Source organism: Myxine glutinosa, chromosome 4 (genome assembly GCF_964187855.1).
Source record: "Myxine glutinosa chromosome 4, kmMyxGlut1.1, whole genome shotgun sequence".
In the NCBI taxonomy this organism is placed as follows: Eukaryota; Metazoa; Chordata; class Myxini; order Myxiniformes; family Myxinidae; genus Myxine; species Myxine glutinosa.
In genome coordinates, this window is record NC_136264.1 from 11,824,323 (window position 1) to 11,962,111 (window position 137,789).

The 137,789-nt window shown below is 45.6% G+C and overlaps 1 protein-coding gene and 1 non-coding gene across 7 annotated transcripts; both read right to left on the minus strand.

The window, feature by feature from the left end:
- Positions 1 to 1,102: 1,102 nt before the first annotated feature.
- Positions 1,103 to 52,599, minus strand: SLC25A3 (solute carrier family 25 member 3). 6 transcript variants are annotated; one of them, XM_078775464.1, is made up of 8 exons: positions 52,200 to 52,599; positions 51,769 to 51,928; positions 45,366 to 45,490; positions 23,257 to 23,436; positions 16,535 to 16,716; positions 6,630 to 6,802; positions 6,331 to 6,441; positions 1,103 to 1,850 (listed from the first exon to the last, which is right to left on the minus strand). In XM_078775464.1, the coding sequence occupies exons 2-8, from the start codon at positions 51,911 to 51,913 to the stop codon at positions 1,693 to 1,695; spliced, it is 1,074 nt and encodes a 357-aa protein (XP_078631590.1). In that variant the 5' UTR covers positions 51,914 to 51,928; positions 52,200 to 52,599; the 3' UTR covers positions 1,103 to 1,692. The 6 variants fall into 6 exon arrangements, with proteins under 6 accessions (XP_078631590.1, XP_067967976.2, XP_067967975.2 ...); XM_068111875.2 differs by having other exon boundaries at positions 52,186 to 52,483; XM_068111874.2 differs by lacking the exon at positions 45,366 to 45,490 and adding an exon at positions 27,094 to 27,218 and having other exon boundaries at positions 52,186 to 52,369.
- LOC137426338 (small nucleolar RNA SNORA53) lies at positions 14,802 to 15,060 on the minus strand. The gene has a single exon (XR_010984295.1). It is a non-coding gene; the product is annotated as a small nucleolar RNA SNORA53 (small nucleolar RNA).
- Positions 52,600 to 137,789: the final 85,190 nt, after the last annotated feature.

The window sequence follows — 137,789 nt, forward strand, 5'->3', positions numbered from 1 at the left end:
CGATGTTCTCAGCTTTACACCACCAAAGGCGTTTAAAATAAGGTATCTGCTTTTAAGCATGACCTACAATCTTTTGTCAGCCAGTGTTGCCCATGAAGGAAGCACCACCTCCATTTTTAAGGTAGTTGGTATGACTGTGGGGGTTCGAACCACCGACCCTAAACAGACGCTCTAAGCATTACACCACCGAATCTGATCATTTCATCATCTGTCTGAAGGATTGTTCTGGAAGATCCAGCATCATCAATAGCAATATGTATGTGATGGCCCATGTTACCAGCTGAAACTTGCAAAATGTAGAATTCGACTGGACATGCATGTGGTTGAAGATCAATCAGCCGGCTTAAAATGACTTTCCCACAACGGTGTTTCAAAGAACATGCAACCTGCAACAATGCTGCATCAGGACCAAGTGGTAGTGGACATCATGGGAATGAATCGGTGCACTCAAGTTGTTTTGACACTGTTAAAATTGTTAAAATTTCAATAATGAACAAAAGTACACACAACAACAACATGCATTTTAAGGCCATTTTCCCTGCTAGAGTGGGGGTTAGCCTCTTGTGCAATGAACAAAAGTACAATGATAATAATAATAAAAAATGCTTTAAAATAATTACTGAACCAAATTCTGCTTGTTGCATCAGGGTTCTCCAAGTATGGTTTCTGTCTGGATAGCATATGAGGGAGGGGGTTCAGGTTGGGGGGGGGGGGGGGAGGGTAGATGACCACAATTCACAAAGGAAGTTTAACCAACTCAACAATACATATGACGGTGATGTTGGAATTGGTGAGAATTCTTAAAATTTTGAAAGCGTTTCGTTTCGCACATTGTAAGCGGAGATTTAAACCAAGGATTCTAATACGGAACTTTGCGGCAAATAATAAGTGCTTTTTCCTCACGCCATATAAAAGGAGCAAAGATGGTTGACAAAGGTGACGTTGGCTAACTCCCAAGAAGACGGAAGACGACTTCAGGCAAATGACAGACGTGAAATACAACATGCTGTCCTATAAAATCCACCAGCGAAGATTGTTAAAAATGCAGTTTTGAGCAAAAAAAAAAAATCCTTCCAAAGAAAACTGGACAAAAGATATTGACTGGACAACTGGACAGGTTTCTTTAATTTTTGAAGACAAACCATGGCCACAAACAAAAACCCAGGAGTGATTGACCACCTCAACTTGATAAAACCAGGATATTAATCAAAACCATTCACAACTGAGCAGATCTTGTCCAGCTTCGCGCTTCACCGCATCGCCCAAAGACAATCACCAATTGCAATCAAGTAAATCTGCATTTTGCCCACAAGGATCGACACCGTGAAAACCGTCGTCAAACATCAGCAAGCTATACACAGCAACAGGTCAACAGCACGACTCAAAGCAGCGGACCCCTGGATCAACAAAATGGAGTGACGTCGTGCCACGACGAGATCGATCAATTAAGTCAAACCAGCTCATCACCTAGCAGAGGTAATTACTCATTCAGGAGGAATTCGTAAGGTCTCGTGTTGAACACTTAAGTTAGTATGGCTCAATAGAGCGACTCAAATGGTACAAGAGGAAAAGCAATGGGTGAAGTGAGCCAAATGAAAAATGGGAGGGGAGGAAGGGCGTGCGTGAACCCGTAGAGTCGTGAATACAGATGACCATGGCAAGGGATGCAAGGAGTTTGACCCCGTTTTCATCTCACTGCTGTTCCAACTTCTTTTTAAGAGATTCAGGCATCACCGGGGGTGGTGGACGAGGCAGCCTAAAGAAGACCTTGACGGAATCGTAGATGAACCACTGCAACGCGGTGAGTGTACCGATCATGATGATACGGGCAAAAAGCCCTTTCCAAATGCCTGAAAAAAAGAACACAAACGCAAGTCACAGAATCTGTCACGTACCAAACATAAATCGTACCAAACTCATCGTACCAAAAACAAATTGGAGTTTATTGCTTTTCCTGCAGAACCAAAGCATTCACCAATGAAGAAACAGCATTCTTTAAGAACATGACAAGTTCATTTAAAACAACTGAATCCTATAGTCAAATTCAATAAGACAAAGTCTGCATCTACCTCTCAGGATAGCATTCCACTTCCTTTGCCAATACTCCAACACAAACCCTTGCTACCCACAATCCACTGGGCAGTATTCACTTGCCTTTGTGTTCCAGCCACTATGCTATGCAGATAGACCTCAGTCATCTGCATCAATTACCCCACACAAAGCTCATCAATGGTTGACTTTTCCTCGACGTCAGTCTACGATCGAGGAGCCACCTAATTTAAAATGTAACTCAATATTTTGAACACGAGAACACAAAACGCCTTCTTGGCACTTCCAAAAACCTCTAGTTTTGCAATGCTTGGACAAAATATGACTCCATCTTGACTAATCAAATGTGGTGCTCGTGCTCTCATCATTGGGGAAAACAAAGATTGAGACAAAATCAAAATGGCCGCTCATAGGAAATAGAGTTTAAAAACGCAAAGCAAGGGTATAAAAGACCCTTTCCTCAGGGTAAAATGTTCTATCAATGGTCATTCCAAATGGTATTGTCACAGACATGGGGTGGGTAATGACTGGACAAGCACATCCTCAGGAATCAGTTATACCTTTTTACCTTTGCGAGTAAAGGTGAACCGAGGTTATGTTCTCACCTGTCTGTGAGGAGCATATCAAAAAGTTATGCACGGATTTGGATGAAACTTGGTGGACAGGTTGGGTGTGACAAGGGAAAATAGATTCGATTTTGGTGAAGATCTGAATACAGATCCAGACAATAATTTTTTTATGCCTTCGCCGATGAAGTTGCCGGAGGCATTATGTTTTCGGGTTGTCCATCCGGCTGTCCATCCGTCGGCGAGAGGTGGTTTCCATTTCCACGATAACTTGAGAATGGCTGAATGGATCGAAGTCAAACTTGTTACATGTATGTACAATGATGTAAAGGCGAACTCAGTCGATTATGGGGTCAAGGTCAAAGGTCAGTTTGTAAAAGGGTTTCGTTTCCACAATAACTTAACAGCTGACATGAACCAAGTCACACTTGGCACATGTATAATGATGCAAAGATAAATGGATCACACGATGGGGTCAAAGGTCAGAGGTCCCATGAAGTAAAAATTCTGTTACGGAGCTAACTTGTGAATCAGTCATTTGATTTTCACCAAACTTGGTATATGAATGAATGATAGTTTTAAGGTCCTTTTCCCCCACCAGAGCCTTGCAGGCCCCATGACAATCATGGTTCCCTGTTTGAGGTAATGTTTTTATGGCCGGATGCCCTTCCTGACGCCAACCCTTAGTCGCCTCTTACGATGCACCTATTCTAAAATCGGGGTACACACCGGGATCATTCATCCCAGAAAGCTGGTACTCAAACTTGGTATAATTATATATTATGACGCAAAGATGAACCGATTAGATTTTGGGGTCAAGAGGTCAAAGGTCAGTGATTATGTCAGGTAAAAAGGTGATACGTGAGAACAGCTGAAGTGATTTAAATCAAACTTGGTTCAAGTATGTATAATGATGTAATGTGGGCAAGGGCATAATCGGTTGATGTCGCGACGCCAAAGAGTGCCATTCTAGCTAAAAAATGTTTAAGTGATTCTTCATCATTGAGTAATAGGGACAAAAACGATACATTAGTATGATATTACAAAAAAGTTATGGATGCATTATTACAAAAGTAGGTGAATTAGTTTGTTACATGACAAGAATAAGCTATTTGATATTGGTTCAGGTCTGGATCCAGATCCAGAACAAACTGTTGAGCCTGGTGGAGGTACGTGCTCCACCGAGTGCCACTCTAGTTGGACTTTTATTACGTGTATGTGGATAAGGCTAAGCTATCCATTGCTGGAGTGACAATTCTGGCCAAAATAGGGCAGAGCACATAATAATGCTGTCCAAAATATGGCACATGGCATGAGGTTTCCATATTCCCCTATATCTGAAAGTAGGTAAGTCTAGTTAAGTGCCGATAACATCGGATCACAAAAATAAATGAAATAGTGCCAAGATGGCTTGCTGCACAGAGCCATTATAGGCTGTGAGGCCCATACACATGTAAAATCATGACTGGCCACCTGGCATTGCCATCATACATTCCAAATGGCTGGCAGAATGAGGGCTAATCTTGGGTGAACCTTAGGGGAAAATAAGTTGGGGGGAGGATGGTGATCTGTGTTGGTAAATATAAATATGCCAAGCAGGAGCACTGTCAATATCCCTCTCTCAGCCTTCGGCTCTGTGGTCAGGTTGCCCGACAGGCGTTGGAGCTGATTGGATCCAGTGGGTTGTAACCTTCATTTGCAGGTTTCAAAAGGTGGAATTGAGTCCTCCAAGGACAAAGTATCCACTGCCACTTCGGTAAAGAATCCCGTTTGAAGGACCAAGTTGTGAAGGTTTGTTATTCTCAACTTGGTTCCCCAGTTTATTTATTCATATGCAGCCTGTGGCTGCTTGGTTGCATCATTTTCTGGAGGCGCAGCTGTGCCACTGATCCAATGCCCCCTTACCAGCTAGCTGGTACTCATTTTGCCAACCTCAGAACGATGACAGGCTGTGTCGACCTACCTGGTGTTAATTCAATGGCACGACAGGTGCTTGAACTCAAGACCCTAGAATTGCAACCCGAGGAAGCATTGCTCGAGGGCATTCTATGGGCAGCCGGGTCCAATGGACCAGAGCCATGCATCCTCGGGTTAAGCCAGCCACCTCAACCATTAAGCCAACGTCAGGCTGGTTCCCCCATAATTCCCCACAAACATGCCTGTGTCACACAGGCTGGCTCCCGCTGTGTGTGTGCCAGTCTCCCGCTGTGTGTGTGCCAGTCTCCATAGGGTCTGGGCTAATTTTGCGAAACGCCGCAGAAGATAAATTGGTGAAATTGACGTCTTTATTTGGTCCACGAATCGTCCCTTTTCATGCAGCCATATTTTTATGGCGTAGCCCACAGTGCAATGCCGTCTGGAACAGTGTTTGTCTGTCCGGTATATATATTATATCCCTCACCAACATCCCCCAATCAGAGCTGAGGGTCTGGTCACATGAGGGGAACAGATCCTGCACTTAGCAGATCCAAGACCGGCTATTGGTCTTGTTTTTAACTGCATTTGTGCTTCCACAGCCGAAAGCATTAGGTTTTCAGTTGGCCATCCGACTGGCCGGCCGCCCATGGGTTTTATCACCTTCCTTGTGATAAATAAATTAAAAAAAAGAAAAAAAAAAGAGGGGACATTGTAATTGACTCTGCCCGTCCATCAAGCTATCTCCTCCTACATGCTTGAGCAGAACTTCACCAAACTTGGTAGTTATGACCACCACATGGCAAAGAAAGTGCGAGAGCAATATCATTTCTGGCTCAGCCACGAACCCCACCCACCTGTGGCAGGGTCAAAAGGTCAAACGCCAAAAAAATGCATTTGCAGGCACTTGGAAAAAATGAAACTTTGTATATGAAATTAACATCAGGTGACATTAAATATTTAACGATTTTTTTTGGTTTTGACCACCCACGATTCATACCCCAGGAAGTGGGGACTTCGGGTCACAGGGTCAAAACATAGGGGGAAAAAAAAAAAATCCAACTCAGAATGAAAAATTTGATATAAAGTCATTCCTGCTGCAACTTTTTGCCATCTTTAAACGGTTATTGGTGGGAAGCAAGGGGATTTGCGTCGACGGACCATAGACTTCGCTCCAGTTTTTTTATTTATTATTACGACGATAACGTATGTCACGACAATAATGAACCACTGCAGGGATTTTAATCAAACTTGACAAGTATGGGACTATAATACAAAGATGAACCGGATTCAATTTTTGGTTCAACAGGTCAATATTCAACTACAGGTCAACATGTCACGTGCCCTTCAAAAATCATTTTTCAGACCACAACTAGTTTGAAGCATGTGAAGGTCTTTTCTACGAATCTCGTTTCTCTCTTGTGACCATTATCTTTTCGTGTGACCTTTAAGATTAAACATAAGTGGGATGACATCCAACGTAGGCAGACACGTATCCATTAATACATTAGTGTCAAATCCCATTGACATGTTGCATTTATAACTATTTACGTAGGATTAGGTATCATTCCACTTCTGCTCGAAATATGAAGGTTTTCCCTGACAGTTATGTCGTGCCATGGGGCATGCTTCGTGTCGAGATTTACGCATAGTCATGACTTTTGCTGCAAATGTTAGTCCACGTTCTTACAAAGTTTTTGGAATATATTATCTATACACTTCTTAGTGCATCAAGTTAGATTCGGTATGACATTTTAAGGACAAGGACAACCCTCTCCCATCCCTAATAATAAAAACAGACCTTTCATGCCAAGCCTCTTGAGTACTTCCAGAGCAGAGCTTCCGCTTTCATTATTGAGCACAGACACCACAGTGTCCGGAGGGTGAGATACGATGGCGCAAAACACACCCGCTGCACACACACACACACACACACACAATGAAGCATCAGCATAATCATCAATTATGGCAGTTTCCATGCTTGCAAGCTTCCCTTTGAATGCAAGTGAAATGTTTGTGGTTGTGGGTAAGGTTGGGGCAAGAGCGGGAGGGGGGAGGGGGGGGGGTGAGTGAACCCAATAGGTTAGGTATTTAACCTACCAATGTAACCAGCTACAAAGGTGACAACCAGCTGTTCGGGTTTGGAGCATTCGCTACGTGGTTTGGGCACAACATACAAGTACAATGCCTCAACCGTTCGCTCAAAGCAGGCAAACTTCATCATGGTGTAAGGAATTTGTCGCATCCACAGAGGTGCAACCCCTTTGTAAAATCTGTGCAAACACAGAAGGAACAGCAGGGAACAAAAAAAAAAAAAGCAAAACAGTAAAATTACAACGTGGAAAGAAGTCATGCAAGGAAGATAATGGTGCAAAGTGAGCAGAAAACAGAATACGGGCTTGTATTCAAACATTCCAGTCAGTGTCGGTGTATATCACAGGCTACGTTGAAACTTTATACATGTTCGTACGATCTAGTGTCATTATTTCCACTTTTTGAAGAAAAAAAAAAAAGACAATTGGGGGGGGGGGGGGGGAGGGGGAAGGGTGAAGAAGGGGGTAATCTGCTCAATCTGTCTGTCTCGCCAGCTCGTGTGCAGAAATTCACAAAACTTGGTATTTATGATCACCACATGGTACAAAGAAGCAAGAGCAGTATCATCGGGTGGGGCCAATTTTGCCATCTTTCAACTTTGCTTTAGGTGGGAAGCGTGGGGATTTGTGATGACGCACCATCAACTACGCTCCAGTAGTGTACTAAATTGGAAGACAAACTACTACAAGCAAATAACATTACAGAAATACCTATACATACACCTACATACTTTTTTTTTTTTTTTAAACCACAGAACCGGCAGTGGAATGACAAAAACCAGACTATTGCAAAAAATTATGGATAGTCTATTACCTAACCCAGGTACGTAAATTGAAGATTTCCATAAACCAGTCACGTCAGAGGATCCGCTAACGCAGTCCGTCTGAGCCGGCGTTCTAATAGCGAATGCCGAAACGATCTTTGCAGAATTTATTGTATTTAACCACCAACAATACTTAACTGATCTCTCCATACAGGTTGCTTCTGTCAAACCAGACGTGATCTGCTTAACAGAAACTTTCCTCCTTTATGATGTCTCTGATTCCATAGTATCTCTCCCGGGCTACTCCCTCCTCCGGTATGATAGACCTGAGCCTCGTCCTGGAGGCGGGGTTGCTATCTTTATCAAAAACTCTTCCTCACTCGCCCTGCACTGCACTCTCTCCACCTCACCCCCAGGAATACCTCTGGCTACGGCTTCCCCTTCGCTCCCACCTCTTGTTCATATGTGTGTTGTACCGTCCACCAAACAGTGATGACTCCATCTACATCTCGCTGTCTGATGATATGGACCAACTTCTATCTACTCATCCCAACTCTCTCTTCCTCATATGTGGTGATTTCAACTGTCATCATGCCAGTTGGCTGGGTGTGGGTACCTCTCACCAGCCATGGCTCCTCAGCAAAGGACTTCTGCGACTCACTGGGACTGACACAATCTGTCAATTTCCCGACCCGGATCTCAGTCAACGGAACATCTTCTCTTCTGGACTTGGTTATGACTAACTTCCCTGAAAATGTCTGCTGCTCTTCTTCTGTTCCGATCGGATCATCTGATCATGTCCTTGTTAAAGTGGACATCTCTCTGACCATCCTCAGGGAGCCTGCTCAGCGTCGACGAGTCTGGCATTTCACTCAGGCCAACTGGCACGGTCTTCAAGCAGCCATCAATCATCTGGACTGGTCTCCCATCTCTACCACCTCTGACATCAACTCATCCTGGGAATTCTTCCAAAGTAAATTGCTCTCTCTCATGCACAGATTTATCCCATCTCGTCTTCAGTTGTCATACCCTTCCTCCCGTCCATGGTACACGGAATCTTGTGGTGAGGCTGTTGCCCAGAAACAACTTGCCTTCGTCTCCTGGAAAGCAAATCCAACGGAAGGAAATCTCATTTCCTTTCACAAAGCCCGAAACAAGTGTGTGTCCACCCTCAGGAGAGCCAGGAAACAATATCTCTCCGTTCTCAAGACCGAACTCTTATCTGTCTCCCTCTTCCAAATCCTGGTGGCGTCTGGTCAAATCCGTTTCTGGTGTTTGTTCCCCCTCCATCCCCTCCCTTACCTCAAACGGCTACACAGCTGACTCCGCACGTGAAAAAGCTGAATGCCTCAACTCTGTGTTTGCCTCTAAATCTTGTGTCCCAAACCCATCCCTCTCTGTATCCACCATACCCAGTCGTACCCTGCTGCTCCTGGACTCTGTGTCCTTTCCTCCTGACAAGGTGGAAAAGTTTCTGTCAACCCTCGACTCTGATTCTGCAACTGGACCCGACGGCATCAGCCCACGGGTCCTAAAATCCTGCTCTGCTGCTCTATCTCACCCTCTCTCTGTTCTCTTCACCCTCTCTTTTGCTCAAGGTCAACTGCCATCTGCTTGGAAATCAGCCAACATCACCGCTTTGCACAAAAAAGGTGCAAAAACAGATCCTAGCAACTACAGACCAATCAGCCTTCTCCCAATTATCAGCAAAGTCATGGAATCCATCATTGCTTCGGATATGAAATCTTTCCTCTTCTCCAATGGCTTGATCTCTGATCATCAATTTGGTTTCAGATCAGGTCACTCTACTCTGGACATGCTGCTTCTGCTGTCTCAACAATGGATGGAGGTCCTCAATGCCAAACAGGAAATTAGAGCTGTCTCCCTCGACATATCACGTGCCTTCGACACGGTCTGGCACCCCGCTCTGCTCACCAAACTCTCATCCTTTGGTATCCATGGAAATCTCCACGCATGGCTGGCGGACTTCCTCTCTAGTCGTCGTCAACGTGTGGCCCTGAATGGGTTTCTCTCATCTCCTCTTCCTGTTCAGGCTGGAGTTCCCCAAGGCAGTGTTCTGGGCCCCGTGCTTTTTCTGGTCTTCATCAATGATCTCTCTGACTCTCTCGAAAATCCTCTCTATCTCTTTGCTGATGACTCCACTCTCTGCCGCTCCATTCCTCTTCCCTCAGTTCGGCAGTCTGCTGCCTCCTCACTCTCTGAAGACCTGGACAAAATCACAGACTGGTCAAACAAGTGGAACATGTCTTTCAATCCTGACAAATCTCACACTCTTACTATGTCTCTCCGAAAAGATCGACTGGACAACCCTCCCATCTACTTTCTCAACAATCCTCTCCAAGAAGTTCTGTCGCTCAAGATTTTGGGTCTGACTATCTGCCATGATCTTTCTTGGGAAAACCACATTTCCAAGCTGGCCTCCAAAGCCAGTCGCCGACTGGGCATCCTCCGTCGTGCGAAGTCCTTCCTCGGCACACCTGAGCTCCTCACCACATACAAGGCTTTCATCCGCAGCTCAATGGAATACTGTTCTCCCCTATGGGCCGGTGCTCCTGCCTCACACCTAGCTCGGCTTCACGCTGTTGAAACCAAAGCTTTCAGAATTATTGGAATCTCCCGCGATGAAGCTATCTCTGAGGGCCTTTCACTCACTCACCGCAGGCAGGTAGGTGGTCTTTCTGTCTTCTACCGACTCCTCTCCAGCCTTGCACCCCCAGCTCTCTCTCTGTGCTCTGTCCCCCAAATATTCCTACAGGTCGCACAAGATCTGCCAGCAACCCTCTGATGGTTAAACTGCCGAAATCTCGGCTCTCTGCTCACCTTCACTCTTTCATTCCTCTTTTCTCCCGCCTCTGGAACAAACTCCCTCACTCCCTTCAATCCCACTCCTCCCTCCAGGTCTTTAAAACAGCTGTTCACCACCATCTCTTATCTTCCCCCATCCAAAACCTTGATCTTTTCTACCCCCGCTAATTCACCCCAGATCCACCTTGTTTGAAATTCCAACTTCTTTCCTGGAAGTCCTGGCAGTGTCAATATGTTTTATACCTCTCCCACCGCCCCCTTCCCATGCCCCCCCCCCCCCCCCCAAAGCCCTCGCCCTCTCTCAGATCTCTCGATGTCTCCATGTCTCTCGGTCCCTGCTCTCAAATGTTGTGTTTGTGTCCTTCCCCCTCTCTCCCCATCTTGTCTACCGCTCCCGATGTTATATGTTTTATGTGTCGGTTTGTCTTTCTGTGTGATTAATGTTCGCTCTTTCACGAGCCTCGATCTTGTATAGGAAAAAAAAAAAAAAAAAAAAAAAAAAAAAAAAAAAAAACAAAAAAAACAATCCCCCAAGGATTGCTCAAATAGAGTTTACATTTTATTATTGTAATCACTTTTGAAGTTGTACACTACTGGTCAAAAGTTTTAGAACACCTCAATTTTTCCAGTTTTCATTGAAATTTAAGCAATTCAAGTCCAGTGAATTACCTGAAATGGTACAAAGGTAAGCAGTAAACTGCTCGTGGTTAAAAAAAAGAAAAAGGATCAGGTTAGCAAAAACGGGAAAATAATGTAAATTGCACAGTTATATTGTAAAAAAAAAAAAAAGGCCTTCTTCAGGGAACAAGTAATGGGTTGAAAACTTGCAGCTGTTCTGCAGTAACGTAAGTAAATTAAGCCTTGAAAGTTGATGCAAACAATTCCTACAGGTGTCCCAACCTCTGCTGATTACCTGATTACAAACCCCCTGTCTGTATAAAAGCAGTATTGGAACAGACTGTTATTACACCCTCTGAAGCATTATTTGGACAATATTGCACTGCAGGATGTCGTATATTGCTATCATCATGGCGTGAAAAAGGCAATTAACAAAGGAAGACAGACAGACCATTATAACCCTTAAAAGTGTAGGTCTTTTCTTTAGAGAAATTGCAAAGCAAGCCAGGGTGTCAGTGACAGTTTCCTACACCATCAAAAGGCACTTGTAAACTGGAGGAAACTGACAGGAAGAGGTCTGGCAGACCCAAAGCCACAACAGAATCAGAAGACAAGTTTCTGAGAGTCAACAGCTTGCGTGACAGGCGGCTCACAGGACAACAGCTTCAAGCACAGCTTAACACTGGTCGAAGTAAGCAAGTCTCAGTTTCAACTGTGAAGAGAAGACTTCGAGCTGCAGGTTTGACAGGTCGAGTAGCAGTAAGAAAGCCATTGCTAAGATGGCAAAATAAGAAAAAGAGGCTTGCCTGGGCCATGAAGCACCGCCAGTGGACTACTGAAGACTGGAAGAAGGTCTTATGGACCGATGAATCAAAATTTGAAATCTTTGGTTCACCATGCAGGGTTTTTGTACGCCGTCGAATAGGCGAAAGGATGGTTCCTCAGTGTGTGACACCAACTGTCAAACATGGAGGAGGAAGCGTGATGGTCTGGGGCTCTTTTGCTGGATCCAGAGTCGGCAACTTGCACCCTGAACCAAAAGGGCTACCACAGCATTTTGCAGCGCCATGCAATACCCTCTGGTATACGCCGAGTTGGTCAGGGGTTCATCCTGCAGCAAGATAATGACCCTAAACACACCTACAGGCTATGTCAAAACTACCTTCGAGGAAAAGAACAAGACGGTAGGCTTCAAATCATGGAATGGCCAGCACAGTCTCCAGACTTGAACCCCATCGAGCTGGTTTGGGATGAACTGGACAGAAGGGTGAAAGCAAAGCATCCTACAAGTGCAACACATTTGTGGGAATTTTTGCAACAGTGTTGGGAAGAACTTCCCGAACAATAATCGATTTCCATTGTAGAAAGAATACAAACCAGCGGACCAAGCAGGAAACGAAACCGTTGCGGCGGCGGGCGGACTTAAAGGCAACCAATGGTTGGTTCCAAACGATGGAAGAAACGACACGGCTTGACCTTCAAGAAACTTCGAGAAGCTGCAGAGGCAGATGTTTACCCTTCAATGCAGTGAAAGCAGAAACAGTTGCAAGAAATTCTGGAAACGTATCCACCTTCTTCCACTTACAATGCAGACGACAGGAATTTAATTCAGAGCTTTACCAGACAGAACATACTTTACCCAGGAATAGCATCGACATGGCCGTGGTTTCAAAACGGCAAAATATCGCATCACTGCACTTGAGTGCTGCAGCATGGAAGGAGTGAGGGATAAACTGCTGGTGATTGGGAAGTTGAAGAGCCCACGACGTTTAAAAAATGTAAAGACCTTCCCTGTGCTGTACGAATCTCAACACAACTCTTGGAAGAGCGGATCAATCTGGAGTGACTGGTTGAAAAACTGGAACAAGCACTGGGAGAAGGATAAGATCATCATCCTCCTTGTTGACAACTGCGGCACACAAGCTGACGTTCCTGGAGCATTCTCAGATCGACATCAGACATCCATGTAATATGATATAAATGCAGACATGTAATATGATATGGGCATTATTCGGCCAAGAAAGGCTTATAATGCATCGAGCAATCAGACATGTTTGGTCATGTGTTGGTCATGTATTGAGGAAGGATGAAAGTGACTGGTTGAGAAGAGTGATGGAAATGAATGTAGAAGGAAGTAGAGGACGGGGAAGGCAAGAAAGACTTGGCTAAATATGGTCGAAGAAGAAATGCGGGCAAGGGGGTTAACAAGGGGAGATGCAGAAAATAGGGCAAAATGGAGAATATTGTCATGGGGACCGCAAGGCTAACCCCCGCTCGAGCAGGGAAAATGGCCTTAAAATGCCTGTTGTGTTGTTGTTGAGCAATCAGACATGCTTGAGGACAAAGGTGATCGCCTGACAGCAACCAAGACTGCAAAGAAAATGAATATGCTTGATGCCATGCACGTTTTCTGGAGCCTGGTCCAAGGTCTCTTCAGAGACTATCTTCAATGGTTGGGGAAAAAAAAAAAGATTCAAACCTCAAGAGGAAGAGCTTGCTGCAGCTGATGTTGATCCTCCTCCTGGAATGCAAAGAAAATGGAATGGACTGGAATGGCTGCAGAAGAGTTCCAAGCTTGGGCTAGCATCGACGATGAAATTCCGGTGATGCCTGGCGACGACGAAGAGGAAGATGAAGCAGTCTTGGAAGGAATCGTGTCAGAAATCAACGATATGAATGCATCAGATCAGGATTCTGATGATGATCCCAACTGAAGATAATGAAAAAGTTGAGGCAGTCCTTCAAATGCTGAAACGTGGGTTTGCTTTCAGTCTGCAAATCGGTCTTGAGAAGCGAGGATTTGACAACATGGACCGGTTTCAAAAATTTCAAGGTGACATCCGGGATCCTTCGAGGTCACAGCCCATGGTTCCCAGACATTCGGCGATTCATTAATAATTAGGCTATATGTATTGTACAATCTGCGTTTGGTTGTAATGTGACAAAAAATACATTTTTGAACTACATATGTACATATAGTTAACAGAGTAAGGGTACGAGCCTTGCCGCATTGCTTAATCTGCAGGCCGACGGTTTATAAAACCCAGATCGGCCCGGTCCCAAGGTGGTTTTACGCAGCATGTACTGTATAATCAGCAAACATTAAATGGTTAACAAATCTTCTTACAATCATGACTCCAGCCTTTGGAAGTAAATTAATTATCAACACTAACAAAACTGTGCACAGATAGCGGTTTAAATTTTCATTGCTTCCTTCAAAACGACCTTAAAGTTGTGATGAATTTCATCGACAACTGGGGATTTCCCATTTGTATGCTCTATCAAGGCTCTACATACGTCATAATCTATCAGTATTGGTTCTTTGTCGTATTCTCTTTCTTCGAAGGTAGTCATATTGCTGTCTCATTTTTATTTCGGTTGGTTGGTTCCTTTTCTGTTTCATCTGCACTTTCCCCTTTGTGGTGTGTTTCAGCTTTTTCACCCCATTTGTTCTTCCTACTCTACCAGATGTTTTCCCTTTTCTATTCCATTTGGCCCAACTATAAACTGTCACCCTGGTGCTTGAGGCAGAGCGTCAAAAATGAATGTGTGGGCCGGGCCGTCCCTCGGATAGACTCTTGCACCCCTGCAATCAAAAGAGGCAAATATACATTTCATCGACCGATAAAGGCACGTCATGGTTTGCATGTAAACTACATAAACACCGCAACGCTCAGCACTCCCCCAGTTGTGCAAATACAAAAGCATAGCCATAATTTGGAGGCTGCCAATAAAATAATCTATGCGAGTACAAATGAGCAAAGCAAAATGTCTTGGGAAGCAAAGTATTGTCAAGTGCAATGTTGAACCTACAATACTGCACTCGTAGTACAGGCCAGCAAACGACAGTTACAGCCAACCACTGCACACAACGACAAGCCAACATGCATGCAAGTGTCATATGTATATGGAATCCATTTTCATATGTACATGGAAGAGTAAATAGTAAAAATAATTCGGCGTTTTCAATGAATGTCCGTGCCCCGTGCCAGCCCCACTAGCAAAATGCTTCCAGTTACAACTGGCCGCGTCCAGTGGGGCAATCGGCCCAACACACAGGTATAATGCTCTCACACACCAATGACTCAAGCACTTCCGACAGTACAACCAAGGTTGCTGGGCATCCCATCTCAATGAGACCTTTCCCCTTCACTGATCTCTAAGGACAATGCCAAACAGTCCAGGAAGTGAAAAATGACATGCCCCAGAAGTGGATCTAAGGAGCGTGTAAATAATTATCTGCAATGGAATTGAACGAGTTTATAATGATAAAGCAAAAACATTTTTTTAGCAAATCAAAATACTTATGGGAGATTTATAAACATGTATGTACATGTACCATATGATATGCTTCAGGCTATGCCATCATGCTATCATGCAAGCAATGCTATCATATGATATATGCTCCAAGCACGATATGCTTCCGCTTCTGGTCCCTCGAGCGACGAGGCTTGCTTCGATCTCTCCACGACATCAAAGTTTGAGTATTTCCCCATTCGTGTCTTTGTCAAATTTCCACTGGTTATTTTATTGTGTATGTGTTATTGTGTTTCTCTATTTAGTTTTGGTTTTGTAATTATTGCAAATTTGTGTGTAATTAGTCGTTTTTATTATTCGCACCTCACGCGCGGCCTGGTCTTTCCAGGCTCCCTCCCCCCCCCCCCGTCAGTATTTTGTGAATATACGTTCTTTCCTTCATAGTATTTGCTCGTTTCTTTGATTTTCTTTTCTCCGCCCTACCTCTCACGAACATCTTACCCTTTGTCCAACGTTTTTAAAAACAAAACAAACAAATAAACAAAAAATTCTATATTAATTCTTTCTCTCCTCCCGGACACGTGCTTGTTCGCTCTCCTCCTCGTCTCGACTTGTGCCCCGCCCCCTATATCTCGTTTTTCTTCCACCTCTGCTCCCTTTCTCAAATCCACGTTCTCACTTAGAGACTTTTCCCAGATTATTTTTCATGGTTTTGTTTAAATATTATTAAAATATGTTTAAACCGCAGCCGTGATGCTGATGTTGAGTTGGATCTTGGAGACGGCGTGAAGCTGGAAGGTGTGAAAACATATTGCTACCTCGGAGACATGCTGAATGGAGAAGGTGGATCAGACTCGGCAACGGTTGCTAGAGTGAGATGTGCATGGAAGAAGTTTCGGGAACTGAGTGGCATGCTGATGATGAGGGGAGTGTCGTTGAAGTTGAAGGGAAAGGTGTATGCTGCATGTGTGAGAAGTATTATGATTTATGGGAGCGAGACATGGGTAATGAACGTAGAGCAGCAATGAAGGTTGGAAAGGGTGGAAATGCGAATGGTTCGACGGATGTGCGGAGTATCGTTGAGAGAGAGGAAGACAAATGATGAATTGCGAAAGATGATGGGAATAGAGCCTGTGATTGATGCTGTGAAGAGGAACAGGTTGAGATGGGTTTGGTCATGTGTTGAGGAAGGATGAAAGTGACTGGTTGAGAAGAGCGATGGAAATGAATGTAGAAGGAAGTAGAGGACGGGGAAGACAGAGAAAGACTTGGCTAAAGATGGTGGAAGAAGAAATGCGGGCAAGGGGGTTAACAAGGAGAGATGCAGAAAATAGGGCAAAATGGAGAAGATTGTCATGGGGACCACAAGGCTAACCCCCACTCTAGTAGGGAAAATGGCCTTTAAAATGCATGTTGTTGTGTTGTTATGTCCATGTACCGTACTTACGCCCAAAGGCCTTCCTCTGCATACATCTTTGGTGCAGCCTCACGCAATGTGTTGGCAAAGCCAGGCTGTGTCTGTATGCGAACCTTGCATGCCTCCATCGGACAGAGTGCAATGTCTGCAAAGAACTCAGCACTAGCAGAGGCTGCTAGGTACAGCGATGTGCGCCAAATGTATGTCTTTTCCTGCCAGTCAGAGCAACAACAAAAAAAAATTGTTAACAAATACAACAGACATGTTAGACATCAATCAAGCTTCAGAGTTTGGCTCAAAGGCGACAAATGTTCAATTAACTCCATCATCAAGGAAATGACAACGGCACACCATGAATACATGTACCACACAAACATATTGTTGTGGTTTTGGAAGACGCTGGGGAGTCACATCCAATACAAAGGCATCCTTGAGTTTAGATATACAAGTGGTATTTTGTTTCGTTAGATTACCTCTCCCCGCTTATCAGTGGACAGGGCAATGCCCCCTTTTATAATTCTGCTTTTTTTCTAAATTCCCCACTCCATCTCCATCCCTCCATCCCCATCTCCACAGCGCATCCATACACATTTTGCAATGCACAACATTACACATTACAAAACCCACAACACAATTCATTACAAATCCAACAGCCACCGGCATAATATGGTGCGGACCGGGGATGTGAACCTCCTCAATTGCAAAAAGCGGCAGAACAAATCTCTGTAGATGGGTGGGTTGGCAGTCAACCCAGTTGCAGGACCATTTGCGAGGCCAATGAGCGCTGCATAGCAACAAGAACGCACCATTGAGGTGGCAGCACACCAGCAAAGCTGAAGCTGACCCAACGGGTGCTCCGTCCCCGAGCTCGGTTGTCGTTGAACCCGAGTCACCGCGCGGGAAGCACACAAGATGGTGCGGAGTCGCGCCCGTAGTCAACTGCTGGAGTGACTGAGGCAAGCAGACAAGACAGGACAGCCTCTTTCGGTCTGCTCGTGGCCTCCTCAGTCTCCGAGGAGCACCACCGTCAACAACACCCACTCCAACGTTGCAAAGGCTCCCCAAACCTCTGAAACGTTCTCTCCAAAAAGCGCACACGAGCCAGCCTCAGCCGAGAGCCAGAGACAATAGCGTGTGCCCCACATGAAGCCAGCACCAGAGAGAGCGAGGGAGGGTGATGCATCCTCATTTGTCCCTCGCTGACCCCACCCACCCCCACCCCGACCAATCCCGATGCCCCCATTACATCATCCTGTGGCTCCTTAACCAGTCACGGAGCTCGGGGCATGGTTTCTCCACCACGTGTCATCAAGGCAGAGTCTAGCTGCCGTTCGGGGTTCACTTGCACGATGGAATGTGCTGCGTTTGTCAGGCTTGTTGGTGTTGTAGCAATGGGGCAAGTTGCATGGCTGGCCGAGTGAATGTAAAAACATCAGGAAAAATCTCAGGAGCGCAATTACTCACTGGGGATTATCCTTAAGCCCTACCTAATTAGCATAACTCCACCCCTCGTATGGACATATATGATGTTATTCCATACAGATTCCCTACTTATTACATGGAGATTCTTCTTCTTTGCAACACACGGTCCATGCTAAACTACACAATCCTGCCTTTCCTATGGGATTAATCTCTACTCCCACAAACGTAGCAGTATCACATTAGCCTGGCTACGCCTTTTGGGTCTTGTTTCTATATGAAATATTATCACGTCAACACATCTGGCTATTCTCAGAGAACTGCCTCAATGCCGGCGAGTCTTGCATTTCACTCTTGAAAGCAGATTCGCAGGGACTGCTAGCAGCCATTTCTCTTCAGAACTGGTCTCCCATATCTACCACCACTGATGTTAACTCTGGCCCCCAATGTTAACTTAGCCTGGGAATTCTTCCACAGAAACAAGCTCTTTCGTACACAGATTCATCCCATTTAATCTTCAATTATCGTACCCTTCTTTCCGACCATGGTACACTGAATCCTGTGGTGAGGCAGTTGCTCTTAAAAAAACAAAAAAACAAGTCTCTTCCTCGAAGGCAAATCCAACCAAAGGCAATCTCGGTGCATTACACAAAGTATGCGGCGAGAGTGTGCACATTCAGGAGAACCAGAAAACAACATTTGCCAAACCTCAAGAAAGAACTTTCAAACTTGTCTCCGCCCTCTAAAACCTGGTGGCACCTTGTTAGTCCGTCTCTTGAGGATATTCCCCTTCCATCCCTTCCCTCACTTCAAATGGCACCACAGCCAACTCTGCCCGAGGAAAACGCCAAATGCCTCAATTCTGTTTCCTTCCAAATAGTGCGCCCCAACCCCTCACTCGATACCAATCCTTCCCTGTCATACGCCACTGCTCCTGGAGAACTCTGTCTTTTGTACCTGAGAAGGCAGAGAAGGTTCTTTCAACTTTCGACTCTGACTCTACCACTGGACCGGACGGTATGAGCTCGTGTGTCCGAAAAACACTGCTCTGCTGCTCTTGCACACTCTCTCTTCTCTGCCTTTATCACCCTGTCATTTGCACAACACCATCTTCAATCTACTTAGAAATCCACCAAAATCGCTGCATTACATAAAAAGGTACAAAACGATTCCTCTCAACGACAGACCTATCTGCTTACTTCCAATCATCAGCCAACGTCATGCAATACATCATGACAATTGATAGGAAAAACGTCCTTTTCTCCAACAACCGCATTTCCAATCACCAATTTGGTTTCAGACTACCACCAATCACCAAACTAGGTCATTCCACCTTGGAAATGCGACTTCTACTAACCCAACAATGGATGGAGACCCTCAATGTCAGACATGAGATCAGGGCCGTCTCTCTGGACATAGCTCGCTCTTGATAGTCTGGCATCCAGCCTTGCTCTCCAAACTGTCTGTGTTTGTCATCCAAGGCCAACTCCACACATGACTTACTGACTTCCACTACTCTCGAAGCCAACGTGCGGCAATCAACAGAATTCTTTCATCTGGTCTCCTTGTCAAGGCTGGAGTGCCACAAGGTCGTGTTCTGGGCCCAGTCCTACATCTGATTTCATCAATGAAACCTATGACTGGAAAATCCTCTATTTGCTGATGACTCCACCCTCTGCCATGCCATCCCTTACCCTTCAGACAAACAGGCTGCAGCCTCTTCCCCATCTTCAAACATTGGGGGGTGTGGGGGGGGAAACAATCACAAGCTGGTCAAACTTGGAATATGTCCATCAATCCTGACAAATCTCACACCCTCTCTCTCCGAAAGGACCGTCGGTCAAATCGTCACACCACTTCCCCTCCTCCCCCTCCCATGTACTTTCAATCCTCATGAGAAAGTTCAGTCATTCAAACTCCTCAGTCATACTACACTGTCAGACATGATCAATCTTGGGCAAACCACATTTGAACGTTGGCTTCCAAAGCCAGCCAACGACTGCGCATCCTTCATCGTACAAAGACACACCTGAACTCCTATTCACCAACAAGGCTTTCATCCGCAGCTTTGAGTACTGCGTAGAAACCAAGGCCTTTAAGATCATTGGAATTGCCCGTGATGAAGCTGAGTCTATGGGCCCATCACAGAAAGGTCGGTTGTCTGTCTTCCACTGCCTTCTTTCTTGTCTTGCACATTCTGCCCTTAGTGCTTTGCCTTGCCACTCCCCAGATTTCTGCATGGCTCATACGGTCCACCATCAATGCCATTTTGTTAAAACTACTGAAATCCAGGATTACTGCTCGACCCAACTCATTTGTTCCCATTTTTCTCACCTGCGCAATCAACTTTAACATCCTCTTGCCTCGAGGTCTTCAAGACAATTGTTCACCACAATCTCAGATTGTCCCCAATCCAAAAAACGACATTTTTACCCCAAAGAACTCCACCCCAAACCCACCTAACTTTACAGTTTGTCCTTCATGGAGTGGCCTCCATGCATGCGTGGTTTGCTTTCCATTTTTAGCTCACCAAGAATGAAGTTTCGGGGAGCTCATGAGATGGCACGTCGTCCGTCCGTCAGTCCGCAAACACTTGCAATTTCTTCTCCAAAACCACCAATGGGATTGTGACCAAACTTGGCACAAATTATTTGTTATGTTGTGACTAAAGTTTATTCATGGCATTTAAAAAAAAAAAAAAAAAAAAAAAAAAAATATTCAGCCTCTGAGGGAGTCTACAGGGGGTCGGGGAGGGGTGGGGGGGGGTGTTGCCTCCCAAAATAGGTACATATTTGCTTTTTTTCTCAGAACCTACACACACAATTTCGATGAAACTTCAACACAACCTTCAACACCTGTGATGTACCAATGTTTGATCAAGGCATTAAAAAAAATTGGGGTCTGGGAAGGTACATGGGGTGGGAGGGTTTGCCCCCCAAAATAAGTATTTTTTGATTGTTTAAAGTCCTATGATTATGTTGATATGGTTCCACATGCTGACCTGTCTTCCAGCAACCAATTTAAATTGGCGTAAAATACCTTTAGTTAGTGCTGTATGCTTTGCTGTATACAGTGCTGTATAAAGTAGTATACTGCGTTACTCTACGAGGTGAGCACCAGGGGTATTGCCCCTATTTTTAGCTCACCTGGAACAAAATTCAGGGGACCTTATGCGATGGCACGTCATCCGTCCGTAAACACTTGCAACTTCTCCGAAACCGCTGAAGGGATTGCGACCAAATTTGGCACAAATGATATTTGTTATGTTGTGACTAAAGTTTGTTCACGGCATTTTAAAAAAACTAGAGCTTCCAGGGAAGCAGAACCCAACTTTAAAGTAGGTCAGTTGTCTGTACTAGATTTGACTTAAATTTAAAAGATTTTTGTCAATTTCTATATATACATTTCACTTCCATATATGTTGTGTTCACTTCTTTCTCAGTTTCAGCATCCTAAATTCTTGTGCTTTTCTGAAGAGCTGAAAAAATATGCCGGCCTCTGGTGGCCATTTTGTGACAGATCGGGTTAACATGCGATAGCAACCTACCTTGTGTGGTAAGAGTCTCACACCAAGTTTGATCAAAATCCATAAATATTTGTGGACGTTAGTCAACGTCGTTTGAGCTGAAAACAATATGGCGGCCTATGGCGGCCATTTTGTGATGGATCGGGTTGGAATGCAATAGCAACCTTCCTTGTGTGGTAAGGGTTAAACATTCTAAGTTTGATCAAAATCTGTTAATATTTGTGGACGCTAGAGTGTTAACGTCGTTTTCATGACCAAAAACAAAATGGTCGCCTAAGTCCACCATTTTTCAACGGATCGGGATGAAATGTAATACCAGCTGGTCCTTGGGGTAAGGATGCTGCATGTCAAGTTTGATCAGAATCGGTTGATATTTGTGGATGCTGGAGTGTTAACGTCGAAAAGTTACTGGACGACAGACGACGACGGGTTCAGTATGTGATGAACTCGACTGGACAGTAGTCCAGTTGTTTAAAAAAAAAACCCAAAAAAAAAAAACCTTGCTTTGATAAATCATGTGATAAGCCTGTTCTGAGCACTTTTTCAACTTTCATTGATTTTAATCGACATTGACACCAATTGTCCTTGATGTTGATTTGGTAATACCGAGAGCGAGTCCCACATCCACAGAATGTTCACCTTTTTCATTTCGCTTTGATACTTCCAATTTAATATCCAACTTTTCGGAAATTTACTGCTATTGATGCAGCATCTTTGACACAACCTTATTTAAAGGTGTTAAATGGGTTATTTGTCTCTATAAACAGTAGGTTTCCAGTTTGGAATGTTTTTCAATTATGCTTCACTGCCACAGGCAGACAGACAAACAATTACCTTACTCCCCTCTGCGGATGCACGATCGGGATGAGTCTCCGTACAATTTACCAAATTCACTGCCAAAGTACTGCTGAACTGCAGGCTCGTATTCCGATTTCAAAATACAACATTCAATCAAAACAAGCGTTACGCCTAGGTCCCCCGTCGGTGAAGCGATGCGAGTTGACAAAGTGGAAGACGCAAGGCGGCCATCTTGGATTTTGACGTGGCGACCCAATTTTCAATAGCGGTCTTCCTTATGCCTAGATACACCCACACACCAGATTAGAAGTTAGTAGTTCGTTTATTTTTCAACATATTTCGCTCACAAGGTTCAGATATATGGTGGCGGCCATCTTGGCGTTTGACGGGGCGACCCAATTTTCAATAGCGTTCTTCCTTATGCCTAGTTGCACCCACACACCACATTAGAATTCCGTCCTTCGCTTACGCACACACAGACTGAGGGGAAAACCATAGTCCCCCTTTCGCTCCACGGTGCGATGGGGGACAATTAAAAGTAGCTCCTCAATCATAGACTGAAGACTAGACAGAAAGAGTGAACAAATTGCTTAACCACGCTTTTCGCTTCTTGCACGCACCAAGAGCGTAAAATTTGCGTAGTTACCTCGGACCAGGATAACCTGGAATTCACCTCCCCACCTCCCTGGTTTGGTAGTTCAGAAACCGAATCGACTTTGGGCAGAATTATTATATGCAGCGTTTTGCACAAAATATTTGTTTCATTGTATTTTCACCGACTGTGCAAGATGTTGAACAAGGTCGGCCTTTTGCATTGCCATAGTTTTGTTGTTGCAGGGTGTACACCGCATCAACCGACAATATTTTTTTTTAATCACAAAAAAATAAAATAAAAACTTGCTCAGTATGCAGCTTAACATGTATGAATATCCAGTGCTGCTTTTCTTGAATTACAAAAGTATAAAATAAGATCAAACAACAAGATGTTTGCAAAACAAAAGATACATACCTCACCAAGAAAGTCACTGTAGACATTCTTGAATATCTCATAGAAACCAAACTTGCACAGGCCTTGCATGGAATAGCCAAAGAAGGTGGGAGCCCAACCTTTGGCAAGGCCTCGTGTCCCATCTTCCTTCAACGTGACAGAAAATCCATTGAAGATATTCTTGTACTTCAATGGGTTAACCTAGCAAAAAACAGCAAAGTTTGAACCACAAATTCAAAGTTTCAAATCGCAGGAGTTCAAAAGGTCACGGTGCAAGCATTTATTGTTGTTGAGCGTGCAAACAAATGATCTTTAACTTCAATGAAAATACAAAAAAAACGATGCAAACCACTTTAAACGACTTAATAAAGGAATTTAATTTTGTTAAAAACTCCAACCATGCATGGTTCTACAAAAAATTTTTTATAATAAACATTTTAAAAAAGCAAAATTTCAGGATTACAAAAGAGCAAGCAAAGGAAGCATGGAGGGGGTGGGAGCAAATGAGGCAAGAAGGGGGTGACAGCAAAGGAGGCAAGAAGGGGGTGACAGCGAAGGAGGCAAGAAGGGGGTGAGAGCGAAGGAATCATTTTTTTTGTTCTTTCTATTAATAATTTCATTAAACAGAGGGTACGAGGAAGAAATTAAAATATGGTGGACAATGGGGCAGATAATAACCAAAATGATCCAAGTCCGAGACAGAGGTTTGAAATAACTCGACAACAAAAAATAGTGAGCGCTCATTATGAACGATAAAAAGAACAATCTACGGCAGCATAGAGTAATCCAGAATGATCACTTCCGTATTTGGACGCAGATACCTCAGCCCAAGAGATGCAACCAGGTAACCGAAACAAAGTCTTCTCTGACCAAATAAAAACTGCAATGTGCAAACATTATTATTCAAATGGAGTGAAAGGGAGGAATGTCTGTGTTCTTTATTGATGTGTGCCCTTCATCTGGGACTAATCCATTTGTCTTTTGGGCAGCGGAAAATGTAAAGACAGGCTGTGGACAAGCATTGAAATGTATGAACACAAACAGCGACTTATCGGAGGATAAGGATCGAAAATTTCCTGTGTTTGAGAATTATGAAAAATCCACGAGAATATCACAACATCCAGTTCAACCTACTCGTCAGAGGAAAATGGGAAAACGTTAGACAAGTCCACAAATTTGGGTATTATGGGTTTTTATTTTTAAAAGACTCGAAGTGGGAGCCCATTGTCTCTTATCTTCTCCCATCCAAAACCTTGATCTTTTCTACCCCGTTAATTCACCCCAGATCCACTTTTTTGAAATACAGACTTCTTTCCTGGAAGTCCAAGCAGTGCCCATGTGTTTTATACCTCTCACCCCCTCCCCACCCCCCATTCCCATGCCTCCTCCCCCCAAGCCCTCTCCCTCCCACAGATCTCCCGATGTCCTGGCTCTCAAATGTTGTACTTGTGTGCTTCCCTCTCCCCATATCGTCTCCCGCTCCCTTTGTCACATGTTTTATGTGTCAGTTTGTATTTTTGTGATTAATGTTAGCTCTTACACGAGCCTCGGCCTTGTCTACAAAAATAAAAATAAAAACAAGTGTTACGCCTAGGTCCCCCGTCGGTGAAGTGATGCGAGTTGACAAAGTGGAGGACACAAGGCGGCCATCTTGTATTTTGACGTGGCGACCCAATTTTCAATAGCGTTTTTCCTTATGCGTCGATGCACCCACACACCAGATTAGTAGTTAGTCGTTCGTTTATTGTCCCCCGTCGCACCGCGGAGTGAAAGGGGGAATATGGTTTTCCCCTCCGTCCGTGTGTGCGTCCGTGCGTAAGCAAAGGACCGAATTCTAATTTGGTGTGTGGGTGCAACCCACGTCATATTCCAAGATGGCCACCGCCATGTATGTCTGAACCTTGTGAACGGAATATCTTGAAAAACAAGCGTTACGCCTGGGTCCCCCGTCGGTGAAGTGATGCGAGTTAAAGTGGAAGACGCAAGGCAGCCATCTTGGATTTTGACGTGGGGACCCAATTTTCAATAGCGTTCTCCCTTATGCCAAGATACACCCACACACCAGATTAGAAGTTGGTACTTCACTTATTTTTCAAGATATTTCGCTCACAAGGTTCAGACATATTATATGGTGGCGGCCATCTTGGATTTTGACGTGGCGACCCAATTTTCAATAGCTTTCTTCCTTATGCCAAGATACACCCACACACCAGATTAGAAGTTGGTACTTCACTTATTTTTCAAGATATTCCACTCACAAGGTTCAGACATACATGGCTGGCAGCCATCTTGGATTTTGAAGTGGGTTGCACCCACACCAAATTAGAATTCAGCGCTTCGCTTACGCACGCACGGAGGGGAAAACCATAGTCCCCCTTTCGCTCCGCGGTGTGACGGGAGACAATAAACAAACTACGAACTTCTAATCTGGTGTGTGGGTGTATCTACGCATAAGGAAGAACGCTATTGAAAATTGGGTCGCCACGTCAAAATCTAAGATGGCCGCCACCATATATATATATATATATATATATATATGTCTGAACCTTGAGCGAAATATCTTGAAAAATAAACGAACTACTAACTTCTAATCTGGTGTGGGTGTATCTACGCATAAGGAAGAATGCTATTGAAAATTGGGTCGCCAGGTCAAAATCCAAGATGGCCGCCGCCATGTATGTCTGAACCTTGTGAGCGGAATATCTTGAAAAACAAGTGAAGGACCAACTTCTAATCTGGTGTGTGGGTGTGTCTCCAACCCACTCGCAAATATTATCGACTCTTCCATGTTTTCTGCGTCTTCCACTTTGTCAACTCACATCACTTTGATGGGGGACCGAGGCGTAAGGCTTGTTTTTCCAAGATATTCCGCTCACAAGGTTCAGACATATATATGGGGGGGGCAATCTTGGATGTTGACGTGGCGACCCAATTTTCAATAGTGTTCTTCCTTATGTGTAGATACACCCACACACCAGATTAGAAGTTAGTAGTTCGTATATATTTCAAGATATTTCGCTCACAACGTTGACATATATATATATATATGGTGGCGGCCATCTTGGGCTTTGACGTGGCGACCCAATTTTCAATAGCGTTCTTCCTTATGCCTCGATACACCCACACACCGGATTAGAAGTTAGTTCATTTATTTTTCAAGATATCGCGGTCACAAGGTTTAGATATGGTGACAGCAATTTTGGATTTTGACGTGGCGACCTAATTTTCAATAGGGTTCTTCCATATGCCTTGTTGCACCCACACACCAAACTAGAATTCGGTCCTTCGCTTACGCACGCACGTCTGCACTGAGGGGAAAAACATAGTCCCCCTTTCGCTCCGCGGTGCGACGGGGGACAAAAATTAATAATTATGGGTCTTAAATTATCCCTAGATAACTTTATTTAAAAGCAAGTGTTCTGATCATTTGATCCCTTCGAAAGACAGGTAGGCCTAATTGGTTAGGAGTCGCTTTAGCGATGCCATTTTTGAAAACAGGAACCTTTTATTCGCATACAAGTGCAAAAATCACGTTGTACTTTTTATTTCAATCACCAGGTACAAACAAATCCATTGTGGCCAGAATCCAGCACATTACTTATTCCGTTTAATTGATCCTACATATACTGCTTGGTTCACAGGTGTGCCACTGATACAATGTCCTCTGTAGGTTAGGGCAGGAATTTTTAAGTTGTTGAGTGCCGGTGATAGCTCGCCTACTCTTTGCAAAGGACACCACGAGATCTTTAAAGTCCACCAACTAATGTGTAAGGAAGGGACGCCCAGTTGAACATCCAACTGGACAGGTATAATAAATACCATATTTTGTACACAAAAATGACAAGACCCTCCACACACCTGGATGCGACATTTGACTAGATCAAGTGGTACAATGGCTGTGTGCGTGATGCCACAGCTTAGAATACCCCCAAAACCACACGTCGCATAGTACTTGGGCGAGCCAAATTCACAGCTCGTTTCCTCTGTTAAAACACAGCAAACAAATGCACACAGGGGAAAGGGGAGTGAAAACGTGCAGTTAGCATCAACGACAGCAAGCGTAATTTATAAAGATTAGTAGCAAAGATATACATAGGGAGGAAAATTAGGTGAGGGAGGGAACCAGCAAAAAAAAAAAAAAAAAAATTATATACATATACACATACACACACCTTTACCATACTGGGAAGCAAGGACGATGTTGTCTCATGGGACTGCTCTGTCCTCGATTACTAACCTTAAAAATGAACCAGGTCAGATGTGGCAGCCCACAATGCTTAATACAATCATAAACAGTTTGAACCAGGGTTAATCTTTCCTATCAAAAGAACACTGAACCTGGTTTGACAATTTGGGTCCAAGTTAAAGTTTGCAATTAGATGAACAGACCACATATCAACTGTTGAAAAAAACCTGCTGCAGGAGAGAAATACACCTGAATGTTTTCAGCCCATCGACACTTTACCCAATTGCACCATCAAGCAAAATACGTTACAGAAGGAACGAGAATGGCACTCTTCTACGTCGCAACGTCGACCGATATGCCACCGCCCACATTACATCATTGCACATACTTGAGGTTAAAATTGGTAGCATTCTCTTTGGAGAACGGTAGAACTAACAATTCCGACTGGAGGAACAGCAAATGATATTTGCACAATTTTCCATTTTCCAGAAGTTCCAATTACTTGGACGAGTTAAAAGTAGAGTTTATAAAAAAAAAAAAAAAAAAAAAAAAAAAAAACGTTTTGCATCATTATTGAAACCAATTACACAAGTACCATACATGTATTGAATGCACATTTAAGTGGGATTCTATGACAAATTCAGCCCACTGCTTGAATCATTGGTGAGGTGAAACGATGTCACTGGAGCAGCACCACAGATCAGAGCAGCATTACATTTGGCCAGGGAATCAGCATGCAATGGCCTACTTTTTCAAAGTCAGCAAGTGACATTTAGCATTCACCAGCTGATGCTCGATGTGACATTGGCTTGTTGTTCCCTCTGAAGAACGTCATACTCTATGATGTAAGGACTTGGTACGTAACCAACAGACGTGCCCACGCTCCAATGGTACATAACCAACAGACATGCCCGTGCTCCAATGGTACGTAACCAACAGATGTACTTGCGTTCTGTGCGGACAAGGACAAATACAATATTCCGCTCCTTAGGCTCCCACCTTTTGTTCATATGTGTGTTGTACCGTCCACAAAACAGTGATGACTATTTACATCTCCGTCTGACAACATGGACCAACTTCTATCCACGAGACTCTTCCTCATATGTGGTGACTTCAACTGTCATCATGCCAGCTGGCTGGGTGTGGGTACCTCTCACACCAGCCATGGCACCTCAGCAAAGGACTTCGGCGACTCATTGGGACTGACACAATCTGTCAATTTCCGGACCCGGATCTCAGTCAACGGAGTATCTTCTCGTCTAGACTTGGTTATGACCAACTTCCCTGCAAATGACTTCCGTTTCCGGTCCCTGGAGCAAGGAAGCGTGTTCGACCTCTGGACGGCAGCAAAAGTTAAAGTATTTTTTTCCATTCGTGTATTCGTCAATTTCTACTTGTTTTCCATTGTGCATGTGTTGCAGGGTGTTTTCCAGTTGCTGTTGATTCGCAATTCCTGCAAACTTTTGTATAATTTAATCCTTTTCTGTCCCACCGCGTGCGCGGCCTAGTTTATCTCGGCCCATAGGTGCTCTGCTAATTTAAGTTCTTTCCTTCGCTGTATTGCTTATTTCTTAGATTTTCTCTTCTCCCCCTAACTTCCCCGAACATCGACCACTTGTCTAACGTTTTAAATCTCTTCAAAGTCTCTTCACGTCTCTTCTCATCTCTTGAAGTCACGTGACGTCACGTCTCTTCAAAGCTGTGCATGCGCGCACGCTTTCGAAGTTAATAAGTAACTTTTCACAATTGTGTTTTTGTCGTAATACCGTCTTTACCACAGGTCGAAACTTTATCTTTCTTTCGGTGTGTATGTAACTATTGGTGTGTCTCTAATAGTATTCTTGGTGTTGGTTTTTCATACCTGTGTACAGAATCGTCGGTACAGTTCGTGTCGCATATTCTGACGCCAAGCGTAGGACTAGTAGTAGGAGGCTACCGTGTCTGCCCTTGGCTTGAGGTTTTGTTTCTGTCTCAGCGGTTTCCTTGATTGCGCTTCGTTCTTATTTGTTCGTTCGTTCTTTGACCATGTTGTTCACGTCATTAAAAAATGTTTCATCTGTCCCCTGAACAATGGTATTCTGTCATATACTATAACACCTTTTTCTTCTTGTTCTATAAAAGGATGCTTTCGACTTGCTCACCAAATCTATTCATTCAAAAAAAAATTCCATCTCTTACAGCTACAGTGCCTCTTTCATACATTCCCTAAACTCTCCAGAACTCCACCCATCCTTCAGCGTCCTCAAACATATTTTTGACTTGAAGGTCGCAAGAAACTCATTTTGCAAGAAATGTTCGTTTCCCATTAATCGTACATTTTTCAAAATCCAATCTCACCCCTCCCCTCCAAATCTTCCCCATCACCCATCCCTTTCAGATCTCCCCCCTTGCCCCTTCCCTCCTAAACTCCCCCCACACTCCTCCCCTCCTAGACTCCTCTCACCCCTCCTCCTCGCTTCTTCCCCCTTCCAACTCTCACCTTCATCTCCCTCAACCTTCTGCCTCACTCTTCCCCCTCCTCAAACAACACCTCACTGCGCCTCACCCAATCGCCATCAAACCTTTTGTCCGCCCCATTCTTCCCTTTCTCCAAGCTGTTCTGAAATCTCTGACACACCTTCAACAGCTCTCCCTACATCTTCCACATCATACCCTACCGCTCCCCCCCCCCCCCCCTGTTCTGTATCCGATGCTCCCCCTTCCTCTTCTTTAACAGTATGGACCTCAAACATCCGGGGCCTTCGCTCAAACTTGACTGATCTCTCCATACAGGTTGCTTCTGACAAACCAGACGTGATCTGCTTAACAGAAACTTTCCTCCTTCTTGATGTCTCTGATTCCTTGGTATCTCTCCCAGGTTACTCCCTCCTCCGGTATGATAGACCTGAGCCTCGTCCTGGAGGGGGGGGGGGGGTTGCTATCTTTATAAAAAACTCTTCCTCACTCGCCCTGCACTGCCCTCTCCACCTCACCCCCAGGAATACCTTTGGCTACGGCTTCCCCTTCGCTCCCACCTTTTGTTCATATGTGTGTTGTACCGTCCACCAAACAGTGATGACTCCATCTACATTTCGCTGTCTGATAACATGGACCAACTTCTATCTACCCATCCCAACTCTCTCTTCCTCATATGTGGTGATTTCAATTGTCACCATGGCAGTTGGCTGGGTGTGGGTACCTCTCTCACCAGCCATGGCTCTTCAGCAAAGGACTTCTGTGACTCACTGGGACTGACACAATCTGTCAATTTCCCGATCCGGATCTCAATCAACGGAGCATCTTCTCTTCTTGACTTGGTTATGACTAACTTCCCTGAAAATGTCTGCTGCTCTTCTTCTGCTCCAATCGGCTCATCTGATCATGTGCTTGTTAAAGTGGACATCTCTCTGACCATTCTCAGAGAGCCTCCTCAGCGTCGAGTCTGGCATTTCACTCAGGCCAACTGGCATGGTCTTCAAGCAGCCATCAATCATCTGGACTGGTCTCCCATCTCTACCGCCTCCGACATCAACTCATCCTGGGAATTCTTCCAGAGTAAACTGCTCTCTCTCATGCACAGATTTATCCCATCTCGTCTTCATTTGTCATACCCTTCCTCCAGTCCATGGTACACGGAATCTTGTGGTGAGGCTATTGCCCAGAAACAACTTGCTTTCGTCTCCTGGAAAGCAAATCCAACGGAAGGAAATCTCATTTCCTTTCACAAAGCCCGAAACAAGTGTGTGTCCACCCTCAGGAGAGCCAGGAAACAATATATCTCCGTTCTCAGGACAGAACTCTTATCTGTCTCCCTCTTCAAAATCCTGGTGGCGTCTGGTCAAATCTGTTTCTGGTGTTTGTTCCCTCTCCCTCACCTCAAACGGCCACACGGCTGACTCCGCGCGTGAAAAAGCTGAATGCCTCAACTCTGTGTTTGCCTCTAAATCTTGTGTCCCAAACCCATCCCTCTCTGTACCCACCGTACCCAGCTGCTCCTGGACTCTGTCCTTTCCTCCTGACAAGGTGGAAATGTTTCTGTCAACCCTTGACTCCGATTCTGCAACTGGACCTGACTGCATCAGCCCACGGGTCCTAAAATCTTGTTCTTCTGCCCTTTCACTCCCTCTCTCTGTCTGTTCTCTTCACACTCTTTTGCTCAAGGTCATCTGCCATCTGCTTGGAAATCTGCCAACATCACCGCTTTGCACAAAAAAGGTGCAAAAACAGATCCCAGCAACAACAGACCAATCAGCCTTCTCTCAATTATCAGTAAAGTCATGGAATCCATCATTGCTTCAGATATGAAATCTTTCCTCTTCTCCAATGGCTTGATCTCTGATCATCAATTTGGTTTCAGACCTGGTCACTCTACTCTGGACATGCTGCTACTGCTTTCTCAGCAATGGATGGAGGTCCTCATTGCCAAACAGGAAATTAGAGCCGTCTCCCTTGACATATCACGTGCCTTCGATACGGTCTGGCACCCCGCTCTGCTCACCAAACTCTCCTCTGTTGGTATCCATGGAAATCTCCACGCATGGCTGGCGGACTTCTTCTCTAGTCGTAGTCCACGTGTGGCCCTGAATGGGTTTCTCTCATCTCCTCTTCCTGTTCAGGCTGGAGTTCCCCAAGGCAGTGTTCTGGGCCCTGTGCTTTTTCTGGTCTTCATCAATGCTCTCCGACTCTCTTGAAAATCCTCTCTATCTCTTTGCTGATGACTCTACTCTCTGTCGCTCCATTCTTCATCCCTCAGATCGGCAGTCTGCAGCCTCCTCACTCTCTGCAGACCTGGACAAAATAACAGACTGGGCAAACAAGTGGAACATGTCTTTCAATCCTGACAAATCTCACACTCTTACGATGTCTCTCTGAAAAGACCGACTGGACAACCCTCCCATCTACTTTCTGAATAATCCTCTCCAAGAAGTTCTGTCACTCAAACTTTTGGGTCTCACTATCTGCCATGATCTTTCCTGGGAAAACCACATTTCAAATCTGGCCTCCAAAGGCAGTCGCCGACTGGGCATCCTCCGTCGTGTGAAGTCCTTCCTTGGCACACCTGAGCTCCTCACCACGTACAAGGCTTTCATCCGCAGCTCAATGGAATACTGCTCTCCCCTCTGGGCTGGTGCTCCTGCCTCACACCTAGCTCGTCTTCACGCTGTTGAAAGCAAAGCATTCAGAATCATTGGAATCTCCCGCGATGAAGCTAACTCCAAGGGCCTCTCACTCACTCACCGCAGGCAGGTTGGTGGTCTTTCCGTCTTCTACCGACTCCTCTCTGGCCTTGCCCCCCCAGCTCTCTCTAGGCTCTGTCCCGCAAATATTCCTACAGGTCGCACAAGATCTGCCTGCAACCCTCTTATGGTTAAACTGCCAAAATCAAGACTCTGCTCACCTTCACTCCTTCACTCCTCTTTTCTCCCACCTCTGGAACAAACTCCCTCACTCTCTTCAATCCCACTCCACCCTCCAGGTCTTTAAAACAGCTGTTCACCACCATCTCTTATCTTCCCCCATCCAAAACCTTGATCTTTTCTATCCCCGATAATTTCACCCCAATTCCACTTTTTGAAATACCAACTTCTGTCCTGGAAGTCCTTGGTGTCCTTGTTTTATACTTCTCCCACCCCCCCACCCCCTCTTCCCACGCCTCCTCCCCCCAAGCCCTCTCCCTCCCACACATCTCCCTGCTCTTAAATGTTGTGTGCTCTCAAGTGTTTGCGTGCTTCCCATTCTCTTGTCTTCCGCTCCCTCTTTTTATATATTTTGTTTGTCTGGTTGATTTGTTTGTGAAGTAAATGTCAGCTCTTTCACGAGCCTCGATTCAGCATACCAAAAAAAAAAAAAAAAAAAAAAAAAAAAAGTCTGCTGTTCTTCTGCTCCAATCGGTCCATCTGATCATTTGCTTGTTAAAGTGGATATCTCTCTGGCCATTCTCAGAGAGCCTTCCAGGGGCGACGAGTCTGGCACTTCACTCAGGCCGATTAGCAAGGCCTTCAAGCAGCCATTAAACATCTGGACTGGTCTCCCAATCTCTGCTGCCTCAGACATAAACTCATCCTGGGAATTCTTCCAAAGTAAACTGCTCTCTCTCACGCACAGATTTATCCCATGTTGTCTTCAGTTGTCATACCCTTCCTCCCGTCCATGGTACACAGAATCTTGTGGTGAGTCAGTTGCTCTGAAACAACTTGCCTTTGCCTCTTGGAAGGCAAATCCAACAGAAGGCAATCTCATTTGCTTTCACAAACCTCGGAATAAGTGTGTGTCTACCCTCAGGAGAGCCTATCGCTCCACACTCTCTCTCCACACAATATCTCTCCACACTCAAGAATGAACTCTCAAACCTGTCTCTCCTCCAAATCCTGGTGGCGTCTGGTCAAATCAGTTTCTGGTGTTTGTTCCCCTTCAATCCCCGCCCGTCGGCCAAAAAATTTTTTTTTACTGTCTCTGGTCAGCGCGCGCGTCGATTTTGCCCCTGCGCGTCAACAAATTTTTTTTTTTAAATTTCCAACGGTACGTACAACAGTGTGCGCCGTGTATATATAGAGCAAATGATAAATTAATTATAGAGCACATTAAACATAAATAATGCCGCGCAATTATGCGCACCTCGCGGGAATTGCGCATGTATAACATGCTCATAACAGGCTCATAACACATGTATATTAAAATGGCGGCGTGGTGAAAACTAGGACAAACATTGTGAGTCAAATTAGTTATTTTGTGGTCTAAATATGCCACATATTTATTTATGTATCTCTTGTTTGTGGAGTGAAAACTCTTCGACCTTTCGGCACTATCGTGTGATGGCTCGGCTAGTCTTGTTTATGTGAACGAATCGGTGTGCGATGGGACTCTGGCTTCCGGCAGTGCTGATCAATTTGTTCTGGACCCAGAGCACGCTGGATCGAAGGTCACTGCGATGGTTGGATCGTCCCCCGCCGGATTTTTCCAAGCTACCCCCCTTTCGGAACAAGTTAGTGACTGTCTGGAATTCGGAAGGTATTTTAAATTCGTGGTGGACATGCCAGTTGTTCAAAAGAGGTTCCGCGGTGCCTAATGCTTTTGAACTCACTAGGGCATTGCCCGTACTATATCTATATCTAAAATTATATCCCCCCCCTCTATTTACATGAAATGGTTTGGTCCAAAGCGAACGGCTTGCGAGTACGGTGCCAATCCCCCCCCCCTCTATTTACATGCAATGGTTTGGTCCAAAGCGAACGGCTTCCGGAGTTTGGTAAAGAAATCGCCATCGCGTGCACAAACGCGCAGGAAAGCCAATGAATCGCAAATTCGGTTTTATTAGTTTTAAAACATAGTTTAACGCCAACATAGTTTGCAAACGTGAAATAAATGAATACGCTCTCAAATGTGCCATCCGAGGCAGAGTGTGTCCTCCACGTTCGGCACACGCGATCGTTCGCTGCTCTGATTGGTTGAATCGTTTTTTGGACATAGCTCGGTAAGTAATTGTCCGATTAATATGAAACCTTGAAAAGGCACATCCTCGGGTCCCCAGCAATATACCTGGCAAGTTAAAAGTATATCGGACCCGTGGTTGTCGAGAAACAGCGGTCACAGACAAACAGACGTACAGACGTACAGACGTACAAACGTACAAACAGAGATTACTGGAATTATAGATAGATGATGCAGTCTGCCAAAGAAAAATGCCTGCCCGTGCTTGAGACACGACACCAAAAAATGCGAAGTTCGAACTTTACAACTCCATCCTAACGTTTTTGCATGCCGGTGACCTCGGTTGGAGGAGGGAATACCTACACCTTGGAGAACATTTTGTGGGGGTTCTCTGCAATACACTTTGGTTTTTAGACCCCCATAGACCAACCCTGCAACGGCAGCTGTGTGGAGTTCCTCACATTTTTGACTTTTACGGGATTTAATGACCCCAGAAAACGTAAGCACTTGCCACAGCGACTCAACCATGATTGTCTGGAACTGTCTGGTTTGGTGACACTATCACATGAATTGGTGACACTATCACAGCAGCTCTGCAACATTTTCGAACAGGTATGAACATCATGATCAAAATCACTATCCTATAAATCCCTAGCTATATATTATGATTTGCCAATACCTGATTCACTGTCTGCTCTAGCTACGTGAGTCAGGCATGCAGAATGAACTGGTGTGAATGGTTCGAGGGTGCAGATTCTGTGTTAATTTTTTATATTGATTTATTTTCAGCCATGGTTGAAAAAGGATGAATGGAGAGAGATGTTTTGTGGTTTGAAATCTCTGGCTTTGGCGATGAACCATTACGCTGAATACATGAAGAAGAAAAGTGAAGAGAAAAGTTTGAACCAGAGCCTTTCAAAACCGGTATGTACATGAACAAGATTGTATGTGATTGCACAATATCTACATCATCATGATTTTAGTGGTACAAATATATTTGGTATATCTATTTAATAAATTAAAATGCAAAAATATTTAAATTGTTAAGAATTTAATTAAAGAAATAAAAAATAGCTGTTGCAAATATCCTTATAGTTTTGTATATTTTTTGCAGGTTCATCCTACTGAAGAGTGTACAAGTATGCTGATCCTGCCGTCACATACGTCTCAAGTGCCATTTGTCGTTCGAAACTTTCGAGATCGAGAAGATTCGGGATTTGGAGGACTTCGTTCCAGTTTTTGTGAATGACTTTTTATCACTTGATAGGAAAATACGATATGAAGAATTGACAACTGAAAAACCATGGACTTGCATTCCCTACTGTTTTATACACACATACTCCAGGTGGGAATGTTAGTAATTTTCATTTCATTTGAAAAGTCCCTGAAATGTCAACAACTTCCTGTGATGCCATCATGTCCAAATCCGTGTGTGTGTGTCACAATCAGTCCAAAACCAATTGCCCCAGTTCCATACAAGGCAGATGCAGAGAGTTTCTCTCTATGTTTGGCAAAATTGCTCAGATCAAACCCTGTTATTTGAGGGAGATGTACAAAAGACTTACAGGGGACTGCACATCTACACACGATGCAAATACTGCTGTCATAGACAAACGTGTTAAGCAGTTTCTCGAGCTTGGTGACCCGGATATTGTTATTGACCTGAGGGAGCACAACCCAGGGAGGCCATCAAAGTATGAGCCTTTTTGGGTAGAAGTTGAGAAATATATGGAGAATGTTGTAGAAACTGCAGTACAGGAAAGACGTCATGGAACTGTGACACACTTGGCAACAGCTATGTCTGTCCCAAATCTACTTGAATGTGTTTCAAAGGAGTGTCCTCCAGATGTTCCCATACCATCACCGCAGTGGCTTCGATTACAGTTCTGGCCAAAAAACCCAACATCAAAGGCATCTCTGCAGTATACAGGCCACCTTAAAATCTAATTTATGATACAGCAGAGGTAGTTGTGCAAAGAACATCAGGACACCCACGATGCATCTGCTTTGTTTCGATATCTCAATGAGATGGCTGTCATGCTGCGAGGACATTCAGAAATGCTGTGTGTTGATGACAAAGTGAAAGTTGGTGAACCTGGACACCCAGTTGCCGCAGTCGAGAGGGGCAAGAAAGTTCTGATAGGCCTAAACCAGTCCTTTGAGGTGTCGGACCATGACTTTACCAAGATGACCTTGACACCTAGTGTAGGCCTTCAGATTGACATTCCAGAGACTATAGAGGGCAGTTTTTACCAGGGTCAAGTCTACACTGCCTTGAAGGATTCAGTTTTCCAGTCCTCCTCACCCTTACGCATTGCCACAGAGATGATAAAGATTCTTAAAGGTGGTGAAGAACCATTGAAGGAAGTGATGTTCTTATATTCTGATGGTGGTCCAGACCAGAGTAAACTACCTATCAGTACAGCTGTCACTCATTGCATTATTCTTTCAGGGGGGTGATTTTGATGCCGTCATTGCAGTACGAACACCACCTGGCCATTCCTGGAAAAATCCATGTGAGCGAATCATGTCGATTTTAAATTTAGCTCTCCAGGCTGTTGGAGTCATGTGCCAGGAAATGTCATCAGAAATGGAGGCTTTGCTAACCAAGTGCATTAGTGTTACAGACATCCGTACAGCTGCCACAAAGGACCCAGGCCTCAATGACTCACTGTCTGATAGCCTCCAGGACACCATCTGCCTGATATCATCCCTGTTCCACCAGTTAAAGTTGAAGGACGTCCCCTTTAAATCTTTTAGTCCTGCCACTCGTGATGAAATGGATGCCCCTCATGACCATGTCCACCAGATCAATGCAGATTTGCCCCCAAAAGCCACCATGAAAGTCCTAAACAAATCAGATAGTCTGAAGAACTTCTTTGACAAGTACTGCCAAGTCAGACACTACAGTTTCTGTGTCAAGAAGTGTTCTGATCCTGGATGTCAATTCCACAAAGCCCCAAGACTGCCAGAAGCTGAGTTTGAAAAGCTCCATCACCTTTCCGATCCCATCATGGCTGCTGATGGACTCCACTACAAGGGGTTTACTGAAGTGTATGGAACTCCGACAACTGAACGTGACCACCCATCTCTCACAGAAGGACAAAAGACGGCCCATGGACTACCCTTTAATCCATCCGCACAAACGTCAGCACGTGTCAAAAGAACAGTTTGTCAGGAGTGTGATAAACCTAGGGTCCTGCATGCAGCACGAAAGCTAAAACAGGAGCAACTAGATCAGCTGGATGCTGTCCTGAGTCAAGTTGACTACACTTGTGGGACAGACCTTGAAGACTTGGTGCCACATGATTTAGATCCCAAGGGAGAGCATATTTTGGAGAGTGTTTGTGAGGAAGGACTTGCAATGTGTTCAGCCAGTTGAGGTGACATACTATTCTGGGGTGTTCGCAGCAGTCTGTTATCATTGTGCATCGGGAGATGATTTGCTGAATGGACCTCAAGCTCAGGACATATACCCAATATGTCACACCTGCAAAGCTACTCCAATGAAGTCAACCATTTTGAAAAGAAAAAGGAAGTTTATAAACTTCTAATATTTAACTAATAGTGAAATAGAAAGAAGTCTTTGAAGAATCTTGAAATCAATCTTGAAATCTTGAATCTTGAAAATGCTGCTACCTTGCCTACTTGTAGAAATAGTACAAGGTATTCACACCATGTTTGTATTAAAAAAAAAAAAAAAAAAAAAAAAAAAAAAAACTCGTTTACCAACCATGCAAGTCAGTCTATAATATGCTTGAATAAATGAATGATTTTCAGAATAAATACATTTTTAAAATAACTTATTAAGCTTGTGTTCATTATTTACAAAACGGCCCACCAGTCCCATTGGCTGTCTTTAATTTCTCTCTGGACGGCGCCACAGCAGATGAGAAGGACCGCAAGGCATGAGGACACAAAAAACCTCTATGTGCAAGGTCATGGAATCCATCATTGCTTCGGATATAAAATCCTTCCTCTTCTCCATTGGCTTGATCTCTGATCATCAATTTGGATTCAGACCAGGTCACTCTCCTCTGGACATGCTGCTTCTGCTGTCAACAATGAATGGGTGCCCTCAGCATATATTGTGCCATCGATACGGTCTGGCACCCCGACCTGCTCATCAAACTCTCCTCCGATGGTATCCATGGAAATCTCCCTCCACGCATGGCTTGCAGACTTCCTCTCCGGTCACAGTCAACACATGGCCCTGGATGGAATTCGCTCATTTCCCTTTCCTGTTTAGGCTGGAGTTCCTCAAGGCAGTGTTCTGGGTCCTGTGCTTATTTTGGTATTCATCAATGATCTTGCTGACTCTCTGGGAAAATCCTCTCCATCTCTTTGCTGATGACCACTCTCTGCAGCTCCATTCCTCATCCCTCAGATCGGCAGTCTGCAGCCTCCTCACTCTGCAGACCTGGACAAAATAACAAACTGGTCAAACAAGTGGAACATGACTTTCAATCCTGACAAATCCCACACCATCACAATGTCTCTCCGAAAAGACAGTCTGGAAAACCCTCCCATCTACTTTCTTAACAATCCTCTGAAAGAAGTTCTGTCACTCAAGCTTTTGTGTCTCACTATCTGCCATGATCGTTCCTGGGGAAAACCACATTTCCAAGCTGGCCTCCAAAGCCAGTTGGTGACTGGGCATCCTCTGTCGTGCGAAGTCCTTCCTTGGCACCTCTGAGCTCCTCACCACAAACAAAGCTTTCATCCGCAGCTCAATGGAATACGGTTCCCCCCTCTGGGCTGGTGCTCCCGTCTCACACCTAGCGCGGCTTCACGCTGTAGAAACCAAAGCTTTCAGAATCATTGGTATCTCCCGTGATGAAGCCGATTATGAGGACCTTTCTCTCACCGCTGGCAGGTAGGTGGTCTTTGTCTTCTACAGACTCCTATCCGTCCTTGCTCCCCCAGCTCTGTCTGTGCTGTGTCCCCCAAATATTCCTGCAGGATGCACAACATCTGCCAGCAACCCTCTTATGGTTAAACTGCCAAAATCAAGACTCTCTGCTCACCTTCACTCTTTCATTCCTCTTTTCTCCGGCCTCTGGAACAAACTCCCCCACTCCCTTCAATCCCACTCCTCCCACAAGGTCTTTAAACAGCTGTTCACCACCATCTCTTGTCTTCCCCCATCCAAAACCTTGATCTTTTCTACCCCCGCTAATTTCACCCCAAATCCTCTTTTTTGAAATACCAACTTCTTTCCTGGAAGTCCTTGTGTTTATACTTCTCCCACACCCCCCCCCACCCTTCCCACGCCGCCCCCCACCCCCAAGCCCTCTCCGTCCCACACGTTCCCGATGTCCCTCACAAATGTTGGGTTTATGTGCTTCCCCTTCTCCCCATCTTGTCCACCGCTCCCCTTTTTATATACTTTGTTTGTCTGTTTGATTTGTTTGTGTGATAAATGTTAGCTCTTTCACCAGCCTCGATATTGTACACAAAAAATAAAATAAAATATATAATAAATACCCTCTACTCTGACGAGGGAAATGAATCTTCAAATTTAATTATTTCATTGTTTGAAGAACAAGCATTCTGAGTATTGCGCTGCAATACATGTCCCCTACCGGCAGTCTGTCGTCCGGAAAACTGTTGAGGAAATTACCAAGGGTTATTTACCCACAGGTTCTCAATCGTTCCCAATCGCTAATTACCTCAGGACGGGCTCACCTGTGATTCGCACTCGGGACTTCGATTTATACACCTTGCAGACAGGTCAGCAGAAGCACGAGAAAACAAGTTGTTGATAAAGAACCTTTCGAGTTGCTAAATATCAGTAATTTATTATATTTTACGGTTCACAATCAATGATCGATGTGTGTGTGTGTATGTATATTGTTGCGGATATGAGATTGGCCTCCATCCATATCCGCTTGTAAATATTCCCCTATTTCCTCATCCTTCCCAACTATCCCCAATCCCCCATTCCCTAGTCCCATTTTCTGTAAATAACACTCTGTAGACCCGACCTTCCCCTATTTCCCCCATTAAATGTCGCATCCAGGTCCACCGCATCTCACGTAGACAACTATAGGACATCTTGCTAGTTATTCTTAGTCTGTCAGTTAAGGACTCGTTTCCATTAATTCTGACTCTTCGTTGCACCAGAATGTGATTGTTTGGCACCGTTAGGAAGTTTAGGACCTCCCAATACCTCCCCGCAGCTCTTCCTCACGGTTCAGCAACAACAACAACAACAACAACAACAGCAACAACCACGGCGGCGGCGCGGGGAGTGCGCGTCCTCACTCCGGCTTGGTTAGCCGCCATCGAACATGTGCTCCGACGGGGTTACCACGTAGGGGCTCGCTGTCAGCTCCTCATCAAGGGCGGAGCCCGGTAACCCCCCGCACCCAATAGAAGCGGCGGACCGATTCCATCTGGGGCGGAGCCAATGAGCCGAGGGCGTGTCACTCCCCGCTGAGCATGCGCAGGAAGAGGGAGGTGACGTCAGATGCGCCCTCAGCTTGGAGAGAGAAGACGCCACCTCCGAGCGCTGCAATACCTCCCCGCATCTCTGGACCGGACCGTGTTGATTCTGCCCCTGAGCCAAGGTGCACCTTGTGCTATCGACTGCCAGTCCTTCCCTGCCATCAATCCCCGTGTAAGTCAGTCTTGTTCCGTTTGTCTGTGGTCTGTCGGGGATAAGATAAGACTGTGTCTAAGTGCCCATCTTTTCTGTGCTTTACCTCTTACCTTGTAATCTACCCCTTTTCTGGATCACCAATTATATCCTCCTCCGGAGGTCTTGAGAACTGAACCCCCTTGTGTCGTTTCATTTATCCCAGCCGTTGTGTCCTTTCCTTCATTGATTTAGCGTAGCGCGATTCGGCCAACGTTCGAGTGGAATCGGGCGGGATCGGGTTCTAATCGGGGAGTAACTGTTCGGACGCGGTAATACACCACCGCTCGGTCAATATAACATCTGTCTGCGATCCGCAACAATATATATATATATATATACATATATATATACATATATACATACATATATATACATATATATACATATATATATATATATATACATATATACACATATACACTTATACATACATATACATATATATATATATATATATATATATATGTTGCTCGGCTTGGCTCCGCCCCTCCCGAAAGCGCGCGCTGTCGTGCTGTTGACGTTCGCGAGACGAGGCTGAGGGCGCGCGGTGCGGCTTGAGAACTCGAGAATAAACAAGAGGTATCCATTTTTTCAACATTTTCATTTAATTAACGATATCTGCCAAACCACGTGCCCTATCGCAAATTCCAAAATGACATTTTAGTAGATTGACATGCTGAACAGATCGGTGAAGTTTCCCCCCGATTGGATCAAAAATGAGGGATGAGCTCGGTTTTTGAAGGTTTATGCTTAAAAACGTCATAACTCTGAAACCATGCGATGCATGATGTCATGCTCGTTGACTTTTTCGTTCGTCATGGGTATGCGATTCTGCCTGGAAAGTTTGGCCTCGATCTGTTCAGCCGTTGCAGAGAAAAGGGTGTTTTCGTGTTTTCATGAAAAACAATATGGCGGCCGAACCACGTGACCTGTGACGTCATAATTACCATTAAAATATTCTACAGACCGAGTCCCTCTGATGGTGAAAATTTGATCTCAATAGGTCCTATTATTGCAGAGAAATTGGTATTTAAAGGAAATTAAAACTTAAAATGGCACTGAGTTAAGGATCATCAGAATTATCAGAATTCCCAAAGTTCAAAGTGCCATAACTTTGTCAAAAATGATCGAAACGTCGTGAAGTTCGAACCCGATCTGTAACCTATCATGAGGAAACCATGTGCCAAGTTTGAAATCATTAGCATTAAGCGTTTAGGAAAAAAAAGTCCGGAAACTGTTCTTTGCGTGACGGACTGACGGTGTGCAAACCTATAGTCCCCTCGGATGTACACCGGTCGGGGACTAATAAAGGCAAGGAAGAAATCAGAATTATCTGCTTTTGTCGGCATTTCGTGCATTAAACCATTTTAAGTCACATTCCATGTGCAACCCCAAAAGGGAGTTGGGAAAAAAAGCTGAGGGGAGAGAAAAACAACAATAGTCATGGTAAAAACACAAACGGGTCAAACCTGTGCTACCAACATGCTCGTAATGACTGCCTTTGGTCAGTCACTTCTGTTTCATACATACAATCATCGCTTATGCGGTCAACACCTGCAGAAATATCCATCACCATCTTAACATTACTTGTGCCCGCCCGGCTACCACTCATGTAGGAAGTGGTCAGCGAACGACAAGTATAAAATAGTGAAAACCAACCTTTGGGTAATTACAGGTTCATGACAAATTAAAAAAAAAAAAAGATGGAAAATAAATTAATACTGATAAAAATATCAATAATAATAAAAATAATAATAACCTCCAAGTCTATTCAATAACATCCGAGTCAACGAGAGAATTCATAGAACACCTTACCACATGCAATCTCATGAGAAAGGACATGGGAAAGGTCTTTAAAAAAAAAAAATTAAACGCTTGCTATGTGCTTCCGACCACCGTCCATATTTCCGACGAGCTGCAATTTTGTCCAAATATCGATATTCCTCAACACAGCGGCAGATTGGACCGTTTGAGATGGTGTAATATTTTGTCCAAGCACTGCGAAATTGGAGGTTTTTGGAAGTGCCAACAAGCCGATTTTTGTTCTCGTATTTAATTCAATTGAAATTAAGTGCAAGGTTGTATAATTATTTTTTCTAAGTTTACCACCATTTATGTGTCTGTCACGCCACCTTATTCAACAATAAATTAGTTAATTGTGCCTGCTGTTTGTGTCCTCTGACGTCCCTATAAACAGAAAGTTTCCTGTTTGGAATGATTTTCAATTGTTTTTTGTTTGACTGCCAGGCAGAAAGAAAAGATTACCTTACGACTCTGCACATGCACACTTGGGATGAGATTCCGTATAATTTGCCAAATTCAGAGCCCAACTACTGCTAAACTGCAGTTGCATGTTCCGATTCATGTTCTCATGTTCAAAATACAAATTGAAATTGAAATCAAGTAGTTCTTCAATCACAGAAACAAAGTCTGCCTGTTAGTCTTGCTTATTTATTGCTAAAGCCCACCTTGTGCTCAAGTGTGCAGGGATATTATAATAGTGGGGGCCTTGATGACCCATGATCCCAAGAAAAACTCAAGTACAGTACTACGGTACGTGTTCTGCAACAATGAGAGACAGGCAGCACAGTTTTCATCCTACATTTGAAACTTCGGAAGCCAATGTCTTCTCAATGTTGACAAATTGGAAAACAGGCACGAAAAATGGTTCCATTCTTGAACAATACTCCATCACACCCAGAATTGCAACTGAAGATCAAAGCTTGTTCTTGTCATGCGACACCACAGCACAGACATTGATCAGGGGATTCTCCAGTCCCTGAAGCTGAAGTACCACAGATGGTAGTTGTGAAACAGGGTTGGTGCCATGGCGAGTGAGGAAATGAAGAACGTCAACCTGCTGTACACTGTACTGGTTTCCCAAGGCCTGGAATGATGTGGAGTCCATGCACAATTCAGAAGTGCTTCTTCCAGTGTGCAGATATTCAGAAGCCAGCATGACAAGGACAAAAATGTGAAAAAATACTTTCACTTTATATTTCTATTTGATTTCCCTAATGTTCTTATGCAATTTAATATTGTAACGGACCCTTTCCCAAACGGGTGACTCCAGGCTGCCAAGATCAACTCCCAAGATGCCAATTGAAGGCTTCGCACACGCAACAACTTCAGAAAACCCAATCGGCAACCGTTTCCACAGCTACTCTTACACACGCAGACTCGGTTCGGAACACAATGAACACGAGTCGAGTGTGGTGTAGTTGTGCGCAGTCTTTCCCGAGGTTAACTAGCGTTCGGACTGCCCACAGCTGGTCCCCATTGGTCACCCCACCGGATGGGGTTGGCACTTTTCGCCAGCATCCATCGCACCACTCCCCCACCCCCATCCAGGACCTGTCCACAGCACACGAGGCCGCTCATCCCATGGCTCAACTTTGAGGTTTTACACGATATAATCTTACTCTTTCGTCTATACTGTATCAAAACTGACCCTTTCCACAATGACTTACCTCTAGTTATACAAAAGTAAATATAACCTACACGATCACATGAATCAGACTGTTCTTGATAAAATTACAATAGAGCTTTCTATGGATGCTACCCCAAACCAAATGTTAGGATCAAATACTCGAAGAATTTTCGTGCAGGAGTGAATGACAACATGTGTGCAAATGACAATTGTTCAACAAAATCCAATATTTTTGAGATATTCAAAGCACAGCAACAAGTTAGATTTCCATAGTTGCAAATCACCCAAAAAGGCATCTTCAATGAACTAGAGAAAGTTATGATACAAATCAACAAGCAGAGACAAAGCTGTCAATGTTAGCTTTCCAACCAGTGAGAAGCAGAAGCCAAGTAATAAACAAACCAAAACTCAACCCATTACGTGCACAAAAAAAAATAAAAAAAATAAACACCATGCACAGACACCTGGATTCTGCATTTGACTAGATCAAGTGGCACAATGGCGGTGTGCGTGGAACCGCAGCTGAGGATGCCTCCAAAACCACATAATGCGTAATATTTGGCAGAACCAAATGCACAGCTCGTCTCTTCTGTGGAAGGAAAGGTTATTGAACCACAAAAACAATATAACTAACAGACACACAGACACGTTTAGTACTTTCTAGGTGGGACAGAAAGTTGTAATTTTGGAGTGAGAAAACTCGGAAAAAAAAAAATTCACCAAAACCATCGGTAAATGAAAAGAGAAACGAGAACAGCACTCGGTAGAGTGCAGACCTCCACAAAGCCGGACAGTTTGGGTTTTGTACCCCACTGATGGACTGGATCTGCATCCAGACCTGAACCAAAATCAAATCGGCTTCAGGGTTCGAAATAAGCGGTCGTCTGGGTGTCAATGGCCAACAAATGGGAAAAATAAATAAATAAATAAAAAACCTGTCCGAGGTGGCCCATGTGTGGCTACTGAAAGTAATTTTATTCGAAACTAGAACAGCACTCTGTAAAGCGCACACCTCCGCTAGGCTGAACAGTTTATGTTTTGTATCCCACTGATAGGCCGGATCTGGATTCGGACCTGAACGAAAATCTAGTTGGCTTGTTGTCGTCACCGAACCAACTCATGCACCAAGTTTAATCAAAACTCGTCCATAACTTTTTTTAAATATCATGTAATATCGGTTTTAGCCCAATCTCTGAATGGTGAAGAATCACTAAAAAAAATTAAATAATTCTCATATCCAAATCCCGATTCAGATCTTCACGAAAATTAAATAGATTCGTCCTCATCGCACACCCAACCTGTCCCCCAAGTTTCATCCAAATCCACTCATAACTTTGAGATATCCTGCTATATATCATTTTTGGCCCCATCTCCAAATGAAGAATCACGTAAATTCTCGTCGCCGGATCCAGATCTTCACCAAAATGTAATCGTTCCGTCCTAGTCACATACACTACCTCTCCGCATAATTTCGTCCAAATCCGTCCACACCTTTTTGCGATATCTTGTTCACAGACAGACAGACAGTGGTGAAAACAACCTGCATCCACCTTAGATGGTAGAGGTAAAAATTCATATGGAAAAACCAACTTCTGATGAGCAAACACTTTACATTCAGTCCGCTTAACCTGTCAAAATCTGCAACATATTCAATGCATACGTGAGAAGTGTGGTGTAATTCCCGTTCCTCGGATGTGTGCTGGCTTGCTGCAATATGGAATGGAACTTCGGTATAGAAGCAAGGCTGCGAGCTCACGAGCTTGAAGGGGAACACGTGGATGGATTTGTGCTCATTGGCTGAGGGGAGCACGTGGATGTGATCAATACGCATACACAAGCCATCTCTTCAAAGCCTGGGAGGGTTCACCTTGAGATCAGTTATAAAGCTTTTGTGATCGCCTGCATCTGCAAACCCATAATCTGCACAGCCTAAACTGCATTTATCCAACACACCTTTTCCCAATAGCAGTCATGCCTTGTGGTCGTTGGCAAAGTGCATCTCCACAAACTTCTTTCCTCCTCAACAATCCTGATGGCTCCATATCCAGATATCCTAAATCCAATGCAAACACCTTCACCCCTCAACTTCCAACCAACTTCTCTGGATGATACCAATAGAACTCAGCTTTTCCTAAATCCAAATCCATTAGATTTATTCCGGCTCGAGTCCTCAAATGCTGCGCTCCTAAAGTTGCTCGGATTTTCTAAGCTTTTCAAACTCTGATTGCACCAATATTTATCCAACCTCCTGGAATGTCACCCATGTCTACCAGTCTTGAAGAAGGGCGACATGTCTGATCCCTCTCATCACCTCAACTTACAATGTCATCCAGTTTCGTAAACAAAACTTAACCCACCTCAAATATTGCTGTCCTTGACCACCAATATGGCTTCCACAAAGCAAGATCCACCGTCGATCTCTTGGACACGATTGCCAATGAATTGTCTTCAGCTCGAAAGCACTTAAAATAAAGTGTGGCGCGAGAGAAATGCAAAGCTTTGACAGGGCCTGGACCAAAGGCATCTATCGCAGCGAAGCGTTTCAATCAGACAAAAACTTGAACACAGTTTTTATAGACACCAGACCGCTATCTCGATCACTCCTTAACAAAAACAAAATTATTTGCTGGAAGAAATCTATAACCTCCCATATTTTTAACTCTTTCAACCAGTGCAAGAATAAAAGGGTTAATTATTTATTTTAACCACAGGGTTATGCTATTATCAGTTAATTTACTCATTAGCTTCTTCATAACCAACTTGCTTTCTCTCGATTTATAATCATTGGACATCAAATGAATAACTATGTATGTATACAAGCAACAACAACAACAACAACCGGCATTTTAAGGCCATTTGCCCTGCTAGAGTGGGGGTTAGCCTTGCGGGCCCCATGACAATCTTCTCCATTTTGCCATATTTTCTGCATCTCTCCTTGTTAACCCCCTTGCCTGCATTTCTTCCACCACCTTTAGCCAAGTCTTTCTCGGTCTTCCCTTTCCTCTACTTCCTTCTACATTCATTTCCATCACTCTTCTCACCTAGTCACTTTCATCCTTCAACACATGACCAAACCATCTCAACCTGTTCCTCTTCACAGCATCAATCACAGGCTCTATTCCCATCATCTTTCGCAATTCATCATTTGTCTTCCTCTCTCTCAACGATACTCCGCACATCCACCGAACCATTCGCATTTCCACCCTTTCCAGCCTTCGTTGCCGCTCTACGTTCATTACCCATGTCTCGCTCCCATAAATCATAACACTTCTCACACATGCAGCATACACCTTTCCCTTCAGCTTCAACGACACTCCCCTCCTCGTCAGCACGCCACTCAGCTCCCGAAACTTCTCCAATTCACATCTCACTCTGGCAACCGTTGCTGAGTCCGATCCACCTTCTCCATTCAGCAAAATGCTTTCACACCTTCCAGCTTGACACAGTCTCCAAGATCCAACTCAACATTTCCTCCATCTGCAGCTCCGTCTATGCATACCTTTGTTAATTTTTTTTTGTATGTATGTATGCATGCATGCATTTCTTTTTTTTATGTATGTATTAATTTATACATTTATTATTTTATGTATGTACACCACCGGTCAAAAGTTTTAGAACACCTCAATTTTTCCAGTTTTCATTGAAATTTAAGCAATTCAAGTCCAGTGAATTACCTGAAATGGTACAAAGGTAAGCAGTAAACTGCTCGAGGTTAACAAAAAAAGAAAAAGGATCAGGTTAGCAAAAACGGGAAAATAATGTAAATTGCACAGTTATATTGTAAAAAAAAAAAAAAGCCTTCTTCAGGGAACAAGTAATGGGTTAACAACTTAAAGCTGTTCTGCAGCAATGTAAGTAAATTAAACCTTGAAAGTTGATGCAAACAATTCCTGCAGGTGTCCCAACCTCTGCTGATTACTTAATTACAAACCCCCTGTCTGCATAAAAGCATTATTGGAACAGACTTTTATTACACCCTCTGAAGCATTATTTGGACAATATTGCACTGCAGGAAGTAGGATATTGGAAACTGGAGGAAACTGACAGGAAGAGGTCTGGCAGACCCAAAGCCACAACAGAATCAGAAGACAAGTTTCTGAGAGTCAACAGCTTGCGTGATAGGCGGCTCACAGGACAACAGCTTCAAGCACAGCTGAACACTGGTCGAAGTAAGCAAGTCTCAGTTTCAGGGTTCAGGCACCCTGAACCAAAAGGCCTACCACAGCATTTTGCAGCACCATGCAATACCCCCTGGTATATGCCTAGTTGGTCAGGGATTCATCCTACAGCAAGATAATGACCCTAAACACACCTCCAGGCTATGTCAAAACTACCTTCGAGGAAAATAACAAGACGGTAGGCTTCAAATCATGGAATGGCCAGCACAGTCTCCAGACTTAAACCCATCGAGCTGGTTTGGGATGAACTGGACAGAAGGGTGAAAGCAAAGCAACCTACAAGTGCAACACATTTGTGGGAACTTTGGCAACAGTGCTGGGAAAAACTTCCCGAACAATATTTGATTTCCATTGAAGAAAGAATGCCACGAGTGTGTTCGGTGGTTATATCTGCAAAAGGTGGCTACTTTGCAGAGTCAAAAAATTAAATTTTGTGAAAAAAAAAAAAAAAGATTCTACGATTTCTTTTTTTATCTCCAATTGTTTATTTGTTCTATGGTTAATTTCAGAGTACATCGAGACATTAAACTGTGTAAATTTCAATAAAAACTGGAACAAGTACACATACATTCAAAGTACACCACCCCCATGCCAAATAATTAAGTATCCTAAAGCGCGGCATTGCCGGGGCGCCTGCGGCGCCCGGCAATACCGCAGTGCAGCTCATAGAGATTGCATTGGGAGGGAGAGGTGTACAATAATTGATCGATTAATTGTGTAATTAAAATCAATGATTATCATAAAATATTTTCCAAATCAATTGGCTAATAGCATAACTAAACCACTCGTGCTTCCGAAGATGTATCTTTTAGAAATTTAATTAAATAAGGCATTAATAAAAAAACTAAATAATTAATTGATTAATCAATAAATAATTAATCGATTAAATGATTAATCAATAAATCAAAAATATCCTTTATAGTCACATTACTTGGTCACTGTCATGTCCAAATATTAGCTTCCTAGCTCAAAAGGTGCCTGACATATTGCCCAGATGAGAAAGAAAATAAATAAATGATTAATAATGAAAATAAATAAATAATAATCATAAAAAAATTAAATAGTTAATCAATTGGCTAATAAAATACATAAACCACCACCATTTCATCCGAATCTGTAACTTAAAAAAAAAATTCATTGTCATTCATCAAATAATTTAATAATTAATCGATTAATTAATTAATAAATCAAAAATACCCTTTACAGCCAAATCACTTGGTCATTGTCATGTCCAAATATCAGCTCCCTCGCTCAAAAGGTGCCCAACATATTGCCCAGATGAGAAATAAAATAAAGAAATAATTAATATAGAAAATAAGTAAAGAATAATCATTTTAAAAATGAAATAATTAATCAATTCGCTAATAGAACACATAAACCACCACCATTTCATCAGAATCTGTAACATAAAAAAAACAAAAAAATTTTTAGTCATTAATCGAATAATTAAATAATTAATCTATTAATTGATTAATCAATAAATCAAAAATATCTTTTACAGCCAAATCACTTTGCCATTGGCACGTCCAAATATAATCACCCGGACAACCAAGAAAACAAAGAAAGAAAGCAAGAAAACAGCCAGAGTGAAAACTGAGTACTCCCTTTCAGCGTGCGTCATTGCCGAGCCCCCTTCGGTGCCCGGCAATGACGTTGTGCAGCGCCTGCAGATGGCATCGGAAAGGAGCGGTGTACAAAAATTGAGGTGTTCTAAAACTTTTGACCAGTAGTACATGAATGTATGTATTTTTTTTTTTTTAGGTATGTATTAATTTATGCCTTTTTATGTATGAATTTATGCCTTTTTTTTGTATGTATGTATGTATTAATTTATGCATTTATTTTTTTATGTATGTCTTCATTTATGCATTAATTTTTTTATGTATGTGTGAATGTATGTATGTAATTATTTATTCATGTATGTATGTATTTATTTATTATTACTCCCGCTAGGGAGTAATGCACTCGATCGTGTGTGTGTGTGTGTGTGTGTGTGTGTGTGTGTGTGTGTGTGTGTGTGTGTGTGTGTGTGTGTGTGTGTGTGTGTGTGTGTGTGTGTGTGTGTGTGTGTGTGTGTGTGTGTTCGTATGTTCATGTGTTTGTGAACAAGATATTTGGAAAAGTTCTGAACGGATTTGGATGAAAGTTGGTGGGATGATTGCCCTTGGGATAAGGAAGAATTGATTAGTATTTGGTGAAGCTCAGGATATTATTCCGGATCCAGGAATTTCTTGAAGGATTTTTTACCATTGGAAGATAGGGCTAAGCAGCGGCCACCCACGGCGGGAGTATGCGCTCTGAGTGGCGTTCGAGTTTCCTAATGATTAAGACTCCTGGAGGAACCTGCACAATGTACATACAACATGATTACGTACAGGAAAAGGACACCATGAGACGTTGCAAGGAAATTCGGAGACAAGCAAGGAAGTTTGAAAGTGAACTACTCTAAACTCCAACGACCTTCCGAACTCGACCTTCAGAATTAGCTCGTCAAGAACACGCGACCTTTGCACACAGAAGATAAAGCTTTAACCAGTTCCATGATGTACCAACTTGTAGGGACATGGCACATGACCTTGCAATAAACGTGGGACGTTCGGTTATGTCGTGCACAAGGCAAATGCCGGTCCGAGCGATCTTAGACCGTGAGGACAACGGGCGACACACGAACACTCATCCAGGTTCTTACCGGCGGCGGAAGCAGCCGCGAAGCGACGATATTCGGTCGGGCTGTTCGATCCGGGCCGATCCGCAGCCTCCACCTCCGCGGCGAGCTGAAAATGCGGCGCGTTGAAGAGATTCGACCTCATCGCAGGGAGCACAGCCGAGTACATCGTGATCCTTCTTTCCTGTCAAGAGATAAAGAAAAGCTCCTCAGTGAGAATACCAAATAAACCAACGGAACGGAAAGATCCAAGTAAAAAGTAAACGGTCCCAACCCGGTGACTTCCAATTGACCGGTTTGTCCAATTGCCAAGATGGCGGATGTTAGCCACGTGATAGCGATTTATAATTTATAGAACACCTGAAACATTACTTCCTGATTTTACCATTTATCTTTTTCATCAAATAACTTTAAATCTATAAAACCAAAGTGTAGACAAACCTTAACAAAGTCACCTTGCACCAAGACGCCTGTCTGAATCCTCACACAAAACCACACTGCGGCCGGCCTCCAGCTATTGGCCGATACATCTCACGTGATTTAAAAAATCCTCACACAAAACCACATTGGTGCCGGCCTCCAGCTATTGGCCCATACCTCTCACGTGATTAAAAAAAATCTTCATATAGCTACACTGCGGCCGGCCTCCAGCTATTGGCCGAAACATCTCACGTGATAAAAAAAATCCTCACACAAAACCACACTGCGGCCGGCCTCCAGCTATTGGCCCATACCTCTCACGTGATTAAAAAAAATCTTCATATAGCTACACTGCGGCCGGCCTCCAGCTATTGGCCGAAACATCTCACGTGATAAAAAAAATCCTCACACAAAACCATATTGCGGTCGGCCTCCAGCTATTGGCCCATACCTCTCACGTGATAAAAAAAATCCTCATATAGCTACACTGCGGCCGGCCTCCAGCTATTGGCCGATACGTCTCACGTGATTTTAAAAAATCCTCACACAAAACCACATTGGGGCCGGCCTCCAACAATTGGCTCATACACCTCACGTGATAAAATGAAGTTCCGCATGAAAACCATCACGATATAAAACAATATTTTCTTCAAGATTAAATTTTCCTCATCAAGCGAATATCTATTTATGCAAAATTATTCATGTTCATATTTTTCTCTGTGATTTCTAAATAAAAACATTGTTATTCGTACTTCATGATGCAGGGGCGCTACAATTGCATTTTGTTTAAATTACACTACTGTTTTAAATGATGATATACAATTATTAAAATCAACGACACAGAAAATGTAAAAAAAAAAATTTTTGTGATCATAACGTAAATGATTCGAAGCAGCAACTGCACCGCTGCCATCTTACCAAGTCAGACAGTCTAATCCTGAATAATATGAAGACGACGTGACACGTGACACTGCTGAAAGCAGCAGACAACCATACACACACACACACACACACACACACACACACACACACACACACACACACACACACACACACACACACACACACACACACACACACACACACACACACATTTATATATATCGCACCAATTGTAAGGTCAAGGGTCATGGTGAAACTTTCTTGCAGTCGGAGCAAATGGGAGAAGGTGTACCTATGTCTAGGTGAAATATATAATCTGAAGGCCAATTCCAAAATGATACCCTTTTATCGCACCTCCATGGTAACCTTGGTTTGGTGATACCACGGTAGGTATCTGGGTCATCAAATCGGAGTTTGACATTTTCAACAGTTGCCATTCACATAACCTGATGACCTCCTTGCAGGAACCAATGACCATACAGTTCTCATGTATTTCCAAACACTTACGATCTTCCCCTTTTCAAAAAACAGATTTTTTTACTTCCTCAAAAACTCTGACTATTCTCTCTTTCTTTACTTTTCTATCAATGCAGCTCTGTTATTTAAGGCCTGGCCTCAATGATGACTATGTAGTCCATACCTCGAGCCTTTAATGTAAAACAATAAATTTGACAATGAAGGAGCTGGGGCTCCCACGTCGATCGGAAGAATGGACGCGACAAAAAGCTGGAATTCATCCGAGTTGCTTTAATCAAACCAAACACTCAGGCACTCTGAAAAGCCCGTTTATCGGGCAGCAAGAAATATACATATTATCCCGGAGCGTTTGCCCAGGAAGGGCGAGAGGGGGCGTGGCCCAGCGTCCTGGCTGCGGCCTGGCAAGTTGAGGGCGAGCCTGCCCGGGCATGCCCGGGCATGCCCGGGCGTCCCGACCGAGGCCTGGCAAGTTGAGCGCGGGCCTGCCCGGGCGTCCTGGACGAGCCCGGCATGGTGATCGCTCCGCGTCCTTGATAGGTGCAAGGCGATTGTGAAAACCCAGCGGTAGCCGCTACACACGTCCCCCCAGAATCGACTTGCACCGGCAGGGTCAATTTGAGGGGGGTCCTGATGACCCGGCCGAAGCGACCCCTGGCGGGTCGTGGGGGGGGGGGGGGTCCAGTGTGGTGGTGGGCGGTCGAGTGGGGGGCACCGTGGATGGGGGGCGGACTCGCCGCGGCGGAAGGGCCACCCGTGGTGGTTGGTCGACGTCCACGTGCGCCGGCTTGAGGCGGTCCACCGCAATCCGGTCCGACCTGCCGCCGATGTCGATGACGAACGACTTGTCGTCCCGTCGCAGGACCCGGAAGGGCCCGTCGTACGGAGGCCGGAGTGGCCCCCGATGTGCGTCGTGACGCACAAAAACATACTCCGCTGTGCGAAGTGCTGGGGGGACGTAGGACTGGGGGTCACCGTGGTGGGATGTTGGCACGGGGGCAAACCGTCGGGCGGCCTCCTGGAGGTCCGAGCGCTGGTGAGCTGCGGACCAGGGACTGGTAGCGTCGGGCACGAATTCGCCCGGGACGCGTAGCGCCTGGCCGTAGACAAGCTCGGCGGTGGATGCCTGGAGGTCCTCCTTGGGGGCCGTGCGGAGGCCCAAAAGGACCCACGGCAGCCGGTCGGCCCAACCGCCGTCATGAAGGCCGGCCATGAGCGCGGCCTTCATGGAGCGGTGGAATCGCTCGCACAACCCGTTTGCTTGGGGGTGGTAGGCCGTAGTATGGTGGAGCTTGACCCCCAGGTTGCGGGCGACCCCGCCCCACAGCTCGGAGGTGAACTGTGGTCCGCGGTCTGACGAGATGTCCGCCGGTGCGCCGAAGCGGGCGACCCAGGTGGCGATGAAAGCCTGCGCCACGTCGGCGGTGGTGGTGGAGACGTTGCGGCGTTGCCAGGTGGCGGGCACGATGGGGCGAGGCTGGCCTTGGGAGACGTCGCAGAGCAGGACAGTGTCCGCGAAGGGGATGTCGGCCAGGCGGAGGCCCGTGTCCGCCGCCCGGAGGGCTTGCACCGTGGTGTCGGTGGTTTGGTCCACCGCCATAAGCGCGAAGTCCACGCCCAGGTGGACCACGTTCGCGCTGGCCCGGGAAAGACAGTCGGCCAGGGCGTTGTTTTTGCCGGCGACGTGCCGGATGTCTGTGGTAAACTCCGACACGGCGGAGAGGTCGCTGTTGGCGGGCCGACCACGGCTCCGTGACCTTGGCCATTGCGTAAACCAACGGCTTGTGGTCGACGAACGCCGTGAAAGGTCGGCCCTCCAGGAGGTGGCGGAAATGGCGGACGGCCAGGTGTAGACCGAGGAGCTCCCGGTCAAACGTGCTGTATTTGAGCTCGTTCGGCCGGAGCTGCCGGCTGAAAAAAGCGAGTGGCTGCCAAACCCTGTTCACCCATTGCTCATGTACGGCGCCCACCGCGTAGTTGGAGGCATCCGTGGTGATGGCGATGGGAGCGTTGAGCACTGGGTGAGCGAGCAGTGTTGCGTCGGCGAGGGCCCGCTTTGAGCTTTGGAAGGCCGCGTCCATTGCTGCGGACCAGGCGATGTCGTGCTTGGCCGGCTTGCCCCGGAGGGCTTCGTAGAGGGGCCGCATGAGTTGAGCAGCGCGGGGCACGAAGCGGTGATAAAAATTCACCATTCCCAGGAATTCCTGCAGGGCCTTTATGGTGCGGGGACGCGGGAACGTGGTGATGGCCTCGACCTTGGTTGGCAGCGGCACGGCCCCGTTCTTGGTGATGTGGTGGCCCAAAAAATCAACGGCCGTCGTGCCGAAGTGGCATTTGGCCGGGTTGACGATGAGGCCGTGCTCACTGAGGCGCCCGAACAGTGTTCAGAGGTGGAGGAGGTGCTCGGCCCGGGACGTGCTGGCGACGAGGATGTCGTCCAGGTAAACGAAAAGGAACGGCAGCTCACGCAGCACGCCGTCCATCAAGCGCTGGAACGCCTGAGCCGCGTTCTTGAGACCAAACGGCATCCGTAAGAATTCGAATAAGCCGAACGGCTTGATGACTGCCGTTTTAGGGACGTCGGCCGCCCTGACAGGTACCTGGTGATATCCCCGTATGAGATCAATTTTCGAAAAAATGACCCGTCCCGCCAGACGGGCGGAGAAGTCTTGGATGTGCGGTATCGGATACCTGTCGGGGGTGGTAGCGTCGTAAGGCGGCGGTAGTCGCCACATGGACGCCAGCCGCCTCCTGGCTTTGGGACGATGTGTAGTGGCGAAGCCCACGCGCTATCGGAGCGCCGCACGATGCCGAGGTGTTCTAAAGCGTCGAACTCGGCTTTGGCCATGGCGAGCTTGGCTGGGTCGAGGCGGCGGGCTCTGGCGTAGACCGGCGGGCCCGTGGTTGGTATGTGGTGCTCGGTCCCATGCCGTACTGCGACGGCCGAAAACGTCGGCCGCGTGAGGGCCGGGAACTCCGTGAGCAGGCGAGCAAACTCGTTCGCCGCCGGGAGGGCGCATGCCAGCTCGGTCGGCGCGGAGCTGCTCAATGTGCATACCAGGGAGCTGAAGGTTTCGGCGTTGATTAAATGACGCCGTTGGACGTCCACCAGCAGTCCGTGTGCGCAGAGGAAGTCGGCGCCTAGCAGAGCCATGGGCACGTTTGCGATTACAAACGTCCAAGCAAAGCGTTGGCCGCCAAAGCAGAGGGTGACGTTGCGCGGGCCGAAGGTGCGGATGGCCGATCCGTTGGCCACAACCAAGGAGGGGCCGCAAACCGCGGACTGCCTGTCCTGGTCAGAGGCGGGTATGACGCTCATTTGGGCGCCGGTGTCGCACAGGAAGCGCCGTCCGGACGCTTTATCCGTGATAAACAGTAAGTTGCCCGTGTGGCCGGCGCTCATGGCTGGTAATGAACGCCGGCCCAGCCGTTTCCCGGCCTGCCGAAGGTGCACGGGGGTCAGCATGTCCGGGCCTTCTGTCCGAACCTGGCATGATAGTAACACCACGCTTGGTCAGGTGGAGGCCCCGGTCGTCGTGCTGGAGGTGGTCGGCTTGGTGTAGCGGCCGCCAATTGCGTCGGCAGTTCGGTCGTCGACCGTGCCGGCTACTCGGGTGCCATGGGTGTTGCGTCGGACGGCGCTGGGCCCCAGGTCGCTGCTGCGATGCGCTGGCCTGCGGCGGAGATCTTGTCGGCTTCCCTGGCAAAGGCACGGGGATCCGTGATCGTCGTGCTTGCCAGGGCGAGGCGTACCGGGCTCGGCAGCTGACGGAGGAACAGCTCCCGGAACAGGAATGCCGGAGAGTGCTCGCCGAGCCGTGAAAGCATGTAGTCCATTCGCTCGGAAGGGCGCGTGTCGCCGAGCTCGGGCAGGTCGAGCAGGCGCCGTGCGCGTTCCGCCGATGGGAGGGCGAAAACGTCGAGGAGAAGCTTTTTAATCGCGCCGTATTTGTCAGCGGCTGGCGGGCTCTCGAGGAGGCTCAGGGCGCGGGCCGCGGTGGCTGAACCGAGCGCTGCTACCACATGGTGGAAGCGGGTGTCGTCGGACGTGATGCCTCGCAGGGCGAACAGGGAGTCCGCCTGTGTGAACCAAACCGCCGCGTGAGCCTCCCAGAAGGTAGGCAGTTTAAGGGCCACTGCCGTGTCCATGTCGGTAGGTCACCAATGAAGGAGCTTGGGCTCCCACGTCAATCGGAAGAATGGACGCGACAAAAGCTGGAATTCGTCCGAGTTGCTTTATTCAAACAAAACACTCAGGTACTCTGAAAAGCCCGTTTATCGGGCAGCAATATATATACACACATTATCCCGGAGCGTTTGCCCAGGAAAGGCGAGAGGGGGCGTAGCCGAGCGTCCTGGCTGCGGCCTGGCAAGTTGAGGGCGAGCCTGCCCGGGCGTCCTGGACGAGCCCGGCATGGTGATCGCTCCGCGTCCTTGATAGGTGCAAGGCGATTGTGAAAACCCAGCGGTAGCCGCTACAACCTTGTGATAATCAACAGCTAGCTGTCAATAGTTGTTTACTTATCTGTCAAATATTAAAGTGCGTTGGTCATTAGTCCATTATAAACAAATGATAAAAGTTAAATACATGTACTCGATCAGTTGCATTGGGCACTTAAAATGCCAACTGAAACATTGAAAATGTTGCTATTGCGTATTTCAGAGCTGCCAGAGTTGCTGAGTCAAGTGAGGTCCATGATCAATTTACCCAGGCCAAAATCGAGGGTTTCCAGTGCAAGTGTGGTAAGTGCAGGTGATGCTGCTAATAATTTTAAACAAACTAAGCTAAAATAATGCAGGTCAATTAACATAAATGTCTGTACCCATCATTATTATTTCTTTATATATTTATATATATATATATATACACACATGTAATGTAAGGCGTTCATAAGTACAGTACATGGTAAAGTCAAATTGTATCTGTAAAATATGTGAAACAAGTCTTTCTTTGTATGAAGACATTCTTTGTGAAAGTGTTTGATATAATTTGAACTTCTCTAAAAAATTACAGTTTGTGTTTTTTTCAATAGGCAAACATTCCTCGACACATGAAGTCAACACTGGACGACAAGAAACCTATCGCCCACTTGTTACATTCAGGAGTTGCTTTCACACTTGATATCGCTTAATTTGTGTTTAAAACAATGACATATATTTTTATATTACTGTATTCAGAAAGAAGACAAGACCATTCTTCCATCACCAAAGTTTGAGGGAGATACATGCGTGTCTCCCAAAAACAAGAATGCCCCGAAAATGGTGCAGGATCTTATGTCTGCAAATTTCACCAGGCATCAGATGGCCTCCCACTCATTGACAGGGGGCAAATCTAATGCTAACAATGGAGTTGAGGCAAAGCCTCAACTGGACAGATAAAAAATGGACAACTATTTTCTGTGAGTGAGAATGGTTTGTGTGCAGAGAGGTAATTGACATGTATATTCTGTTTGTTCACTATAGTCAGGTTCACTATGTTTTTCGTTCAAAATCATGGTAGATTAGCAAACCTATACATTTTTGGAAACGTTATTACATGGAAAATCTGAAAATCAATGTTTACATTTGCCAATTCCGACCAATTCGATTCGACCAATTCGACCAATTCGACCAATCGACCAATTCCATTCGACCAATTCGACCATTCGACCAATCGCTTCGATCGACCATTCGACCATTCGACCAATTCGATTTGCCAATCAATTTGACCGACCTTTGCTTGTGTGGAACGGACTGTGAAACCGATGCGGACAATATTGTCGGATACGACACACAGGACAGTGATGAGTAGACTACGGATTTTTATGTTAAGAAAATAGGCCTTTTATGTTTTGAAAAGCGGAAATATTCATTTTTTATGTGAAAAAATCCCGAAATATTTTTTTCCCCCGTTTTATTCATTTTTTATTATTACCAAGTTTTTCAGAAATCAGTCAAAAAAAGAACAAAAAATGGTAAGCTTTTTCCTGCACAACATTAAGCACTCTGGGCTAGTAAACAGGTAAAAAATGACGCTCAGGTACCTTTATTGCAACCGCATTGTTTGATAAGTAGAGGACTAGAAGAAATTGACAAGACCCTTTTAGGAACGGTTAAAGTAGGTGTTTGAAATCATTATCTTGGTAATGTTCTCCTTGGTGAGGCGGTGTCGGCGGTCGGTGAGGACGTTTCTGTAGACGGAGAAGGACCTTTCCACGTCGACGCTGACGATGGGGCAGTACCTCAAGAGGGGGATGTCGGCAAGCTTGACTCCAGCTGGCACACCAACCTCAGATCCGTGCTGATCTCCATCCAGGATCAAAGCCACTGTCCTCAGCACACCAATGTCGGGATTGTGCTGCAGCACCACCTTGAACTTGGTGAGCAGGATCTCCTTACGGCAGCCTCGGATCTTTTTGAGCTCCTCCTTGGCCTGATCAAGGAGCTGGAAGGCCTTGGCCAGCTCCATGCCGGCCTCCTCCAGCTGCTTAAGGATCTTCGGGATGAACGACACGTGGGCATTTAAGAAGACCAAACTGAGCTTGATGTCCGCCTTTCCAAACAGGTCCTTGGCACTCAGGATTGCTATCGCGTCGTCATCGTTCAGCTGGTCCACAATGTCCTTGATGGCCTCGAAGTGCTCGGCGTAAAACACCGCGGCATCGATCCACGTCCCCTACCGAGTCAGAATGGGCTCCGGGGGGAGAGAAAGATTGGGCTGCTGCTCCTTCCAAAGGACAACACGCGACGGGGCTTTGACGAACACCTTCTTCGTCGTGGCAATCAGGTCGTTGACGTCCTTGAACATTTCTCGGACTGTCTCGCAGACACGGTGGAGCGCGTGGGCAACGCAAGTCACATGCAGCAAGTCCGGGAAGAGTTCCTTCAGGGCCTGGCCGGCCTTGATCATATAGGCTGCGGCGTCGCTGACGAGGACCTTGAGGCACTCCGGCTTGAAATCAGGCCAAAGATAGCGCAGCGTGTCATTGACTGCACGCACGTTCTCCCCGGAGTTGGTCTTCTCCAGAAACATGCACTGGACGAGGTGGGGACGAAAGTACCCCTCCTTGGACAAGCGTCCCGCGATGATGTTGGCCACATATCGACCTGCCGAATCGGTCGTCTCGTCGACGGACAGCCAGATGGGCTGCTGTCCGAGGTCGGCACGGATCCCCGCCAAGGCCTCGTCGTAGCACTTGTCGAGGTAGTGCTTTCGAATCCAGCTTTCATCGGGGATCTGGAGAGTGATGTGCTTCTCCAGGAACGACCGGAGGGCAGGGTTTTCCAATTTCGACCATGGGATGCCAGCGGCCAGCATGGCCTGGCACAGCTCCTGAGCCACGACGTCGCACTTGTGCCTCTTTCCGCCACCAAAGTCCTCCATGGTGGCTTGCGTGACCGTCCTCTTCTTCTTCAAGGCCAAGTTGTTCTTGTGGCGGTCTCCTCGGACATGTTGGGCCAGCTCAGACTCCTGCTTCGCCCGGAAAGTCTTTTCACAAGCTCGACAGAAAGCCGTGTCACTCGACACGTACTTGAAGGTGGCCCCATCGCCACCAGCGTTGAATTCCTTCAGCCACTTGTCACGAAGAGCAGCACTCATCTTGATAGGAGACTTGTTCACACTTTGTGTACACTCTCTCACTGTAGTACACCGCCTCACTGCTGTACATGCTGGGGACGCAACGCACGCAAGTGGACGCAACGTTTTGTTTTTGAGATCGATCGCAGTTTAAAATTTCGATCGCAGTTAAAAATTTCGAAAAATTCCCTAATTTTTTTTAGCGTTGCCAGACATTTTCGACCAAAAAGGGCATTTTATTTTATTTTTCCCGAAAAAGGGCCAAATTTTTTTTTTCTCCGAAAATAGCAAAATAATTTTTTGCGCGCAAAAAAGCCGTTTTATATGAAAAAATATTTTTTATTTTTTCACATAAAAATCCGATGTGCAGTGATGACGAACTCTAAATGGCATATTCTGTAATCGTGTATGTTTGATGCCATTGACTGCCTGTGTATATTTTGTCATTGACTGCCTGTGATACTGACTGCATGTGTATATATGATTTTGCTGACTGCCTGTGTATGTTTGGTGATATGAATTATTGTGACACATTTTGATGTTATTAACTGCCTGTACAAAATGATAACATGTATTTGATTATGCAACTTATCGCGAATATAAAGACAGTATTTTGCAATTCAAAACCTTTGATTCGTGTCTTACCATTCCCCATAGCACTAATTTGATACTTTCATTGGATTCCTTGTCCCTGAAAATATAGGTTTAGTATATTTTAAAAAGTTTTTAGGGTAATTAGAGGCAGAAATAGAACAAAATATGTATTTTACAGTGGCCATTTTGAAAATCCAAAATGGCCGCCATACAGGTATCTCTCCAAATGTAAACATTGATTTTTAGTTTCCTTATGCTATAACCTTTCCAAAAATGTATAGGTTTGCTAATCTACCATGATTTTGAACGAAATATAATTTATTGACATAGTGAACCTGACTACTATAAGTTATGCTGTGAATGTGAGTGGAACATGGACAAATATAGCACTGCTGCATCCCATATGCCACGAGGCTGAAGGGATGTTGAATTTATCCTTCAGTATAATGATACTCGATCATAGCAAACTGTACAACATTTGTTTTATTTTCTTTCAAGTGTTTCAACCTGTTTATATCACATCTCAAACAACTTTCAAAAACATTCGGCATTTGGCAATTATAGATAGGACTACAATTAGAAGATTTTTGAACTCTGAAGTGTTAGGCTATTATCGTTGATAGACAGAGGTTTCTAGTTTTGTTTTAGTTGATCGCAACACGGTCTAGTGTGTTAAATCCCGATTCAAGCTGGAGGATAAATGCAAATTTTCTATGTATATACTCGAAGGTTTCTGCAATAATCACTTCTTAACAGACACAATATCAATGACCATTCAGTTGAACCATTATTTAGGTTTTCTGTTATTTTAGGTATTGCATCAATTTTGTGTCTAAATATGCTTTTGTGGCGGACACGAGGGCATCATTCCGCGCACCAAGTGGGCGGCGGCCACACCCGAGGAGTAGGCGTGGCCACGGGATATACACCGGGTGCGCAGCCCGGAGCGCTCCAGTGCTACAGTTGAGCTCTTATAATAAACTCTTTAAACTCACCGCGTTGTCCGCTTCCTCCTTGTTATACAAGTTGCGCGCGTAGCACCGCGCTTCATTGGTGACCCTCCGACGTTCTGGTCAGCCGTCGCTGACCACCCGAACCCGCCACAGCAATGGCAACCAACGCGGTCCAAATCAAACTCCCCGAGTTCTGGGAGATGCAAGCCGAAGTCTGGTTCCTGCAGGCAGAAGCCCAGTTCCGACTTCGAGGCATCACGGTGGACGAGACCAGGTACTGCCACGTGGTCGCCTCCCTCGGGCCCGGCACGGCCGCCCGCGTCGTGTCGGCCCTGAGGAACCCACCGGCCGACGGCAGGTACGAGGAGATCAAGCGTCTCCTCCTCGCCACGTTCGGCCTCACGGTGGACGCACGGGCCGACCGCCTCCTGGACCTCCCCGAGCTCGGTGACACGCGACCGTCAGTCTGCGTGGACCATATGCTGTCGTTGATGGGCGACGAAACCCCGAACACTCTATTCCGGGCGTTATTTCGACGCCAGCTGCCGGCACGAGTCCGCCTCGCGTTGGCCGGTTCTGTGACGATGGAACCCCGAGTGCTCGCTGCCGAGGCCGACAGGTTCTTCGCGGCTTTGGACGCGCAGGCGAGTTTTGGCACGGCCGTCGCGCATCCCGAGGCTGACCCTGATGCTGATGCACCACACCTCGTGGATCCCGAGGCTGATGCATGCCGCGTGGCCGCCGCCACGCCACGCCCACCACCACCGCGGAAACCGCAGCCTCCACCTTCGCCGCAAGCCTGGTGCCATTTCCACGCCAGGTTTGGCCACAAGGCGAGGAATTGTTGCCCGCCGTGCTCCTTCGGCAAGTCAGGAAACTACAAAGCCGGCGCTCGGTAGTGGCCCTGAGCGTCGGCCGTTCCGGCAGCCTTCTTTTTATAACGGACACCTTGTCCGGGCGCCGTTTCCTATGCGACACGGGGGCACAGGTGAGCGTTATCCCTGCCTCTACGTCCGACAAGCACACCGCGGGCCAGGGCCCCGCGTTGCTTGCCGCGAATGGAACACCCATACGCACATTCGGGAAGCGCTGCCTCTCCCTGCGGTTCGGAAGGCAATGCTTCACGTGGACGTTCGTAACCGCTAGTGTCCCCATGGCACTGCTCGGTGCGGACTTCCTCTGTGCACACGGGTTGTTGGTAGATGTGAAGAACAGACACCTTGTCCAGGCTGAAATGTTCAGCTCGCTTGCTTGCGCGCTGAGCAGCTCATTGAGCGGGTCACTGAGCGGCTCACCGAGCGGCTCGCCAAGCGGCTTGCTGGGCGGTTCGGTCCCGGCGAGGTTAGTTTGTACGCTTCCGGCAGCGGACAAATTCACCCGCCTCCTCGCCAGCTTCCCGGCCCTTACGCGGCCCACCTTCTCAGCGGGGGCCGTCAAGCACGGGGTGGAACACCACATCCCCACCGCCGGGCCACCGGTCTATGCCTGGGCACGCCGCCTCGAGCCGACGAAGCTCGCGGTAGCTAAAGCGGAGTTCGCTATGCTGGAGCGGCTCGGCATCGTGTGGCGCTCCGAGAGTGCTTGGGCGTCGCCGCGCCACATCGTGCCCAAGCCCGGCGGGGGATGGCGACCGTGCGGGGACTTCCAGCGCCTCAACGACGCCACCACCCCCGACCGCTACCCCGTCCCCCACATCCAGGACTTCTCCGCCCGGTTGGCGGGCATGTCCTTCTTTTCTAAGGTGGACCTCATACGCGGCTACCATCAGGTCCCCGTGTGGCTGGAGGACATCCCGAAGACGGCGGTCATCACACCATTCGGACTTTTCGAATTTCTTCGGATGCCCTTCGGTTTGAAAAATGCAGCTCAGGCATTCCAGAGACTAATGGACAGCGTCTTGCACGACTTGGATTTCGTCTACATGTACCTGGACGACATCCTCGTCGCAAGCTCGTCCCGCGAAGAGCACCTACACCATCTCCGCACGCTCTTCGAACGTCTGGGCCAGCATGGCCTCATCGTGAACCCCGCCAAGTGCCGGTTCGGCATCCCCGACATCGACTTTTTGGGGCACCGCGTCACCAGGCACGGGGCCGTCCCCCTACCAGCCAAGGTGGAGGCAGTGAAGGGGTTTCCGCGCCCCCGCACGATCAAGGGGCTCCAGGAGTTCCTGGGCATGGTAAACTTTTACCATCGGTTCCTGCCCCGCATCGCCCAGCTCCTGCGCCACTTGCACGAGGCCGTCCGAGGTAAGCCGGGCAAAGGTGACGTTACCTGGACCGAGCAGATGGACGCGGCATTCGCGGGCGCGAAGCTCGCCTTGGCTCATGCCACCATGCTCGCGCACCCGGCGCCCGATGCACCGATCGCCCTCACCACCGACGCCTCGGACTACGCGGTGGGGGCGGTGCACGAGCAATGGGTGCGTGGTGCCTGGCAACCGCTGGCGTTCTTCAGCCGGCAGCTTCGCCCGCCCGAACGCCGGTACAGTACCTTCGACCGCGAGTTGCTCGGGCTTCACCTGGCGGTCAGGCACTTCCGCCATCTGCTCGAGGGCCGTGCGTTCACGGCGTTCGTCGACCACAAGCCACTGGTCTTCGCGATGGGCAAGGTCGCCGAGCCGTGGTCGGCCTGGCAGCAGCGTCACCTCTCGGCCGTGTCCGAGTACACGACGGACATCCGGCACGTTGCGGGGAAGGGCAACCCGGTGGCGGATTGCCTTTCCCGGTCCGTCGCCCACGCAGTCCACCGTGGCATCGACTATGCCCGTATGGCGGTGGACCAGGCCGCCGACCCCGGCGTCCAGGCCTTGCAGACCGCCGTCACAGGCCTCCGCATCACCGAGGTGCCGTTTGACGGCGCGGGCACGGCCCTCTTGTGCGACGTCTCCCTCGGGCGGCCTCGCCCCATCGTGCCCGCGGGCTGGCAGCGCCAGGTTTTTGACGCCATCCACGGCCTGTCCCACCCGGGCACGAAGGCCTCCCTGTACGGCCTGTCCCACCCGGGCACGAAGGCCTCCCTGAGGTTGGTCGCCAACAAGTTTGTCTGGCTTGGCCTCCGGAAGGCCGTCCGCGGCTGGACCAGGACGTGCCTCGCGTGCCAGCGCGTGAAGGTGCACCGGCACACCCAGGCCCCATTGGCCCTGTTCACAGTGCCGGAACGTAGGTTCGACCACGTGCACGTGGACCTGGTGGGACCTCTGCCCCCCTCGCGGGGTTTCACCCATGTCCTGACAATGGTGGACCGCACTACCCGGTGGCCAGAGGCCGTGCCTTTGGCAGCGACGACGGCGGCGGACGTCGCGCAGGCATTCATCGCCACCTGGGTCGCCCAGTTTGGCGCCCCCTCGGACATCTCGTCCGACCGCGGCCCCCAATTCACCTCGGAGCTCTGGGGGGCGTTCGCGCGGGGGCTCGGGGTGCAGCTGCACCGAACCACAGCCTACCACCCCCAGGCCAACGGCCTGTGCGAGCGGTTCAACCGCTCGTTGAATGCCGCGCTCCGGGCCACCCTCCGCGACGGCGGCTGGGTCGCAGGTTCCCCTGGGTCCTGCTGGGCCTCCAGACGGCGCCCAAGGACGACCTGCGCGCATCCGCGGCAGAGTTGGTCTTCGGACAACCGCTGCGGGTGCCGGGCAAGTTCCTCCCCGACCCCACGGCACCATGGTCCGCGGCGCAGGAGCGCTCCGCGCTGCAGGAGACAGCGCGGAGGTTCGCCCTGGTGCTGATGGCGCACCACGGGCACCCGCCTACGCACGTCGCCCCGGAGCTTCGCACCGCGGAGTACGTCTTCATCCGGCACGACGCCCACCGGACACCACTGTGGCCCCCGTACGACGAGCCTTTCCGCGTGCTGGAGACCGGGGTGAAACATTTCACCTTGGACATCGGCTGTACTCCCGACCACGTCTCGGTGGATCGCCTCAATCCGGCCCACCTCGACGTGGACCACCCACTGCCGGTGGCTCGGCCCCCGCGTCGGGGCCGCCCCCCTGCGGGCGAACCCCCGGCACCGCCCAGGCCCATGGGCACGCCACCCCCCGGTCCTGCACCCATCCCGGGTGCAGCCGGAGGCATCCCAGCTGGCATCCCTGCACCCCGGACACCGCCGGTCGCCAGAGGGCGCTTCGGCCGGGTCATCCGTTTGCCCTGCAAACTGGCCCTCCAGGTGCGCGGGAATTCTGGGGGGGCACGTGTGGCGGACACGAAAGCTCACTGGCATGAGGGCATCAATCCGCGTACCAAGTGGGCGGCGGCCACGCCCAAGGGGTAGGCGTGGCCGCAGGATATACACCGGGGGCGCAGCCCGGAGCGCTCCAGTGCTACAGTTGAGCTCTTATCATAAAGACTCTTTAAACTCACCGCGTTGTCCGCTTCCTCCTTTTTTTCAAGTTGCGCGCGTAGCACCGCGCTTCACTTTGAATTTAAAAATCAGTGTCCAAATTTTCCACTTGCAATGAATGCTTGCACATACTTGGAATACTACTATACATGCATCTGATGAAATCGGTGTCTAACAGCCACGGGCACATACAAACATGTTTGATGAATCATTTGTTTATGATGGTGTATGTTTGTTTTATATCACTTTACAGCCAAAGTTGAAGCAGATTTTCCAAATGCAGACATGAAATACATGAAGGGAGGCGGCTCGCAATAAATTGTCAAACGAGAGAAAGCTGCAGAAGCGGTCACTAGCAGTAAAACTAGCAACCCTTGCTGATCCCTGAAGCGTTCTATTTTTCCGAGGCGACCAGGGAAAATAGAATGCTCCAGGGATCACAGAAGAGGCGAGTTTTACTGTATCACAAGTGAAAACCGTCAGTATGTTTTGTAACACCTCATACATAGATTCTGCACAATTTATTCAGAGACCTGCTACAATAAAACCAATTCAATGACTTTCAGGACTTGACAACACTTTGAAATTTGTTGAACTTCTGTTAATGGGTTTATGTAACAACAGCATTGATTGGCATGGGCTAAATCATTGGTTTATTGCCATTGGCTAGTCTTGTTTGCTGGGCATTACAGTAAAAACAAGCATTCTGAGTATTGTGCTGCAATGCATGTCCCCTACCAAAGTTCAAAGTGCCATAACTTTGTCAAAAATGATCGAATATGCAAATTTATGCACGGTTGATGCTGGTTTTCAAACTTGATCTGAGGTATGCTGAGACACATGTGTGTCACGCCTCGCCTCGTTAATAAGCCCGCAAAGTCGCTCCGTGGAGCAGCCTGCACGTATTGCACTGTGTGAATTATATAAATTATTACCAACTCTTGTTACCAATTCGTTACTAATTTGTTATTTGTTAATAATTTGTTCCTTAGTTACAAATTATTACCAATTAAATATTACCAATTATTACCAATTCTATTACCAAGTTCTTGTTCATTGACTTCCGCTTCCGGTCTTGCCAGCGAGGTTTCGTTTATTCTTGCAGCTGTCCACGCTCTCCATCGAAATCGAAGTTAAGTAATTGTTCCCATTTGTATTTTCGTTATAACTGTATTTATTTTATGGTGTGTGTACGTATAGTGTGTCCCGAGGAAGATTCTCGGTGTAAAGCTTTCATACCTGTATAGAAAATCGTGTTTTTTTTTTTTTTTTTTTTTTTTTGTATAAAAGATCGAGGCTCGTGAAAGAGCGAACATTTATCACACAGAAAGACAAACCGACAAACCGACACATAACCGACAAACCGACACAAAGAACAAATAACATCGGGAGCGGTAGACAAGATGGGGAGAGAGGGGGAAGGACACAAACACAACATTTGAGAGCAGGAACCGAGAGACATGGAGACATCGAGAGATCTGTGGGAGGGAGAGGGCTATGGGGGGGAGGCATGGGAAAGGGGGTGGGAGAGGCATAAAACATATGGACACTGCCAGGACTACCAGGAAAGAAGTTGGAATTACAAACAAGGTGGATCTGGGGTGAATTAGTGGGGGTAGAAAAGATCAAGGTTTTGGATGGGGGAAGATAAGAGATGGTGGTGAACAGCTGTTTTAAAGACCTGGAGGGAGGAGTGGGATTGAAGGGAGTGTGGGAGTTTGTTCCAGAGGCGGGAGAAAAGAGGAATGAAGGAGTGAAGGTGAGCAGAGAGCCGAGATTTCGGCAGTTTAACCATCAGAGGCTTGCTGGCAGATCTTGTGCGACCTATAGGAATATTTGGGGGACAGACCACAGAGAGAGCTGGGGGAGCAAGGCCGGAGAGGAGTCGGTAGAAGACGGAAAGACCACCAACCTGCCTGCGGTGAGTGAGTGAGAGGCCCTTGGAGTTAGCTTCATCACGGGAGATTCCAATGATTCTGAATGCTTTGCTTTCAACAGCGTGAAGACGAGCTAGGTGTGAGGCAGGAGCACCAGCCCAGAGGGGAGAGCAGTATTCCATTGAGCTGCGGATGAAAGCCTTGTACGTGGTGAGGAGCTCAGGTGTGCCAAGGAAGGACTTCGCACGACGGAGGATGCCCAGTCGGCGACTGGCTTTGCAGGCCAGCTTGGAAATGTGGTTTTCCCAAGAAAGATCATGGCAGATAGTGAGACCCAAAAGCTGCAGCGACAGAACTTCTTGGAGAGGATTGTTGAGAAAGTAGATGGGAGGGTTGTCCAGTCGATCTTTTCGGAGAGACATAGTAAGAGTGTGAGATTTGTCAGGATTGAAAGACATGTTCCACTTGTTTGACCAGTCTGTGATTTTGTCCAGGTCTTCAGAGAGTGAGGAGGCTGCAGACTGCCGATCTGAGGGAAGAGGAATGGAGCGGCAGAGAGTGGAGTCATCAGCAAAGAGATAGAGAGGATTTTCCAGAGAGTCGGAGAGATCATTGATAAAGACCAGAAAAAGCACAGGGCCCAGCACACTGTCTTGGGGAACTCCAGCCTGAACAGGAAGGGGAGATGAGAGAAATCCATTCAGGGCCACACGTTGACTACGACCAGAGAGGAAGTCCGCAAGCCATGCATGGAGATTTCCATGGATACCATAGGAGTAGAGTTTGGTGAGCAGAGCTGGGTGCCAGACCGTATCGAAGGCACGTGATATGTCGAGGGAGACAGCTCTGATTTCCTGTTTGGCATTGAGGACCTCCATCCATTGTTGAGACAGGAGAAGCAGCATGTCCAGAGTAGAGTGACCTGGTCTGAATCCAAATTGATGATCAGAGATCAAGCCATTGGAGAAGAGGAAAGATTTCATATCCGAAGCAATGATGGATTCCATGACTTTGCTGATAATTGGGAGCAGGCTGATTGGTCTGTAGTTAAAAGGATCTGTTTTTGCACCTTTTTTGTGTAAAGCGGTAATGTTTGCTGATTTCCAGGATGCTGGCAGATGACCTTGAGCAAAAGATAGGGTGAAAAGAACAGAGAGAGGGTGAGATAGAGCGGCAGAGCAGGATTTTAGGACCCGTGGGCTGATGCCGTCTGGTCCAGTTGCAGAATCAGAGTCGAGGTTAGACAAAAACTCCTCCACCTTGTCAGGAGAGAAGGACACAGAGTCCAGGAGCAGTTGGGTTCGACTGGGAAAGGTGGGAACAGAGAGAGATGGGTTTGGGACTAAAGATTTTGAGGCAAACACAGAGTTGAGGCATTCGGCTTTGTCACGTGCGATGTCAACTGTGTGGCCATTTGAGGTAAGGGAGTGGATGGAGGGGGAACAAACACCAGAAACGGATTTGACCAGACGCCACCAGGATTTGGAGGAAGGAGACAGGTTTGAGAGTTCGTTCTTGAGTGAGGAGAGATAGTGCTTCCTGGCACTCCTGAGGGTAGACACACACTTGTTCCGAGCTTGGTGGAAGGAACTGAGATTGCCTTCAGTTGGATTAGCCTTCCAAGAGGCAAAGGCAAGTTGTTTCAGGGCAACTGCCTCACCACAAGATTCGGTGTACCATGGACGGGAGGAAGGGTAAGACAACTGAAGACGAGATGGGATAAATCTGTGCATGAGAGAGATCAGTTTGCTTTGGAAGAATTCCCAGGAAGAATTGATGTCAGAGGCAGTGGAGATGGGAGACCAATCCAGACGATTGATGGCTGCTTGAAGCCCGTCCCAGTCGGCCTGAGTGAAATGCCAGACTCTTCGACGCTGAGGAGGCTCTCTGAGAATGGCCAGAGAGATGTCCACTTTGACAAGCACATGATCAGAAGAACCGATAGGAGCAGAAGAAGAGCAGCAGACATTAGCAGGGAAGTTTGTCATAACCAAATCTAGAAGAGAAGAAACTCCATTGGCTGAGATCCGGGTCGGGAAATTGACAGATTGTGTCAATCCCAGTGAGTCACAGAAGTCCTTTGCTGAGGTTCCATGACTGGTGAGAGAGGAACCCACACCCAACCAGGTGGCATGATGACAGTTGAAGTCACCACATATGAGGAAGAGAGAGTTGGGATGAGTGGATAGAAGTTGGTCCATGTTGTCAGAGAGTGAAATGTAAATTGAGTCATCACTGTTTGGGGGACGGTACAGAACACATATGAACAAAAGGTGGGAGCGGAGAGGAACCCGTAGCCAGAGGTACTCCTGGGGGTGAGGAGGAGAGAGGGCAGAGAAAGGAGAATGAGGAAGAGAGTTTTTGATAAAGATAGCCACCCCACCACCAGGACGAGGCTCAGGTCTATCATACCGGAAGAGGGAGTAACCAGGAAGAGATATTGAGGAATCAGAGACATCTTGAAGGAGGAAAGTCTCTGTTAAGCAGATCAAGTCTGGATTGTCAGAAGCAACCTGTATGGAGAGATCAGTCAGGTTTGAGCGAAGGCCCCGGATGTTTGAGGTCCATACCGTTAAAGAAGAGAGAGGGGGAGCATCGGGTACAGGACAGGGGAGGGGAGGAGTAGGGTAAGATGAAGGATGAGAGGGGGAGGTAGGGAGAGCAGTTGATAGTGTGCCAGAGATTACAGAAGAGTTCCAAAAAAGGGAAGGATGAGGAGGATGAAAGGTTTGGTGGTGAAGGGATGAGGCAGAGTGAGGAGTTGTTTGAGGGGGGGCATGGGACAGTAGAAGGTTGGGGGGGGTGGAGGCATGAGATAGAAGGGAGACGAGGTGGGGAGGAGGCAACTTTGAGAAGGGGGGAGGAGGGAGAATTAGAGAGGAATGGTATGGGGGGAGATTTGAATGGGAGGAGTTGGGGGGGAGTTTTGAAGGGGAGGAGTGAGGCGGGAGTTTAGGAGGGGAGGGGCAAGGGGGAAGTTTAAGAGGGGAGGGGCAAGGGGGGAGTCTAGTAGTGGAGGGGCAAGGGGGGAGTTTAGGAGTGTAGGGGCAAGGGGGGGGGGATTTGGAGGGGAGGGGCAAGGGAGGAGTTTATGAGGGGAAGGGCAAGGGGGGAGTTCAGGAGTGGAGGGGCAAGGGGGCGGATTTGGAGGGGAGGGGCAAGGGGGGAGTTCAGGAGTGGAGGGGCAAGGGGGGAGTTTAAGAGTGGAGGGGAAAGGGGGTAGTTTAGGAGTGTAGGTGCAAGGGGGGGGATTTGGAGGGGAGGGGCAAGAGGGGAGTTTAGAAAGTGGATGATTAATGAAAGACGAACATTGATAACAAATTGGGTTTGTTGTGATTTTCAAGTTAGCAATCCGATTCAGAACGATGGAGGAGGGATGGAATGAATGTGAATTTAGACCATGTAGTGAGGGAGACGTATAAGATATTGAATTTCTTTTTTTTGACGTGGAATGAGTTGGAGAGGAAATTGAGAAAAGCCTTTTAAATAGGAAGAAAAACAGTGTGTTGTAATATACCACTGAATAAACCACTGAAGGGGAAAGGGTAAACATATTTAAAATAATATTTAAACAGAACCGTGAACAATCTTATATGCACAAAATACCAACGGGGGGGGGGGGGGGGAGGGCCGAGAGGGACCACCACGAGTCACGTGAACAGGGCAAAAGGTGGATGGCAAGGAGATAATGGGGGCGGGGCGAAAAGCACCGCGATACACCTGGACAGAAAGTACAGGATGAGACAAAGGCACACGTGCAGAAAGGAAAAATAAGTGTTTGTTTTTTTGTTTTGTTTTTGGGGGGGGTGGTGGGGTGGGGTGGGGTGGGGATTTAAAACGTTAGACAGAGAGTATTACGTTCGGTGTAGAAGGGAAAAACTGAGAGCCAAGCAAAACACGATGTAGGGGACTTAAGTTAACAAACACCGACAGGGGTACAAGGCCGCACACGAGGCGAAGAACAGGATTAATTAATTACGAGTTACAGGAAATTCAAACCAAAACTAACTATAAACAAACAATAAAGCATGGACGATAAAGTAACGAGTTGAAATTTGACAAACACACGAATGAAAAAATAACCACTTTGGATGCCCGGAGAGAAACCAAGCCTCCAGGTCGGAAGCTTCAACAACTAGGCCGCGTGGTCCACGCGCGGCACGAGATACTCGACTATTTTTTATAGGTATGAAAGATTAACCCCGATAAAATTTCCGAGGGACACTTAAAAGGTACACACACGTAAGATAAACAGTTTAGACAAGAATACAAATGTGACAATGACTTAGCTTCGAGCATGCGCGAAGATCGTGGAACAGCTTCGAAAATCCGTGACCGCCCCGATCAAGATCTCGCGAGATCTGAAAGAAAGTGTTAATTCGTGTCGTGTCTTTTGAGGCCTTGTACAGTGTCCTCCAACCTTGAGGCTTTGTTTTTCTCTCAGCGGTCCGTCATTTGTGCTCCAATAACTTTCGTTCTCTGTTTTTCCCAGTCTTTTCACCCCATAGCCTACTTCCTTGTTTAAAATCTCAACTCAAAAAAATAAATAAAAAACCAAAAACACATTTCCTTCTCTTTCTTATTAGTTGTTCTTATTCGTTTATTCGTTCTTATTCGTTCACTCGTTCTTCGACCACGTGTTTCTCCCCCATTTCCCCAGATAGTTTTCACTGTGAAACTTTAAAATGTTTAAACTTTCCCCTCAAGTTCTGTATTCTGTCACATATTAAAACACCTTTTTCTTCTTCTTCTTTAAAAGGTTGCTTTCGACTTGCTCACCAAATCTATTCATCCCAAAAAAAAAATCCATCTCTTACAGTGCCTCTTTTCTACATTCCCTAAACTCTCCTGCTCTCCATCCTCCCTCCAGCGTCCTTAAACGTATTTTTGACTCGAAGGTCACAAGAAACTCATTTTGCAATAAATGTTAGTTTCCCATTAATCGTACACTTTCTAAAATCCAATCTCACCCCTCCCCTCCAAATCTTCCCCATCATCCCTCCCCTCCAAATCTTCCCCATCACCCCTCCCCTCCAAATCTTCCCCATCACCCATCCCTTTCAAATCTTCCCCCTTGCCCCTCCCTCCAAATCCTCCCCATCACCCATCCCTTTCAAATCTCCCCCCTTGCCCCTTCCCTCCTAAACTCCTGCCACACCCCTCCCCTCCAAGACTCCCCCTCGCCCCTCCCCTCCGAGACTCCCCCCTCACCCCTCCCCTCCAAAGCTCCCCCATATCCCATCCCTTTCAAATCCCTCCCCTTGTCCCTTCCCTCCTAAACTCCCCCCTCGCCCCTCCCCTTCAAATCTCCCCACCCTAATTTCTTCTCCATTTCCCCCCTCTCACCCCTCCTCCTCAAAGCATCCTCCCCGCTTCTTCCCCCTTCCAACTCTCACCTCCATCTCCCCCAACCTTCTGCCTCGCTCTTCCCCCTCCTCAAATAACACCTCATTGTGCCTCACCCAATCACCATCAAACCTTTTGTCCGCCCCATCCTTCCCTTTCTCCGAGCTATTCTGAAATCTCTGACACACCTTCAAAAGCTCTCCCTACCTCTTCCACCTCTTCCACATCTTACCCTACCCCTCCTCCCCCCTGTTCTCTATCCGATGCTCCCTCTTCCTCTTCATTAACGGTATGGACCTCAAACATCCGGGGCCTTCGTTAAAACTTAACTGATCTCTCCATACAGGTTGCTTCTGACAAACCAGACGTGATCTGCTGAAAAGAAACTTTCCTCCTTCATGATGTCTCTGATTCCTTAGTATCTCTCCCGGGTTACTCCCTCCTCCGGTATGATAGACCTGAGCCTCGTCCTGGTGGTGGGGTTGCTATCTTTATCAAAAACTCTCTTCCTCACTCGCCCTGCACTGCACTCTCTCCACCTCACCGCCAGGAATACCTCTGGCTACGGCTTCCCCTTCGCTCCCACCTCTTGTTCATATGTGTGTTGTACCGTTCACCAAACAGTGATGACTCCATATACATCTCGCTGTCTGATAACTGGACCAACTTCTATCTACTCATCCCAACTCTCTCTTCCTCATATGTGGTGATTTCAATTGTCACCATGCCAGTTGGCTGGGTGTGGGTACTTCTCTCACCAGCCATGGCTCCTCAGCAAAGGACTTCTGCGACTCACTGGGACTGACACAATCTGCCAATTTCCCCGACCCGGATCTCAGTCAACGGAGCGTCTTCTCTTCTGGACTTGGTTATGACTAACTTCCCTGAAAATGTCTGCTGCTCTTCTTCTGCTCCAATCGGCTCATCTGATCATGTGCTTGTCAAAGTGGACATCTCTCTGACCATTCTCAGGGAGCCTGCTCAGCGTCGACGAGTCTGGCAATTCACTCAGGCCAACTGGCACGGTCTTCAAGCAGCCATCAATCATCTGGACTGGTCTGCCATCTCTACCACCTCTGACATCAACTCATCCTGGGAATTCTTCCAAAGTAAATTGCTCTCTCTCATGCACAGATTTATCCCATCTCGTCTTCAGTTGTCATACCCTTCCTCCCGTCCATGTCACATCTTGTGGTGAGGCTATTGCCCAGAAACAACTTGCCTTCGTCTCCTGGAAAGCAAATCCAACGGAAGGAAATCTCATTTCCTTTCACAAAGCCCGAAACATGTGTGTGTCCACCCTCAGGAGAGCCAGGAAACAAGATCTCTCCGTTCTCAAGACCGAACTCTCTTGTCTGTCTCCCTCTTCCAAACCTGGTGGCGTCTGGTCAAATCTGTTTCTGGTGTTTGTTCCCCCTCCATCCCCTCCCTTACCTCAAACGGCTACACAGCTGACTCCGAACGTGAAAAAGCTGAATGCCTCAACTCTGTGTTTGCCTCTAAATCTTGTGTCCCAAACCCATCCCTCTATGTACCCACCATACCCCGTCGTACCCAGCTGCTCCTGGACTCCGTGTCCTTTCCTCCTGACAAGGTGGAAACGTTTCTGTCAACCCTCGACTCTGATTCTGCAATTGGACCTGACGGCATCAGCCCACGGCTCCTAAAATCCTGTTCTTCCGCTCTTTCACTCCCTCTATCTGTTCTCTTCACCCCCTCTTTTGCTCAAGGTCAACTGCCATCTGCTTGGAAATCAGCCGACATCACCGCTTTACACAAAAAGGTGCAAAAACAGATCCTAGCAACTACAGACCAATTAATCGGCCTTCTCCCAATTAATCAGCAAAGTCATGGAATCCATTATTGCTTCGGAAATGAAATCTTTCCTCTTCTCCAATGGCTTGATCTCTGATCATCAATTTGGTTTCAGACCAGGTCACTCTACTCTGGACATGCTGCTTCTGCTGTCTCAACAATGGATGGAGGTCCTCAATGCCAAACAGGAAATTCGAGCTGGCTCCCTCGACATATCACGTGCCTTCGATACGGTCCGGCACCCCGCTCTGCTCACCAAACTCTCCTCCTTTGGTATCCATGGGAATCTCCACACATGGCTGTCGGACTTCCTCTCTAGTCGGAGTCAACGTGTGGCCCTGAATGGGTTTCTCTCATCTCCTCTTCCTGTTCAGGCTGGAGTTCCCCAAGGCAGTGTTCTGGGCCCTGTGCTTTTTCTGGTCTTCATCAATGATCTCTCTGACTCTCTTGAAAATCCTCTCTATCTCTTTGCTGATGACTCCACTCTCTGCCGCTCCATTCCTCATCCCTCAATCGGCAGTCTGCAGCCTCCTCTCTCTCTGCAGACCTGGACAAAATCACAGACTGGGCAAACAAGTGGAACATGTCTTTCAATCCTGACAAATCTCACACTCTTACGATGTCTCTCCGAAAAGACCAACTGGACAACCCTCCCATCTACTTTCTGAATAATCCTCTCCAAGAAGTTCTGTCACTCAAGCTTTTGGGTCTCACTATCTGCCATGAACTTTCCTGGGAAAACTACATTTCCAAGCTGGCCTCCAAAGCCAGTCGCCGACTGGGCATCCTCCATCGTGCGAAGTCCTTCCTTGGCACACCTGAGCTCCTCACCACATACAAGGCTTTCATCCACAGCTCAATGGAGTACTGCTCTCCCCTCTGGGCTGGTGCTCCTGCCTCACACCTAGCTCGTCTTCACGCTGTTGAAACCAAAGCGTTCAGAATCATTGGAATCTCCCGCGATGACGCTATCTCCGAGGGCCTTTCACTTGCTCACCCTCGGCAGGTTGGTGTTCTTTCCGTCTTCTACGGACTCCTCTCCGGCCTAGCCTCCCCAGCCCTGTCTGTGCTCTGTCCCCCAAATATTCCGACAGATCGCACAAGATCTGCCTGCAACCTTCTTATGGTTAAACTGCCAAAATCAAGACTCTCTGCTCACCTTCACTCCTTCATTCCTCTTTTCTCCCACCTCTGGAACAAACTCCCTCACTCTCTTAAATTCCACTCCTCCCTCCAGGTCTTTAAAACAGCTGTTCACCACCATCTCTTATCTTCCCCAATCCAAAACCTTGACATTTTCTACCCCCGCTAATTTCACCCAAAATCCACTTTTTTGAAATACCAACTTCTTTCCTAGAAGTCCTTGGTGTCCTTGTTTTTTATACCTATCCTGCCTCCCCCCAAGCCTTATCCCTCCCACACATCTCCCGATGTCCCTGCTCTCAAATTTTGTGTTTGTGTGCTTCCTCCCCTTTTCTCCCCATCTTGTCTACCGCTCCCCTTTTTATATACTTTGTTTGCTTGTTTGTTTGATTTGTTTGTTTGATAAATGTTAGCTCTTTCACAAGCCTCGATTCTGTATCCCAAAAAAACAAAAAAACTCATGGTTTGAGGTACTAGCGATTCAAGAGATATCCTTTTTTTTATTTATATTTTCGTTTAATCAACGATATCTGCCAAACCACGTGCCCTATCGCAAATTCCAAAAGGAGATTGTAGTAGACTGACATGCTGAACAGATCTGTGAAGTTTCCCCTCGATCGGATCAAAAATGAGGGAAGAGTTCGGTTTTAAAGGTTCATGTTTAAAAACGTCATAACTCTGAAACCATGTGACGCATGACGTTATGCTAGGTAACTTTTTTGTTCGTCATGGGTATGCGATTTTGCCTGCAAAGTTTGGCCTCAATCTGTTCAGCCGTTGCAGAGAAAAAGGGGTTTTCGTGTTTTCACGAAAAACAATATGGCGGCCGAACCACGTGACGTGTGATGTCATAATTACCATTAAAATATTCTTCAGACCGAGTCCCCCCTACGTTGAAAATTTGATCTCAATCGGTCCTATTATTGCAGAGAAATTGGTTTTTATAGGAAATTAAAACTTAAAATGGCACTGAGTTAAGGATCATCAGAATTATCAGAATTCCCAATGTTCAAAGTGCCATAACTTTGTCAAAAATGATCGAAACGCCATGAAGTTCGAACTTGATCTGTAACTTATCATGAGGAAACCATGTGCCAAGGTTGAAATCATTAGCATTAAGTGTTCAGAAAAAAAGTCCAGAAAACTGTTCTTTGCGTGACGGACTGGCAGACTGACAGACTGACGGACGGAGGGACGGCGTGCAAACCTATTGTCCCCTCTGGTGTACACCGGTAGGGGACTAATAAAGGACATCATGTGACACACTCTCAGCCAATCACAAGACATGTATGTATGAGGTAAATTTATGCAACATTATTCCACATTACCACATTCCACATTTAGCCTTGGTGTTGGGCTAGCAGCTAGGGTGCCGGCTTAGGATCCTAGGATCCTGGGTTCGAATCCCGGTCGATCGCTGAATTAACGCCAGGGGGGTTGACTCAGCCTGTCATCCTTCCGAGGTCGGCAAATTGAGTACCAGTTCACTGGTAATTCCCTGCTTGTCGTTAAAGGCGGCAAAAAGGGTTGGTGGCAGGAAGGGCATCCGGCCGTAAAACATTGCTTCAAAAAGGGGACCGAAAAACAACAACAACCACAGTTCCCGAAAAAGGCCAACCCCCGCTTGCGGGGAAAAATGGCCTCTAAAGGTGGTTTTTATTCCACATTACCAAGGAGCTATTACTGTTTAAAAAAAAAAAAAAAAAAATTCCCTCCCACGTGTGCTGTACAAAGTGGGCTACACTTAGGCATTGTAGCAGGCGTATTTTATTATTAGTCCCCTACCGGTGTACACCGGAGGGGACTATAGGTTTGCACGCCGTCCCTCCGTCCGTCAATCTGTCAGTCTGTCAGTCCGTCGTTATGGCGCTTTTTGACATTGACATTGCCGGTCTGGTGCCGACATCTTTGACAAAGTTATGGCGCTTTGAACTTTGGGAATTCTGATAATTCTGATGATCCTTAACTCAATGCCATTTTAAGTTTTAATTTCTTTTAAAAACCAATTTCTCTGCAATAATAGGACCGATTGAGATGAAATTTTCACCATAGGAGGGACTCGGTCTGTAGAATATTTTAATGGTAATTATGACGTTACAGGTCACGTGGTTCGGCCGCCATATTGTTTTTCGTGAAAAACACGAAAACTCCTCCTCTTTCAGGAGGGGCGGAGCCAAGCCGAGCAACATATGTATACATATCGATCATTGATCTTGAAAAACAACGTATTTTCTCGTGCTTCTGCTGACCTGTCTGCGAGGTGTACAAATCGAAGTCCCGAGTGCGAATCACAGGTGAGCGCGTCCTGAGGTAATTAGTGATTGGGAACGATTCAGAACCTGTGGGTAAATAACCCCTGGTAATTTCCCCAACAGTTTTCCGGACTATAATTTGGAGTGCGGTAAAGTCAAAGCTGTTAATATTCCTTGTGTACAATATGCTGTAATCGTGGGCTGTTCTTTAAAATGCTTTCCTAGAATAAGCATCAAGTCAAAAACGTTTTCACTGAATTTTGTTTCCATTGACACAATTCTTCATATCAGGCAAGAATACATTGAATTCACATAGTTTACCAATAAATCAACAATACATCGAGGGAGGTTGGAGTGTCACTTTACCATATGCTTCTGTGCGTATAATCTGCGTGAATACTTCTTTAAATATGTATCTGATACTCCGCCCTCTTAGCAGTATACACAGTACGCGTCAGAAGTAACCTAGCTTCCACGGTCCGCGGATAACCTGGTCAGGATAACCCGGTCAGGATAACCCGGTCAGGATAACCCGGTCAGGATAACCCGGTCAGGATAACCCGGTCAGGATAACCCGGTCAGGATAACCCGGTCAGGATAACCCGGTCAGGATAACCCGGTCTCACATCATCCGCGCCCACATTCAACCGTGCATAAATTTGCATATTTAATGAGGTTCGTCTGTCACAGTTTGGTTTACGTACGATAACTGCACCAAACATTGGCTGATTTCAACAAAATTTTGTACACACCTGTGTCTCAGCATAACTCAGATCAAATTTGAAAACCAGCATCAAACGTGCATAAATTTGCATATTCGATCATTTTTGACAAAGTTATGGCACTTTGAACTTTGGTAGGGGACATGCATTGCAGCGCAATACTCAGAATGCTTGTTCATTGTACATTTTTGTACCAGTATTAAATAAAGTAAACTTTCAAATCACAACCAGGGTTATTGTGACCATTCTCTGACCCCTCTCGGCAGAAACTCCCCTTATATATTGAATGGGGTAGTCCGCACCAGTCCATCCCTGCAGAGTCCGGGGCTTTTATTCCTGGAATATAGTACCACAGGCAAATTCCCACAGGAAATGTACCACAGCAACACAGGAAACAGAATTCCTGGGGTACTATTCCAGGAAATGTACCACAGCAACACAGGAAACAGAATTCCTGGGGTACTATTCCAGGAAATGTACCACAGCAACACAGGAAACAGAATTCCTGGGGTACTATTCCAGGAAATGTACCACAGCAACACAGGAAACAGAATTCCTGGGGTACTATTCCAGGAAATGTACCACAGCAACACAGGAAACAGAATTCCTGGGGTACTATTCCAGGAAATGTACCACAGCAACACAGGAAACAGAATTCCTGGGGTACTATTCCAGGAAATGTACCACAGCAACACAGGAAACAGAATTCCTGGGGTACTATTCCAGGAAATGTACCACAGCAACACAGGAAACAGAATTCCTGAGGTACTATTCCTGGAATAGACCACAGGAAATGTACCACAGCAACACAGGAAACAGAATTCCTGGGGTACTATTCCAGGAAATGTACCACAGCAACACAGGAAACAGAATTCCTCGGGTACTATTCCAGGAAATGTACCACAGCAACACAGGAAACGGAATTCCTGAGGTACTATTCCTGGAATAGACCACAGGAAATGTACCACAGCAACACAGGAAACAGAATTCCTGGGGTACTATTCCAGGAAATGTACCACAGCAACACAGGAAACAGAATTCCTCGGGTACTATTCCAGGAAATGTACCACAGCAACACAGGAAACAGAATTCCTCGGGTACTATTCCAGGAAATGTACCACAGCAACACAGGAAACGGAATTCCTGAGGTACTATTCCTGGAATAGACCACAGGAAATGTACCACAGCAACACAGGAAACAGAATTCCTGGGGTACTATTCCAGGAAATGTACCACAGCAACACAGGAAACAGAATTCCTGGGGTACTATTCCAGGAAATGTACCACAGCAACACAGGAAACAGAATTCCTGGGGTACTATTCCAGGAAATGTACCACAGCAACACAGGAAACAGAATTCCTGGGGTACTATTCCAGGAAATGTACCACAGCAACACAGGAAACAGAATTCCTGGGGTACTATTCCAGGAAATGTACCACAGCAACACAGGAAACAGAATTCCTGGGGTACTATTCCAGGAAATGTACCACAGCAACACAGGAAACAGAATTCCTGGGGTACTATTCCAGGAAATGTACCACAGCAACACAGGAAACAGAATTCCTGAGGTACTATTCCTGGAATAGTACCACAGGAAATGTACCACAGCAACACAGGAAACAGAATTCCTGAGGTACTATTCCAGGAAATGTACCACAGCAACACAGGAAACGGAATTCCTGAGGTACTATTCCTGGAATAGTACCACAGGAAATGTACCACAGCAACACAGGAAACAGAATTCCTGAGGTACTATTCCAGGAAATGTACCACAGCAACACAGGAAACGGAATTCCTGAGGTACTATTCCTGGAATAGACCACAGGAAATGTACCACAGCAACACAGGAAACAGAATTCCTGGGGTACTATTCCAGGAAATGTACCACAGCAACACAGGAAACAGAATTCCTGAGGTACTATTCCTGGAATAGACCACAGGAAATGTACCACAGCAACACAGGAAACGGAATTCCTGGGGTACTATTCCTGGAAATGTACCACAGCAACACAGGAAACAGAATTCCTGGGGTACTATTCCAGGAAATGTACCACAGCAACACAGGAAACAGAATTCCTCGGGTACTATTCCAGGAAATGTACCACAGCAACACAGGAAACAGAATTCCTGAGGTACTATTCCTGGAATAGTACCACAGGAAATGTACCACAGCAACACAGGAAACGGAATTCCTGAGGTACTATTCCTGGAATAGACCACAGGAAATGTACCACAGCAACACAGGAAACGGAATTCCTGGGGTACTATTCCTGGAATAGACCACAGGAAATGTACCACAGCAACACAGGAAACAGAATTCCTGAGGTACTATTCCTGGAATAGACCACAGGAAATGTACCACAGCAACACAGGAAACGGAATTCCTGAGGTACTATTCCTGGAATAGTACCACAGGAAATGTACCACAGCAACACAGGAAACGGAATTCCTGGGGTACTATTCCTGGAATAGTACCACAGGAAATGTACCACAGCAACACAGGAAACAGAATTCCTGGGGTACTATTCCAGGAAATGTACCACAGCAACACAGGAAACAGAATTCCTGAGGTACTATTCCTGGAATAGACCACAGGAAATGTACCACAGCAACACAGGAAACGGAATTCCTGAGGTACTATTCCTGGAATAGACCACAGGTAATGTACCACAGCAACACAGGAAACAGAATTCCTGGGGTACTATTCCAGGAAATGTACCACAGCAACACATGAAACAGAATTCCTGAGGTACTATTCCTGGAATAGTACCACAGGAAATGTACCACAGCAACACAGGAAACAGAATTCCTGAGGTACTATTCCAGGAAATGTACCACAGCAACACAGGAAACAGAATTCCTGGGGTACTATTCCAGGAAATGTACCACAGCAACACAGGAAACGGAATTCCTGAGGTACTATTCCTGGAATAGACCACAGGAAATGTACCACAGCAACACAGGAAACAGAATTCCTGGGGTACTATTCCAGGAAATGTACCACAGCAACACAGGAAACAGAATTCCTGGGGTACTATTCCAGGAAATGTACCACAGCAACACAGGAAACAGAATTCCTGGGGTACTATTCCAGGAAATGTACCACAGCAACACAGGAAACAGAATTCCTCGGGTACTATTCCAGGAAATGTACCACAGCAACACAGGAAACGGAATTCCTGGGGTACTATTCCTGGAATAGTACCACAGGAAATGTACCACAGCAACACAGGAAACAGAATTCCTGGGGTACTATTCCAGGAAATGTACCACAGCAACACAGGAAACAGAATTCCTCGGGTACTATTCCAGGAAATGTACCACAGCAACACAGGAAACAGAATTCCTGAGGTACTATTCCTGGAATAGACCACAGGAAATGTACCACAGCAACACAGGAAACGGAATTCCTGGGGTACTATTCCTGGAAATGTACCACAGCAACACAGGAAACAGAATTCCTCGGGTACTATTCCTGGAAATGTACCACAGCAACACAGGAAACAGAATTCCTGAGGTACTATTCCTGGAATAGACCACAGGAAATGTACCACAGCAACACAGGAAACGGAATTCCTGGGGTACTATTCCAGGAAATGTACCACAGCAACACAGGAAACAGAATTCCTCGGGTACTATTCCAGGAAATGTACCACAGCAACACAGGAAACGGAATTCCTGGGGTACTATTCCAGGAAATGTACCACAGCAACACAGGAAACGGAATTCCTGGGGTACTATTCCAGGAAATGTACCACAGCAACACAGGAAACGGAATTCCTGGGGTACTATTCCTGGAATAGTACCACAGGAAATGTACCACAGCAACACAGGAAACAGAATTCCTGGGGTACTATTCCAGGAAATGTACCACAGCAACACAGGAAACAGAATTCCTCGGGTACTATTCCAGGAAATGTACCACAGCAACACAGGAAACAGAATTCCTGAGGTACTATTCCTGGAATAGACCACAGGAAATGTACCACAGCAACACAGGAAACGGAATTCCTGAGGTACTATTCCTGGAATAGACCACAGGAAATGTACCACAGCAACACAGGAAACAGAATTCCTGGGGTACTATTCCAGGAAATGTACCACAGCAACACAGGAAACGGAATTCCTGAGGTACTATTCCTGGAATAGACCACAGGAAATGTACCACAGCAACACAGGAAACAGAATTCCTGGGGTACTATTCCAGGAAATGTACCACAGCAACACAGGAAACAGAATTCCTGGGGTACTATTCCAGGAAATGTACCACAGCAACACAGGAAACAGAATTCCTGGGGTACTATTCCAGGAAATGTACCACAGCAACACAGGAAACAGAATTCCTCGGGTACTATTCCAGGAAATGTACCACAGCAACACAGGAAACAGAATTCCTGAGGTACTATTCCAGGAAATGTACCACAGCAACACAGGAAACAGAATTCCTGAGGTACTATTCCTGGAATAGTACCACAGGAAATGTACCACAGCAACACAGGAAACAGAATTCCTGGGGTACTATTCCAGGAAATGTACCACAGCAACACAGGAAACAGAATTCCTGGGGTACTATTCCAGGAAATGTACCACAGCAACACAGGAAACAGAATTCCTCGGGTACTATTCCAGGAAATGTACCACAGCAACACAGGAAACAGAATTCCTGAGGTACTATTCCAGGAAATGTACCACAGCAACACAGGAAACAGAATTCCTGAGGTACTATTCCTGGAATAGACCACAGGAAATGTACCACAGCAACACAGGAAACGGAATTCCTGGGGTACTATTCCAGGAAATGTACCACAGCAACACAGGAAACAGAATTCCTCGGGTACTATTCCAGGAAATGTACCACAGCAACACAGGAAACAGAATTCCTGAGGTACTATTCCTGGAATAGACCACAGGAAATGTACCACAGCAACACAGGAAACAGAATTCCTGGGGTACTATTCCAGGAAATGTACCACAGCAACACAGGAAACAGAATTCCTGGGGTACTATTCCAGGAAATGTACCACAGCAACACAGGAAACAGAATTCCTCGGGTACTATTCCAGGAAATGTACCACAGCAACACAGGAAACAGAATTCCTGAGGTACTATTCCTGGAATAGACCACAGGAAATGTACCACAGCAACACAGGAAACGGAATTCCTGGGGTACTATTCCTGGAAATGTACCACAGGAAATGTACCACAGCAACACAGGAAACGGAATTCCTGAGGTACTATTCCTGGAAATGTACCACAGGAAATGTACCACAGCAACACAGGAAACGGAATTCCTGGGGTACTATTCCAGGAAATGTACCACAGCAACACAGGAAACAGAATTCCTCGGGTACTATTCCAGGAAATGTACCACAGCAACACAGGAAACAGAATTCCTGGGGTACTATTCCTGGAATAGACCACAGGAAATGTACCACAGCAACACAGGAAACGGAATTCCTGAGGTACTATTCCTGGAATAGACCACAGGAAATGTACCACAGCAACACAGGAAACAGAATTCCTCGGGTACTATTCCAGGAAATGTACCACAGCAACACAGGAAACAGAATTCCTGAGGTACTATTCCTGGAATAGACCACAGGAAATGTACCACAGCAACACAGGAAACGGAATTCCTGGGGTACTATTCCAGGAATAGTACCACAGGAAATGTACCACACAAATAGTACCACAGGAATTGTTTTACAACAGAAATAGCACAGTGATATTACAACAGGAATTGTACCACAGAAATGTTTACCACAGGAATGTTTACCACAGGAATTACATGTACCACAGAAATTCCTGTGGTAAAAATGTCCAAAAAAAACCACATGAATTGTGTGTGGTAAGTTCCTGTGGTTTTTTTTTTGTAATTACCACAGGACATTTTTGTAAGGGGGAAGCTGCGGATCGGCCCGGATCGAGCAGCCCGACCGAATATCGTCGCTTCGCGGCTGCTTCCGCCGCCGGTAAGAACCTGGATGAGTGTTCGTGTGTCGCCCTTTGTCCTCACGGTCTAAGATCGCTCGGACCGGCATTTGCCTTGTGCACGACATAACCGAACGTCCCACGTTTATTGCAGGGTCATGTGCCATGTCCCTACAAGTTGGTACATCATGGAACTGGTTAACGCCAGAACTACCAACCTCACCCACCTCCCTAATACCTCCGACAGCGGTCATTTTGACCACTGGAAAAAGGCTGGTCATGATATGAAGTAAAGCAATCAATCAATTGTTAAACATGTTTATTGCTTATAATGATGAGATGAGTTGAAACACAAACTCTTTGCACATCACGCAACTGCCCACCATTTTGTTCTTACAGCTGTGACAGCAAGCTATGCACATTTTAACCACTTGTCCACTTTAACCACTTCAGCGTGGTCTGAATCCAAATTGATGATCAGAGATCAAGCCATTGGAGAAGAGGAAGGGTTTCATATCCGAAGCAATGATGGATTCCATGACCTTGCTGATGATTGGGAGCAGGCTGATTGGTCTGTGGTTGCAAGGATCTGTTTTGCACCTTTTTTTGTGTAAAGAGGTAATGTTGGTTGATTTCCAAGCAGATGGCAGATGACATTGAGCAAGAGAGAGGGTGAGATAGAGCGGCAGAGCCGGATTTTAGGACCCGTGGGCTGATGCCGTCTGGTCCAGTTGCAGAATCAGAGTCGAGGATTGACAGAAACTTCTCCACCTCGTCAGGAGAGAAGGACACAGAGTCCAGGAGCAGATGCGTTTGACTGGGTAAGGTGGGTACAGAGAGTGACGGGTTTGGGACACAAGATTTTGAGATAAACACCGAGTTGAGGTATTCAGCTTTTTCACGTGCGGATTCAGCTGTGTGGCCGATTGAGGTAAGGGCGGAGATTGAAGGGGAACAAACACCAGAAACAGATTTGACCAGACGCCACCAGGATTTGGAGGAAGGGTAGTTTGAGAGTTCAGTCTTGAGAGTAGAGATATTGTTTCCTGGCTCTCCTGAGGGTAGACAAATACTCATTTCGGGTTTTGTGAAAGGAAATGAGATTACCTTCAGTTGGATTGGCCTTCCATGCGGTGAAGGCAAGTTTCTTCATGGCAACTGGCTCACCACAAGCTTCAGTGTACCATGGATGGGAAGAAGGGTAAGACAACTGAAGGCGAGATGGGATCAATCTGTGCATGAGAGAGAGCAGTTTGCTTTGGAAGAATTCCCAGGAAGAATTGATATCAGAGGCAGTAGAGATGGGAGACCAGACCAGATGATTGATGGCTGCTTGCAGACCGTGCCAGTCGGCCTGAGTGAAATGCCAGACTCGTCGACGCTGAGGAGGCTCTCTGAGAATGGCCAGAGAGATGTCCACTTTAACAAGGAAATTATCAGAAGAACCAATTGGAACACAAGAAGAGCAGCAGACATTTGCAGGGAAGTTTGTCCTAACCAAGTCTAGAAGAGAAGATACTCCATTGACTGAAATCCCGGTCGGGAAATTGACAGATTGTGTCGGTCCTAGTGAGTCGCAGAAGTCCTTTGCTGAGGTGCCATGGCTGGTGAGAGAGGTACCCACACCCAGCCAGCTGGCATGATGACAGTTGAAGTCACCACATATGAGGAAGAGAGAGCTGGGATGAGTGGATAGAAGTTGGTCCATGTTGTCAGACAGCGAGATGTAAATGGAGTCATCACTGTTTGGAGGACGACACAGAACACGTTTGAACAAAAGGTGGGAGCGGAGAGGAAGCCGTAGCCAGAGGTACTCCTGAGGGTGGGGTGGAGAGAGGGCAGTGCAAGGAGAGTGAGGAAGAGACTTTTTGATAAAGATAGCCACCCCACCACCAGGACGAGGCTCAGGTCTATCATACTGGAGGAGGGAGTAACCAGGAAGAGATATTAAGGAATCAGAGATATCTTGAAGGAGGAAAGTTTCTGTTAATCAGATTACGTCTGGTTTGTCAGAAGCAACTTGTGTGGAGAGATAAATCAGGTTTGAGCGAAGGCCCCAAATGTTTGCGGTCTATACTGTTGAGGAAGAGGGAGGGGGAGCATCGGGGACAGGACAGGACAAGGGAAGGGAGGGGAGGGGTAGGGCAAGGTGAGAGGGGGAGGGAGGGAGAGCTGTTGATAGTGTGTTGGAGATTGCAGAAGAGTTACGTGAAAGGGAAGGACGAGGAGGACAAAATGTTTGATTGTGAGGGGAAGAGGCACAGTGAGGTGTTGTTTGAGGTGGGGGAGGGGCAGAGCAAAGTCGAAGGTTGGAGGGGGTGGACGTATGTGATGGAAGGGAGAGGAAGTGGGGAGGAGGCAGTTTTGAGGATGAGGGGGGAGAATTGGTGAAAAATAGCTGGGGGGAGATTAGAAGGGGAGGGGTGGGGGCAGTAGTTTTGAAGGGGAGGGGTGAGGGGATTGTTGAAAAAGTGGATTATTGTTGAATAACGAGCATTTATAACAAATTGGGTTTATTTTGATTTTTAAGTCAGAGAGCCATTTGAAAATGTTAGAGGAGCGGTGGAATGAAGGCGAGTTTAGAGAATGTAGAAAGGAATGACTGTAAGAGATTGAATTTTTTTTTTTTGAAATGTAAAGATTTGACGAGGAAATTGAAAAAAGCCTTTTAAATAGGGATATAAACAGTGTGTTGTAATAAACCACTGAATAAAACTGCAGGGGAAAGTTTAAACATATTTAAAACAATCTGGGAAAAATCCCTGAAGAGAGGGTGTGCATCAGAGAAAGGAGAAAGGCTTAAATGAGATGGAGGAAACTACACTTCAAACAACACACTTCAAAAAAACAAGGACGTGCCCGTGAGGAGAGAAGGAAATAATACATTATGTCAGGTGGGGGTAGTGATATGTAGAGCCAGATAGATCTGTGTAGGTAACGTGCTTCGTCTGTCGCGGTAAGGAATCTGACCTGTAATAAGTTTCATGTGTAGGCGTTTTGTCGGTTAAGAGTATACCTGTGAGCATACCAGGATGTTTGAGTGATAAGTAGCGTAGGGATTAAAGAGTAGCGCCCCTGTGTGTCCACACCTGGTAGTCAAACCTTTGTCCCTTTTGACACCGCAACCACTTAGGCTCGTGAAAGAGCTAACATTCATCACACAAAAAGTCAAACCGACACAAACCGACACATAAAACACAAAATAAGGGGAGCGGTTGACAAGATGGGGAGAGAGGGGGAAGGTCACAAACACAACATTTGAGAGCCGGGACATCGAGAGGACTGTGGGAGGGAGAGGGCTTGGGGGAGGTGGGAGAGGTATAAAAATATGGACACTGCAAGGACTTCCAGGAAAGAAGTTGGAATTTCGAAAAAAGCGTATCTGGGGTGAATTAGCGGGGGTAGAAAAGATCAAGGTTTTGGATTTTTTTTATTTTTTTTTATACTGAATCGAGGCTCGTGAAAGAGCTAACACTTATTTCACAAACAAATCAACCAGACAAACAAAACACACAAAAAGAGGTAGCGGATGACAAGATGGGGAGAGAAGGGGAAGCACACAACCACAACATTTGAGAGCAGGGAGAAGTGTGGGAGGGAGAGGGCTTGGGGACAGGAGGCGTGGGAGGGGGATGGCTGGGGGGAGAGGTATAAAACACAAGGGGACCGAAATTAGCGGGGGTAGAAAAGATCAAGGTTTTGGATGGGGGAGGATAAGAGATGGTGGTGAACAGCTGTTTTAAAGACCTGGAGGGTGCAGTGGGATTGAAGAGAGTGAGGGAGTTTGTTCCAGAGGCAGGAGAAAAGAGGAATGAAGGAGTGAAGGTGAGCAGAAAGTCTTGATTTTGGCAGTTTAACCATAAGAGGGTTGCAGGCAGATCTTGTGCGACCTGTAGGAATATTTGGGGGACAGAGCCCAGAGAGGGCTGGGGGGGCAAGGCCAGAGAGGAGTCGGTAGAAGACGGAAAGACCACCAACCTGCCTGTGGTGAGTGAGTGAAAGGCCCTTGGAGTTAGCTTCATCGCGGGAGATTCCAATGATTCTGAACGCTTTGGTTTCAACAGCGTGAAGACGGGCTAGGTGTGAGGCAGGAGCACCAGACCAGAGGGGAGAGCAGTATTCCATAGAGCTGCGGATGAAAGCCTTGTATGTGGTGAGGAGCTCAGGTGTGCCAAGGAAGGACTTCGCACGACGGAGGATGCCCAGTTGGCGACTGGCTTTGGAGGCCAGATTTTAAATGTGGTTTTCCCAGGAAAGATCATGGCAAATAGTGAGACCCAAAAGCTTGAGTGACAGAACTTCTTGGAGAGGATTATTCAGAAAGTGGATGGGAGGGTTTTCCAGTCGGTCTTTTCGGAGAGACATCGTAAGAGTGTGAGATTTATCAGGATTGAAAGACAAGTTCCATTTGTTTGCCCAGTCTGTGATTTTGTCCAGGACTGCAGAGAGTGAGGAGGCTGCAGACTGCCGAACTGAGAGATGAGGAATGGAGCGACAGAGCGTAGAGTCGTCAGCAAAGAGATAGAGAGGATTTTCAAGAGAGTCAGAGAGATCATTGATGAAGACCAGAAAAAGCACAGGGCCCAGAACACTGCCTTGGGGAACTCCAGCCTGAACAGGAAGAGGAGATGAGAGAAACCCATTCAGGGCCACACGTTGACTACGACCAGAGAGGAAGTCCGCCAGCCATGCGTGGAGATTTCCATGGATACCAAAGGAGGAGAGTTTGGTGAGCAGAGCAGGGTGCCAGACCGTATCGAAGGCACGTGAAATGTCAAGGGAGACAGCTCTAATTTCCTGTTTGGCGTTGAGGACCTCCATCCATTGTTGAGAAAGCAGAAGCAGCATGTCCAGAGTAGAGTGACCAGGTCTGAAACCAAATTGATGATCAGAGATCAAGCCATTGGAGAAGAGGAAAGATTTCATATCTGAAGCAATGATGGATTCCATGTCTTTGCTGATAATTGGGAGAAGGCTGATTGGTCTGTAGTTGCTGGGATCTGTTTTTGCACCTTTTTTGTGCAAAGCGGTGATGTTGGCTGATTTCCAAGCAGATGGCAGATGACCTTGAGCAAAAGAGAGGGTGAAGAGAACAGAAAGAGGGAGTGAAAGAGCAGAAGAACATGATTTTAGGACCCGTGGGCTGATGCCGTCAGGACCAGTTGCAGAATCAGAGTCGAGGGTTGACAGAAACTTTTCCACCTTGTCAGGAGGAAAGGACACAGAGTCCAGGAGCAGCTGGGTACGACTGGGTATGGTGGGTACAGAGAGGGATGGGTTTGGGACACAAGATTTAGAGGCAAACACAGAGTTGAGGCATTCAGCTTTTTCACGTGCGGAGTCAGCCGTTAAGCCGTTTGAGGTGAGGGAGGGGATGGAGGGGGAACAAACACCAGAAACAGATTTGACCAGACGCCACCAGGATTTGGAAGAGGGAGACAGATAAGAGAGTTCGGTCTTGAGAACGGGTGATGGGGGAAGATAAGAGATGGTGGTGAACAGCTGTTTTGAAGACCTGGAAGGAGGAGTGGGATTGAAGGAAGAGGGGGAATTTGTTGCAGAGGCAGGAGAAAAGGGGAATGAAAGAGTGAAGGTGAGCACAGAGCCTCGATTTTGGCAGTTTATCCATAAGAGGGTTGCTGGCAGGTCTTGTGCGACCTGTTGGAATATTTGGGGGACAGAGCACAGAGAGAGCTGCGGAGCAAGGCCGGAGAGGAGTCTGTAGAAGACAGAAAGACCACCAACCTAACCTGCCTGCGGTGAGTGAGTGAAAGGCCCTCGGAGTTAGCTTCATCGCAGGAGATTCCAATGATTCTGAAAGCTTTGGCTTCAACAGCGTGAAGCCGAGCTGGGTGTGAGGCAGCACCGGCCCGGAGGGGGGAACAGTATTCCATTGAGCTGTGGATGAAAGCGTTGCATGTGGTGAGGAGCTCAGGTGTGCCAAGGAAGGACTTCGCACGACGGAGGATGCCCAGTCGGTGACTGGCTTTGGAGGCCAGCTTGGAAATGTGTTTTTCCCAAGAAAGATCATGGCAGATAGTGAGACCCAAAAGCTTGAGTGACAGAACTTCTTGGAGAGGATTGTTGAGAAAGTAGATGGGAAGGTTTTCCAGTCGGTCTTTTCGGAGAGTCATAGTAAGAGTGTGAGATTTGTCAGGATTGAAAGACATGTTCCACTTGTTTGACCAGTCTGTGATTTTGTCCAGGTCTGCAGAGAGCGAGGAGGCTGCAGGCTGCCGATCTGAGGGATGAGGAATGGAGTGGCAGAGAGTGGAGTCATCAGCAAAGAGATAGAGAGTATTTTCCAGAGAGTCGGAGAGATCATTGATGAAGACCAGAAAAAGCACAGGGCCCAGAACACTACCTTGGGGAACTCCAGCCAGAACAGGAAGGGGCGATGAGAGAAATCCATTCAGGGCCACACGTTGACTACGACCAGAGAGGAAGTCCACAAGCCATGCATTGAGATTTCTGTCTGCAGTGGCGAAGTGACAAGCCCATAGACTGAGCTTCATCATGGGAGATTCCAATGATCTTAAAGGCCTTCATTCCCATGACGACAAGCTGAGAAAAGATGTGAGGCAGGGGCACCAGCCCAGAGGAGGAGAGCAGTACTCCATCCAGCTGTGGATGAAAGCCTTGTAAGTGGATAGGAATTCAGGTGTGCCAAGGAAGGACTTTATACGACGGAAAATGCCCAGTTGGCGATTGGTTTTGGAGGCAAAGTTTGAAAAGTGGTTTGTCCAAGAAAGATCATAGCTGACAGTGAGACCCATGAGTTTAAATGATGGAACTTCTTCAAGAGGATTGTTGAGTAAGTAGATATGAGGGCTTGCCAGATGGTGTTTTTGGAGAGAGATAGTGAGAGTGAGATTTTTTTTACGATTGAAAGACATATTTCCACATTTTTTGACCAGCCTGTGATTTTTTTTCCCCAAGGTCTGAAGAGAGGGAAGAGGCTGCAGAGCTTGCCTGTCTGAAGGATGAGGGATGTCACAACAAAGGGTGGAGTCAGCAAATATAAAACAGGATTTTCCAAAGAGTCAAAAAGATCACTGATGAAGACCAGGAATAGGATTGGGCCCAGAACACTGCTTAGGGACACTCCAGCCTCTAGTTTACGTTTTCTATCTCACTGATAGACTGGATCTGCATCCGGACTTCATCCAAAATCTAATCAGCTTGTTCTTGTCACCGACCCACCTCATTCACCAAGTTTTCTCATAATCGGTCCACAACGTTTTGAAATATCATGCTCTACTGTAGAACCCTGACATTTGCGGGGGATGTGTTCCTGGAAATTGCCGCAAATGTCGAATCCGCGAATGTCAGAGCAATATTTCGATGGGAAAATAGGGTTATGTTCCCAGTACACAATATTTTAAGCACACAAAGCTCATAATTACTGTTTCATTAAAAATGCTTACAAATACAAATACGATAAACCATTCCAGAAGAACACCAGTGGCGTCGAGCTCACTCTTTTACCGAAAGTGTCATGTTACTTTATCAAAAATGAACCATTTGTTTTGCTTCGATCTTGCGTGGTCTCCAAAGCACTTCTTGATCCCGGAAATAGTCGCCTTTTCAACGTCTCAGAGTTGCGCTGACTCCACAATCAGAAACATCCTAGAATCACAATCCATGTGTTAGAATTTCATTTTGTTTTAGATCCAAAATAAAAGTTCATTTTTCTTTTTCCGTCCCATGTACCAGCCTCGCTGATCAGCGCAAGATTTACACCGCGATTGGGATGACATTCCATACAATTTTCTAAATTTCGAGCCAAAGTACTGCGAAACTGCAGGTTTGTGTTCTGATTCGTGTTCTCTCGTGTTGAAAATGTAAAATTCAATTGAGATCAAGTAGTTCTTTGATCGCAGACTGACAGACAGAGTGAACCAGTTGCTTAACCTTGCTTTGTGCTGCGCATGCGAGGTCATGATACCTCTAGGTGGCATCAGAGGTGCAGACAGTGGTGAAGGATTACTCAGGTTTCAGATGTCATGCAGATAATGTCAATTGCTGAGTTACAGACTTGGAGAAAGGGGCAATTCGGTTGCAGGATTTCTAAAGGGTGAAAGTTAAAGTGAAAGTGAAAGTTCGACCTGCTGGTCGAAACACTATACCATCTATTTATTATGCAAGCAAAAACGGCACAAGTTCCTTTCCCCTCTGCACTGTATTCTCCATATATGAGGGGTGGCGGATTAATGCGACATGGTGTTTCACGAAGGGGAAGATGCAGGTGACCTCAATTCCTCTTACGAGCATACGTAAATCTATCTCTATAAGATTGGCATTCCCGTCAGTGAAGCGACGAGTCTTATATTGTCGTAAATTCTCGATCAAAAGAGGTAGTGTTAACTATAACCACCTTTAGAGGCCATGTTTCCCCGCAAAGCAGGGGTTGGCCTTTTTCGGGAACCGTGGTTGTTGTTGTTTTTCGGTCCCCTTTTTGAAGCGATGTTTTACGGCCGGATGCCCTTCCTGACGCCAACCATTTTTGCCGCCTTTAACGACAAACAGGGAATTACCAGTGAACTGGTACTCAATTAGCCGACCTCGGAAGGATGACAGGCTGAGTCAACCCCCCTGGCGTTAATTCAGCGATCGACCGGGATTCGAACCCAGGATCCTAGGTATCCTAAGCCGGCACCCTAGCCGCTAGCCCAACACCAGGGTTAACTCTCTACGGGAATTTAGTGAGGGCGTATCTTGACATTTTTACGTTACAAAGGAGGAAATTGCGTCGGGCTCTGAGATGATTCGGGCAACTACAGGCTGATTTTTTTTTTAATGCCTCTGCGGACGAAGTCGACGAAGGCATTATGTTTTTACGTTGTCCGTCTGCGCGGTGACTTGGAGTTCCAACGACCACCCAGCTCCTGAAGGCCATTTGGGACGCAAAGCGGAGTACCAGGCGGCTTAAAACATTTACCGTATTTTCCGGTGTATCAACCGCACCCCCGATTTTCGACTTCAAAAAACAAACAAAAAAAACCCAGATTTTCGAGGGAAAAAAAAAATCAGGAAAATTTAAAAAAGAGAAGAGAATAAATAAATAAAATGGAAAGCGAAATATGATGAAAGGAAAGAGAAACTGAAGACAGAGAAAGAGTGAAAATACATGAAATGAGTTGAAAGAGAATTTAAAAAACATTATAATTATTCTTTCTTGCCAATGTGGGGCCTGAAAAGGGCCATTGGGTTTTGGCTCTTACCAATGTGGGGCCCTGAAAAGGGCCGTTAGGTTTTGGCTCTTGCCAATGTGGGGCCCTGAAAAGGGCCGTTGGGTTTAGTCTCTAAAATCCGAAGAAGGCCTCGTCATCCGTTTCTTCAGTCCAATCCGAGTCGGGGTAGGCGAGATCTTCGTCGTCGTTATCCTCTTCTCCATCGTCGGAAAAGGGCCGTTGGGTTTAGGCTCTAAAATCCGAAGAAGTCCTCGTCATCTGTTTCTTCAGGGAAGACATTACGAAGATCATCATCCGAGTCTGGGTAGGCGAGATCATCGTCGTCGTTATCCTCTTCTCCATCGTCGGTCACTGCCACTTCATCCTCCCAGATTATGGCATCTTGAGTGCCATCGGGGGCATTAGATATGCAGCACTTGAGGAAGGCCCGCTCGATGATGGCTGCCGGCAACTCCTCCCAGACCTTCAGTATCCAGCTACAGATCGTCGGGAGGTCCACCTTCCTCATCCTCCCAGTCTTGGTGAAGGTCTTGTCCCCCGACAGCATCCACTCCGACCAACAGCGCCGCAGACCGTCTTTGAATGGCTTGTTGACTGAAATGTCTAGCGGCTGCAGCAGCGACGTCATGCCACCCGGGATCATCACCAGATCAGTGTTGAGCCCCCTCAGCGTTGACTTGGTCTCCTCTGTCTTGTGACAACGGAAGGCGTTGAGGACGAGCATGCTCCGTCGCCGTGAAAGCCCACCAACTCATCTCCCCCACACGACGTGGAGCCAGTCATCTACCAGCGCTTGGTCCATCCACCCCTTGGCCTGGGCACGAACGATTACACCCGGAGGAAATTTATCCTTTGGTAGCGTCTTCCTCTTGAAGATGATATATGGCGGCAGCTTTCCCCCATCAGCGGTGCACGCTAGCATAACCGTAAAACGATATTTCTCATGACCCGTTGTAGTGATGGACACCGACTTGTCACCTTTGGCCGAGATGGTGGTCCCTCGAGGCACATCGAAGGTCAGCGGCGTCTGATCTGTGTTGCCGATGCGGCTTAGGGGATAGTCGTGCTGCTTGCGGAACTTGATCACGAACTTCTGAAAATTAGCAGTCTTCTCTGCTATGTCATCAGGGAGACTCTGTGCGATGTGGGTTCGCCGGCGAATGGAAAGGCCATGACGACCCATGAACCTGTATGCCCATGACATACTGGCCATGAAGTCATCGACCCCTGTTTCCCTGGCGATGAGTCGGGCCTGGAGTCGCAACGCTAGTGTCGCGATGGCGTGTCCCTCGGCTCGCTTCTCTCTCACCCACATTAGCAGTCTCTCCTCCAAGGCCGGCCACTGGGCTGCTTTGCCCCTCATCGCCTTCTTCTTCTTCGGCATCGTCTCCAGCGTCTAATGACGGACTCGTCGATTCCGAAGTGTCGGTCGGCCGCCCGATTACTAAACTCTTCTGCAAACCTGCAGGCACGGAGCTTGAAAGCTGCTGTGAATGATCGCGGTGCCATCTCGTGGTCTTGGTCAGGATAGATGCGAATGGTGAAGCTTGGTCTTGGTCAGGATAGAAGCGAATGGTGAATCTTGGTCTTCATAGCTCGAACAGGATAGAACGAATGGTGAAACTCCCCGTTGACCTCTCCGTTTTATACATTCGCCCAGCCCATGCAGTGGCACAAAAGCAGACTTCAATAGATATACCGCGGCGTTGCTTAGACAATAGGTACGTCATAATGTCCCATGCAAAACATCCTGTTTACCATGTTGACGCTTTTGTTTTGTGACTTAATCCTGTCTTTATTTAGCACACTCTATTCACTATGTGACCTGTCATTCAAAGAGGACTAGTGAAAGTACACATTTTCACAAACACGCATATAAAAATCAAATATTACAAACTTCAAACTTTCTTGTATTTTGACTGGCAGCAGTAATCGGCGTTGAACCTACCTTAGTAACGTAATTGACGATCATTCATCATTGTATCCCCGCAACCCCAAAGTAATACAAAGATTATGTCCCGTTGATATGACAGTTTTTCAATGCACAAATCTTTCTGTTACACTGTATCAACCGCACCCCCTTTTTTAGGGTTTTCCCGTCGGTAAAAAACCTCGGTTGATACACCGGAAAATATGGTATTGAAGCGCGGTGCTACGCGCGCTTGCTTGCACAACAAGAAGGAAGCGGACAACGCGGTGAGTTTAAGAGTCTTTATTAAAAGAGCTCACTGTAGCACTGGCGCGCTCCGGGCTGCGCGCCCAGTGTATATCCCGCGGCCACGCCTACCCCTCGGGCGTGGCCGCCGCCCACTTGGTGCGTGGAATGATGCCCTCACGCCAGTGAGCTTTCGTGTCCGCCACACGCGCCCCCCCAGAATTCCCGCGCACCTGGAGGGCCAGTTTGCGGGGCAAACGGATGACCCGGCCGAAGCGCCCTCTGGCGACCGGCGGCGTCCGGGGTGCAGGGATGCCAGCTGGGATGCCTCCGGCTGCACCCGGGATGGGCGCAGGACCGGGGGGCGGCGTGCCGGCGGGCCTGGGCGGTGCCGGGGGTCCGCCCACAGGGGGGCGGCCCCGACGTGGGGGCCGAGCCACCGGTGGTGGGTGGTCCACGTCGAGGTGGGCCGGTTTGAGGCGATCCACCGAGACGCGGTCGGGAGTACCGCCGATGTCCAAGGTGAAATGTTTCACCCCGGTCTCCAGCACGCGGAAAGGCCCATCGTACGGGGGCCGCAGTGGTGTCCGGTGGGAGTCGTGCCGGACGAAGACATACTCCGCGGTGCGAAGCTCCGGGGCGACGTGGGTAGGCGGGTGCCCGTGGTGCGCCGTCGGCACCGGGGCGAACCTCCGGGCCGTCTCCTGCAGCGCGGAGCGCTCCTGCGCCACGGACCATGGTGCCGTGGGGTCGGGGAGGAACTTGCCCGGCACCCGCAGCGGTTGTCCGAAGACCAACTCCGCCGCGGATGCACGCAGGTCGTCCTTGGGCACCGTCCGAAGGCCCAGCAGGACCCAGGGGAGCCTGTCGACCCAGCCGCCGTCGCGGAGGGTGGCCCGGAGCGCGGCCTTCAACGAGCGGTGGAACCGCTCACACAGGCCGTTGGCCTGGGGTGGTAGGCCGTGGTTCGGTGCAGCTGGACCCCGAGCCTCCGCGCGACCGCCCCCCAGAGCTCCGAGGTGAACTGGGGGCCGCGGTCGGACGATATGTCCGAGGGGGCGCCGAACCAGGCGACCCAGGTGGCGATGAACGCCTGTGCGACGTCCGCCGCCGTCGTCACCGCCAAAGGCACGGTCTCCGGCCACCGGGTGGTGCGGTCCACCATCGTCAGGACATGGGCGAAACCCCGCGAGGGGGGCAGAGGTCCCACCAGGTCCACGTGTACATGGTCGAACCTTCGTTCCGGCACCGTGAACGGGGCCAATGGGGCCTGGGTGTGCCGGTGCACCTTCGCGCGCTGGCACGCGAGGCACGTCCTGGTCCAGCCGTGGACGGCCTTCCGGAGGCCATGCCAGACAAAATTGTCGGCGACAAACCTCTGGGAGGCCTTCGTGCCCGGGTGGGACAGGCCGTGGATGGCGTCAAAAACCTGGCGCTGCCAGCCCGTGGGCACGATGGGGCGAGGCCGTCCGAGGGAGATGTCGCACAAGAGGGCCGCGCCGTCGAACGGCACCTTGGTGACGCGGAGGCCCATGACGGCGGTCCGCAAGGCCTGGACGTCGGGGTCGGCGGCCTGGTCCGCCGCCATCCGGGCATAGTCGATGCCAAGGTGGACGGCGTGGGCGACGGACCGGGAAAGGCAATCCGCCACCGGGTTGTCCTTCCCCGCGATGTGCCGGATGTCCGTCGTGTACTCGGACACGGCCGAGAGGTGACGCTGCTGCCAGGCCGACCACGGCTCGGCGACCTTGCCCATCGCGAAGACCAGTGGCTTGTGGTCGACGAAGGCTGTGAACGCACGGCCCTCGAGCAGATGGCAGAAGTGCCTGACCGCCAGGTGAAGCCCGAGCAACTCACGGTCGAAGATACTATAGCGGCGTTCGGGCGGGCGAAGCTGCCAGCTGAAGAACGCCAGCGGTTGCCAAGCACCACGCACCCATTGCTCGTGCACCGCGCCCACCGCGTAGTCCAAGGCATCGGTGGTGAGGGCGATCGGTGCATCGGGCGCCGGGTGCGCGAGCATGGTGGCGTTAGCCAAGGCGAGCTTCGCACCTGCGAACGCCGCGTCCATCTGCGCGGTCCAGTTAACGTCACCTTTGCCCGGCTTACCTCGGAGGGCCTCGTGCAAGGGGCGCAGGAGCTGAGCGATGCGGGGCAGGAACCGATGGTAAAAGTTTACCATGCCCAGGAACTCCTGGATCCCCTTGATCGTGCGGGGGCGCGGAAAGCCCTTCACCGCCTCCACCTTTGCCGGTAGGGGGACGGCCCCGTGCCTGGTGACGCGGTGCCCCAAAAAGTCGATTTCAGCGACACCGAACCGGCACTTGGCGGGGTTCACGATCAGGCCGTGTTGGCCCAGACGTTCGAAGAGCGTGCGGAGATGGTGAAGGTGCTCTTCGCGGGACGCGCTGGCGATGAGGATGTCGTCCAGGTATACCTACACAAAATCCAAGTCGCGCAAGACGCTGTCCATTAGTGGCTGGAACGCATGAGCCGCATTTTTCAAACCGAAGGGCATCTGAAGAAATTCGAACAGTCCGAACGGCGTGATGACGGCCGTCTTCGGGATGTCCTCCGGCCTGACGGGGACCTGAAGGTAGCCGCGTATGAGGTCCACCTTCGAAAAGAAGGACATGCCCGCCAACCGGGCGGAGAAGTCCTGGATGTGGGGGACGGGGTAGCGGTCGGGGGTGGTGGCGTCGTTGAGGCGCCGGTAGTCCCCGCACGGTCGCCATCCCCCGCCGGGCTTGGGCCCGATGTGAAGCGGCGACGCCCAAGCACTCTCGGAGCGCCGCACGATGCCGAGCCACTCCAGCGTAGCGAACACCGCTTTAGCCACCGCGAGCTTCGTCGGCTCAAGGCGGCGTGCCCGGGCATACACCGGTGGCCCGGCAGTGGGGATGTGGTGTTCCACCCCGTGCTTGACGGCCCCCGCCGAGAAGGTGGGCCGCGTAAGGGCCGGGAAGCTGGCGAGGAGGCGGGTGAAGTCGTCCGCTGCCGGAAGTGTACAAACTAACCTCGCCGGGACCGAACCGCTCAGCAAGCCGCTTGGCGAGCCGCTCGGTGAGCCGCTCAGTGAGCCGCTCAATGAGCTGCTCAGCGCGCAAGCAAGCGAGCTGAACGTTTCAGCCTGGACGCGACGTCTGTTCTTCACATCTACCAACAACCCGTGTGCACAGAGGAAGTCCGCACCGAGCAGTGCCATGGGGACACTAGCGGTTACGAACGTCCACTCGAAGCGTTGCCTTCCGAACCGCAGGGAGAGGCAGCGCTTCCCGAATGTGCGTATGGGTGTTCCGTTCGCGGCAAGCAATGCGGGGCCCCGGCCCGCGGTGTGCTTGTCGGACGTAGAGGCAGGGATAACGCTCACCTGTGCCCCCGTATCGCATAGGAAACGGCGCCCGGACAAGGTGTCCGTTATAAAAAGAAGGCTGCCGGAATGGCCGACGCTCAGGGCCGCTACCGAGCGCCGGCTTTGTAGTTTCCCGACTTGCCGCAGGAGCACGGCGGGCAGCAAGTCCTCGCCTTGTGGCCAAACCTGGCGTGGAAATGGCACCAGGTTTGCGGCGAAGGCGGAGGCCGCGGTTTTCGCGGTGGTGGTGAGCGTGGCGTGGCAGCGGCCACGCGGCGTGCGTCAGCCTCGGGATCCCCGAGGTGTGGTGCATCAGCATCAGGGTCAGCCTCGGGATGCGCGGCGGCCGCGCCAAAACTCGCCTGCGTGTCCAAAGCCGCGAAGAACCTGTCGGCTTCGGCAGCGAGAGCCCAGGGTTCCGTTGTCGCGGAACCGGCCAACGCGAGGCGGCCTCGTGCTGGCAGCTGGCGTCGAAATAACGCCCGGAAAAGAGCGTTCGGGGTTTCGTCACCCAACAACGACAGCATATGGTCCATGCGGACTGACGGTCGCGTGTCACCGAGCTCGGGGAGGTCCAGGAGGTGGTCGGCCCATGCGTCTACCGTGAGGCCGAACGTGGCGAGGAGGAGACGCTTGATCGCCTCGTACCTGCCGTCGGCCGGTGGGTTCCTCAGGACCGACACGACGCGGCCGGCCGTGCCGGGCCCGAGGGAAGCGACCACGTGGCAGTACCTGGTCTCGTCCACCGTGATGCCTCGAAGTCGGAACTGGGCTTCTGCCTGCAGGAACCAGACTTCGGCTTGCGTCTCCTAGAACTCGGGGAGTTTCATTTGGACCGCGTTGTTTGCCATTGCGATGGCGTATTCGGGTGGTCAGCGACGGCTGACCAGAACGTCGGAGGGTCACCAATGAAGCGCGGTGCTACGCGCGCTTGCTTGCACAACAAGAAGGAAGCGGACAACGCGGTGAGTTTAAGAGTCTTTATTAAAAGAGCTCACTGTAGCACTAGCGCGCTCCGGGCTGCGCGCCCGGTGTATATCCCGCGGCCACGCCTACCCCTAGGGCGTGGCCGCCGCCCACTTGGTGCGTGGAATGATGCCCTCACGCCAGTGAGCTTTCGTGTCCGCCACAGTATTACCCTTGCCTGAGGAGAAGTGGACGGTTGTGGTCTTCAGAGACGGAGGAGATAGCGAGCAAACCAAAGGAGGCTATCCTGTCTGCTTGCCTCACGCCGGTGGCTGGCTACAGGCGCGAATCCTCGCCATCTTGTGTGCTTCCCACGCGGGGTGGTTATACCACGGATACGACCATCAAACTCCTAAAAGCCTCGTAGACCAGAGCTGAGTGCCGGCCGATACAAATACAAAGAACATTATATTATTTCTTTTTCATTCCCTTGTGTTGTATACGATACTCAATCCTACCGCGGGAAGGTTCAACTCGACCCTCGTCGATCTTCCTTTCATCGTCATCAGCTAAACAAGCGAGGAAAGGGCAAGACAAGGCTTCCTGAGGCTCGTTTGCACGACGTGCTTGAGACCTCCTTTCCTGCTTCCTGAGGCTCGTTTGCACGACGTGCTTGAGGCCTCCTTTCCTGCTTCCTGAGGCTCGTTTGCACGACGTGCTTGAGGCCTCCTTTCCTGCTTCCTGAGGCTCGTTTGCACGACGTGCTTGAGGCCTCCTTTCCTACTTCCTGAGGCTCGTTTGCACGACGTGCTTGAGGCCTCCTTTCCCGCTTCCTGAGGCTCGTTTGCACGACGTGCTTGAGGCCTCCTTTCCTGCTTCCTGAGGCTCGTTTGCACGTCGTGCTTGAGGGCTCCGAGTGCTTCTGCTCACTGAGGATCTCACCTTCGAAAGTGTTGCGTTTACATTCTGTATGCCTGGCCATCTTAGCTACTTAACGTGCAGTGTAAACGAACCTTTTCTTTGTTATCAATGGTAATCTCAAGCTTGTGGAGGAGCTTGTATGTGTAATGTATTTGGGAGGACGACTCGGCCATCCTTGTGCTTTTACATGAATTGACTTGGACCGGTGTGTACGGTGTGTACCCTGGTTAGAATATGTATACCGTATCCCTGCGTGTCGTAACAGGCGACTAAGAGGGTTGGCGTCAGGAAGGGCATCCGGCCATAAAAACATTGCCTCAAAAAGAGAACCATGACGATTACAACTACATATGGGCAGGGTACAGCCCGAAGTGGATATCGGTTTCTGAGGTTTGGGATATGGAATGTAGGGACAATGACAGGGAGATCAGGAGAAGTGGTGGAAGTATTGGTCAGAAGAAGAGTGGACATATGTTGTGTGCAAGAGACGAGATGGAAGGGAAGTGGTGTGAGAATGGTGAAGGGTAGGCAGGGACAGAAATAGAAGTTTGTGTGGCAAGGGTGCCTGGAGCGCGTGAATGGTGTTGGTGTCCTGTTTTCTGAGGAGTTTGTAGACAGTGTGGTGAGTGTGACGAGAGTGAGTGAAAGGTTGATGATGGTGAAAATGATGATTTGGAAAGCTCTTGGTGAACGTCATCTCGGGATATGCTCCGCAGGTTGGTCGGAGCGATGAAGAGAAGGACAAGTACTGGTGTGCGATAGAGAAGCTGATGGAAAACGTGAAAGATGAGGAAGTTGTTGTGGTAGGAGGAGACCTAAATGGACATGTGGGAAGGAGTATGGATGGTTTTGAGGGAGTTCATGGGGGTTACGGATATGGTGTGAGAAATGTAGAAGGTGAAAGGATTTTGGAGTTTGCTAATGGAGCTGATTTGTTGATTTGTAATACTCAGTTCCAGAAAGGGGATAATAAGCTTGTTACATACACGTCAGGTGGGTCGACAACAACTGTTGACTACCTGATGGTGCGTAGGCGAGATAGGGGGCACCTCCTGGACACAAAGGTAATCCCGGGGGAGGAGGCTGTTTCACAGCACCACTTGCTTGTCTGCGACATAAGGGTGAAAGGTGCGAGGAGAGCTCGGCGGGTGAAGTACCAACCGAGAATGAAGGTGTGGAGGTTGAAAGAGGTGACAGTGAGGGAGGCATTAAAAGAGAGAATGAGTCAGGTAGAGGATGATGTGGTTGAGCTTGAACGTGGTTGGATGTCAATGAAAGATAGTCTGTTGGGAGCCATTGGTGAGCTATGTGGATGGACAAATGGACCACCGAGGCACTCGGTAACATGGTGGTGGGATGATGAAGTTGGAAAGAGGATTGACGAGAAGAGGAAGAAGTTCAAGGAGTGGCAGAAGGCGAAGGGTACGGGAGCAGAAAAAGCAGAGCATGAAAGTTATAAGGCAGCCAAGAAGGCTGCAAAGAAAGAGGGAGCAAAGGCACAGGAGACATGTAGGAAAATGTTTGGAGAACGCTTGGATTCGGAAGAGGATCAGAGAGCGGGAATCAGGATTGCAAAGCAGATAGTGAAATAGAGGTGTGATGTGATGGCGGTGAGTTGCCTGAAGCATGAAGTGGGACAAATCGTTGTGGACCCAGATGGAATTAAAGGAAGATGGAAAAGTTTTATGGAAATGCTAGTAGTGTAATAATGTTGTTTCTGGGACACCTCCATTTAACATGGGAAATCCCTATCTAATGTCATTTACCCCCTTGTCTTTTTCAAAAATCATAAACACCTCTATTTCTCCCACCCTCATCTTTATGAACCTTTTGTCTGTAGTACCTATCCTTAATGTTGTTCATTAGACCACTCAAACACTACAAATATTTGTTTTCTCTTATAGACCTATCATCCTTCTTCTACATATCATCTGGCAGATTAATCTTTGACCCATTCACTTCCATATTGCCCCTAAAGACCTCTATTTCTCTCACCCTGTTCTTTACGAACCTTCTAACCTTTTGACATGTTATCCTTATTCATTAGACCACTTAAACACCTGTGATCCTTCTGACCTCATGGACCTTTTAACCTTTTACTCTTAATATCATCTGGTGAATATAACCCACTCAAACAACGACCCTACAAATATTTGTTTATGCGTGGGAAATAATTTAATTCTCCTACAACTCTCTTCACCATCTAATATATTAACAAAAAATATGTTTGAGTTTGGTTCTTTATTAAGATATTTTAACTGAGCTAAGATAAAATGGTAAACCTCCCTCAATGTTCTTGTTTGAGCGCCTCCAGTGCCACATACCATTTTTTGGTAAGCCCCGCCCACTTTTTGGTAAACCACGCCCATTTTTACTAAGCCCCGCCCACTTTTTGTTAAGCCACGCCCACTTTTTACTAAGCCCCGCCCACTTTTGCTAAGCTCCTCCCACTTTTGCTAAGTCCCACCCACTTTATAAACTCTTCAGCATTGTATCATTTCCAGGTAATACATAACATCATTTTCAGGGAATTTCCATCACATCATTTCCAGTTAAGACACGCCCAGGGAATTTCCACAGGAAATGACACACACCCAGCCCTTCTTATAAAAGGCACCGACCACACAGGCTTTTTCAAACACGCTTTCTGCTTCACTTGAGAATGGACTCCTATGCCGAAATGGAATGGGATAACTTTGCTATTCCTTGGAGTCCTACTACCTGTGTAGCGCTCAACCTTCAGATTGATGAACTGGACTCGAACCTCTTGTCGATGGAGGAAATTGTATCTGAGCTACGAAATGAAAATTCTACTTTTAACACAACTTGGGATAAAGTTATTTTTTTGTTTGAAGATCTTTTGAACAACCAAGACCCACAGAACGAGTTCTACCTTGATGACCCAGCCAAAGAGTTATACCTTGGAGATCCACAAAATCCTGAAAAAGAGTTCTACCATGATGATACTTATTGTGAGTTATCAAAACAAAACCCACTGAACGAGTTCTACCTTGATGACCCAGCCAAAGAGTTATACCTTGGAGACTCACTAAATTTGGGAAAAACAAATTATGAGGTCTGCCTAGATGGTTCTAACTGTGGAGCCTACCTTGGAGACTCACTAAATTTGGGAAAAACAAATTATGAGGTCTGCCTAGATGGTTCTAACTGTGGAGCCTACCTTGGAGACTCACTAAATTTGGGAAAAACAAATTATGAGGTTTGCCTAGATGGTTCTAACTGTGGAGCCTACCTTGGAGACTCACTAAATTTGGGAAAAACAAATTATGAGGTTTGCCTAGATGGTTCTAACTGTGGAGCCTACCTTGGAGACTCACTGAATTTGGGAAAAACAAATTATGAGGTCTGCCTAGATGGTTCTAACTGTGGAGCCTACCTTGGAGACTCACTAAATTTGGGAAAAACAAATTATGAGGTCTGCCTAGATGGTTCTAACTGTGGAGCCTACCTTGGAGACTCACTAAATTTGGGAAAAACAAATTATGAGGTTTGCCTAGATGGTTCTAACTGTGGAGCCTACCTTGGAGACTCACTAAATTTGGGAAAAACTAATTATGAGGTCTGCCTAGATGGTTCTAACTGTGGAGCCTACCTTGGAGACTCACTAAATTTGGGAAAAACAAATTATGAGGTCTGCCTAGATGGTTCTAACTGTGGAGCCTACCTTGGAGACTCACTAAATTTGGGAAAAACAAATTATGAGGTTTGCCTAGATGGTTCTAACTGTGGAGCCTACCTTGGAGACTCACTGAATTTGGGAAAAACAAATTATGAGGTCTGCCTAGATGGTTCTAACTGTGGAGCCTACCTTGGAGACTCACTAAATTTGGGAAAAACAAATTATGAGGTCTGCCTAGATGGTTCTAACTGTGGAGCCTACCTTGGAGACTCACTAAATTTGGGAAAAACAAATTATGAGGTTTGCCTAGATGGTTCTAACTGTGGAGCCTACCTTGGAGACTCACTAAATTTGGGAAAAACTAATTATGAGGTCTGCCTAGATGGTTCTAACTGTGGAGCCTACCTTGGAGACTCACTAAATTTCATAAAATTAGGAAAAGAGTTTTACCTTGGAGACTTTGAAAACTGGTTTCGTTTTGGAGACTCGGAATGGGGGTTTTGTTTTGATGACTCGGAATGTGATACCTATCTTGGAGGCTCAACAGGAATGTGGTTATACCTTGGGAACTTGGAAAGTTGGTTTTATTTTGGAGACTCTACCTGTGGGGTTCCTCTTGGAGACTCTTTGGATTCTAAAGCAATGAACAATGTTCTTTATTTAATGACGCTTGATTTAAGCAATATCAAGAAAGTTCGAGGAAGAAAATGCTGGAAAATTCTTTCTTCCCATTTCTACTTCTTCAAACTTAAAAGCCTTGAAAGACAGAATTGGAGGAAGAGGAAAAAAAAAAAAAGAAATACGTATTTAAAAAAGAAGAAAAGAAAGATTATGTTAGGGTTTGGGTGGGATTTTGAATGTGAGGGTTAGGGATGGGGTTGGGTTAGGGTTGGGATTTTGAATGTGAGGGTTAGGGTTGGGGTTGGGTTAGGGATGGGGTTGGGTTAGGGATGGGGTTGGGTTAGGGATGGGTTGGGTTAGGGTTGGGATTTTGAATGTGAGGGTTAGGGTTGGGGTTGGGTTAGGGATGGGATTGGGTTAGGGTTGGGATTTTGAATGTGAGGGTTAGGGATGGGTTGGGTTAGGGATGGGGTTGGGTTAGGGATGGGGTTGGGTTAGGGTTGGGGTTGGGTTAGGGATGGGGTTGGGTTAGGGATGGGGTTGGGTTAGGGATGGGGTTGGGTTAGGGATGGGGTTGGGTTAGGGATGGGGTTGGGTTAGGGATGGGTTGGGTTAGGGATGGGTTTGGGTTAGGGATGGGGTTGGGTTAGGGCTTGGGTTGGGTTAGGGTTTGTATATTATTATGACTCACTCGCACATACACACACACACAAAAGTTAAGCCCCAACTAAAAAGTTGTGGGATTCTGTGTTTGGGGTTCACAGATTTAAAAACGTATCCCCATTATACACACACAAAAGTTAAGCCCCAACTAAAAAGTTGTGGGATTCTGTGTTTGGGGTTCACAGATTTAAAAACGTATCCCCATTATACACACACAAAAGTTAAGCCCCAACTAAAAAGTTGTGGGATTCTGTGTTTGGGGTTCACAGATTTAAAAACGTATCCCCATTATACACACACAAAAGTTAAGCCCCAACTAAAAAGTTGTGGGATTCTGTGTTTGGGGTTCACAGATTTAAAAACGTATCCCCATTACATTTTATTTATTTATTTATTATTTTCAAGGGTATTATCTGCTTACTTGTGTTTTTTGTAATTCTTGTGAGTAAAATGAACCCAAGATTTCTTCTCCATTTAAATCATATAATTTGTAGGTCCAAGGGACTGTATCCATTACATCAATGATTTTAAATAATTCACGAGTCCATTTTTGTGTATAACCTTTCTCAAAATGACTTTTCCATTTGTATATCTATCTATAATTCCAGTAATCTCTGTGTGTGTGTCTGTCTGTGTGTTTGTCTGTGACCGCTGTTTCTCGACAACCACGGGTCCGATATACTTGAAACTTGCCAGGTATATTGCTGGGGACCCGAGGATGTGCCTTTTCAAGGTTTCATATTAATCGGACAATTACTGACCGAGCTATGTCCAAAAAACGCTTCAACCAATCAGAGAGCAGCGAGCTATCACGTGTGCCGAACGTGGCGATCAGACTCTGCCTCGGACGGCACATTTGACAGCGTATTCATTTATTTCACGTTGGAAAACTATGTTGCCGTTAAACTATGTTTTAAAACGAATTCAAACTGCGATTAAATTAAAACGATTCATCCTAACTGCGATTTGCGAACTTCCGGACAGTGACGACTTATCTTCCGGCAGCCAATCACAGAACGCTCTGTTGCGTAGGCGTGGCCGATGTGAGACGAGCGGAGCTGAGCGCGTTACGAGCTGACCGCCATTACGGTACGTAATTCGATTTCTTATGCGCATTTTTTCTCCCAATTCAGTCAGAGCGAAGGGCGGAAGCGAAGAGCGTTGGTTTTTTTGTTTACGGGCGTACGGGCGGGGTAGAGCGTACGGGTAGCGTTTTTTTTTTTTTTTGGCCACGGGACGGGCACCCACGTACGGCCAATGCCCTATGTTGGCGTTAAACTATGTTTTACAACTAATAAAAACGAATTTGCGATTCATTCGCTTTCCTGCGCGTTTGTGTACGCGATGGCGATTTCTTTACCAAACTCCAGAAGCCGTTCGCTTTGGACCGAACCATTGCATGTAAATAGAGGGGGGGGATTGTCACCACTCGCAAGCCGTTCGCTTTGGACCAAACCATTTCATGTAAATAGAGGGGGGGGATATAGCGTTTTTTTTTTTTTTTGGCAAGGAACGGGCACCCACGTACGGGCAATGCCCTAGTTCTTACAATATCACCAACTTTAAACTTGGGCTTTCTCAAATTAATCTCCTTTTCATATTCTAATTTTGTAAATGTTTCTGATGGTTTTGATTGTGTTGATGAATGAACTGTATTATTGTAATTATCTACAATATCCTGAATTAAATACACCCATTTTTGAGAACCGAGTTGTGTGAATTTTTTATATAATTTCTCTTTTAAAGTACGATTAAAACGCTCAATAACAACTGCCTTTCCTTCATTAAAGGTGCTGTATAATTTAATACCCTTCCCCTTAAGAAATTTCATGAATATTTTGTTATAGAACTCTGTTCCCTCATCAGTCCATAACTTCTTTGGTTTCCTTTTATCCCGATCAAATATTAGCTTAAAGGCTAACATTAAAGTATCACCCCTTTTATTTTTTAAAGGGACAACCCAGGCAAATCTACTCCTCAAATCAATAACGGTTAAAGCATACCTGTATCCCCTGTCATTATTCAATTCAATTAAATCAGCGGACCATATGTGGTCAGTGTATTTAGAATAAACCTTCCTTCTTTTAAACTTTGTGATTATAGGTTTGTGTAATTCTTCAGCCAAAAGCTCCTCAGTCTTGATGGCATCATTAGAGCCTAATAGTTTTTTGAGGAATAACCAAGACCAAGTTTCAATTTAGCATTTATCAAATTTCTCACAATAAACCTATCAACTTTCTCTCTCAACGTTGGATTTTGTATCAAAGACAAATTATACAACATTTCGCTGTCGGCTTTATGTTTTTCAGTCAACGTAGTGGTTTTCCCATAAGCAATATCATGCTTCATACACACTTCGTCAACCCTATTTGTAGGTTTAGACCAAGGTTTAGGATTGTCAGCCTCATCTAATCTTTTATCCAAGTTTGTTCCTGGACCACAGAAAGAATACCCTGGAAGGTGTAATTCCCCTGGAATTCCAGTTGTTGTAAATTTACTTCCTGACAGAAACTTTTGTATGTCTCCTCCTCTTTTAGGAGAGATGAATTGGCACTTTTTAGAGCCACATACTTGACATATTCCTTTTTGATAAACTCTATTATTTTTAGCTTTAACATAAGAGATATTTTTAGATTTAGTTTTCTTTTTACATTTGAGACAATAACTCATATTTATTTATCAGAAAAATTCCGACAGAGTATCAAAACCTTTTTGGTTTTCAACATATACATTTCAATCTTTATTTTTAAAACATAAAGAATCCTAAGGAATGCCTTCACTCTCTCCTCCATTTATTTACAAATAAAAACTAACTAAAGTCAATGACACCAACATCATCAATCACATAATCTTTTCCTTCTTCTTCTTCTTCTTCTTCACCACTTTCTCGTTTAAATCTCTGAAATTGAAGACATTGACGTTCTTATTTTTGAAACCATTATCTTCATAAGAGTTGTTAATTCTTTAATTTCCTCTTCGGTGCGTTGAGATTGATTTATTTGCTTTAATACACTCAATCTTTTATGAATCTCAGTGATTTCCATCTTTTTATATTTTTCCTCCCTCTCTCTTTGCTCCCTCTCCTCCTCCTCCATTTTCTCCCTCTCCCTTTCCTCCTTCTCCTTTTTCTCTCTTTCCTCCTTCTCCCTTTTCTCCCTTTCCTCCTTCTCCTTTTTCTCCCTCTCCTCCTTCTCCTCCTTTTTCTCCCTCTCCTCCTTCTCCTCCCTCTCCCTTTCCTCCTTCTCCTTTTTCTCTCTTTCCTCCTTCTCTTCTTCAACTCCTTCCTCATCCCTTGCTACCCTTGAGTTTGAACCCCAAAGAATATTATACATATACTCATCTGGATTTTGAGATATTCTTGTATCTATAATTATTTTTCTCATAATAGGATACCAATAAGATTTGTTGACGATTTCTAAAAGAGTTTTATATTTCATAACTTTGAGAAGTTCATTTTTATTTAATATTTTAAACAAGTCTCTATTTGTGGGTTTAACAATATCAGTATAAGGCCAGTTTTTTATGACAAAATTCCCATGTATATGCTCCAAATCATAAGGTATGTAATACCGAGCACCCTTTTCTTGTAGGTATCCTTGAATACAAAAATTATAATTCTCTTGTAGTCTTCTTCCTGCCATTTATGTATCAGAAATATATGTGAGATTAATATTATGACAGGTAATACCACCCCATCTTCCCACTACCAAATCGGTTTGTATTCCTCGGCTTTCTATCCTTATCTCATTACCTTCCTTCTTTGTCATGCGAACCATCGCTATACTATCATATATTTTTATTTTCTTAAAATCACGTATTTGTTGTTTACTAATTGTACTTCCACATAAATCCTTATCTTCACCAAGTGGATAATATTCTTCTTTACGAGACTGATTTAAATCATGTAGGTCTTCTATGTTTATTGAAAAAGACCAATTATACCCTAAATCAGGCATATCATACCCCCATTTATTAATTCGCATATTAACTAAATGTCCTTCTTTATAAAATTCAATTGTAAGCAGGTAGTTAAATTCAATGAGGAAAGGTGTATGGTCAGTATAACCAGGTGTTGTGGTTGTAAATTTTACTTCTTTCACAAAACGTGCTGTTTTCTTTAAAAATATATATTGTGATAAATCACTTAATCTAATTAAGTCATTCGCATCTGTAGGGTTTGGATAATTGATTAATTTATAAGTATTCTTCATATTAATATTTTTACTTACACTATATTTTTGTCGTTCAGCCTGTGCCTTTGTATAATAATTTGATAAATCAATATCCTGAGAGGATTTTCCAAAGATAGAACCATCTTTTCCAACATAAGTCATTTATATTAGATTAAAAATGATATCATAAAACTTTTCATTATTGTTGAGTTGAAATAATACATATAAACATAATTGACCACAACATTTAGAATTAATTTCTTGAACTTGAAATGTTTGATAAACACCATTCTGTAAGAATTGTATTACTTCAACAGGTGGTGGCATACCATAACTATCAAAATAATATTTATCCTGACTATTATGAATACAAACCCAATGAGAACCATTCTGTGTGTCTAAATTCATAATAATATTCTTTGTATTCTTATTTATATGTATTAATTCATCTCTCATACAGATTACCACATTATCAATTTTTAGTGTTTTACAATACTTGGCTAGTTCTATATTTGACGTTGTATTCTTTCCAAATTGTTTAAACCATTTATCCATTTATTTATGAGAAAGATACAATCCATTACCCCGTTTAGTTAGTTTAACACCCGCTTGAGCGATAGAGGAAAGCATATCACCAACCAACAATCTAGCTTTATCAGGTAGACTTTCAAGTTTTTGAGCAAAATCTACAATTACACCACTTCCACTAATTTGTTTCTCCAACTCCTTGTTATGTCTTTCCAATTCTTTTTGAGCTTTTAGTTGTGCCTTCCTTTCGTTAGCAGTTTTTACCGCTGCTGAAATACCACCAGTCAATGCTCCCGCCGCACTTAAACCAGCAAATAAAGGAATTAGAAACGGGAGAAATCCTCCTCTTGACTCGTCTATTGAATATTTCTTTAACATAGGTTTCGTCATTTTAATTTTAAGTGATCCAACATCATTTAGTGTTTTTACTTGTGTGTGTGTGAGTAAAACATCAATTCTTACAGCTCCTTTTCTTTGAATTGTATTAACATTAATAATACAAGGCTTTTGATTTTGAATACAAGATGTTAATTTATTAAGATTGATTTGATTAACATATACCCCAACCATTTATTTATGAGAAAAAACCTATGTGATATTAATCATAACACCATTATCTGTATTAATCTGTAATTCTGTTTCCTCCAAAAGCAAACAATAAGCATCAACTTCTTCATTCTCCCCTCTTTCAATGTATAGAGAAGTATCCACTCGATTAGACTTTATAGTTTCCTTTTGAGAACTCAGGTCAATTGCGTAGATTGTATATAAACCTTTAAATGCAACCATATCCAAAATAGGATCATTATTACCATTACTTTCACACACCTTTTGGTAGGACTTGTAGGCTTCCGCATAATCATTTTTTTCCCAATCAATTTCCAATCTATCTCGCGGATAAAATGTTCCATCAAGAGAAACCCGAAGTTGTTTCACCTTAGCATTATCACTCAGCGCATTATTCTTATTAGTACCGTCCTCTCCATCTGGTTTTTTAAAAATGAGCCAGAGGTATCGTGGCTTTCCTTGAAGAACACCCAAATTCCAAGTGTAGGTAGTGTGTTCCAGTTTAACGTGTTGACATCTTCTTTTAAGGTATGATACATTTAGCGGTTTCTTTGAGTTAAGTCTTCTATTTAACATCTCTTCCGTTTTAAGATTAGGAGTATATTCACTGATATACCAACACAAATCATTAATAACAAATTTATTGTTGTCTCCAAAAGCATTTTCATCCCCAAAAAGCAACCTATTTACATTATCATTCCTTTGTAGTTGAAATCTAATTTTAAGACCATACAAAACTTTATCATAATCGCAAAATCCAAATATACCTTTAAGAGGTACTGCTACGGTAAAACTATTCACTGCTTTTGTTTCATCATTATACATTGACTTCCTTTGACTATAACCAGGGTCTGCGTTTGTACCCGTTGACATATCAGGAATAAAACCTTCAACAGCTCCCTTACCCATTCTATCACTAAACGAATATAGTGTAAATTTCATCATTTCAGATGTAGCAGAGACATAATCAACCGCTTCAACCTCTTGTGTTCCAATATACAGGCGGACACTGTCAAACATTTTCCAGAAGAAATCATTTACGAGTGTAGCATTAGTATTATTCGCAGCCTTAGTGAATTTAAATTTACACAGCAAGAAACTATCAGCTATATTCAAGTAAGTTTGTTGATTATTTATTTCAAAACTTTTTGTTCCGTTTGAATTCCAGTCTGTTCCTGTTATAGCATTTACCTTAAAATAGTCTTCCTTTTTAGTGGAGTTTGAAATGATAATCGTATCATCCAAATCATAGATACTATCAATCGCTTCCATACTTGTATTTATATAGCATTAAAATTGTTGAAACCCTGACCCAAGTATTTTAATGATTTTTTGTCGTTCTTGTGAAGATAGTTGAGTTTTACCTTTTTTTATTTCTTTGATTGCTTGTAATTTATGAGACTCCTTTTGAGCATCTTTTATACTCTTTATAGCACCCGCAACGGAGCCCACGGCAGAAGCAGTTGAACCAATTAGGTCTTTATGTTTAAGGATGGTTGAACCAATACCCATTAGAGTATCAATTATCCCATCTCCTTTATTTCGAAATTGATGACCTACACCTCGTTGTCTCTTAGGTTTATAGTATCCTCTACCCACATACCTTGTATAGTCTGGTGAAAGGAACATGCCCTCCCCTGTAATTATTTTATATTTTCCCAACTCGTGTTTTCTCACAATAACCATTATTTATTTATTGAAAAACTTCACGTAGGTGAATTCTGATGGATATAATTTCATCATTAAAGGATATCATACGATTATCTTGGTCGGTTATCCTAAAATTTACTCTGTATATGGTTTTTCCTGACACAGGTAAATAGACAAGATTTTTTGGTTCCATATTAAATTTATAACCAATCGGGGTTGAGTATGCACTGAATGAAAATATTGTATTTGTTCTTATTCCATCGTTATAAGCACCATCAATCAAATCACAATGAATTAATACTGAATTTATACCGGAGGATATTTGGATAACATTATCACTGTAAAACGTCCCGTTATTTTCAATCTTTTTTGAAGAGAAACCCAATAGCTCTCTAAACGAATTTTCAATCGTGAAATCAACTTTATAATTATTTTTAAGTTTAATAGTTGATTTTGAAGTGTGTTTTTGAATATCTATTACAATATTTTTTGGTTCATCACCTTTTTCTTTCATAAGGCGAGAGACTTCTGAAGATATTTGAGAAATCTCGTAAGCTCCAGGTGAAACAGTTATAGTTTTGTAGGCAGTGCCTGGATTATAACTAAACTTGTTGTTTTTCTCTGTGATATTAAAAAGGGTATTGTAAGTTTCCATTGACAACAAAGATGCCTCATATGAGGTAAGGGGGTCAAGTTGTAGTGGGTAAGGGAATGAAGCTGTGTAATCGCTCGTTGTGAAATTAAAACTAAGAATTGTGCTTCTCATCTTATTTAATATCTAATAAAATATCTTTGTATTGACATTTATTAATTATTTTCATATTCATCAACTGATCTAAAATGGCTGAGGATTCATTAAAACAATTGTTGTTTCCAGCCTTCTTACTACCTAACAACAATAATAGCCTATTAACTAATTGTGATGGGTCATTTGGAAGAAAACTAACACCTGAACCAAGTTTACTTAAAGCATCAATAATATGTTTCTCCTTCTCATTCTTCTTACTTTTACCAGCAACAGAAACTCCATAATCAAGTGCATTTAACAACTCAATATATACCCTATCTTCCTCTCTTTCCATATCAAGTGGTTCCTCAAAATATTTTGAACCGCTGAATCCGGGGTTTGTTAGAAGAAACATTAATCTTGGAGTTAATTTAACATTTGGTTGAGTAGAACTCAAGAACATCAATTCATCATTAAATATCAATACCTTTTCTTCCACAAGATGAAACACTGCTGGTTCTTCTGTTGGAATGAGACCTGCTCTGGTTTTTGAACCCGCCGAATATTCATTGTTTTGAAGAGCTTCCACAACATAATTAGGGGGTTGATTTACCTGCTCAAGTTTCCGAAATAATCCCTCGTCATCATATTCTAATTCACCAAGTTCTTGTTTTGTTATCTGACTAAAATCTTTGAGCATTTGAAGTTTTTTCGGAGTAAATTCTACCGTGGGAACTGTAGGTGAGTGTTGAGTTTTCAAAAGTGGTTTAAAGAATTTCTCTTGTTTTCTTTCAAAGGCTTCTTCACCAGTTAGTTTCTGTCTCCGTTTCTTCTTTATCTCTTCCTGTTGTTTAACAACTTTTGAAACTAATTGTTGATGTTCCTTAAACTTTCTTTCTCTTTCTTCGGTATTCATTTTCTGTATTTATTTATTGAAAAATATCATTTAGTATCTCATCTTGTTTCACAACAATATATTTATATTTTCCAATCGTGTGTTTCATATAATTTTCAAATTCTTTTTTACTACATAACGTAGAGCAATTATCTCTCCAAAAATTATTTACATCTATTGAATTTAACTTAAATAAAATAAAAGTATTGGCATTGTTTCTTATTGAGCGTCGAGGGAGTTGAAAATATGATTGACTAAGATATATACAATTACAAGAAGAATGTCTCCCTCTTGTATAGTAGCTATCCATTACTGTTTGGTTTCTCTCATTAACACAATCATCAAAGATGACGAGGTTCTTTTTTGATTTATCTAAATCTTGAGGTGAAGGTATATCATCCGTATTATCACTGAGAATACAAGTTATGGGTTTCGATTTTGATTTCTGTGTATCACAAAATAATTGTATTATATCTTCAATATTATAATCATTCAGTTTGTTTTGAAGTTTAAATAAACCGATAATGTCTTCCTTTTTAAGACCTGCATTAAAACCCTGTGAGAGTAGTTGATACTCGGGTTGAAAACTTGACTTTGTAAAAATTATTAAATTATCATAATCTAAAAAATTAGGACCAAGGAGCATCTTTAAAAGTAAACAGGTTTTCCCACATCCGCTTGAACCAACTATTAGACATCTCAATGAATTTGGAATGTTTTTATGGTTATTAAACTTTATCTTATTTTCCCAAACGGGTAAAAAATCATTCATTTATATATTTGGAAAACAAGTCATCTAACTTTTTTTGAGCTATTTTAGAAACTCTATATTTTATCCTGAGTTCGGGTTTAATTTCAAAATAATTCATTATTTTATTTATATAGTATCTTGTATTAACATTTCCATTAAAATTATTTTGAATAATAAATATCATTAAACCCTTATACATTTCCTCAATACAAAGAGTCTCTTTCCTTGTAAGAAATGGTGTATTATCACCATAATGCTTAACATTCATCTCTCTTATTAATCTTGTAAAGTAATTCATTTTTGGTTCTAATTTAAAAGAGTTATATGTTTTTTTATATTTCTTATTATCATTAATTAGAATATAATCACAGAATAAACATTGTTTATATGAACCCTCATTATTAAGCCCTATTCTATCACAAGCTGGACAATTCTCTAATTTATCATATGGAGAGTCTGGAAATTCTAAATATCCTTCAGAACTTATCATATTTATATAGTAAATTTTTACTTAAACTAAACGCAAGTTTATTCATTAATAAATACAATGTTTCAAAGCACAAAAGACAAATTTCAATCAATCTCTACTTCGGTGGAAGATATAGAAAAATATGTCAAAGATGTTAAATTGAACAAAGATAAATATGGAAATTTTTGGGTAAAACCAGTTATGGAAAATAACATGAGCCCCTCTATTTCATTTAAAGGAAGAGCTCTAACTATACCTGGAAAGACATCCATTAAAGTAAATCTAACAAAAGTTTCTCCTCTACTCCTGGCAATTTATTCAAAGCTTGAAAAAGTGATTGACCACGATACTTTGAAAAAGAATGATAAGACCATTAATAATTCTAGAGGAGACATTTGTATTTTCTTTAATAATCCAAAGGGTGTAGATCTAAGTAAAATGAATGATGTTAATATTTCTGGTGAAATGTCATTTCGTTCTATGATAGTTAGAGATTATTTAAAGATAACTTTTGATATTAAAAATGTAGAGATTGAATCCGTTAATGAAAGAAAGTATATTGGTATAGATGGAAAGGTTTTTTCTGCTAATTAAATATGAGTCATTACAGCAGTGAAGATTTTACTATTTCATTGAACTCGGACGATAGTGATGATAGTATTTCATTGAACTCGGACGATGGTGATGATAGTATTTCATTGAACACAGATGATAGTTATGATACTAATAGTTTGTGCTCAAATGATAGTTATGAGAGTAGCTTTATTGATGACTCTGAGTATGATTCTGAGTATTCATGTGATAGTTATGACTTAGATGATTCTGAGTGAAAAAGTGTTTTAGTTTAAGCACAGCGATATATATAAAACGGAGCTGTAAAGCTCAAAAGTGTTTTATTTTAAGCACAGTGATATATATAAAACACCACGTTTTCTCACGCTATAAATATGGTTTATTGTGATACTTGCGAGAAGGAAGTAAAATATTATAAACAACATATTCTCACCGCAAAACATACATACAACATTTTAAACAAACTTTCCCCTCTTCCACCTGAAACAAAACACTGTTCTACATGTAATAAAAATATCCTCAAGAAAGGCTTCAAAATACATCTTAAAACAAATCTACATTTATCAAATTTTATCACAACTAAAAACTCTGATGGAGCATTCAAAGGACATATTAAAATAAGAGTCTTTAACTTCAAACCTCCTGAACCAGAGTCTATAGTTGATGCTGTAGAAATAGTTAAACCTGCTGTTCAAACGTTGATTGAAAAAACACTAAAGGAAATGAAACCACTTAAATTTTATATGGGAGTAAAATTAGAAATGACAAAGGATGAAGGAGTTATAGATGCACCATACATGAGAACTGAGCCACACTTTATATCTTCATATCAAGATTTTAAAACATCAGGAATCTATGATGAACTTATTAAACAAGAGCAAGATGTGGATAATTCAATCGTAGGAAGTGGATTCAATATAGGAAAAATTATTTACATAGACATTCATATTCTTAAATCAGATCCTCTAAAAGCTTCTTCTTACATTGATTTACCCAGTGTTATCAAAAATAGAAAAGCAGTTATCAATATCAAAAATAAAGACAATAAATGTTTTCTCTGGTCTATTTTAGCACACTTACATCCTCCACATTTTCATGATGAAAGAGTATCTCATTATAAAAAATATGAGAATACATTAAATACGAAAGATCTAAAGTTTCCGATGACTTTAAATGATATTCCTAAATTTGAAAAGATGAATAATTTATCAGTTAATGTTTATGGTCTAACAGAAACAAACAACATTCAGGTTTTAAAGCTTTCTGACAATTGTAAACAAACTCATATTAATCTTCTATATTTTAATTCAGACGAAAATTCACATTATACATACATCAAAGATATTGCTAAATTAATAAAACCACAAGTCTGTAAGAGAACAAATAAAATATATATTTGTTTGCGTTGTCTTAACTTCTTCAATTCACAAGAAAGATTAGATAAACATTCAAATTATTGTGGCGAACATAAATCAACGGTAATCAATATGCCTAAAGAAGGCTCAAAGATCACATTCAAAGATGAAAATAAAAAGATCAAACATCCATTTGTTATATATGCTGATTTTGAAAGTATTTTAGAAAAAATTGATACTGCTTCTCCAGATCCAAAAGAATCATACACAAATAAATATCAAAAACATACTCCTTGTGGTTTTTGTTATTATATCAAATCATCCGTTGGTGATAAATATAACAAGTTAGAGATGTATAGAGGCTCAAATACCCCAGAGGAGTTTGTGAAACGACTAGAAAAAGACTGTGTTCGATTAACCAAGATAATGAGAGAAACCAATAAACCAATGTCCTTAACAAGTAAAGAAAAAAGGGAATTTATAAAAAACAATGTCTGTCATATTTGTGAGGAGAAAATTGGTAAAGGTCTAAAGGTTAGAGACCATTGTCATCTCACTGGTAAATATAGAGGTCTGGCTCATCAAAGTTGTAATATTAATTATCAACTCCCCTCTTTCATTCCTGTCTTTCTTCATAACAACGCTCATTATGATACACATCTATTTATCAAGGAACTCTCAAAGACTTCTGGAAGTATCTCAGCAATTCCAAACACGGATCAGAAATACATTTCATTCACAAAAACAATTCACACATCTCCTATTACTCATATCAGATTTCTTGATACATTTAAATTCATGGCAAGTCCATTGGTTAACTTGGTTCAAAATCTAAAAGAGTTTCCATGTCTTTCAGAGTATTTTTTAGATAAAGATTTTCTAACACAAAAGGGAATTTACCCCTATGACTATATGGACTCATTTGAGAGATTCAATGAAACACAACTTCCTTCAAAAGAAAATTTCTATAACAAATTAAACAACAGTAATATATCTGATAAAGATTATGTACACGCACAAAATGTTTGGGAAAAATATAACATCAGGAATCTTGGCGAGTATCACGATTTGTATCTCAAAACTGATGTGCTTTTATTGGCCGATGTATTTGAAGCCTTTAGATCTGTTTGTCGCACTGGATATGGATTGGATCCTGCTCACTACTACACAGCACCTGGATTGGCCTGGAGTGCGATGTTGAAAATGACAAAACAAGATTTGGATTTGATAACCGATGTTGATATGCTTTTGATGATTGAAAAGGCAAAAAGAGGTGGAATTTCACAAGTCTGCTCGAGTAGATACGCAAAAGCAAATAACAAATATCTTCCAAATTATGATCCAACGAAAGAGAGTTCTTACTTGATGTACTATGACGCAAACAACCTGTATGGCTGGGCAATGTCTCAGGCTCTTCCTTATGGAAAACTTAGATGGGTAAAGGAAAAAGACTACAAAAACGTTTTACAAGATGTATGTATCTCTACACAAAAAGAATTGGATGAAGAAAAAGTTGGTTATTATTTTGAAATTGATTTAAAATATCCAGAGGAACTCCATAACCTACACAAAGATCTCCCATTTGCTTGTGAGAAAGAAAGTCCAAAGAAAGAATGGTTGAGTGATTATCAACGATCGTTTGATATAGGTGAATCAACAGAAAAATTACTTACTACATTATATAACAAGAAAAATTATGTTCTACACCAAAGAAATTTGCGACAATATTTATCAAAAGGTCTAAGAGTAGAGAAGATCCATAGGGTTCTAAAGTTCAATCAAAGTCATTGGTTAAAGGGGTACATTGATTTTAATACACAAAGAAGAACAGAGTCAAAAACAGATTTTGAGAAAGACTTTTATAAATTGATGAATAATGCGGTCTTTGGTAAGACTATGGAGAATGTGAGGAAAAGACAAAATATCAGATTATCAACATCTTGGGAACAAGCATCAAAATTAATTAATAGACCGAGTTTTACTCGAGCTGAGGTCTTTACTGAGAACTTTTGTGCGATCCATTTGATTAAAGAGAGTATTGAAATGAACAAACCTATTTATATTGGGACAACAATTCTTGATTTATCAAAGTCATTAATGTATGATTACTTTTATAATAACTTGAGGAAGAAATATCAAAATGATGTTAATCTACTTTATATGGATACAGATAGTTTTATTTTGAAAATTAATACCAACGATGTTTATTCAGACATGAAAAGAGACATTAATATCTATGACACGAGTAATTACAGTCCAGAGAGTGAGTTGTTCTCTTCTAAAAATAAAAAGGTGATTGGAAAGTTCAAGGATGAATTAGGAGGAAATGTCATGAGTGAATTTGTGGGATTGAGGTCTAAGGCTTATGCTTATAAATACATTGTGAATAACGTTGAAAAAACTGATAAGAAATTAAAAGGTGTAAAGAAAAATGTCATTAAAGAAACAATAAACTTTAAGGATTATTATAACTGTTTAACAACAAAGAAAGAAGAGTTTAGAAAGATTAATGGAATAAGAAGTTATAAACATCAATTATATTCAGAAGAGGTGAATAAGAAAGCATTGGGGGCTTTTGATGATAAGAGGTTTATTTTAGAAAATGGAATTGATAGTCTCCCTTATGGTTATATAAGTATATAAGTGATAAGATATATATAAGTGATAAGATATATATAAGTGATAAGATATATATAAGTGATAAGATATACATAAGTGATAAGATATATATAAGTGATAAGTTAAAAAGGGGGGGTTGGGGATTTTAACGGGCTACCGCCGCCTTTTTTACTATTATATAAATGATAGAACCAAGTATCAACCAGACTAAAGAGTGGAGGTGTAATCAACCTTGGTATATAAATGGAAAACATAATGAATGTGAAAAATATCAAATAGGTATAATTGAAAAGGCAACTGGTAAAAAAATTCACAAAACAAATAAGAGAATTAATTTAAATACCGGTGAATTGGGTAAAAAAGATGGAAATATTTTTGAGTGGACGGAAAACTTTGATGGTTGTCAGGAAAATATATACTTTAATTTAAAAATGGTATGTGGCACTGGAGGTGCTCAAACAAGAACATTGAGGGAGGTTTACCATTTTATCTTAGCTCAGTTAAAATATCTTAATAAAGAACCAAACTCAATCATCTTTTTTGTTAATATATTAGATGGTGAAGAGAGTGGCAAGAGAATTAAATTATTTCCCACGCATAAACAAATATTTGTAGGGTCGTTGTTTGAGTGGGTTATATTCACCAGATGATATTAAGAGTAAAAGGTTAAAAGGTCCATGAGGTCAGAAGGATCACAGGTGTTTAAGTGGTCTAATGAATAAGGATAACATGTCAAAAGGTTAGAAGGTTCGTAAAGAACAGGGTGAGAGAAATAGAGGTCTTTAGGGGCAATATGGAAGTGAATGGGTCAAAGATTAATCTGCCAGATGATATGTAGAAGAAGGATGATAGGTCTATAAGAGAAAACAAATATTTGTAGTGTTTGAGTGGTCTAATGAACAACATTAAGGATAGGTACTACAGACAAAAGGTTCATAAAGATGAGGGTGGGAGAAATAGAGGTGTTTATGATTTTTGAAAAAGACAAGGGGGTAAATGACATTAGATAGGGATTTCCCATGTTAAATGGAGGTGTCCCAGAAGCAACATTATTACACTACTAATGCTGTTGAATACAGAGAATGAATGGGATGGCAACATAGAGAGTAACCCAGTTTTAGGACCGGCAGAGAAGATAACTGAGACGGAAGTTGAGGAAGCGATAAAAGCAATGAAGAGTAGAAAAGCGGGAGGGCCGACGGGAGTTGTGGGAGATATGTTGAAGGCAGCAGGAAGTTGGGGTGTGAAGAGAATGGCAGAGATCTGTAATCTGGTGGTGAAAGAAGGTCGCATTCCAGTGGATTGGGAACTGCGTACCCTCGTCCCTCTATACAAGGGGAAAGGTGACCCTCTGGAGTGTGGCTCGTACCGAGCGATAAAGTTATTGGAGCATGGAATGAAGGTATTGGAAAGGGTGTTGGAGAGGAGGATAAGGAAGAAGGTGAAGATTGACGAAATGCAGTTTGGATTCATGCCAGGAAGAGGAACGACAGACGCGCTCTTTATTGTGAGGCAGTTGCAGGAGAAGTACATGGAGAAGAGGAAGAAGTTGTTTCTTGGGTTTGTTGATCTGGAGAAAGCATTCAATAGGGTTCCACGCGAAGTATTGACATGGGCATTGAGGAAGTTTGAAGTGGAGGAATGGTTGATCAGAGTTGTGATGGCAATGTACAAAAGAGCGCGCACAGCTGTAAGGACGAAGGACGGGAACAGTGGTGAGTTTGAGGTGAAGGTGGGAGTGCATCAGGGGTCGGTACTAAGTCCACTACTATTTGTAGCTGTGATGGAGGTGCTGGCTCAGACCGTAAAGGAGGGTTTACCGTGGGAATTGTTGTATGCAGATGATCTGGTGTTGATTGCGGAAAGTATGGATGGAGTGAAGGAAAAGATGAACAACTGGAAGGAATGTATGGAGACAAAAGGTCTGAACGTGAATATAGGAAAGATGAAGGTGATGGCAAGTGGTAAAGCATGTGGTGAGGTGGAAAGAACTGGGAAGTGGCCATGTGCTGTGTGCAGGAAGGGTGTCGGAGTGAACTCCATTCAATGTACAATGTGCGCTGAGTGGGTTCATCAAAAATGTAGTGTTCAAAAAAAAAAGTTCATCAAAAAAAATCACCTTCACACACGGGTTCCTCTACACCAGCTCCAAGCTCCACATGCCATGCTCTGCCCCTCATTGCGCCCTCCATGCCCTCCCCTTCATTCGTCCTCCATGTCCCACACCCTCCTTTCAACCTCCATTCCCCACCACTGCTTGAATCCTCCATGCCCGCCCTCCTTGCATCCTCCATGCCCGACTCCTCCTTGCATCCTCCATGCCCGCCCCTCCTTGCATCCTCCATGCCCGCCCCTCCTTGCTTCATCATTGGTCTCAAAATATACACGTTCTCAGAAATGCTTGTTCCTGATCAGAAACTTTTGGTCGACCAACTTTTTTCCCGTTTTTGTGGTGGTTGTAAGTGGTATTGCTGTGTTATACCTCCACTGGTTTGAAAGTTCATGCACCATGAATGATAATTATATGCGCAGTCTGCGGCATGGAAATCAACCCCATAGTAGGCCTATTATGTGCGACGTTTCACCTCTACTGCCAATCATCAGCTCCAGTGTTTCAACTTTCAATTATGATCTTTGAAAACGTATCAGTCTTGACGCAACTCTAATCTGAAGAAGAATTCCATCGTTCTTTCGAATCTAGTTTCTAAACTTTACCGGTACAGAAGAAACAGATCGTTTGGCTATAAAATGGCCCTGCACTAGTGCGTGCGCGCCTATTGGTTGCTTTTGAAGAGTTTGGTGTGCATTGGGTTGTTATATAAATGTTTATGGTGCACGGATTTATATATCCTTTGCGACACTTTGAATGAACTTTGGTACGAGTAGTAACGGCAATGTCATCCTCTCTATGGAGACTTGCTGCATTGATACCACGAGCACCTTTTTCACGTATGACAGTGATGTCTTTTTCTCCGATGTCCTTACGGTAAAGCAGACAAAACTCTGCTGCTGGTCATCTTGAAGATCTGAAAGAGTACCAAAAGGAATATTTGCCAAATTGGAATGACAAGGAACATCTGCTCATCAGATTACATGAGTAGACACATATTTTAGACTCGACGAATAGTTGAAGGTGAGGCATTATTGTGAACGGGCACGATTCGCCATGTATGGGATAATACCTGATTACTCAATCGTACGTTAACTGGTTTTACAGGACTCCTTGGCCCCTAAAATCCCAGGTATGGACACCAAAATCATCATTTCAGGGAAAGTAGGAAATGACTTGCAGACATTTTAGGGGATTGCTGGCCATGTTGGACGCCATCTTGGAAATAACAACTTTCTGGGGGTCGGATTTCTCGAGACTGTTTTTTATGCATCAGTATGACCCAACAAACCATAAACCATCAAAAAACCATTTTTTGCAAATTTTTTACATTTGCCCCATTTTTTTCATATTATGACGAATACATCACCAGTTCCTCTACCTGGCCACCACTTAGTCCAGATATAATGACTCCAGACAACCTTGTCGGGCTTCATCAAGGAGAAAGTGTCGACAAACCGGTTTTGGACGATTGAAGAATTGCCTCTTTCGCACAGGTGACTCCACAAATGCGACACAAGATGTCTAAGAGGACGTGGCGACAAATTCAGTGGTGCAAGGAGAATGATGGAGCTCAGGCAGATAACGATGAGGTATGACTGATTAATGATTGTAAGTACTGCACAATCAAACCTGAATCAATTTGTTTAAGAACGAACACTTTGCTCGGGAGGTGTAAAGCAACTTTCAGGCCACCCTGTAGTGCAGTTGTTCCCAAATCTTTTTGGTCCCGACCCAAAATTGAAATCGCATTTGCCTCTCGACCCAAACGGCACCGGTCCCGATGATATAAATTGTTGGAGAAAACACTCTTGACGTGAACCTCCCCCCCCTCCCCCCCTCCTCCTCAATAACTGGAATTCAAGTTGGGGTCGTGACCCTGAGTTTGGGAACTGCTGCTGTTGTTGAAGTGAAACTATGCCTCATGTACTCTCTCCATAACTTTGGACTAATTTTGTGATTTGGCTCCGTTAGAGAGGTGGTGAGGACATTGCAGCTTTTTCAAAAGGCACATTGGGATCTCCATAAGCTTAAACAAGCTGATAAACAACCAGTTTTTATTGTGTGGCCATTGGCAACTCAAGGTTGGGCCGTTATGATGTTTGTTTCTTCCCCTCCACTGTCAAACTCTGGAACTCTTTACCTTCCCATGTATTTCCAAACACTTCCGATCTTCCCATTTTCAAAAAGCACATTTTTCACTTTCTGAAAAGCTCTTACAATAATCTCTCTTTCTTCACTTTTCTATCAATACAGCTCTTTTATTTAAGGCCAGGCCTAGATGAGGATTATATATTGTTGCGGCTTGGGGGGTCGGCGCTCCCCTTATCAAGGGGGGGGGGGGGTTATTCCCCTTGTCTTTTAAGCTGGCCGTCCCCAATCCTCGAAGCTATAACGCTCCTTCCGGTCGGAATTAGCTGGGGTGATTGGTCAATGAAGTCCCAAATACCTATGTACTAACCCGACCGTAAGCAGGGAAATAACTCCCGCCCGAACCACGGCTATTGATGGAAACGCCGAGCGGATAGCGAGCCGTGACTCGGGCCGTTAACGATGACTAAACCCGATTCTGAGCGGTTGTGATCGTGCCACAGGTACTCAATTGAAAAAAGACGAAAGCGATCGAATAAGAGGAAAAACCCAGAAAATAGGAAGAACAGAGTGGATTTATTAATTATTTACAAGCAAAAGAGAAGAGGAAAGGGAAAGAATGTACAAGAAGAAGAGAAGAAGCAGAAGGACACAGGGCAATCTTAACTGTACAGCCTTAACTTACAACCCCGGACAAACATACACACTCACACGGGATGGTAGCTGGTAGGAGGGGAATGGTCCAGGCAGATGGTTCCAGGCAGGTCGACTCTGTCCAGGCTCCGGGTCCGCGGGCGAAGAACGGCAGGCAGCTTCACGTGTCGTTGGCGCGCGACCGGACCTTACATATAGCGAGGGGCTGGAACGCTGCATACGTAATACGTTTATCGAGCAAACGCTCTCTCTCTCTCCCGCAAGTTCATGTCAAAAAGGCAGTTCGTATCAGGCAAGCTCCCACACGCAGTCCATATCAATCAAGCTCCCTCACGCAGTCCGTTCACCAAGGAGTTCCCCGGCACAGTCCAATATCAATGGCTTTCCCTCACGCAGTCCCATACAAATGGCTTTCCCTCGCGCAGTCCTTTACAAATGGCTTTCCCTCGCACAGTCCTTTACAAATGGCTTTCCCTCGTGCAGTCCGATACAAATGGCTTTCCCTTGTGCAGTCCGTTCACAATGGAGTTCCCCGGCGCAGTCCAATACAAATGGCTTTCCCTCGCGCAGTCCAATACCAATGGCTTTCCCTCGCGCAGTCCGTGATAGGGCTTGGCGCGTGCGCTTATATAATGCGCTTTCAGATCAATCCGCGCGCTTGGAAACCACGCCCGCCAGCGAGCTCACCTCAGCCCTGGTTGGCTCGTAAGGGCTTACCGGCTCCGCCCTTGACGGCTGGTTGACAGGGCCACGCCTTGTCCTTGATGCTCCGCCCCCTTCTTCCTCGGGCTTGACCGCGTGCGTAATGGCGTCGTTCAGGCGAGCTGCAGCTCAAAGGCAGCGAACGCTGCTGGCAGGGCCGCGTAATGGCGTCGCTTGGAGAGAGAGACTGCAAAATGGCCGGAATTGAAAGGGGAACTATTCTTATTTGATTGACGCAACGCAGATTCGACTATTGGGAACACAGCCTTAACTAAACATAATAAGGAAATAACTGAGATTTCTAAGGTGACCTACGTGTTGCTGTGGCCTATCTAGGGTGCTATCTTTAACCTTTTAATGATGAGAATTATTTACAAAAGTGATTATTTATTTACAATAGTGTGGGTTCTAAAAACTGCAACAATATCGTCCGTGCCTGGAGCCTTCAACATCAAAAAAAGTTTGTTGTTCTCTCCATCAGGGCAGCTCGATCTCTAATGGAATTAAAGGGGAATATGAATGTGGAAGATGAATGCTTATTTGCAAAATCATCAACCTTTTGAAAAACCGCCATCTATCTTTTTCCCTTTCATTTGGTTTACTTTGTGGTTATTTGCTCTGAGTTGCTCTTTGTTGTTGTTGTTTAACGGCCGCTATTATCCCACCTTGTGGGGCGGCTGGGGGAAGCTTGGCCCAGGTCTTTCACGAACCGGCCTGGCCAGTCCCGAAGTTCGCCTAGTTCGGGCAGGAATTTGGAATTTGGTCATGGTGCCGATGATACTCGCCTACTCTTTGCTAAAGACACCATGGGATCTTTCACGTCCACCAACCCATGCTGGCACATGGGACTCCTGGTTTCACATCTATCCGAGGGACAACACACACATTAGTGAATCACCCTGCCTATGAAACACCAGGATGTCAGTTTGTAGCTGGGTCGGGATTCAAACCCAGGCTGGACAACTTAGAGGTGAGTGTGCGTACCTGTAGGCCATCCTGTGAGCCCCTTATTTGCTCTGATTATAAAAGTAAAAGGATACCTGCTTGAAAGGTTGTGAAAGTGAGTACAGGTTATGACGTCATAGTGTAACTTGATTAACTCCACCACTGAAGGTGGTCGGAGGTTATGCTTTCACATCTGTTTGTCTGTCTGTGCGAAGAATATCTCAAAAAGGTAAGGACGGATTTGGACGAAATTTGGTGGACAGGTTGGAAGTGTGACAAGGATGAATTGAATTGATTTTGGTGGAGATCCGGAAATGTATCTGTAGTCAGGTTCACTATGTTTTTTCGTTCAAAATTTTGGTAGATTAACAAAACTATACATTTCTGGAATACTCAGAGCATGAGGAATCCAAAAATTAATGTTGGCATTTGCATAGACACCTTTGCGAAAATGACACTCACGACAGTGATGAAGATCTGTAAAAGCATATTCCTGAACGGTGCAGACCTAGTAGATCCTGTGTATAGGACTTATAGTTCAATCTGATACTAACAAGGCTGCTTTCTTGCTTTATAAACCCATACCTATAACTTCAAAGGACTTGCAATATCATGTATTATGTAATACAGTTATATCACAAATATAAAGACAATGGTTTTCAATTGCCTTTGTTTGTTGCTTTTCTATAATCCTGAGCACTATTTTGAGGCCTTTATTGGATTCCTTAACCCAGAAAACTTAGGATTAGCATATCTAATTAAGTTTCTTGGTTGACTAGAAGCCAAGATAGCGCAAAATATGTATTTTATGGCGGCCATTTTGAAAATCCAAAATGGCGGCCATGCAGGTGTCTGTGCAAATGCCAACATTGATTTTCAGATTCTCCATGCTCTGATGATATCAAAAATGTACAGGTTTGCTAATCCCAAAATTTTGAACGAAATTATATTTGTTAACATAGTGAACCTGACTACTGGATCCAGGAATTTAAAAAAATATTTTTTTAAAGTGATTCTTCACCATTGAGAGATCGGCGCAAAATGGATATATAACACGATATCTCAAAATGTCATGGACGGATTCGGATGAAACTTAGTGGACAATGTAGGTGTCTGCCAAAGACAATTTTTTTAGATTTTGGTGAAGATCCGGATCCGAGAATATATATATTTTTCATTATCTTTCTTTTCAAAAGGAGAACATTCTATATCTCATGTGTAACCAAACTCTCACTGTTCATATCTCCCCCCAGTGATGTGCTTTTATTTATTTGTGTCACTCGTGTTCCTCATCTTGTCCCTTCAATCTGTATTGAATTATTGTACTAATTGTTTGATTGCACCCCCATGGGGGAAGGGGGAAGATTTGAAAGAGATGGGTGATGGGGAAGATTTGGTGGCAAGGGGTGAGATTGGATTTTGAAAAGTGTACGATTAATGGGAAACGAACATTTATTGCAAAATGAGTTTCTTGAGACATTCGAGTCAAAAATACATTTGAGGATGCTGAAGGATGGGTGGAGTTCTGGAGAGTTTAGGGAATGAATGAAAGATGCACTGTAAGAGATGGAATTTTTTTTTGGAATGAATAGATTTGGTGAGCAAGTCGAAAGCATCCTTTTATAGAAGAAGAAGAAAAAGGTGTTATAGAATATGACAAAATAAAGTTCTTCAGGGAACAGATGAAACATTTTTTAACAACGTGATCACGAACAACGTGGTCGAAGAACGAACGAACAAATAAGAACGAATAAATGAATAAGAACAGGGAAGGAAAATATATATATTTTTTTTTTTTGAGATTTTAAAACAAGGAAGTATGGGGTGAAAAGACCGTGGAAAACAGAGACCGAAAGTAATTTGCAGCGCGATCGAAGAACCGCTGAGACAAAAAAAAGCCTCAAGCCAAGGGCTGACACGGTAGCCTACTAGCACTACACTAGGCCTCAGAATACACGATACGAAAAAAACGACGATTCTGTACACAGGTATGAAAAACCAACACCGAGAAACCTATTAGTCACCCCAATAGGTACAAACACCGAAAGAAAAATACAGATTCGACAAAAACACAATTGTGACAAATTACTTAACTTCGAAAGCGTGCGCGCGGGGACAGCTTTGAAGAGACGTGACGACCAATCTTGCGCATGCGCAGAAGTGATGAGCATCATCTATACTCCATTCCATTCTATACTCCATTCATTCCAGACCATTTATTCCCCACAACCATTCTCACCTGTATTTGCACACCTGTGCCCACACACCTGGTGCCACCTGCACCCTCCTTTCCTCCCAGGACCATTCACTTCAATACAATGCCAATCACACACTTTCCACAATACTCTGCTCGATACACTTTCTACACACACAGACATCTCTCATGAGCATTGCCTCATTTGTTAACCAGCAATACCGTGAACTTACATACCAATTCCTCATTTCATCACTCTCACTACAAACACACTGCATCAACTAACTACCAACTAACTCTGACTTAGTGCTTCCCCGTCGTCCCTTATACTATGCACTCCCTCGTCGTTATAATCCAACTAATCTGCTCCGTCCCCTACTACAGGTATGATGTAGCTACTTAACTCTCATGTTACCTATTGTCACTCTAAATCCCTATCATTTTATCCTAACCTATCCCGGGCTAGTTTGCACAGCCACCCCATAAACTAATGCTCATGTGCCCTGATAGGATGGGAGGGATGGTAGAGTTGCCATCCCTTCACATCGGGCATCTCCCATTATCACTCCCCCCATCATCAATTTCCCAATCATCTTCACCAATCAAATTTACCAATCCAATTTGCCCATCCAATTTGCCAATCAAATTCACTATCCCTACCATCGTCCATTAAACTTCGAGCCTCGGTGCGTCATGACATTTTCGAAACTCGGCTTCGCAAAGCCGAGCAATGAATGCGGGTGGTTTGTCGACTGCGGTTGGGTCCGTCCGGCACTCGATGCAGGGGAGGAGGTTTCGTCAGGCCGAGATTCCGAAGTCCACCTCGGCGCGGAGCCTTTCGGTCTCCTGCCCGATGGCCCAATCTTGCCCGGCCGGAACGCCGCAACTACAAGGGGGCGCCGTTCCGACCCCTCCTACCTTCCCTCGAACCGGGCCGCCCGCTTTGCCTGGCAAAGCGCGGACGCGACCGTGCAGGGCGGGGCCCGGCCCGGATCGTGCGCGGCGCTCCAAACAGGAGTGACGCGACACCGATCCCCGCCGGCTCCCGCAGTACACCAAGCCCGGCACGGAGCGGGAGCTCGCGTCGGCTATACGTCGGCCTAACCGCTGCCCCAGTCAACGTCGATGCTTTACTCGCATGCTCACATCCACACGCGTTCCTTCCCATAGTCACAAATTCTCGCGCGCCAACACCTTCCGTACATCCCATGCACTCTGTTATTGCACTTTCTCTTACACACCACCCAGGTACACTCATTCCGGTCACAGACTTCGTTACACACCTGACCACCGCACACCTTGGCACACACTCGTCGTTCGCACACTTCATCAACACACCTCCTTGCGCCCACTCCTCGGTCACATCCTCTGTGACGACCATGGGTGTGCACTCTTTTGCACACCCAATCACGCGCTTCACCACCAACTCAGGTGTGCATTCACACACACGCTCGACCATTCCAGGTGTGCATTCTTTCTCACTCGCCACAACCAACTCGCACTCCGTGTCACTCTCACCACCACACTCTGTCGTGCATTCACTCCCGTACTCTGTCGTGCATTCATTCTCACTCTCGACAGCACACTCTGTTATCATGCACTCCTCTGTTACACACCTTTCTCGCGAACCTTCTTGCGCACCCTCTCCCGGTACATACTCCGTACCACTCATGGGGGTGCATTCTTGCACACACCCAATCACCACCGCACACCCTGGCTCACCAATACCTTTCGCACTCCCCATAGTCGGACATCCTCGCACACCTCCTCCTTCCACACACTTCGGACCAGTCGCACACCTCACCATTGGCCTCTCACGAACGCCCGGGTTTATACCGACCCCCAAGGTCACAACCTCCCTTCACACCATATGCATTTCCGATTATATCGCCACTCACCTCGGCACCTCTTCTCCTTCACTCCTCCTCCGCCACCTGTAAACTCTTTATTCGGTCAATAAGCACATCATCACGCTGTGAGCACAGACCTTGCACCATTGCACCAATTCCATCACCTCCTCCTTTATTTCTTTCTTAGTCTCCCTCCGTCTCTTTTTAATTTCACTCACTCCTTCTTCCACCTCCTCTAACTTCTGTTTCACCTCTTTTATTTCCTGGTGCGCCCCCTCGATTTCTTCCTCTAGCGCTACCTTGGTCGTTTCTATACGTTTCCTGACTTCTCTCTCTCTTGTCTCCAACGTCTCTGTCACCTCATCCAACCTCTTTGTCAACCCTTCGTGTACCATCTGACATTCTTTCTTGGTCGCCATCAATTCCTTCTTTATCTCTTTTTGCGTCACTTTCAACCCCCCTATTACGGCTGTGTTCTTTTCTACCTGCTCCCCTAACTCCTTTTGTCCCACTGTCAGCTGCTCTACTCCTCGTGTCAGATCTTCTATGCCCCCCTGTAACCTAGCCGTGCTGTTCCTCACCTCTTTCTCCATGCGCTCCTCACCCCGCTTTACCTCGTCGCGTACTCCCGTGACCTCTTCGCTCACCCCGCGCCTTATATCCTCCCCCATCTCTCCTATTTCCTTGGTGGATGCCGCCCTCATCTGCTCCAGCTCCCCCTTGTGGGTGTTCAATTTGGTTTCTAGCCCAATTTTTACCTCCTCTATCTGCTCCCCCATTTGCTTGATTTCCCGAGCTGATTGCTCCCCCATTTCCCTCAATTTGCCTCCCATCTTGTCTACTAACCCCGTTAACCCATTCTTCACCCCTTCCATTTGGTTCTCCTGGGTGGCCATCCTATTTTCCAATCCCATTAACCCGTCCTTCATTTCCCCAATTTGGCTACCCACGTCCTCCAATTGGCCCCCTAATCCTCCCAATTTGCTTTCTAGCCCCCCAATTTGGCTTTCTAATCGCTCCTCCATTCTACTTTCCATTCCCTCACTATCAGCCCTCATTTCTCCCATCTCTTTCCTTAATCCCCCAATTTGGTTTTCTAATCCCCCCAAATTTGCTGTCTAACTTCCCAATTTGGTCACTGGTACCCCTTGCTTCGTCCCTCATTGCTCCAATTTGGCCTCCCAATCGCTCAATTTGGCTTCCCGTACTCATTTGTACGGCTGCCTGCAGCTGCGCAATGAGGTCCTTCATATTCATCCCTCACATTTGCGCAGCGAGCGCAGCCCTGCCGCCATGTGCGAGGCGCCATTTTGTGCTCCTGCAACCTCGTGCGAGGCGCCGCCATCTTGTGCGCCTGCAACCCCCTCTAGCACACCTTCATTATCCTCCTCCTCTATCGCCCCCATCTCCTCCCTGGGGTTCTGGGTCGACTCTACCTATTCATTCTCCCCTACCGGCACCCGATCGCCTTGATCATCCATGGCACGATTTCAATTTAGTGGTGTTAATAAAAATTTTGGCCGCTCCAAATTTCGACCAAATTTTTTAGATGTTAAAAATTTGGTTCGGGTCCAATCCCACACTCCTGACGCCAATTGTTACGGATCTCGGTTACGGCACTCCCCTTACCGAGGGGGGTTTAATCCCCTCGTCTATCACACTGGCCGTCCGAGTCCTGGAGCTATGACGTCACTTCCGGTCAGCGCTGAATAGGGTAGTAGGCCAATTGTTCCTATTACCTAATTACCAGCGCCTTCCGGTAAGCGAGGAAATGAGCCCCGCCCGAGCCGCGGCTGTAATGGACACGCCGAGCGAAGCGAGCCACGACTCAGGCCGTTAACAAAAGGACTAAACCCGACTATAGCGGTTGGCCAAATCGCGCCACAGTTACTCAATGGGGAAGAAAATACGGAGGCGATCGAAGGAGAGGAAACCAGAGTAAGGGAAAAACAAAGAGTGGGTTTATTAATTATATACAAAAAAAACCCAAAAGAAGAGGAAATGAAAGCAATATACAGAGCAAAAGGACACAGGGCAAGCTTAACTATACAGTCTTACTTACAACCCCGGACAAACAAACAGACTTACACGGATAGGGAATGGCAGGAAGGAATGGCTGGAAGGGGGAGAAGGTCCACGCAGATGGCAGGGCAGGAAGGTCCGGGCAGATGCGCAGCGTCGAGGTCAGCTCCGGTCCACACTCCGGGCTTGAGGCGAAACACGGCGGCAGCTGCACATATTGGTTTCACGCGGTCGGACAATGCGTATATACTGCGGTATTGTTGTCGTCAACGGATCCACTCTCCTGCCTTACGATTCGTCGTGTTCTCATCTGGTACCTCGTATTTCGGACCTTCGCACTCATCTGCTGATGCACTCATCTCTTGAAGCAGTCCCTCACAGCCGCTTTTATTGGGCATTCTAGTATCCAGCCGCCGGCTCCGAGGACACGCCTATCGGTCGGCTCACCCCGGCCCTGGTTGGCCTGCGAGGGCTCGCTGGCTCCACCTCTTGAGGAGACATCGACAGGCCACGCCTCGTTCCTGGCGCTCGAACCCACTCCTCCCTTTTTTCCTCCAGATTACCGCGTGCGTAATGGCGGCTTGGGGCCAGCAAACAAACCAAGACAAACGGCAGCAAACGCTGCCATACCGCTACTGCACTTTGAAGAGAGAGAGATGATTGGGGAAATTGAAGGGGCCTATCTTTAGTAAGGGAAACATATGAAAATCTGTTAACTAAATTGTTACCAAAAAAATTTTTCACCAATATGTTTGTAAAGGTGTGTAATAACATGTGTTAAAATGTTGAGGGTCAACTCCCGTGGGAAACCCAGAAAAAAAGCTGTTGAATTCGGGTACCGAAAAATTATTTTCGAGAATTTTAATTTTTTTTAATCGGCCCATTAAGTAACTTATGAGGGGTCAAATAAGGGTTTTTCATGATTCTGAGTTGATTGTTAACATTTATATTTCACCACAGACACTCCTTTGTGGAAAAATAATTTCTAAATATATCTCATTTTCTACTTTGCAGGACATGGAGTCTAGCAATATGGATGAAGACGTTACTCCACCTGTGCTCAATTGCTTCATCTGTGCACGCTCGGATACACCAGCTGAAAGGCTCATACAGGCAACTCCAAAGGGATACTCAACTTTATTGAAACAAGCAGAAACTGTCGAAAATGTTACTGTTGTGGAACGTATGAAGGAGGCTCAAAAGGAAGGAAAACTGAGGTACCACCAGAAGTGTAAAAATGATCTGTACAACAACTTTGTTGCAACCACCAAGAAGTCAGCTGAAGCATCAAAGGCAGAGAAAGAGTCATCAAAGTTGAAGAGAAGACGCACTACTTGTGAGTTCAGTTCATCAACTGGCTGCAGTTCTAGAAGATCACAGTCAGTTGACCTCCTGTATAAGGATGTATGCATTCTTTGCAACCAACCAGCCCAGCTCTACAAAAATAATCCAGCACAAGCTAGAAAGAAATACAGAGTGCCAGATAATTTGACTGCAGATACACTGAAGGCAAGCTTGCTGAAGACAGCACGGAGTCGCGGGGATGACTGGGGCACTGAAGTCACTGGACGCCTGGAAGGGATCAACGACTTGGTAGCAGAAGAAACACTGTACCATTTGCGATGCAAACTTATGTTTGCGAGAGGTGACAGTTTGTCCAAGACTGATGAGGAAGGAAAAAGGAAGAGAGGACAGAGGAGTATTGATGAGGAGCGAGAGGCAGTTTTTATTGAATTCTGCGAATGGTTAGACTCAGAATTAGAGCATGGGGTAATGAACATGGACCAAGTCCATGAAAAGCTGCAGGAGTTTGATCAGTCACCAGAGAAGAGCCTTTCTTATTCAAAGCATTGGCTAAAGATAAAACTTCTAGAGAAATACGAAGACACCTTGTATTTCACAACACAGGAAAGAAGGGCAGATGTACTCTGTCTCAAAGATGGCACCGACAATATTCTGCGAGAGCATCATGCTAATCTTGACCATGGAGATGAGAAGACTCAGATCATAAAGACGGCACTCAAGTTCATATCCAATGATATTGCCTTGATTGATTTAGGTCCAAAGTCATACCCCACCACACACAGTATGACTGACATCGATAGTCAGCTGACACTTGTTCCTGCAAGCCTTCAGATGTTCTTGAGACCGATTGTCAAGACAGACGTCCCCGCGACTCCGTGCTGTCTTCAGCAAGCTTGCCTTCAGTGTATCTGCAGTCAAATTATCTGGCACTCTGTATTTCTTTCTAGCTTGTGCTGGATTATTTTTGTAGAGCTGGGCTGGTTGGTTGCAAAGAATGCATACATCCTTATACAGGAGGTCAACTGACTGTGATCTTCTAGAACTGCAGCCAGTTGATGAACTGAACTCACAAGTAGTGCGTCTTCTCTTCAACTTTGATGACTCTTTCTCTGCCTTTGATGCTTGAGCTGACTTCTTGGTGGTTGCAACAAAGTTGTTGTACAGATCATTTTTACACTTCTGGTGGTACCTCAGTTTTCCTTCCTTTTGAGTCTCCTTCATACGTTCCACAACAGTAACATTTTCGACAGTTTCTGCTTGTTTCAATAAAGTTGAGTATCCCTTTGGAGTTGCCTGTATGAGCCTTTCAGCTGGTGTATCCGAGCGTGCACAGATGAAGCAATTGAGCACAGGTGGAGTAACGTCTTCATCCATATTGCTAGACTCCATGTCCTGCAAAGTAGAAAATGAGATATATTTAGAAATTATTTTTCCACAAAGGAGTGTCTGTGGTGAAATATAAATGTTAACAATCAACTCAGAATCATGAAAAACCCTTATTTGACCCCTCATAAGTTACTTAAGGGCCGATTTAAAAAAATAAAAATTCTCGAAAATAATTTTTCGGTACCCGAATTCAACAGCTTTTTTTCTGGGTTTCCCACGGGAGTTGACCTTCAACATTTTAACACATGTTATTACACACCTTTACAAACATATTGGTGAAGAAATTTTTTGGTAACAATTTAGTTAACAGATTCGTGAAATATCTCATAAAATGCCCTTACTACTTATTTGATTAATGCAACGTAGATTCAACTATTGGGAACAGATCCTTAACTAAAACACAATAATGAGATAACTACAGAGAGGTCCTATGGTGTTCTAGGTGTTGCACATGGACTAACTAGGGTGCGATCTTTAGTATCAGCCAATTAATGGGGATATTTACAGGGGATTATTTATAAGGAGAACATTTACAAAAATTTACAAAGTGAAGGTTCTAAGAACCGTAACAATATATATATATATATTGTTACGGTTTTCCACTGCCCTTCTTACCCTTACAAAGGGGGGGATTAAGCCCCTTGTTCTTTCTGGGCCTGGCGTAACCGAGGGACTTGAAACGCCTCTTCCGGGCAAACGCAAGGTAGGGTTTCGGGACC

Excerpts from the sequence above, each read along its gene's own strand:
- SLC25A3 (XM_078775464.1), bottom strand. The coding sequence starts at position 51,913 with ATGTACTCGGCTGTGCTCCCTGCGATGAGGTCGAATCTCTTCAACGCG. Across the intron at positions 45,491-51,768 it reads CGCGGCTGCTTCCGCCGCCG|AAGAGACGAGCTGTGCATTT; the intron begins GTAAGAACCTGG and ends TTCCTTCCACAG. Across the intron at positions 6,442-6,629 it reads CTTTGTAGCTGGTTACATTG|CGGGTGTGTTTTGCGCCATC; the intron begins GTAGGTTAAATA and ends GTGTGTGTGCAG.